The 144,179-nt window shown below is 30.1% G+C and overlaps 13 protein-coding genes and 1 long non-coding RNA gene across 17 annotated transcripts in view; 8 read left to right on the top strand and 6 right to left on the bottom strand.

The window, feature by feature from the left end:
* The window catches only part of NDT1 (NAD+ transporter 1), a 4,912-nt gene extending 3,672 nt beyond the window's left edge, over positions 1–1,240 (top strand). The window contains exons 6-9 of the mRNA XM_020376143.3: positions 1–52; positions 159–247; positions 329–423; positions 696–1,240. The exon at positions 1–52 is cut by the window's left edge and continues 43 nt beyond it. Of these exons, the coding sequence (XP_020231732.1) occupies positions 1–52; positions 159–247; positions 329–423; positions 696–932 (473 nt within the window). The 3' untranslated portion in view covers positions 933–1,240. The remainder of the gene's footprint in view (positions 53–158; positions 248–328; positions 424–695) is intronic.
* An 8,909-nt stretch (positions 1,241–10,149) lies between these two features.
* On the top strand, positions 10,150–17,251 carry LOC109812250 (kinesin-like protein KIN-14I). The gene is made up of 20 exons (XM_020376172.3): positions 10,150–10,310; positions 10,432–10,643; positions 10,848–11,014; positions 11,095–11,238; positions 11,427–11,663; positions 11,761–11,838; positions 12,133–12,201; positions 12,360–12,422; positions 12,509–12,688; positions 12,778–12,859; positions 12,980–13,075; positions 13,184–13,357; positions 13,505–13,611; positions 13,705–13,883; positions 14,022–14,183; positions 14,268–14,521; positions 14,619–14,782; positions 14,880–15,047; positions 16,217–16,674; positions 16,791–17,251. Exons 2-20 carry the CDS (start codon positions 10,526–10,528, stop codon positions 16,918–16,920), a joined length of 3,030 nt encoding a protein of 1,009 aa, XP_020231761.1. The 5' UTR covers positions 10,150–10,310; positions 10,432–10,525; the 3' UTR covers positions 16,921–17,251.
* Positions 17,252–17,964: 713 nt separating this feature from the next.
* Positions 17,965–23,104, top strand: LOC109812234 (uncharacterized). 4 transcript variants are annotated; one of them, XM_029274174.2, is made up of 5 exons: positions 17,965–18,289; positions 18,418–18,505; positions 18,616–18,689; positions 18,823–18,879; positions 22,787–23,104. In XM_029274174.2, the coding sequence occupies exons 1-5, from the start codon at positions 18,179–18,181 to the stop codon at positions 22,826–22,828; spliced, it is 372 nt and encodes a 123-aa protein (XP_029130007.1). In that variant the 5' UTR covers positions 17,965–18,178; the 3' UTR covers positions 22,829–23,104. The 4 variants fall into 4 exon arrangements, with proteins under 4 accessions (XP_029130007.1, XP_020231743.1, XP_020231744.1 ...); XM_020376154.3 differs by lacking the exon at positions 22,787–23,104 and adding an exon at positions 19,301–19,597; XM_020376155.3 differs by having other exon boundaries at positions 17,966–18,289; positions 22,796–23,104.
* Positions 23,105–23,324: 220 nt separating this feature from the next.
* Positions 23,325–26,620, bottom strand: LOC109812233 (putative polygalacturonase). The gene is made up of 6 exons (XM_020376153.3): positions 26,392–26,620; positions 25,343–25,657; positions 25,005–25,125; positions 24,728–24,902; positions 24,558–24,628; positions 23,325–24,220 (listed from the first exon to the last, which is right to left on the bottom strand). The coding sequence occupies exons 1-6, from the start codon at positions 26,476–26,478 to the stop codon at positions 23,520–23,522; spliced, it is 1,470 nt and encodes a 489-aa protein (XP_020231742.1). The 5' UTR covers positions 26,479–26,620; the 3' UTR covers positions 23,325–23,519.
* Positions 26,621–44,847: 18,227 nt separating this feature from the next.
* On the top strand, positions 44,848–50,153 carry ERS1 (ethylene response sensor 1). The gene is made up of 6 exons (XM_020376136.3): positions 44,848–45,009; positions 45,392–46,310; positions 47,688–48,056; positions 48,172–48,438; positions 48,701–48,828; positions 49,610–50,153. Exons 2-6 carry the CDS (start codon positions 45,402–45,404, stop codon positions 49,845–49,847), a joined length of 1,911 nt encoding a protein of 636 aa, XP_020231725.1. The 5' UTR covers positions 44,848–45,009; positions 45,392–45,401; the 3' UTR covers positions 49,848–50,153.
* Positions 50,154–51,567: 1,414 nt separating this feature from the next.
* Positions 51,568–53,576, bottom strand: LOC109812225 (large ribosomal subunit protein eL19x). Its single transcript, XM_020376144.3, has 5 exons — positions 53,416–53,576; positions 53,026–53,148; positions 52,154–52,467; positions 51,920–51,984; positions 51,568–51,828 (listed from the first exon to the last, which is right to left on the bottom strand). Exons 1-5 carry the CDS (start codon positions 53,525–53,527, stop codon positions 51,804–51,806), a joined length of 639 nt encoding a protein of 212 aa, XP_020231733.1. The 5' UTR covers positions 53,528–53,576; the 3' UTR covers positions 51,568–51,803.
* A 2,066-nt stretch (positions 53,577–55,642) lies between these two features.
* Positions 55,643–56,882, top strand: LOC114916758 (uncharacterized). Its single transcript, XM_029274173.2, has 3 exons — positions 55,643–56,021; positions 56,138–56,168; positions 56,260–56,882. Exons 1-3 carry the CDS (start codon positions 55,753–55,755, stop codon positions 56,761–56,763), a joined length of 804 nt encoding a protein of 267 aa, XP_029130006.1. The 5' UTR covers positions 55,643–55,752; the 3' UTR covers positions 56,764–56,882.
* Positions 56,883–57,393: 511 nt separating this feature from the next.
* On the bottom strand, positions 57,394–64,966 carry RSH1 (RELA/SPOT homolog 1). The gene is made up of 24 exons (XM_020376163.3): positions 64,740–64,966; positions 64,320–64,492; positions 63,859–64,035; positions 63,677–63,742; positions 63,471–63,563; positions 63,242–63,373; positions 63,012–63,113; positions 62,839–62,916; positions 62,102–62,173; positions 61,805–61,912; positions 61,543–61,640; positions 61,269–61,329; positions 61,122–61,184; positions 60,974–61,030; positions 60,768–60,869; positions 60,457–60,615; positions 60,148–60,279; positions 59,931–60,017; positions 59,738–59,809; positions 58,847–58,933; positions 58,323–58,776; positions 58,055–58,116; positions 57,866–57,934; positions 57,394–57,771 (listed from the first exon to the last, which is right to left on the bottom strand). Exons 1-24 carry the CDS (start codon positions 64,762–64,764, stop codon positions 57,667–57,669), a joined length of 2,634 nt encoding a protein of 877 aa, XP_020231752.1. The 5' UTR covers positions 64,765–64,966; the 3' UTR covers positions 57,394–57,666.
* A 24,235-nt stretch (positions 64,967–89,201) lies between these two features.
* LOC145959166 (uncharacterized) lies at positions 89,202–93,314 on the bottom strand. Its single transcript, XR_014434924.1, has 2 exons — positions 91,412–93,314; positions 89,202–89,403 (listed from the first exon to the last, which is right to left on the bottom strand). It is a non-coding gene; the product is annotated as an uncharacterized LOC145959166 (long non-coding RNA).
* A 5,499-nt stretch (positions 93,315–98,813) lies between these two features.
* SUS3 (sucrose synthase 3) lies at positions 98,814–104,516 on the top strand. The gene is made up of 15 exons (XM_020376127.3): positions 98,814–99,035; positions 99,163–99,295; positions 99,986–100,137; positions 100,263–100,455; positions 100,598–100,716; positions 100,836–101,052; positions 101,231–101,326; positions 101,433–101,606; positions 101,774–101,890; positions 102,006–102,172; positions 102,488–102,712; positions 103,120–103,441; positions 103,523–103,767; positions 103,834–103,972; positions 104,115–104,516. The coding sequence occupies exons 1-15, from the start codon at positions 98,935–98,937 to the stop codon at positions 104,151–104,153; spliced, it is 2,439 nt and encodes an 812-aa protein (XP_020231716.1). The 5' UTR covers positions 98,814–98,934; the 3' UTR covers positions 104,154–104,516.
* Positions 104,517–106,606: 2,090 nt separating this feature from the next.
* GH9B13 (glycosyl hydrolase 9B13) lies at positions 106,607–109,136 on the bottom strand. Its single transcript, XM_020376160.3, has 8 exons — positions 108,769–109,136; positions 108,476–108,682; positions 108,171–108,371; positions 107,981–108,073; positions 107,716–107,877; positions 107,500–107,605; positions 107,244–107,407; positions 106,607–107,169 (listed from the first exon to the last, which is right to left on the bottom strand). Exons 1-8 carry the CDS (start codon positions 108,988–108,990, stop codon positions 106,837–106,839), a joined length of 1,488 nt encoding a protein of 495 aa, XP_020231749.2. The 5' UTR covers positions 108,991–109,136; the 3' UTR covers positions 106,607–106,836.
* A 3,999-nt stretch (positions 109,137–113,135) lies between these two features.
* Positions 113,136–118,215, bottom strand: LOC109812243 (pectinesterase). The gene is made up of 3 exons (XM_020376166.3): positions 117,240–118,215; positions 116,315–116,475; positions 113,136–113,983 (listed from the first exon to the last, which is right to left on the bottom strand). Exons 1-3 carry the CDS (start codon positions 118,043–118,045, stop codon positions 113,289–113,291), a joined length of 1,662 nt encoding a protein of 553 aa, XP_020231755.1. The 5' UTR covers positions 118,046–118,215; the 3' UTR covers positions 113,136–113,288.
* Positions 118,216–130,970: 12,755 nt separating this feature from the next.
* Positions 130,971–133,238, top strand: LOC109812277 (putative pectinesterase/pectinesterase inhibitor 20). The gene is made up of 2 exons (XM_020376203.3): positions 130,971–132,039; positions 132,382–133,238. Exons 1-2 carry the CDS (start codon positions 131,043–131,045, stop codon positions 133,077–133,079), a joined length of 1,695 nt encoding a protein of 564 aa, XP_020231792.1. The 5' UTR covers positions 130,971–131,042; the 3' UTR covers positions 133,080–133,238.
* Positions 133,239–140,461: 7,223 nt separating this feature from the next.
* Positions 140,462–143,068, top strand: LOC109812278 (pectinesterase). The gene is made up of 2 exons (XM_020376204.3): positions 140,462–141,638; positions 142,021–143,068. Exons 1-2 carry the CDS (start codon positions 140,654–140,656, stop codon positions 142,707–142,709), a joined length of 1,674 nt encoding a protein of 557 aa, XP_020231793.1. The 5' UTR covers positions 140,462–140,653; the 3' UTR covers positions 142,710–143,068.
* The last annotated feature ends 1,111 nt before the right edge of the window (positions 143,069–144,179 follow it).

Below are 144,179 nucleotides of genomic sequence, written 5' to 3' on the forward strand. Positions count from 1 at the left end.
TGTCTGCATTGAGGAGAATTGCTCATGAGGAGGGCATTCGGGGGCTGTACAGGTTTGTGTTGCTTAACATAAATGCAGCAGAATAGTCAATGTATATGGCATTATAAATTTATAATCAATGATTTAATGACATTTGAGATATTCTTAACCATAAACAGTGGCCTTGTACCTGCTCTGGCTGGTGTCAGTCATGTTGCCATCCAATTTCCCACATACGAGACAATAAAATTTTATTTGGCAAATAAAGGTAATTTCATGCCTGTCTTAGATCTTTGTATATTGTTTGAAGTTTTGGCAGTTAATTAGTGTTTTCACTATGTTGTATCAGATAACACAACAATGGATAAACTTGGTGCACGTGATGTTGCAATTGCTTCATCAGTTTCCAAAATTTTTGCATCAACTTTGACATATCCTCATGAGGTATGATATTTGTCCACATAGGTACTCGTACCTGTAGTTTCCTAGTCTGTGTTGTGGAGTTGGGTCTTTTTTCTGTTTGCAAGAGCTATTTATTGAATTTTTCGGGCTTCACACTTTTTCTTTCATAGCTAACTTGGAACTAACATACACATATTAATTGGGGTTAGATTTTATGATTTGTATATATTTTTTATTTTATTTTTTTGTATGTCTGTTATTTGGGCAGACAAGCATACGAAAGTTAAAAAAATGTTTTTGCATTTTGTTTGCAGGTTGTACGTTCCAGACTGCAAGAACAAGGGCATCACTCAGAGAAACGGTACACTGGTGTGATTGACTGTGTTAGAAAGGTTTTTCAACAAGAAGGTGTACAAGGTTTTTACCGAGGTTGTGCCACCAACCTTCTGAGGACAACACCAGCTGCCGTAATCACATTTACCAGCTTTGAAATGATACACCGTTTTCTTGTTTCAGTTTTTCCTTCTGATCCACAGAATCATATTTTGTGACGATTGATCTTCTGTAGCACAGTTAGATTCCAAAACATAGCTAGTCCAGCTGAGTAATCCTTCTTTTGGCGATGCATATATCATTCTTTGTGATTTTTAGTTGATTATGTATGGTAGAGTCCCACATATTTCAACCACAATTGAGTCCGGTTTCCCTCGTCAAACTTGTGCAAAGTCATTGTTGCAATAGGGAGACATGGATAATTATATATTTGAGTGATAACGACGATAAAGATGAAGTGGTAGATGTCATCCTGCTGCTTATTTCATTTGGATACTTGGGAATAATAATCATATCTTGTAGAACATATCTAGCACGATCTTTTGCTTCAGTAATCTTGTTTCGCAGGTCAAGTACTTACCACATCAAAATGTTTAGAGATGAAATCATCTTAATGTTTCTTAATTTAAAGATAAAATATATTTTTTAGACCGATAGTAGTTTCTAAATAATCCTTCAAATCTGAACCAAGACAGAGGCTCTTATAATCATTTTTGCTGGATGAGTCCCATTGTTATAATGCCCTAGAAAGAGATTACTGGAAAGGGGGAATCATGATACTTTGATGGCCAGGAGGTTATGAATTTGAGTTGAACGCAACATCAAAATAAAAGTACCATATGAAACTGTTTAACAAAATTAATGGACATGTTTATTAAAATTTCAAAAATTAGTTGAAAATAGGAGATTTATAAGTTTGTCTAAATTATTTTTTAAGAAAATAAAGTAATCTTTTATTTTTATTAAGAAGTAACTTTTATCTTTTCCTTTTATTTTTTAAAAGCATCACTTATTTTAGAATAAGTTTTTTAAATATATCTTTTAAACAAGCTGTACCACTAAAATAAATGTTTGGTAAAACATATTATTAAAGTAACTTATGCCAACTAAAAGTCAGTAGTTAAAGTCGTGCAACTTAAAATGTAATTGGAAATCAGTGTTGAATTCAATTATTCAAATGGAGAACTCAATTGGAGTTGAAAAAAAAAGGTTTATTAACAAGTTTTTACTTTTTTTTTTATTAAAATGTGTATTTTTCTGTTCAACGTAATTTTAAATAGATATTTAAACATAATTAATGATTGTAATTTCATTCTTTAAGTTAAGTATGAAATTGTGATTAAATACCTATATAGGATCAATTCGGTGAGACAGGTTTATATTTCATTAAAAAAAAAAAAAAAAAAAACTTAGGCTCGTAAGGATTAAAAAAGGGGGAAAAAAACTTACAGAGTTTATAATTTCAAACTTTATATGAGGCAGTATTTAAAAAGGTCTCAAGTTAGTTTTATATTTATGTAAATAGTGATTTTTATTTCTAATTCTTGTAAAAAAAATTGTAACTTATTATTATCATAATTTTTGTCGTCACTTATTTTAGTTGTTATTGTGTCGATAAAGATTAAAAACAGAAAATACTTTCTTTTGGAGCTGTATAATGATATGATATGGCTTGAAATTTGAAAATGAAAATTGGTATATTTATATTTATTTATTTAAAAAATAATGTTACTATAATAAATAAATATAATAAAAAACATTTATTATGTTTAAAGTTATTTATAAAAAAAAATAATTTTTACTTTATTTCTTTTCTATTTCTCTCTTATCAAATAACTTTTATTTTTATTTTATTTCCTTACATTCTTCACACTTTTTTTTTTTCTCATTTATTTTCTTTATACCAAATGCAGTATAAAAATAAATAACTAATTTTTAAAATTAAAATAAATATATTTACGTCGCCTAAAAATACATTTAACCAAAAGTTTTCCAACCATGATAACTAAGGCAAACAAGGGAACTGAGAGTGAAAGTGGTATACTTCCATGATTCTTTTTGGAATGTTGGTGCAAGTTTCTTTATTAAACCTTTTTTATTTGAATTTTGACCCTTAATTAATTGAACAGTGAACCCTTTTCCTTCCCTTCATAGAGTTTAAACTCACCTACTCTACTGCCACATTTTGGTAACACATCAACAACACCTTTCACCGCCAAAGCAAAATAGAAAGTAATGGTTAAGCATAAGCTTACCTTTTCTTTATAAAATATTATTATGTGCTGATTTATCTTACTTTTTTTTTTGTTATATAGTTTGCAATTATGATCTCTTTGATTTCATGAATGTCATTAACTTGGACATGGAAAATGACCTCTCTTGGGAATAATAAGGCCTTTAACATCCTAGAATCTTTTTTGCCAAAGTCAGAATTATTTTTCCAAAAGACACTACTATGATGAATAAAATGTGAAAATCTTCTTATATTTTGGTGTAATGTATCATGCATAATGAACAAAATTATTACTTTATTTTTAAAATTATTACTTTATTTTTACAATAGTTGCGTTGTTTAAGTTAAAATTTGTAACCTCATGTAATTCTGACCAAAATTGTGTTACTTGTTACATTACATAAAAGTTATAGAAATATGCATATCCTCTCCCTATATATATAAATTAAAAATAATATCTTGAATAGAGTGTTTTAGAGAGTTGTCAAAATATTTTTTAAAAAATTTCTCAACCTTTTAGCATTTTTAATTACTTTATTTTATTTATAAATTAATTTTAAAAGTTATAAAATTTATCAAAGGTTAAAATTATTTTATATCAAAAAATAATTTATTCTGAATTTAAAATATAATTTATATGTTAAAAAATATTCATTTATTACAAATTTTAATTATAATATAATTTATATGTTTTAAAAAACTATTTATTGAATTTTTAATTATATAAAGTTACTATTTATTAGGGGCATTGCACAATTTAGAACACGAAGTATCGAGTAATATCAGCATAATTTGAATTTATAGACTTTTATTAATAAGAAATATTATAATTTTATCATAAACCAGCGTTGGAATTATTAATGTGTCGTGACATTCAAATTGAGATTTTTTTATTTTTTATATTTGAAAATACAAACTGCTAACCGGATTATAATGATGTTGACACTTTTGTCCTCTTTCAACCATTTTAAATTTTAAACTACCATCATAGTGATCATCATCAATTAGCAATTATTTTTGACAGAAGAATACATGAATATTTCCAAATCTCATTTTTGTTTTGTTTTAGGTAAACTTATTTGAATATGTGCTGATTTCTCGAAGGAAAAAATAATAATAATTGAGGTATGTATACATTAATATATAAAAAAGAAAAGAATAGTGTTTGGGGAGAAAGACTAAAAAGGACTAGTCCGTAAATTGTGTATATTGCTTTGCTTTGCATGTGCCTCCATCAATCTTTAGAGTTTACAACATTAATGTAAACCTCACAAACACAATTTACGCATAGAATATTGTGGGCTCACTTAACATGTGAAAGTCATAAACAAAAAAAAAATCAATAACATGTAACTTAATAATTATAAACTTATTACATTAGAAATATTACAAATTAAAAATTAAAATGTATAGTCACATATTACATTAAAAATATATGATAATAATATTCAATTGTGACTTTAAGTATGAATTATATTATGTTGAGAAAAAAATATTTATTTTGTGTATGTTTATAACTTTTAATGAAAGTTAGTCTTTATTGTTAACTATAGATATTTTATATTAGTGCTATAGTTAAAAAAAAAAAGAAAATTAATAAATTAGTTTTTTTTTAATTATTCTCAGTTAGAGTTTTTAAAATTACATTTAAGGAGAATTTTGCGATATAGGTGTTTAAGAGAAAATTGCCTTAATTATACGTTTTACAATATTCTTTTGTTAATAGTATATATATTTCATTAAAAAAATGTTGAATAAAAGTAAATATATTTGTTATCTTGAAAATATAAAACAATTTAATAATTTAATTGATAAATAAGAAGACTAATATAAAAATATTGTAAAAATTAAATTGTTCGTCAAGATAATACTTTTTTATAATAAATAACATTAAAAATAAAGATAATTGTGTACTTTTCTAGGGTGATAAATTTGTAATTTAATGAAAAGTGATTTATTACTAATTATTCCATAGCTAATGGATATCCACGCGCTTCGGTGTCAATGAAAAGTAGTTTTACAAAGGATGGGATTGAGCGGGTCACCCGCTACACAGTACGATGCCGGTTGAAGTATGCCACGTGGACAAATACTATGGCTTGCTTCAGTTAGATTTGCCGTCCGATCGCTTGAGTACCTATGATTGTCGGTAAAGTGGGTCCCTTGGAACACGCTCTGGTGGGCCTTCCCGAACCTAATGGCTTTGGTTCCGAACGGCGAATTTGAATTTTTCGAACGTTACGGGGATGCTCTTCTTGACTCTTTCTTTGTCCAATTCACAACTATGCCCTCGTTTTTGTCTTCTTCCTTGGGTCCTACTTCATCCCATTCTCCACCCTCCCAAAAATGTTTTGCCCCAAACTGATAATATTTTTATTTCATTCAAATTTTAAATTTTCTTTTTATTCACTTTAAATATTTCTCATTAAATCTTCATGAATCATTATCGATTTTACGAGCAATTAATTAGCTGGAATAAGGTTCAATTCACGAAAGATAGATTTGTTTGTGCAGATTGAGAGCATGGTCAACTGTTTCTACTTTCTTAATTATTTATATACTTAATTTGTCATAAAAATTGCCTTTATTCATAAAATTAAATATAATCAATAAATTGTTTTATATTAAAGGTCATTTATTAGTTTTCTTTTTCTTTTTCTGAGAGGAGGTTGGGAGAAGGATGACATTTTTCTTCAGATAAAATCCGATTGCTTGTAAGAGTGTATGTCTCTTTGCCATATCGCTTCTATAAAGGGACCTTTTTATTAATGTTTTACATGAAAAAATTGTTATAAATCTATTAAAATTTATAAGAATGTAATCAATGTAAAAAGTTTTTATATAAACATTTAATAACAATTTAATTTATCGCCACATGACGTAGTGCATAAAAATATAATTATATTTATAATATACTAATATTTACTTGTACAATGTACAATCATGTTTATCATATATGATTTAAATTTATAATAAGTTAAATATAAATAAGTATTATGTTTGAATATATAAATTATATATAAAATTTATATAAATATTTAATAGATATTTTAAATATAAATAATATTTTTTATTTATGACAAAAAATTTATATTGTAACATAAAATTATTTTATTTATTGAAAATTTATTTAAAATATTAATATTTTATTCAAAAATAATTATGATAAATAATAATTAAATTAAATAAGAAGTTAAATTTTATTTTTTTAAATATCTTTTTATTAAAGAAAAATCCCTAAAAACATTCTCAAACATAATAAAAATTTGTGTTTAACCTATAAAAGTTGATTTTAACTTCAAATAATAATATCTTTTGAATTTTCATGTAACTAATACTACCTCTTCCTCTATTAAGATGACCTAGTGCTTTAATGTAATATAATTTTTCTTTTAAAGATTACATGTATTTTTTATTAGAGACAACAACAAAATTTTATACTTAAATATTTAACACAGTTACATACTCAACACTCAAACTTAGATTCATGTTTAAAACAATTTCATATATACTAGTTCATCTACACATTCCACATTCTAAAGCATGTAACAAACATAATAATAAAACAAAAACATGTAACATTATAGAGTTCTGATTTGATTTACACATCCAAACGGACGTTCAGTCTTTGTGAAACACTGCACGAGGTTGTTTGAGAATTCTCTTTCACATTGAGTTGAACCTTAATTTTTTAAAATGTGCTTTGCTTTAGGGTTTAAAATCAAATACTTGTGATTTTTTTTCGTTGAATGTCAAATGACTGATGATAGTAAGTTACCTCATTAATCTATTCTCATTTCATTTGCAACATTTGATTTTACAAGCATTTCTTTTTCTCATAATAAAAAAATTGTTTAAAATAAGTTTGAGTGATAATATTAATATCAAAATGTAAAATAATAACAACAAACCTTTTTTTTCTCAATTCAAATATACTAAAAAATAACAAAATAAGCAATATTAATATTTATATCACAATATAAATTCATACCCATTTTAGTAATTATTGATATGAAAGTACTTTTTATTAATATTTTTCAAACAACATTCATTTTGATAAAAGTTTTTTTAAAATAAAAACATCCAAACTATACTAAATTTAGTTTTAACTATATTTAAGTTTACAAAATCAAATTCGACTAAACTTAGTTTTGTCAACTATAATCCAAACTCATACATACTATGTCTTATGCTTTTAGTAGCTTGAAGTTTTTAGTAATATTTTTCATGTTACTGTATCTTATGCTTTTATCAACCGGATCGCCAAATTTACTTGGCTGAGAAGGCCACAAACAGTAGATGCGCAGTTGTTGCATTGTGTTTAGTTTCGTTCGCTGTCTATGTTTTAATTTCATGATTTTAATTTGAAGGCATGGGAGATAACTGTTTCCCAACAACCATAGCACTAACCGAAAGAGAACGTCTACCAAATTCATTCTATGGTTGCATGACTGTTCATTTCAAGTTACTACCAGATGGATTATAATATGTAACATACGATGTGAACATTATGGATGTTTGCTTACAACCTTTTTAACTTTCTCAAGCCAGGTTGGTTCTACGTGCCGAATTCTTCGTCACTTGGAAACTTGACTGCATTCAACACATTGTGATTGTGGCATACGAATTCAGTTAACATTGGGAGGGTATAATAAGTTCTTTGATTAATTAGCAAAAACCATCCAAACATGTTATCTGAGTCTCAACGATAAAACTACATACAAGCATGTTACTTAGCCTAACAAAATCATCATCCTAGTCTTAGCATTAGAAAAACCATGTTTATAATTTTATATTCCAGCGGTTGGTGCCTTCATCTCAAATTATTTAATAAGATTTATAAATGTTTATTCAATCTTTAAAAGATGATAAAATTTGAAAATCAACTAACAAAAAATTAAACTTGAAATATTTTATCTGAAAAACAATCCTTTTACATCATTCACATTTATTGGTGAGTTCAATAATTACTAAATATTTTTAATTCAAAACACGGACACCTTTCGGCTAATATAGTTAACTAAATAAACTTTTTCATTGTTTAAGTTTTAGTAAATACATCCTTGACTAAGCATTGCCGAAGCAAACAAAGCCAACCACCACCATCCTCTCGCAGAATTTTTTAGGTGCTACGATTTTATTTTATTTTTGAACCCAAAAGGAGGGTTTTTAATCCGTTAAGTTAGGCAAGAGATGGCATTTCACTTTTCTTTCCTTGATTATTCTATTTTCACTTTACTTTATTTCTCACACGGTAGCACATTATATAGAAACATAGAATAAGGAAAGGATCATTCAAGCGTTTTCGATGCTAAGTGACTGTCATAATGTCACAACTCTTAAATTATACACTCCAACATTGTTTAAGAATAAAAGGTTACGTGGACAACCAATACAACAACAATGGGTCATGTCCGAAACGCATTGTTTATACATGCAACATTCATTTCTTTCCTTTTGTATGAAAATCTCAAGCTGGAAACTTTAAATCAAAGAGAAGAAAATAATTAGGGAGGGAACTATCGATGGCAAGTATTCATGTGACCATGTAGGTTTTGATTAAGTTGGTGGGGGGAATGAGGACAACTTCATTAGCCTCAATGGAACAGTAAAAATGAGGCTTATAATTAATAATAATGACCCTAACAAAATCAAAAGAAAGATCATTAACAGCTAATGGTTGGTCTGTCCACTTGATAATATTACCAAAACTAAAGCATCATATAAATATTAATATTTTCATGTAACCAAAATTGATCATTCCTTTAATTGGTTAAACAACATCATGAAGATTATTTTAAACAAATCATTGCATGCGTTTGTTACCGAAAAAAATAAATCATTGTGTTTCCTTTTGAGTATTGTTATTATTGATGGTCTCTTTCTCTTCGTATTAATTTGTTGCTTCACAGCTGCTGTACAAACAAATAGTTGAGTTTTGACAAACGAATCTGGAAATAAAGGTGGCAGTGATTTATTTGCAAATTGAAGCAAGCCTGAATTGAGAAGATCTAGCACGTTAATCAATTCTCCGTAGGATCCTAAAATCCAACCACAGTATCACTTTTAGGCAATTAGTATCCAACAAAAATCTCCACCAATCAACATTCCACATAATTCTATTTTCATTTTTAAAAAAAATTTCTTCCCTTTTCTAGTTTCAGATTTTCTGTTTTAAATATTAAAAAAGTTTTATTTTAACAGTTTAAAGTATCTCCGTTAAATTAAATTAGTTAGTTTTATTGATTCATTATACTAATTAACGTATTAGATGAGTTTTTTCATAGTATGATAAAGTAGCCAAATAACTAGTTTAATCTAAGAGTCGCTTTAATAAATTTAAATATATTTTTTCTTAATTTATAAAACAAAAACAAATTAAAAAGAAAAAATATAATATATGCATCTACGATATATAAACTTTTTACATTGTTATTGAATCACAAATTGAATAATAATTTAAAAGTTTTATATATTGTGATAAATTTAAATTTAAGATATATTTTTTAAAATTTAAAATTGATATATTTTAATATTATAATTTCATAAATATATTATTTTAATCATTCAAATTATTGATAGTCTGATAATAACAAATTAAAATAATTATATGATATCATACAAATTAAATAAATGCGATATTTTCACTGACAAGTGAAATTTGTGAGAACAGATTCAATAACAACAACAAAAAAATGAAATTACAGGAAAAATTTATAGGAATAAAAAATGAAAAAGGGGTATATTACAAAAAGAAAAAAATTAAGCCTGAAAAATAAAATTATTTTTAGTTGTATATGTTATATTTTGCTAGAGATGTTTTTAATTATTTTGTAACATTTTAGAACGATTACCAAAAATTTGAAAGAAAAATATTGATTTAATAGTTAATAATAAAAAGTCACAATGATAATTTGTACTACAAATATAATAATAAGTACTTTTTATTTAAAAAAATTATTCACAACATCTGAAAAAAAATAAAAATAGAATTGTTTTTAAAAATTATAAAATTAAAAAGTTAATTTTAAATTTAAGAGATAAAAAGAGTAGTTTAAGGAAGAGAAAAACGTATTTAAAGAAAAAGAAAGAGATAGAAAGAGTAGTTTAATGAAGAGAAAAAATGTGAAATGCACGCGTGTTGAGACGAAGTGGGGCTTGGTAAAGCAAAAATCTTAATTTTAGTGAATGAAGGTTTGAAAGAGCTTGGTATGGGAGTAGGTTCGGAGCTGAGAGGAGTATAAAGCGGATTTGGATACAGAAAGCGAAGTAACTACTACCTGTTGTGTTGTACGACTATTACTTTGTAATTGCAGGCAGAGAAAGAAAGAAAGAAAGAAGAAAAGAGAAAAGCTAACTAAAGGTAATGCAATGCAAATAAATCTCAACAACACACAATACCATCATATCTCACACTTGTTCTTTTCTTTCTTCTTTCTTCCTCTCATTAATTAGATTCTTTTCTTTTCTTTAATCCAATCCAGCTTTCTCGCCCTCCTCCTCCTCATGGATCAGATTGTGCAATGTCTCTGCTGACTCATATTATTATTGGATTTGTCACTTTCTGGTCTTCATCTTATGGCGGCAGATGCGGCTTTCTTCTTTTCTGTGGCATCAGTGGTGGAGGACGTGCTCCAACAGCACGGTCCTCGTCTCAAAGATCTTGATTTGGAATCTAGGAAGGCAGAAGAAGCTGGTACTCACCCTTTTTTTTCTTGGGTTCCAACAAAATTCAGTTTTTGAATTGCTGATGATAATGCTAATGACAATAATGTGCTAAAAAAATCATCTTTTGAAATGAAAGTGTTTGTTTATCATTTTCTTTTGATGAGTTTCAATTTGTTCTCTAAGAAAAGATATTTGGATTTTGATGGAAATTTGTTTACTATGCACTATGCAGCATCAAGAAGGTATGAAGCAGCAGGGTGGTTGAGAAAAATGGTTGGAGTTGTTGCAGCTAAAGATTTGCCAGCAGAGCCATCTGAGGAGGAGTTTAGGCTTGGTTTGAGAAGTGGAATTATTCTATGTAATGTTATTAATAAAGTTCAATCCGGGGCTGTGCCTAAGGTGAGCTAGATCATAGTTTAGTTTAATTTGCAGGCTCAGGTTTTGGTTATTCTTTGTTTACAATGTATTCTTCTTTTAAGGTTGTGGAGAGCCCTGTTGATTCTGCATTGATCCCTGATGGGGCACCCTTAACAGCATATCAGTATTTTGAAAACGTGAGGAATTTCTTGGTTGCTGTCCAAGAAATTGGAATTCCTACCTTTGAGGCATCTGATCTGGAACAAGTATGTAAACAAATCATTATATAATTGTTAGTTTGTTACTAATTTTTATTTAAGTAACCAATTTGTATCATGTTGAATTCAATTGTTAATAGCACCTGGTGATCATTTAGCACTTAAAAATTGCAAATTCTTGAAAGTTTAATGATGTATTGTTTTGGTTTTCTACTGAATAACTGGTAATCTTTTAGGGAGGAAAATCGTCTAGGATTGTCAATTGCGTGTTGGCCCTGAAATCCTATAGTGAATGGAAAATGAGCGGGTCAAATGGTGTGTGGAAATTTGGCGGAAATCTCAAACCTACTGTATCTGCAAAATCTTTTGTGAGAAAAAACTCGGAGCCATTTACTAATTCCTTGTCAAGGACTTCATCATTGAATGATAAATCTCTCAACGCTCTTAATTCTGACATTGAGTCTAATAAAATGGTAGGTAAGCTTGATTTTTGACATTTATACCTGCTCTGGATTTGTCTAGTTGAACAGAAAGAATAACTAAATAATTTTTTTATTTATATTTCTATAGTTGCAGTCTGGTTCCCATTCTTTGAGTACGCTTGTTCGTGCAATTCTATCAGATAAGAAGCCAGAAGAAGTTCCAACGGTATTCGAATAATTTCATCACAACTTTACTACTTAAGTTATATCTCATTAATTATAATCCTGTTACGTTACTTGAGACTCTATTAAGATAAAAAGTTTTTGAAAATTATAGCATTATCATGTAAGACTACTCTTGGTTTGTCATGCCATTTATGTTACTTTAAACAATATCACATTCACAGTCCCATCACTAGACTCCTGCTGCTTCAGTTCAGTTTCTTTTAATACTAAGAGCAAGAGTGCCTTTGAAACTAGTCGTTTATAAGTAATATTTTTCTTCTTTTGTATGGGACAGTTGGTTGAATCTGTTTTGAACAAGGTTGTAGAGGAGTTTGAGCAACGAATTGCAAGCCAGGATGAACAGGTATGATAATATTCACCTTCTCATGATGTCATTAGTTTTTAGGTAATTGGGCGGTCATATTATGAGCTATTTACCGCATTACTAGACAATACTTCTCCTTACTCAAGTTGATTTTGCAACAATCTGTTCTTGATTTCATTCATCATGTAACTTCCCAGACAAAAATAACTCCAAGAGATCCTGTTTCTCAAAGCAACGGGTCTGTTATTGCAGATGCAAAGGTAACATGCTTGTGTTTAACATATTCTAGAACATTGATGTAACTTGAAAATGCTTTAATTCTTATAATCATCTATTTTGTGATCAGGGTGAGAAGAATATTCACGTTGTAGCAAAAAAGGAAGATTGCATTCATAAAAATCAAGTTTCTTCAATGGTAACACAAAATGAGGATCGCATTCATAAAAATCAAGTTGCTGATGAGGAATCACAAAGGCAACTTCTGAAGCAGCAGATGCTCTTTGACCAACAGCAAAGAGAAATTCAAGTAGAGAATCTGAGTTGATATTTATCAATGTTTAATCTTTGTTATTTCCTCCGTGTTAGTTAAATATTTTCGTTCTTATGTTATTGTAGGAGCTAAGGCATACTCTTCACACCACAAAATCTGGTATGCAGTTCATGCAAATGAAATTTCATGAGGAGTTCTCCAATCTTGGTAAGGATTTGTGATTAATTCATATTTTTTTCGCCCGATTGTTCTCCTCCTTTCTTTATTGCCTTGTGATTGATCAATGAAGTAGAAAGCTAATTAAAGCTTGAATATGTGTAATACCAGGCATGCACATTCATGGCTTAGCTAATGCTGCTTCTGGATATCATAGAGTTCTTGAAGAAAATCGCAAACTATACAATCAAGTCCAGGATCTTAAGGGTAATAAATATCACTAGTTGGCTTGTAACTTTTGGTTCAGGCTTTTATGGCTTTGTGATTTTTTTTAATCCCAAAATTGAATTAAGACGAGTAAATTTGTTTCATCAGGAAGTATTAGGGTGTACTGTCGAGTAAGACCCTTCTTTCCTGGACAATCAAACCATTTAAGCGCAGTGGAAAGTATAGACGATGGAGTTATCACCGTTAATGTTCCTTCAAAGAATGGGAAGGGACGCAGGTCCTTCAATTTTAACAAAGTCTTTGGACCATCTGCGACTCAAGGTTGGTTTGCTTTTTGGTTTCAATAGTCTCCAAAGGATTTATATTTTTGTTGGGATAATAATTCAAATTTTCAATTCCATGACAACATTTCAATGAATATTTCAACAATATTTTTAGTGTAATTGAAAATTCTCTCTTGTGTTGCAGCCGAGGTTTTCCTAGATATGCAGCCACTCATTAGATCTGTTCTTGATGGTTATAATGTTTGCATATTTGCTTATGGCCAAACAGGATCAGGAAAAACTCACACTATGGTAGGATCCATATCCACTTGAAACTTTCTCTGCAAACAAAAAAAGAATGAAAACTATAATGATCTTTTGCTGATTTATGTTTTCAATATGTAGACTGGACCAAAAGAGATCACAGAGAAAAGCCAAGGTGTAAATTACAGGGCTCTAGGCGATTTGTTTCATATAGCAGATCAAAGAAAAGACACTTTCCACTATGACGTTTCTGTTCAAATGATTGAGATTTACAATGAGCAAGTCAGGGATCTTCTGGTCACTGATGGAACAAACAAAAGATATCCTTTTACCAGTTATTTGATTCTCTTTTGGTTTTGTATAACCTCAAAAATTATAGAACATGCATAGCATTGATTCCTGACCTTAATAAATGAAAACAAGCTTTAATCATGATGCTTTCCCTTAACCATTAACACATTAGAAATTCGCAGTAGTTCTCAAAAAGGGCTCAGTGTGCCAGATGCAAGCCTTGTCCCTGTATCATCAACTATTGATGTTATTGAACTAATGAACCTGGGGCAAAGGAACCGTGCAGTTGGTGCAACAGCCCTTAATGACCGCAGTAGTCGATCTCATAGGTATGATATATCCTATTCACCTTTTGTGATGGTGTTTGTTGGACACAATTAATCATTCTCTTCTTCCAAATATCAATTTGGCAGTTGCTTGACTGTTCATGTTCAAGGAAGAGATTTGACATCTGGAGCTACGCTTCGTGGATGCATGCATTTGGTTGACTTGGCAGGAAGTGAGAGGGTAGATAAATCTGAGGCCACAGGAGATAGACTAAAAGAGGCACAGCATATTAACAAATCTCTTTCAGCTTTGGGAGATGTCATTGCTTCCCTTGCTCAGAAAAACTCACACGTTCCTTACAGAAATAGTAAACTCACACAATTACTCCAAGATTCACTTGGTATGCTTTAAGAAGTTGGTTTGCCAGCTATATTCTTTTCTGTTCTTGAGTTGCACAATCTCTTTGAATCTAATAGTGTTGGTTGGATTTGTTTCAGGAGGACAGGCTAAGACACTAATGTTTGTTCACGTAAGTCCAGAGAGTGATGCTATTGGAGAAACAATTAGTACCTTAAAATTTGCTGAAAGAGTTGCCACAGTTGAACTTGGTGCTGCTCGAGTAAACAAAGATAGTGCAGATGTTAAAGAGCTCAAAGATCAGGTTGATGGTCAAATCTAAATTTTCTAGATCTCTTTATAATAACTAGTAATTTCATTTTTCCACTCCGATCAAGTCTAACTATTGAATTGTGTTTCAGATTGCCAGCCTCAAAGCAGCATTGGCAAGAAAGGAAGGAGAATCAGATTATTCTTTATCCAGCAGCTCTGAGAAATACAGGACAAAGGCCAGTGAACTATCACCTTATCCTGACAGTGGGAATCAGCTTGGATACCGACGACCAATGGTTGAGGTTGGCAACATTGAGGTATGTATACTTCTTTCTTTTCCTCGTGGTTTTCTTATCTATTAATAATTAATAATACAAAGAGAAGAAATCCTGTAGCAATTTTCTTCCCAACAAAACCATATAAAAAATATTATATTATATAAAAAATATTGTATTATATTTTTATTAATATATCAAAATAAAAGAAAGAAAATAGATATTATATACTATTTATATATTATATCAAAACAAATAAATCAAAATAAAAAATTAGAAAATTTACAAAATTTCTAAAAACTTTTACTTACAATTAAAAGCTTTTCAAAACTTTTTTTTAGAAATTTACTTACATTTACATTAAAAAAAATTATGGTATAGGAAATATTTCAAAAATATTTTTGGATAAAATTATCTTTTGTGTGTGGAGTATATGTTAGTGTGCACGAGTTGTCCCTCTTAGATTAATTTATATATACATGAGTATTTTAATAATTATGATTTTGTATGATTATATATAGAAAACAACTTCTTCAATAATTTTTTCTCTAAAAAATTCCTCTAATAAATTGTTATATACAAATTTTATAAATTAAAATTAAAATTATATTAATTATATGATATAATAACAGTAACTTAAGAAACAGTAACGACAACAAAAATTTTAATTATATTAATTTTAAATTATTATAGCTTTAAAGTAAAAGTTATTATAAAATTCACATAAAAATTAATTATTAAAAATTGATGTAATATTAAAAAAAATACATTAATAAAATTAAAATTAAAATTAAAAACTTTTTTAAAAAATTTAGAAATTTACTTACATTTATATGAACATATTTTGATATTAATGAAATAAATATTGTATCATTTTTTAAACTAAATAACAAAAATATATTTAATAATAAATTATTGTTAATAAAACACATTAAAAAAAAAATCCGGTGTAAGATACGGCTGAACCAACTAGCGTTGATAAAGCATTATAATTTCTCAATTGTGTAAAATGATCTGATGCACCTAGGAAAAAAGAAATCCCTTAATATTTAGTATAGAGAATTCATTTTAAAAAAAATTGATATGATTTTGGAAAAAACACATGGTTACTAATATCATAATTCAATGAGAGAATTATAACATGCAAATTAGTTTGGTTATTATTAATTCCATGTTGAACTGAGAAGGAATTTGAACGGTTCATCGTGCAGCTTGAGAGTAACACGACAGTGAGGAAGAAAACTCAGAGCTTTGATTTTGATGAGATATCAGCAAATTCACCACCATGGCCCCCAGTGAATAATAATAATAGCCTTGGACAAAACTATGCGGAGGATGACAAAGAAACTGGTTCTGGAGAATGGGTTGATAAGGTCATGGTAAACAAAACTGAGAACCTCTTGGAGTGTTGGCAAGCAAGCAATGGGAACTTATCTGAGGCTTTTTATCAGAAATACCCCAAAATGCACTCAGAACAATCCTATAACATGTTCATCGGAGGCAACCACTTTAACATTGCTGGTTCAGATGACACGGATGACCTTGATGCTGCAACCAGTGATTCCTCCGAACCTGACTTACTTTGGCAATTTAATCATTCCAAACTTAGCAGCATTGGACCAAAGACTATGAGATCTATCTCAAAAACAGCAAAAAGCCCAGAGTTTAGGTAATGCAAAAACGGTATTCTATAGTAAAATGTTTCTTTATATTGTAAAGTATATTGCACTTTTTTTTTTTATCTACTATCTATTGGATGTTAATAATTCTTTTGCAATTTTGCAGCAAGAATGGTGTTCATTCTTCTCCTCTAGGTCCTTCACCTTCATTCAAACAATCAAATGGTGTCCCACATCGAACAGGAAGGCATCCAGCTCCAGTTGACGTCAAACGTAGAACTGGGAGTAGAAAGTAAACGTGTTATTGAAAGGGGGAAGAAAAAAAAAAGAGTGATTGTTTATATTTGATTTTTTTCAATTTTTTCAATTCTTTAGATCGACGAGAGAGAGCGATTGTTATAATTTTTTTTATTATTAATTTTGGTTTGTATTTTGTAATCACACGGATAATGGAGCAATAAGGCATGTTGCTTTGTTTGTATCATGACATTCTTTTGTTTTACTCCACACTAGAGTTTAGAGGATGTAAAAAATTGAAACTCTTAACACTGAAATGATTTTTTATTTGTACAAATTAATTTCCTTATCACTAATAGTAATACCCCCTCCCTGTTTTTTCCTTCGTAAGCCTTTCATTGTTCAAATCACATACTTCATTCTTCCTTCTTTGGATTATGTACGATGAGAATGTTTTTGTAAGCGTGGCAACGATGAATAATTTGAACGTATCAGTTTCAAACAAATGAATAAAAATTATGAAATTATAGGAACTAAGCAAATATTTAAATTAAAAAAATTAAAATAATTGATATAATTAATAAAAATAGGAGATACACTAATAGAATAAAGTAATTTTATACTGTCCTCCTATCATAAGTTACCATTTATTGTAAGTTGTTGACTGTTTAATAAATAAGTAAAAAATTCATTATAATAATAATATTTAATTAATTGATAGTGCAAAATTATTTTATATGGTAAGTGTATCATTGTTAAACTCATTGATACTTAAACTTCATTACACGGATCAATCATTTGTTATAGGATTGTTTTACTTGCGGCAAGTTAAATGTTCCCACACCATTGTTGAATAAATATTTTAAACATACTTGACGAAAGATGGAGAGGAAGCTGTAAATTAACAGCCACATATATAAATAAACTAGGAGGACCACCACTTTTTCTTTTTCTTTTCCAATTTATTGGTGAACTGAACGAATTGGGGAGAGAAATTAAAAATTCAATTTTTGTGGCTAGGCAATGCGCGAGGCAAAATCAGTTTGTGGTGAAATCTTAGGGCTTTATAAGTCATGCAACGTGTGGATGTGGAAGACCCAAAAGAAATCTCTGGAACTTTCTGGGTCGACAACATGAATCTTTCACTTCAAATCTTTTCAACAATAAACTACAGGGACCTAGCACAACCTCCATTACATTATGTATTTTATGCACCAAAAGTTCCTACTGCAGCTGCTAATTAACCATACTATAACTCAAGCATTGAAATAACATTATATTTATTTCACCTTTTGATTTCTGTTTTTGCATGCAACCATGTCCACCATCGTTGAGAATAACGGTGCCGTTTGTTACTATTCAGTGCTTGGGATTGGAAAAAATTCCACCGATCACGAAATTCGATGTGCTTATCGTAAGATGGCTCTGGTATTAACATATAATCCCAGCGCTCAAATGTTGTACTATGTTTGTGTAACTTTAATTAATGATATTACTATTATTTATTTAACAAGGGTCTGAATTAGTGCATTTGTGTTGATGTTTTGGATTAAAAGAAGTGGCATCCCGATAGGTGGATGAAGGACCCAAAGCTAGCGGTAGAAGCCAAAAAGCGATTTCAGTGTGTTCAAGAGGCTTATTCAGGTGCTTTATGTTAACAAATTAAGAATAAACTTATGTTTATGTATCTGTTATATTTACATATAATGAGGCTGTAACTGATTGTCTCTGCTTAATTTCCGCTGTTAATGTAGTTTTGTCCAATAAAGGGAAGAGAAGGATATATGATGCTGGCTTGTTTGGTCTGATTGGAGAGGACGATGATGAGGTGGATTTCTCCCTAGTTAATGTTTTACTTTGTTCGGTTTTTTAAGAGTTGGAAACCATTTAATTGTTAATTAGTTAATTAATTATATCGTATGAGATTTGGTAGCTGAATTTCGCAACTATGGAAATTACAGGGATTTGTTGATTTCATGCAAGAAATGGCCTTGATGATGCAGAATGTCAGAACCAAGGTACCTCACACTCACACAATCCCTCTTTACTTTAGTTTCCGTTTAGTTATTTATTAAACTTATGACATGTGTACTTAAATTAGTGTCTAATAAGGTGTAAGGTGTGTGATATGATATGGTTGATAAATAATATTATTTTTTAAATATTTAGTAGTCACTTGTCAGGACTCAGGATTTTAATTCTCGGTACATGTATATGAAAAAGAATTCTTGGATTTTAGATACGGGGTGTCTTTGTTTAAGAAAAAAAAAAGCGTGGGAATCATATATTTATGTTTAAGCATATATTCACTGTTGAAAAATTCTCTATCTGATTTTATAACTTGAAAACAAAGACCCCACGTGTACATGGCGTTCCATATTTTTGCTTATTTTAAATATAATATTTATAAAATACGTCTTGGATCTTAATTAATTTTAGGATGAGAAAGGCATGTTGGAGGATTTTGAAGGATTGGTAATGGATATGATGGCAGATAATGAAGGGATAGGGAAGTCTGGGTTAAGCTGGAATTCGTCTGCATGTCCTGCAAAGAAAACACGTATCTTATAATAATGACTCCCGTTGTTACAATTCAATTAATTATTTTGATCATCACATTATCAATATGTAGTTTTGCATAGTTGAGTTGAGAATTATTAACATTGTTTAATTTCCCACCATTCAGGCTGTAGCACGCCAATTGTTAATATATCCATAATCCTGTGGATTGGAGTATATATCTTCTGCTTCTTTTGAGATTTTACATATATGATATGCTTTAATATGAGGTTCAGATAATTAAGAAAATTCATTTTAAATATATTATATTTTAATTTAAATTTATATAATGAAGAGCTATATCTATTTATTTATAATATTATTTAAGATTATTTTACATAAATCACGAAACGTAATTTTTTTTAATTTTATAAAATAATTTTAATATTTTTTATTATATTTTCTTTTATTTTTATTTTTATAATAACTAAATATTAATTTTATATGTAAATTAATTAAAAATTAAGTAAAATATAAGAATATAATTGATAATATAATAATTAATATTATCTTAACTAGAAAGAAAAATTTATTAAAAAGACAACAAGTAAAAAAGAAGAGGAAGGAGTATTAAATAACTTTCAAATTTTATAAAAATTTGTAAATTTCATCTACTCAATAAAAACTTTCAATTTAATAATTAAATTATTAAATTTTAATATAAATGATGAATTATGAATATAATAAATGGAGAGTTATTCTAAATAACTTGATTCCCATCCATAAATATGACAAAATTTTATAAGATACTTGATAACACTAAATACCAAAAGAAAATCAAAATATATAAAGGATAAATGATAAAAAAATAGAAGAAGAAAAATTATGTATCAAAGCCTAAAATTTGTTAATTAAAGTAAAAATAATTGATTGAATCATCATTTGTTGAAAAAGGGTAAATTTGAGAACCAAACCATTTATAATTGGTTAAATTAAAATTTAAAGTGAAAATTTAATTAATTGAACTAATTCACTTGGTTTGATTTAAATTTTCAAATTCATCAAGTCAATTAGGTCTAATGAACACACCTATACGTGAAGCATGCAAATTACACACGAAAATCAAGAAAAACAATAAATACTGCATCAATTGAACACTAGAAAAATGTAACTCTAAGTTATGAATAGATTTAAAAGAATAACAATATATATACACCCCATTTGGGTGGAAAGAAGAGAGGGGGGGGGGGGGGGGGGGGGGAATGAAAGAAAAGAGAGAAATTGGTATATATGTTGAATGATGTAATGGAAAATTAAGAGAAAATTTGAAAGAAAAAAATGATAAGGTAGTGAGTTGCAGTAGAAGTTGAATGTATGTTTTCAAAATGGCATATTGTAAGAGTAAATGTGTTAAATTAAGGTGTAATTTTTAATAATATGTGGAATAGTTGATAGACAACCATATTCATGTGGTTATGAAAAAATCAGGTTGGCAGATTTTAAGTTGTTAAGTAGGACTTTTTTTTTTTTTTTTTTTAGAGATCAACTTTTAATTCTTGATTGAGAGATATTTTGAGTGGAAAAAAAGTATAGGTAATTTTAATTAGGAATGTCAAATGAATTAATGTAACCAACTCTTTCTCATCTTTTAAAAAATGAGTTAGGTTGGGTTGAACTTATTTTTTCATTAGATTGAAAATTTAAACTCAATTTAATTTATGGTGAGTTAGGTTGACCTATCAACCCATTAAAAAATATTTATAAACTATTTTTATTTTACTTGTCTTAATTTTTTTATAAAAAAAACACGACGAAATATAATTAAACAAGAAAAAAAATGTTAGAAAACTAGTAATAAATCAAATGATTCAAATGTTTAATAAAACATGTTAGTAAGTCCATCAATAAAAATAAAATAAGTTCATCAACATCACAATGCAATCACAAACAAGTCTACAAACAATAATAAATTAAATACATATAGTAATCACAAATAAATATTAACAAGCAAATGAACCACAAATAAAATAACTTAGATAAATGTCAATAAGTAAAATTCATGAAAAAAATTAGACAACTCAATGGATCAACTTGATAATCCAACTCCAATCCAATTTAATGCATCATTTCACATGTTAGGTTGACACCTTGAAGGGTGTGCAAGTTAGATTATGAGTTTTGGAGGTTGAAAAATATGATTAAATCCGTTCAATTAAACCATTTTGACACTTCTCATTTCAACCTTCTTTGAGTCTAAAATTTAAAGTTATTTGCAAAAACTTGCTTTTTTACTTAACAATATAGAAGAATCTAAAATATAGAGAGGAGTCAAGAGAATAAGAGGATTTGAAATTAAATTTGTATGAATAGATTTATCTATAAACACTTATAAAAGAAGAAAATAAAAAGTAATATTTTTTTTAAAAGTTAAAATTAGTTTGTGTATATGTTAATTTATATTTTACAGAAACTTCTTTAAGAACTATTTTTAATTTTTAGAGAAATTAATCTTTAATTTATAAAAGTTATTTTATTTTTCTTGCTTGTTTAAATTCTCTATAAATATTCATAGAAAAAAATTGTAAAAATTAAGAATTGGATTGTGTTACGATTGAGCTTACACTTTATGTACAAAGGAAAGGAAACCCCTAACTAACCATCTAACTAATGTCATAATTACTTCATAGAGTCTTGTTGAAAATATTTTGTAAAAAATATAGGAAAAATTAGATATTGCAAACAAATTGAAATTAAAACATTCTCCTTCTGAAGTACCATGTCATCAAGTTATTGGATTAACTTAAAACATTCTCCTTCTTCAAACAACGTTTGAATTGATAGGAGATAAAAAGTAAAAAAATAATAATAATAAATAAAATTGAATTATATTCATGGATAGGGTAAGCATTTTTACTGTGGGAGGAGGGGGACGAAAGGTTTACTTCACTGGGGAAAATGCTTGGCAGCCTCAATTAATCCACCAGCTGCTTTTCTTTCAGTTTGTTTATATTAATTTATTAAATGCTAACTATCGCAGAATTTTGTTTTCCCTTTAGTTGGTCTTAATAATGCCCCGCTGGTTATTTCCTTCTTTTTTGCTAAAGGGAGAAAATATCTTATCTATATGTATACCAACGCAATCAACATTAAATAATTGTTCAAAGTAACCACGAATTAATCATTCCTTGATTTAAAAGCGTACAAGACTCACTTTTTATTTTGGAAAATACTTACAGTTACGAGGTTTTTAAAAAAAAAAACATCATAGTACTTATTTATATTCGTGAATAAAATGTAAATGACGAAAGTAACGTATCGCGTATAGATTTGATGACGGTGATCACCATGTTTTGCATGCCAATTGTTTGTTTAGTGGCAGTTCCATTAATTAGATGGTACATAAGAAAGTTGAAGTGATGTAAGTAGCTGTTTCAGGTTCCCCAGCTCCAGGGTGGAGTGGGACAATAAACTGCCACATGGATGAAATTGGTGGCCACTCGCAATCCATCAGATTTAGTCAAGCATAGCTGTCTAGCAACGGTGAAAAGGAAGAAAAAGCGGAAGAATCAAGACAACTCACCTAACATTTGGACACCAACCTTTAATCCTTGTTCATCAAAATCTAACTCCTAATATTCCTGTCCTCAAATTAGTTCAAGATTGGCTATGCATGTCGTGACAAGAAGAAAAAAACGTTATAGAATTCAAAGCTAATAAATTCCATCACCATGCATGCTTCTGTTATATCAAGCAAGTCAACAAAAGCAATCATATACTGTGAAGTAAAGAGAATACTGTACTGTCAGCTTTGCTTTAGCAAAACCAATACAGTGTACCCCAGTGCCAATTCATGGACAAAGAATCAAGGTAGCACTCCACATTTTAAATGATACGTCCAAAGCAAAAAGCGTCTTAGCCTGTACACCGCCATCAAAAAATCTTACATGAATGAAGAAATTGAGGCTGTACATAAATAAATATACATTATATATTTGGACTTGACACCAACAATGGAAGGTCGATTGAAATGTTGAAGAGAAGGAACACATTTGCATCATGAACTTTCGTTTATTGGAAAATTGTGATGAAGTTGAAGAACCTCTAGATGGATTTGAATTTTGTATATCAATATCATGTATAGAGTGAATGAAATGAGCGACTATAATTCTTGTGGGTGATGATCCAAAAAGGCTGAGACATTACTTAATTGTGGATATAGGGAAGAAAAACAAGAAAAAGAAAACTTGGAATCCGAACTCTGGAGATCAGTACATGGCTCAGGAAACACCTCTTCAGAGAAACCAACTACATTAGAACAGAACCATGAAGGAGATGCTTCAGAACTGACAAAAAAGGTCGCGTTTGAAAGACAGATTGTTGAAAATGGTGATTCAACAAATCCTGAAAAATTCCCGGCAACACCAATATTTGCACCAATCACATTCTTGAACGTGATGCTACCAACAACTGGAAATGCACTTGTGTTATACTCATCATCTGGATGGAAACCGGAGAATCCTGTCATGCTAATCCCTAAGCAAATATTTTCCAATTCTGCATCAGAAATTAAGATGCCTTTCATATAGCCACCTCTACCCCTAGTTGTCTTCAGCTCAATGCCAATAGGAGAATTGAGTATATGAAGCTTTTCTGCAAAAATATCATGTATTCCCCCAGACATCTCACTCCCAAGTGCCAAACCAGCACCTGACGATGATTGTAGGTAAACATTGCTGATGTGGACACTCGAGGTTGGTTTTCCATAGGAAATACCGTACTGATCCCAACCACTCTTCAGCACAATTGCATCATGGCCAGTACTAATGTTACTGTTCTCAATGCAAACATACTGAGAAGAATCTGAAAGTTGCAAAGACTAATGAGTCATGATGCCCAAAAATAACTAGTTTACATAACAAGCTCTAAGGAAAGCAATGCAAGAAACTATCACTAAGCGACTAAATTGCATGTCGAAAATAGCAAAATAATAAGAAACACCTACACGAATTGAAGAAACAAAATGAGGTATGTTAAAGGAACTAATAAACCAAATAACAGTAAACTATACTTTCCTTGGTTATAATTAAAACTCCTATTAAAGGCTTTTACTTTTTAGCTAACTAAAAAGTTTATGATTTAAAGGACTTGTGTTCAGCATCCTAATCAGGAAAGAGACAACTAAAAGTTATTAATTTACCTGGAACTATACCACTTGTGTAAGGGGATTCGGCTGGTGCACGAGAAGTTATGTTTTGAATTTGAACATTACTGCATTGTGGAAAGAAGAAAGATTAAAAAGAGAGGTAAAAAAAATTCCTTTGAGAAATGAGTCAGTGAACAGCAAACACAAATATGAGCTACTGGTACCTGCAATATACTGGATGTATGTCCCAAGCAGGAGAGTCTAAAAAAGTCAAATTTGAAATTATGACATCAACAGAATCAACAAATTCTATAAGATTTGGTCGACTGTGATTTAAGGAATGAGAACTGAACAGCTCCCACCAGATAGAGCCTTGCCCATCTATAGTTCCATTATCACCTGGTGAATTTGTTAAATATATGAATTTAAGGCAGAATTGCATTGCTTATCCTTTGAGAGAAATAGTTAAAAGATTAAATGGTAATTGAAGAAAATTCTTACCAGTAACTACCACATCTCTTAAATTTTGTCCATAGATCAAGCTGCGATATCTCACACCTGGAACGTCAATTCCTCTACCATATGAAGGGAGGGAATCCACTACTTCCCAATGAGAGTAATCCTGAAGAGATATAAGATAAAAGGCATATATTAAAAATTTCAACTTTCAAGAGTGAGCAAATTAAAGTAGGTGTTTTATTAAAATACTTTCAACTTTCCTTGAAGTCTTAGTTTTCATGTAGAGTTAGAGAAACGATATGTTATACATTAGTGCTTTCTTCTAATAGAATGGGCAAGTTAGCAGAAAAGGCACTAAAATTAAAATTGAAGATCAAAACCTGAGATGCAATGATGGTAGCGCCTCTCTCAAGGAACAGAGTGAGGTGACTGGTGAGGTTAAAACTCCCAGTAAGCCATCTGCCAGATGGAACATACAGTTGAGCACCACCTTTGTCAGCAAATGACTTGAGATAAAATATTGCATTTTGGAACGCAACTGTGTTCACTGTTATTCCATCTCCAACTGCCCCAAACTCCAAGATCGACACACTGTGAGGCCTAACTTTCAATGCATTCTGTTTACATGGTCCACCATTGTCTTCTCCATTGCTTTCCACAACAGTGCTTATTGCTACAAGTAAAAGCACCGCCACCTAAAAAGAAGATAGAGAAAGAGATTAATTAAAGTACAATTCCAACTTCACAACAACGGTTGAGAGGGCTAAGTACTAAGTAATAAGAAAGTGCTTCTGAGTTCTGAAACACTAACAAGTAACAAGTAACAACCTATTCAATTGGATATAATTTTTGAAAAACATAACCTATACACTCTAGAGATATGCAAATGCTTTATCAGAAAGCAAACTGAACACGTAAATCAATTAACCGAACCGTTTAATAGTGAAATTCCACTTTCCAATTGGACAATATTATGAAAAAGGCCAAATAAAACATTAAACCATAATACCGTACCAAGGAACTATAAAGATCTCTACATTCATTTTCAGTTCACATACGAGAAAACAACACCTCAACCAACCTACCTTAGCGTAGTCACCAATCTCTAATCTCTCTTGTTGTCTCCGCAGAATTCTTATTAAAAAAGAAATAGATCATAACTAGATGATGACATAATTTATGATGGCTACATACACAGACATTAGAAGAGTAAGATACAAACTTGGAAGTGTAATGTAAAAGCCAAACATGGAAACAAACATGAAACATGAAAACCTATTATAGGTGTTGAAGTGAGTGAAACAAAAAGATTTTGCAGGCTACTTGAGATTCAAAACAAACAAGCCCCGGCTTAAAACAAGAGTGAAAGAACAAAAGTAGTTTAAAACAAAAAATTGTTGTGGTGTGTATGACAAGACAACGTACTTACTAGCCCCTTCATGTGTGTTTGAGCAGCAACAAGTTGGAAGTGCAATGGGGCAAGAAAGTTCAGAACCGAGTGCAGAAGCAGTTGCATGGAGTTAAAGAGAGGGAGCGGGTTAGATGAAGAACATAATAAAATACAGAACAAGAGAAAGAGAGCAATGGTATTTCGTATACAATGGTAGGGAAGTACCGAATAAATAAATAAATAAAAAGGTGGTGAGAGATAGAGACAGCTAAAAAGGGAATGCCAGCTCCGCATTTACATTACCTTGTACATTAACAAATTTATACGCATCCAACAACGAAACTAGTAGTATAAAATTAATAATTAATACTAAATAATATTTTAAAGAATCTTAAATCTCAGCAACATTTTGATTTTGATATACCATCGAAATATATCAAATTGACTAATCAAGGTCCTTCCCATGGTTTGTGCCGACGCAGATGGATATTGCAGCGGCTCAATGTGAATCTGTTTTGATCTCGGAGATTTTAAGGCAAATAATATTATATGTTTGTGGATTATTTAGATATTTTTTGTTAAATTTTCAAATTAAAAAAAATTATACATTGAATTAAAGCTTAGATAAATTGAATCGTGAGATCTCATTAGGATGAAGACAAATCTCAAAACTCTATGAACGTTTATTATCTATTAATAAAGTCCTTGCATCATCAATTTTTTGAAATATGAATTTGATCCTTCTCAATTGGACTAAACTTAATTGGCTAAAAAAAATAATAAATGAGTCATTGATATTGTAAAATTCTGATAATTAAAATTTTAAAACTTTACAAATTATATTTTTTTGAGAAATTTAAACTGCCACAAACCAATTCTAAAAAATTTATAAAATTAAGAATCTAATTATAATTTTTTTTATAAATTTTAAATAATTCACGAACTTATTGAGTTATTAAACGTTTTATTAATTAATTAAAGTAATTGATTACGTAATTTGCACTTAAGTCACGTGCGGTCTGAGCAACTGATCTGTCTGATGTGGGCAAATTTCTACCTCCACCACACTCATTATTCGGAAGAGCATTTTTCTATTATTTTATTTTGAATTTTAATTTTATCAACTAATTATTAAATCGTATGCACCTTATTAAAAAGTTAAATTCTTACCGAAAAAATTTCACTGTAATTATTTTATGAGACTAATAAATATGTGCTGTTAGGGTTGTTTAGTACGAAAATAAATATTTAAATCGTATTACAATTAGGTGTATCTATTTTGTTTTACTTACCATTACCAAGTTAAAAAATTTGTTGCCTTCGTACAAGAGAGACATACATGCAATGCTATTTTTGGAATAAAATGACTAACATGAAAACAAAATCCGATTCGCACCTACCATAATTATCATCCCTTGCTATGGTTGTTTTTACCCTTTTAGCAATACAATAAATAAGATTGGGGCCCCTAGTCCCTACACGTTTTTGTTCCCTCAAAGGAGAGTTTCTCGTATCAATTAGTTTTTCACTTTAATGCTCATAAATTATTATGGCGTGTGGAAAATAAAACTATGGAGCGTGGTGCGTGGATAGACCCAATAAAGTTATTCATTGATTTAATATTAAAAAACAAACAAATATAATTTTTTTCCATATAATTTATCATTTTCTAAGTTTTAGTTCATCTAAATTTTATTATTATTATTTTATTCCTAATCTTTTATAACATTTTAAAATTAGTTTTTATCATCAACTTCTTTTAAAAAAAAAACTTATGTGACAAACGAAATATATATTATATTTGTTATATTTTATTTTATTATTGTCACGTAGGTAAATTAATTTTAATATTTTTTAGATAGTTTTAAAATGTACTTTACTGTTATTATCACTTCATTATGTTCTTTATGCACACCCTCTTCAGACTATGAAACGTCACATCCTAACTATTGTCGATAGTAGAGTTGAACCACCAATCTCTTTTTTCCAATGAGGTGTCTCGCTCGTTGCTGTTGTGGAGGCTGTAGCACGTGGCAACAATCTTGATGGTCTTAAGTTAATCGGCACAAATTTTCTTGCACTTGGGGGAGGCGACATTGGTGGTGATGCCAGTAGAGTAGTGGACACTCTTGTGGTACATGAGCTCCTATATGATGAGGGAGTAGCCTGGTGTGAGATCAAACTCCTCCATGATGAGATGGTGGCCAATGACGACCTTGTAGAGGTGATGGTTGTTAAGAAAGAACTTAGTGTTGTTGTCGAGATCACAGATTATGAAAAGCTGTTCCTCATTGAAGGATTGGGTCTTGGATTGGGATGTTTAAGGTTTGCATTGTTGAATTTGGACATGAAAGGAGAAGCACAATCACAAGGGTGAGGGTTTGGCTATCGTGAAGTGCATTTTAAAATTTTGTCTAAAAAAATTAAAATCAATTAATTTACATGACAATGGTGAAGTGAAATATATAATATGTATTTTATTTGTCTTTTTAACAATAATTGATGATAAGAACTATCTTTAATTTGTTATAAAATGTCAAGGATGAAACATCAACAAATAAAATTACAAGGACCAAAAGTAAAATAAAATGAAAAGGTAGTAGTAAATTACATAGACAAAAAATTATATTAAACCTTAAAAAATGTTTTGTATATGATTTATAACTTATAACATAGGTCAATTTATTTAATTTATGAAAAATTCACTTCTCACCACTCTTGTCAATTATAACACTATTAATTTTGAGGTGCTTGATTTAATTATTTGATCAATTGTTTTAGTTGTCAATATGTTGTTTGAGAACTCTGGTGGTCAAGGGATCCTGAAAGTTAGGTTTCCTCTGGGTTAATCCTAGGATTTGTTAAGTTGGTTCAACCTCAAGAAGAGTATATAAGATTTTTCTTAAGACGTGAACCTCATAAGTTCATGTGTTTGAGAAAATTCAAGAGAGAAGTTCTCTAAACCCAAATTTTCTTCTCCTTATTCTAAATTGAAAAGCTTTTCCTTCTTTCTTTCCTTGTACTTGATTCACTTAGCTAGTTAAAGAATTTGAGCTTTCAGAGTTAAAAATCTCAAGTTGGAGGTCGTACGACGCTCATTTCTTCTATTTTCCTCTTATCGGTTTAGATTGACAATAAGTGAGGGAAACTTTGTGGTTTAAATCATTTGATGTTGAATGCTTGTTGCTATGGTCGAAATTTGTCATTTGCATTCTTGAAATTGGTGAAGGTCATGATTTGAATATGTCGTGGAAGGTGATCTTAAAATGGTGTGCTTGAGTCACTTTTGAATTTCTAAAATTTTGTTGGTTGCATGATATGTATGATGTAGTTTTCGAGTTGTGTTATGGTACCTATCACTACAAGGAAAATGATAAATTGCGATGGAAAAATTGTGACAGTTATCTAGAAATTGTCGTCACTTTTGCGACCCTTCATACGACAGTTTTTCAAAATCGTCGCAAAATTGTTCAACATTGTGACGGTTTATCGTAAACTGTCACAAAATTTGTTTAACATTGCGACAATTAATCATAAACCGTCGCAAATTTTTTTTAACATTGCGACAGTTAATCATAAACCGTCGCAAATTTTTCAGCATTGCGACGGTTTACTATAAACCGTCACAATCTACAAGACAAAATTTTTTTATATTAGAATTTAAAAGTTTTTTTTTTGACGTATTATGTATATTATCTTAATGAACTTAAATTTTATTAACAATTTTATATATACTTCCTTTAACATGAGGTACACGATTTTTTTTTTCTTTATATAATTTCGAAATCGTGACTAGAATATAAATTTATCTTTCAACAAACTTATGAATTTATCTTGTATGTAAGATGTGTTAGAGTATATAAATAAATATAATTATCATTTTATAACTTAATTTTTGAGTTATCAGATCACATATTATTGAATAATTTACAATGTTAAATTTTATAAATTTTATTTTAAATGTCCATCTTTTTAACACTATTAAAAATATAAAAATAAATATGTTAAATTTTATAAAAAAAACCAGTTTAATTTATTTATGATATAAATATGTTTTTAATATTTAATATATATTTTTAGATGATAATTTATTTTAAAATATATCTTATAATAACAATTCTAAATGGAACATAAATCTTCTGATTTTTCTTATTTTGATTTTTTTAATCAATATATACAATTTTACTATTTTAATTTTTTCAATCAACGTATACAATAAATAAAAAACACAAAAGATAAACTTGCATGGTACAAATGTTATTTTATCAAAAAATTATTTATTTTAATATATTACATTATATATGTGAATATTAAGACATATATATATTATAATTAAACTTTTTTAAAAAATTAATTCATTATTAAGAAAAAAAAATTATCACATGAAAATTAATTTCTTTCAAAAATTTGACAGATATCAAATAAATAAACATTTTTTCTGAATCTATATTTTTATTTTATTAGAATATAATTTTTATTTTTTAAAATATATTATTTTTTAGATAAAAAATTATGTATATGTCAAATAGTAGTGGAGGCAAGTGCCCCACTATTCCAAACGTGCATTCGTCCCTGTATATATATATATATATATATATATATATATATATATATATATATATATATATATATATATATATATATATATATATATATATATATATATAATATAGGGGGTTATAATTATACTGGTGTAACTTTTACTAAGTATTATGTCGCTCAATGACTTTATATTAAATGTGAATTTTGTAAATCCAACCGTTAAATTGAAAGTTCATATCACTTTATAAGTGTATATCAAATTTTGTTAAAATTGAACAACAACTGGAAGGTAATCAAAGTGTTTATATTTTAGTGTATTTTGAAATGAATATATTACATCAATTTTGTTTTATAAAAATGAAGTATCAAATCATCTTGGATTAATATAAAGTTTTGTATATATAATCTATGAGAGATATGAACTTTCAATCTAACAGTTGGATTTACCAAATTCATATTTAATATAAAGTTATTGAGCGGTGTAATACTTAGTAAAAGTCACATTTAATATATATATAAATATATATATATATATATATATATATATATATGAGGGGGGTTATAATTACATCGGTGTAAATTTTACTAAGTGTTACATCGCTCAATAACTTTATATTAAATGTAAATTTTGTAAATTCAACCGTTAAATTGAAAATCTTTTACTCTTAAATCATATATACAAAATGTTATATTAATCGAAGATGATTTCTTATAAAATTAAATTAAATCTGTCAGAAAATTTATATTTTCGATGAGAAAATTTTTGTAGGAAAAGCTATATTATTGATGGAGTATTTCAGAAAAATTTATATTTTTCGAAAATGTAAGAACTGATTTTAAATTTGATATGAAAATATTATGATATAATTAGATAAGATTTTAAGTTAGTATTTTATTAATGGTTGATAATTAAAAAATAAAACAAGGATAAATACATTTTTTGAAATTTATATGTTTGATTTAAGATAACTTACAAAATAACTCTTGGTAAAGTTATTCCACTCAATAACTCATGGTGTGTGTTGAATTTCATCAATACAATTAATTGTTAATTTAAAAGTTATTAAATTTTACAAATAATTAATATAAAAAAATTAATTAGTTTTGGAATAAATTATTTGCTAATTAACAATATAATTGAAACATTAATTATTTTAAATTATTTAACTAAAATCTTATTGACAATTTACTATATGATTTTAATATTTTTTATAACTAATATCTAGTTTTAAATTTGATATGAGAATTTTATATATAATTAGATAATATTTTAAGTTAGTATTTTATTAATAGTTGATAATTAGAAAATAAAACAAGGATAAATACATTTTTTTGAATTTTATATGTTTGATTTAAGGTAAATAAATATATTAAATTAATTAATAATTTATTTAAAATATTAAAATTTAATTTATAAGTATGTAATAAATAAATATTTATAATTTTATAAATTAAATTATCATTATAAATTATAAAATTAAATAATTTAAATTATAATTTTAAATAGAAATAAGTAGATGTTAATTATAAAAGTAAGTACATATAAATAAAGAGTAACTAAATATATTATTATTATTATTATTCGTAATATAAAATTATTATATATTATTATTATAGTACAAATATGATATTGTATATTTGAGGATGACTTAAATGAATTAATTTGTACAAGTTATACTGACAACATACATATACATTTCGGTAGCTTACTCATCAGAACTTCACAGTTAAGCGTGCTTGACCTGGAGTAGTACATGGATGGGTGACCTTCTAGGAAGTTTCCCAAAAATTGCACAAGTAAGGATAAAACACGCTAAATAGTGAAATATCGTGAAATAGAACCCTTGAGAGGTCAAATATGAGGATTGTTACATTAATAAATTTATTAAAATTAAAAAAATTATAATTTCCGACGGATAAAAAAAGGGTCGTAATATTAATTTAGAGGCAGTTGGTGCGACAGTTGATGAAAGGGTCGCAATGTTAATATAGAGACAGTTAGTGCGTCGGGTGCTTCAGGGGTCGCAATTCCAATTTTGCGACGATTTGTGCAACGGTTCTGATAATCGTCGCAAAATTGCCTAGTGACGGACAATTCTGCGACGGTTCCCAAACCGTCGCAATATTGTCTTTGCGGCAGTTCTAACCGTCGCAATGTAGGCCACATAACCGTCGCAAAATCGTCATTTTTTTGTAGTGTATATGTTGTATTGTATGTTGCGTGTTGGTGGATTTCTAGTTTTCAAGTGGATTGGGAGAAATCGAGCTTCTAACAAGTGTAGAACTCGTCGCCACACCAAGTGCATCTTCATGGTGTCAAGTGTGAGGAGGGATAATCCTCTCTGACTTGGCCACACCAGGTGTGGGTTTGAATGACATCAAGTGTGAGGAAAGATAATCGTCTCTTCTTGGGTTGACGTTGGGTGTCAATGAAGTGGTGTTAGGTGTGAATTAGGTAGAGACCCATTTTCTTGATTGAGGTCAAGCATGGATTTTTACCACGCCAGGTGCGAGAGTGTAGGAAACTTTATGCCTTAGTCATGTTGGACATGGGTAGTTTGGTGTCGTGCATGAATGAAACAAAAAGCCCCTTGTCTCGATGGCGTCAAATGCCTAAACGAAGGCATTAGGCATGAGTTGCATAGTTTTTATGTGATGTTTTAAGTTGTTTTATGATTGAAAGATGATGACTGAGTTATATGGTGAAGATGGTATGACGATACATATTGTATTTTGAGTTGATAGAATGTATAATGATATTTATGTTGTTAAGTTCTAAGTTGATAGATGAAGATGTTGTATAGTTGATTAATATGTTAAGTCATTAGGCATGTGGTGTAGATATGTCTCTATTGAGATACATAAAAACTAAAAGTGAGTAAAAGATGTTTTAGAAATTAAAATACCTCATTGTGTATATATAAGTTGTGATATTCTAAAAGTCCAGTTGAGACCCTTCAGTAAGTAATCTAGCTTCTAAATGGGTTATTGTTTTAAGTTGTCTCCTTTAGATTTTATGTGGAATCTATATGTGAGAGAAGTCGAGGCATATGTGTATAAAGTGACCAATCGAGTAAAGTACAAAGTTGGGGTCTTAGCCCTTAACTGAGTATTAGAAGAACGTAGTATTTGGAGAGTAGTCAGTTGGTTAATCCTATAGGAGGCTTAGTGTTGCAAACTAATATCGTGGTAAATTCATACCCAAGTTGTTATACCCAAATAGTAGTACTAGATTTCTTAATTTAAGTGACGAAACCTAAGAAATCAAATTTAAGTTGTAACCTAACACTTTTTGAGGCCAAGGTTATTTATACTTAACATTTGTTCATCCATCTATGATTGAGATGCTAAACACTTCTACTAAGGAATGAGGAATGTTTTTGATCATGGTAGGTGGAAAGCGCCTTCATGTTTCCCCTACACCCTATTATTGCCAACTTTTGTTTTCACTCTCTCCTTATTATTAAATTGAGTCAAGCTTAATATCATCAATTGATCTACACATTAAAATTGGACAATATAACTTAAAAAACTTGAACTATTCTCATGCATATGGTGATGGCTTTTTTATTTGATGAATTACTCTTGTGGTCTTGAGTTATTTTTACTCCTCGTCTATCCATCCCATTTGAACTAACTTTTGCATTGCCTAATCCAGCTTCTTTAGGTGCCCTTGTTATGTTAAAAAAAAAACTTTGTATGCATAATGATTGTCTCAACTAGTGGTTGAGCAACGGGCAAGGGTAGCTTCACAAATAAACCCTAACTTGAGGCTTGAGTGAGAGGGTTTTAGGTTTCTATTTCTAATTTGAGTCAATTTAGTGAGTACTGACTATTGTTGAAATCACTTGAAAGAGTTTCTAATTTCTATTTCTAAATTATTATTATTATTATTTTAATTATGTACTATCAGGTAAAGTCGGATAATGGGGCAGAAATCACTAAACATGTCACTCAACCCATATAACACCAGGTTTTGAACGGGTCAGGTTGGATATGACTCAAACACAAAAGAAAAACCTGATCTAAACTGATTGGGTCAGTTTGGATTAGTGCGGATTTGCGGGTTATCCATACACAATTTCACCCTTATACCATACTTGGTATGAGAACAAAGCATAATTAGCAAGTGTGTTTATGTAGTTTGGTTAAGGGTCATGCTGGTGATGACCCAATTTTGGAATTTCTCTTATGTAGCTTGCTTTTGTTTAGACGTTTGACTGATAATTAAGTTTATTTTGCATATAATTATGTAGTTGATGTATTTATATATATGTAATCCGTAAGGGATTATGTTTTCCTATCGATGATCTAAAATTGTTTTAAATTTTTTTATCCTGAACATACATTTCATGCATGAATGACGAGGTGACAATTGTATGATAAACCAAAATTAGTTGATTTTATTTAATTTTTTTCATTGTGTAATAACTGAATTACACTAAATATATTTTTTCTTTCAAATATAATTATATAATTATATTAAATGACGTGATAAAAATAACGTTAGAATTGAAATGTCTTTCTAGTTTGAGAAAGTTATATAATCATGAGAATAATTTTAGGAAAAACACGGGTGAAAAAATATTTTATAATCATTTGAATAATAACCCATACATGTAAAAAAATATTTTTAACTTTAATTAAAAATAAATAAATAAATAAAACCTTGAGTTAAGTGTGTAACCTTAGCCAAGATCTTGTGCAGCCCTTTATTTTATATCATTAACACAATAATTGAAAATTTTCTTATTGGGAAGATGTTTTATATCATTAACACAATAATCTTGAAACTTCGGTAGAAAGTGACCATCATAGAAGAAAAAAAATAAGTTGACATTGAGGGAATATTAACAAATGATCTTAACTAAAAATAATATAAGATAAATTATTAAAATAAAAAATAATTAAAGTATTATGTTTTAATTAATTTTATTATAAAATTAAATTTTATTTTAAGTGATTATTATATTTTAAAATATTTTTAAAATTAGATTATTCATTGAATCGATCTAAAAATAATTAAAAGTTCAATAATTTAATCATAATTAATTGTGATCAATTTAATATTAATAAAAAAATATAATTATTATTAATATAAAAATAATATTAAATAAATATAACATTATGATTTTATAACACTAAAAATTAAAATAAAATGTTATTCATAAATTAATAATATTTAATATATAAGTAAAACACTAAACTAGGGGCATTCATAGTTCGATTCGATTCAGTTTTTAACTAAAAAGTCACCCAAACCAAATAACAAAAATATGTGGGGTTCGATTCAGTTTTAGTTTTTTATAATATTCAAACCAAACCAAATCAATAGTTTGCAATTCAGTTTGGTTCAGTTTTTGTGATTTTTTCACTTTTTTTTGTATACAATAACACAACACAAGGTCACAACATAAACTTTGTGTGTTTTCAACCTACAATAGATTGACAAAACATAAACTTAAACACTTTATGCACATATACAAATGTGACGTGCCCAAATAATGCAAATAAATGAAAGACCAACTGGAATATAGAGAAGTTATTTATGTTATTTGTCTAAACATAAAAAATTTCACACATCTATAGATAGTATTGTTGTGAACTTGTGATTATAGAGAACGTGATAATTACCTCCATAGTGATGTCAATATTGTGAACTTGTGATTATCTCTAATACCCACACAATGGAATCAACTACTATCAGCTATGTGCTATTCTCCAATACCCACACATTATAAAGAAAAAGCTTTTAACAAAAGAAAGAGAAAAAGAAAATGACTAAAAAAAGAGACTTTCATTCTTAGAGGAAAACGTTAGGAGAAGCAAATAGAGAGACGGTAGTGTGACACAGTCACACAAAGGTGTAGAGGTAGATAACAATAGAGACATAGAGGAGGGCACTTAGGTGAGAGAGAAGCAAACACAGAGGCGGTGGCAAGCAAAGGTGCAGTGGCTAGAGGGAGAGAATGAGAGAGGAAGGCATTTAGGTGAGAGGGAGAGAATGGTAGACGGACGAAGGAATACACTTAGGTTAGAGGGAGAGAGGCAACACTAGTAGAGAAGACTTCAAACTTGGGAATAAGAGTGAGAGACCTAGAGTTTAACCTACACTCACACACATAGATGCAGTCATAGACAACACTACGATTTGTCGGTTTTGGTTCGATTCTGGCTAACTGAACCAAAAACTGAATTGAATCAATCCCTTCTCTGAAAAACACATCCAAAAAATCTAATTTTTTTTGGTTTTTGATTTTTTTGGATTGGTTCACGTTTTTTTTTCCTTTCTTGTTCGATTTTGAACACTCCTACTCTAAACTATATATAATATAATTAATGTTTAAATTTTAATTTTAATAAAATATAAATGTTCATTAATAATAATGAATTATATAAAAAATAAAAAATATCAAAATAATATAAGCTATAAAAAATAAAAATTTTAAATTAATTTAAATTATTAAATTATATTTATGAGACAAGTATTATAAATAATTTATTTTAATTATTATATTTTCATTAAATTTTATTTATTAAAAATTAAATTAATTTTTTTATTTGATTGGTTTTTGAACAATTTTGATTAATTTTTTATTGATTCGATGTAAAATGATTTTTTAAGCCAATCAAACCAATTTAGATCAAGTTCTCGGTTGAATCAATTTGACTGATCGATTCAATCAATTTTTATAATTATAATATTTAATACTAATTGTAAGTAAACATATAAAAATTAAAATTAAGAATATAAATGAAATTTATAATTAAGTTGTTGAAAAAAAAAATTATTACTTTTAATCAAACCTAAAAGTAGTAAAAACAAGATTCTCTAAAACATGAAAATAATTATTTGTAATAAAAAAGTATGGACATTAATTGAAGATTAAAAGTTAAAAAAAAAACAAATTTTTTTGTCTGTTAATGATTGAAAAATCAGATGGAATGAATTATTATTTTTTATTAAATTAAATTTATTTGGTAGGAGTATTTATTTTAAAAGCCTACAAATTATTTTCATAAGTTATTTGAAATAACTTATAACTTAAAAGTTTATGATTTTTTATCTCTTTATATTTTGTTATTGTTAATTTAATTGAAATTATTCTTTACTTTTTTAAAATTTTAAAACTATTTTATCAACATGATATTCTTTTACTCTCATTATCAAATAAACAAAATATGTTATTTTATATTTATCAGCTAATTTAAAATTTTATTAAATATTTTTTATTTATTTAATTAACTTATATGCTTCTATTATTTTAGTTCCTACCTCCTAGTTTCCAACTAAATTATTAACTAACTTATTAACTAGTATTACTATACAATCAAAATATCTGACATTCATGTGCTATTACTTAGCCGAGTTAGCTCCAATAGCTATGGACATATTTAGTTTTCAGTAGAAACGTGTTTAAAATGTCTTTTATCGGATTTCACTAGAGTTCCAGTGTAAACTATGTTTTTTTCTTCTTCTTGGTTTTACTTCAAAACTCAATTCAAAATGAAAAATTAGGCTTACAAATTCAGTTTATAAAATAAAATCCATTGAATAGGCAAACTTGAATCATGTTTGTAATTTTACTGATTATCTTAAAGATATTAGATATAATATATTTATGCAATTTAAGATGTAATTTTTCTCTACTAAAATAATTGTCCCAATATAAACAAATTACGAATAGATTGAGTGGAGATAGTTGGAAGCAGATGACGAAATGTGCGGTGGCAGCAGGCAGGGCTGAAAAGCATAGCAACTTGTAAGACATTTTATAAAACAAATTTAATTTGATTCAGAGGTGCACATGGAAGTAGCGGTACAATAGGTGCAACCGCTAAATGCTTATTCGTATTCACCCACTGGCCACTGCATCATTATATAAACTATCATGTCTTATCATCAAAGTGCCAAAAGCAATTAGCGACTACAAATTGTTCTACCTCTCATCTTTTATATCACACAACATACGTCTTTACTTTCTAAAATCCATGTTACTAAAATATATTACCTCTCTTCATATATATATATATATATATATATATATATACTTAAATATCTAATTTATAACTTATTTTTATACAACTTGTTGCTGGAAAAACAAAACAGCTGAAAAATTCAAAATTAATATTTTTGAAACGCTCTTAGCGAGAATTTATTTAATGAAACAAGTGGGTGCTGACCCGAATCAAGTCAGTGAACTGCACTCTCACACATGTGCGCCTTTATAGATTTGGCTTGCATAGCCTATTTCTTCATTTCTTGCTGTGACCTACCACAAATTATTTCTGGTTACCATAAATTATTAGATAGATCAGGTTTATTATGTTCTACTGAATTATATGATATGTATTTAATTTTTTTTAATTTATAAAAAAAAATTATTAACGGTCAATTATATATTATATAAAAATTATACAGTTTAAAATTATCTAATAATTTTTTGTGACGCAGCCCAGATAATATAACATGCATTTTTGTCTTATACTCCTTCAAAGAAGGGAACTTTAGATGCACAGCCAGAAGGACTGTAAAGATTGAATTTCTTCCATTTTAAAAAAATAACACATGTAAAAGGTGTCATTCTCAAGATCAGACACTTTTTTTTTATGAAAAACTTTGCAGCAAAATCAGGGCCCCATCTTTCAGCTTCACCAGAAAAATAGATAGAATCATCTATTCGAAATTGTTCCTTTCTCCTAATTCTGTGTATTTAGTTTATTAGAAAAAAACTAAAACAAAATCTTCCTGAATCAGTTTCATTAGTTTATCTTTGATAAAATATGATTCAAACTCTTTCCTAAGAACATCATATATGAATTGTGGTCGATGGAAATCAACTAAGGAAAATAGAAGAATTCAAATCAACGAAGTAAAGTTAATTGGGTTTTATTATTACTGAGCTGAATCCAGCCCAGACAAATCAAAAATAGAAATGGCCCATTCTCAATTTTAATGGACTCCTATTCAGAGAACTAGCTATAAATTTTATTTAAATAAAAAAAGAGAAAACGGATAGAAAAGAGTGAACATATATCTCCAAAAATGATTTCGTGCAGTTATTAAAAATAAAGTCACACAAATAAAAACTGTCATGTATTTATAAATAAAAAAAAACTTAATTAAAAATTTAGTTACAAATTTTTACATAATTCATAAAAAATAATGAAATAATTTCATGTATTATTTAAGGGATAAAAAAATAACACTAAAATAGGATATTTTTATTAATGTAATAGATTATATATAATATATTATCATCTTATGAACGAAAAAATAAAAGAGGATACTTCATTCTCGTATGACCCAAAGATATCTCAATAAATAATAAATTAGTGGGAATATCATATCATTAGTAAAAAATATCTCATATCAGAAGTTCATAACCCCCCTGACCTAGTCTCCAAAATTGTCCTCCCCAAGTTCATGCACATTAATAATGATATTTTATTTCTCCAAATACTGTTTTCTTTTTCTTTTTCAAAAGCAAAACAAATAAAGAATTTTTTTTTACTTTTATTGACACTTATATATTACACATAAATTTCTATCTTGTATGAAAATGTTTTTAGAGACTTTTCTTTGACAAATATTTTTTTTAGAATTTTTTAATTTTTTATATAATTCAATTTTTATTTATCATAATTATTAAAAAATAAATTTTAATATTTTAAGATAAATTATTAATAAATAAATTACTGTAATATAATTATTTATCATAATTTTAAAATATAATTTATATGTATAAAAATATTTATTTATAAATTTTAAATATAATTTATATATTTAAACATAATACTAACTTATTACACATGACAATTTTTAAATTAAATGACTATATCAAATTTATTTGCATCACATACATCATTTATTCAACTAATATTCGATTTTTTTGAGTTATTAGAAAAACTTGAAATAAATATTAATGTTACTTAAGTAGTCTTCACCCAGACTATTAGTTATAAAATTACAAGATAATTAATTTTTTTTTTTAATAACTATTGAGTAATACATAATTATGTATGTATTATTTAATATTGATATGTTTAAGAAAAAAATAAATTAATTAAGGGTGATGTGAGGGATTTTGATTTTTAGTGGTCCAATTATTTTGATTTATAATCTGTGGTAGATGGTGATGTGATATTAAGTGCATGAGGTGAGAGCGACGGTGAGTGAAATACATTGTACATGGACCAACATTCTGATATTGGAAATGAGGCGATGGATCTCTTCCTTTCCACTCCTTGTCTCTTTGACAAATACAAAACTAATGATGATACCTTCTGTCCTTCGTTCTTATCCAACATTTATTTTATTTTATTTTATTTTATTTTTACTCTCTATTTAAATTGATTTATTTATTTTTTATAATTTTTATTTAAAATTTACTGAAACCAATAATAAAACTTGAACTCAATTATGTGTGACTTTTTTAAATTTTTATTAATTTTCCTAATATTTTATATGATAATATTAAATCATTTTATATTTATAGGAGAATAACATATTCATTTTTATTTAATATATAATACTTTTATCTCATGTTATTATATAAATTATTTATTCATTTAGTCGATGATTAATTTTTACTAAAAAATTAAATTAACTATTTTTAATAATTTGTTTTTAATCTGTTTATTTATAAAACTCAAATTTATCAAGTTTAATTTTATTCAAGTCACTTATTTATTGGTTTATTTAATAAGTAACAAAAAGATTTGAAAAAAAATTATAAGGATTTAATATTATTTAATGGTGTTAATTTTATTTTGTTGAGATAATTACATTATTGATATAAAATATTTATTTTTATTCATGATTAATTTTCATAAAAAAAATCTCACTAATCAAATTTAATCGAGTATTTTTCATTAATTACATTTTATTCATTCATTCTATTTAAACTCAAAACTTTAATTAAAAAGACTAAATTCAATTTTATTGAGACTAATGACTTGATATTATTAAATACATTATTATCATACCTTCATTTGTTATCATAAATTTACATGTGATATAAGTAAAACCAAATGTAAAATAGTATTATTATATTTATCAAATGTAATATAAAATCAATTTACATAATGATTGAATAGAATATTCATTAAATATAATATACATTTATTAAATGAATAACGTCTACGATTATAAAATTTGTTAAAATTGTGTTATTAAACAAAATGTAATATTATTTTAATTTTATGAAGGTAACTTCTACGATAAAATTACAGAATTTTAGTACTTTTACATTGAAAGTTATATAGACACTATAACTTATTACCATGTTAATTCTAATATGGGTTAAATGTTAATATATTTATTTTTTAAAATAAATAATTATTAAAAATAGATTGAGCTTTTATCTTCTCATTTTCTTCTTCGTATTTTTTTTACTTAATTATGCTTTTAATTCCTATCATTTTATTATATAATTCACTCATATATTTAATTGTTTATATATAATTTTCATACCTTTATTATAATTAGGTTCCTTACCATAAAATTCTCTCTCATAATTAACACAAACCTTAATTTAGGAACATATTCAATAAAAATATGTCTTATTATAAGATATATGAGAGAGTTAAATAATAATTTTTAGATTATAAATAAAAATAATTAGTGATTGAGATTAAAACTTGATCATAGACATTAAATTATAAATTTATTATCATTTTTACTTCCACAATTACCATAATTACTACTGTTGTTGTTATTGCCATGTGAGTGTAATGATGATTATAATGATGACAACAATAATAATAATAATAATGGTAGTAGTGATAGTAACGACATTAATACTATTATTGTCACCATACATTGTCTCTGTCAATGTTATTATTGTTGTCATCACCACAATCACCTCTCATAATTAGTGATGATAATGATAATAGTGATGATTATGACAATAGTGATGATGATGATAATGATAAAGTAAAAGATGGTAACAATCATGAATGTATCATCATCAATAATAATCTTATGAGTTAGTGTCTATAATTAAGTTTTAATCACATGTCACATTCATTAATTATTTTTAGGCTTAAATATGTTTTTAGTCCCTCAAATTTAAGACAAATTTGTTTTTAGTCCCTCAAATTTAAAACTGTTGTTTTTAGTCCTTATAATTTTTAAAAAGCTTGTTTTAGTTCCTTAAGTCACCAATAACATATTTAAAAATGACTAATTAAGACAGTTATGTAATATCAATCAAATTTAATGTGATATTTTAACTAATAGACATACCAATAGGTAGATTTTATGCAATAATATTTGATAAATTTCTTAACAAAATTTGAATATAAGAACTAAAATAAGATTTTTTTGAAAATACAGAAACTAAAAACAATAATTTTAAATTTGAGGGACCAAAAACAGATTTACCCTAAATTTGAGGGACTAAAAACATATTTAAACCTTATTTTTATTTATAACTTAGGACTATTATTTAGTTTTCTGTTTATCATAATAAGACATATTCTCATCGAGTACATTTTTTATTAACTTAAGTGTGATCAGATTTATCTAAATCCATAAAAAGACACGTAAATATCTTAATAAAAAACTAAAATATATAAAATATAAATAAAGTCATTTTCTTTTCTTTTCATTTTATTTGATTTTTTATTTTTACCAATTTATATCACATGATATATATATATATAGAATACATGTACAATAAAATTATATCAACTTGTATAACAGATAAAATTAAAGAGAAATTTAAAATGAAAGATTTATTTAAATAATTATTGTTGGATAAAAAAATTAAGAGACTTACTTTAAATAATTAAAATATGAGATTAAGAAAACTAAACTGACATATATAAATACAATTATAAACACTTAAAATTATAATTAAACCTTGTAAAATTTTATCTGTCATCCTTGTATGGAGTGAGTGAAAAAGTGATTAAGGGAATCCGTTGTTAGTTAATAATTAATATTAATTGAAACCTGTTTTACATGATAGGGGGGGCAAAGGTATCGGTTTTCAATGTCATAAACATTAAAGAAAGAAGGGAATTGGGAATTTGGACGGGATGCGGTGGATTTGACATCCATTTGTCAACACTAGAAAGAAAAGTTAACAGAGATGGAAAGTGACCAAATTCAAAGAAAGTTGATGGCAGAAAACAATTGAGAAGAGAAAGAGAACAGAAGTGGAGCAGTATTTGGGGTTTAGTATTTTTGAATGGGTGAATGGCAGAAAAGGCGAAGCTGAGTAGGGGCATCAGCGTCTGAAAAAATCATAGGGTCTAATGAGATTACCATAAATGTAAAAAGAGAAATTCTACCGAGAGAGTACCGGTACAGTTTTTTATATTTTATATTTTTAGTAATTTATTTAAATAATATTTATAATATTTTATTTTTTCAATTTTTAAATTATTTAGTCATTTTATTTTTATTTTATATATTCTAATTTATTTGTAATAATATTATTATATATTTAAATAGTTTAATTTTAATAATTTTTTAAGTATATTTTTATCTTTTCACTTAAAATTTTTAAATTTTTATATTTTAATTTTAATAATTTTTTAAGTATATATTTTTTGTCTTTTTATCTTAAATTTTTAAATTTCTATATTGTAATTTTAATAACTTTTTATTTCTACTATTTATTAATTTTCTTTTTCTTTAATATTTTATAATATTATTGAAAACTTATAATTTTAATCTCTATAATTTTATTTTACTTTTTATTTTATAAGTATAATTTAGATTATTTATTTTATAATTAAATTAATTTTTTTAAAAAAATTTATGAGTTTACATAGAAAAATGTATTGAAACCCTTCCATCTTTGAAGAAACCCTTCCATCTTTGAAGGTACCGTAGCAACTTTCATGTAAAAAATAAAAAGAAAAGACGCCGGCCAATGCAAAAAGGATGTGGCACGTGTGTAAAGCGAAAAGTAAAAGGAGAGAAGCATGGGAAAAAGGACACGCCCGAGACGGAGTAGGAGTTTGCCATGCTTGTCCGTGAGGGGAGGGGTTAAGTTAAGAGTTAATGCCTCATGTCATGCTTTTAACACACTCTTTCTCTCCTTCCTTCTTCATGTCTTCCCCCATCGCTCCACCACCTCTCCGTTTCTTCATCCTCTGGTAATCTCTCTCTCTCTCTCTCTCTCTCTCAATCATTCCATCCATTCATAACCACTTTCCTAACTCTGCTTGCTTCTGCACGCAGATTTATTTTCACTATTATCCTATCTAGATTAGCCACTTCCTTATTTTAATTCTGCTTGATTTCATCGCGATTTCAACGATTCTTGGATTTCATTAGTACTATATATATATATATATAGAAACGTGTCGGACTGTGTTTTCTGGAACTAGTATTTGGTTTGGTCTCTCAAGTCGTGGTTTAGGGTACAAATAGGGTTTATTTGTCCGAGTCAATGGTTGTTGATTTGATTTTCAAGTTTGAATACGTGGTTGTGAAATTATAGAATAACCTTTTGGAAACCTGTTATGGTTATGGCAGATCCGGTTGGATGATGGAGTCCTGTGATTGTATAGATACGCAATATCCGCCCGATGAGCTTCTGGTGAAGTATCAGTATATCTCCGATGTGCTAATTGCTCTTGCGTATTTTTCGATTCCGGTGGAGCTTATCTATTTTGTTCAGAAGTCTGCTTTCTTTCCGTATAGATGGGTGCTTATGCAGTTTGGTGCTTTCATTGTTCTCTGTGGGGCGACTCATTTCATAAATTTGTGGACATTCTCCCCGCACTCCAAGGCCGTTGCTGTTGTCATGACCATTGCCAAGGTGTCGTGTGCGATTGTGTCGTGTGCGACGGCTCTCATGCTTGTCCACATTATTCCTGATTTGTTGAGCGTCAAGACGCGTGAGTTGTTCCTTAAGAACAAGGCCGAAGAGCTTGACAGGGAGATGGGGCTCATTCTTACCCAGGAAGAGACTGGGAGGCACGTTAGAATGTTGACTCATGAAATTAGGAGCACACTGGACAGGCATACCATTCTCAAGACTACACTTGTGGAGCTGGGGAGGACTTTGGGTTTGGAGGAATGTGCGCTGTGGATGCCTTCGAGAAGTGGTCTCAATCTGCAACTTTCCCATACTTTAACCTACCATGTACAAGTTGGGTCTACCGTCCAGACAAACAACCCTATTGTTAATGAAGTTTTCAATAGCCCTCGAGCTATGCGGATACCTCCCACCTGTCCACTGGCCAGGATCCGACCTCTTGTGGGAAGATATGTGCCGCCTGAAGTTGTTGCTGTTCGGGTGCCACTTTTAAATCTGTCAAATTTTCAGATTAATGATTGGCCCGATATTTCAGCAAAAAGCTACGCAATCATGGTTCTCATCCTCCCTACTGATAGTGTTAGAAAATGGCGAGACCATGAGTTGGAACTTGTTGATGTGGTAGCAGATCAGGTATTGGGTTCATTTGAGATTCCTTTATCATACTGGTTGTCATTTTTATTTTTTTTTTGTCATTCCTGTTTTTGATTGTATATTCTCCATACCTTATTTTCGTTACCGTGTTTTCCTTTACTCCTTATTAGTTTTCCCAGACAGACTTATTCATTGTCATTGCTACTCGGAAGTTCTGTTTTTACTGTCAAATATGGAACTTGTTTTGGAGCGTAGAATATTAAGAGAATTGGGAAATGGTTATCAACCATTGGCCATTTGGTCTTGCCTTGAACAATAACGATTTGGGGTTTGTAGGTTTCTCTGAACCACTGAGGAAGGAAGAATGATATAATTACAATAATTAGATTGAATTTGTTGCATTTCATTTTGTAATAAAAATGATTAGAATATCTGTGATCTTTGTATATATTACTTATCTGTATATAATTGAACCTCCACCATGTAGTCAATACACAGATTTCATCATGCCTCTTTCTTTTCCCTTAAGGTGGGATTGGGAATAAGGTAGACTTTGATAATATATTAAAATTGAGAATGGACGGGGTCTAAGATTCTAAGGGAGGATCTGTGTAGATAAATTTTTCCATGAGTACTTATGAGAAGAAAATAGAAAGAAAAAATGAAATAAGTTTCTTTATAAGTTAAAATTAACTTATGCATAAGTTAAAATGATTTTTTTTAAAAGTTAATTTGAGAAAATTTCTACAAATTAACTTATACACAAGTTATTTTAAGCTTATGAAAAAACTTATTTTATTTTATTTTTTTCTATTTTATTCTCTTATAAGTATTTATGGAAAAGTTTATCCAAACGTGCTCACTCAATCAGAAGTTAGCTCAAGGGGGGGAAATTATCCGAGTAATTATAAGGAGTACTGCGGCTATATACCTAGCTGATGCAGGATCTTAACAAACACCATTTGGATATTGAATATAGGTGAAAACAAACACTTGATAACGTCTAATAGCATCTCTTGACAGAAAATTTGAGCTAATCTGATGTATACATCTATCTAGCTTAAATTTAACCAGTAATTCAGCATGTGTGGAATCTGCCTCATTCCCCATTTATATGTATGCCTCATTATATGAATAACACCATATTAACCACCCATAACGTTTCATTCAGTTGATGCTTTCTAGGAATATCATTTTCTTACTAGATTGAATGACCGTGTTAACATGATGTTTGAAATTTGGTTTTGTTGTAGTTTCCATTTCAAAAAAGTTCTGACACTCTCTGGTGTTAGTGGGATTTGTTTCTTTATATGCAACTCAAATGGGGCGGCATTGCTGTTATTGTTGAGACATTTCAAAATATCTACATTTGGTGTCTATTTCTCTACTTGTTGAATTCATTTAGTTTCCAAACAGGTAGCAGTTGCCCTTTCACATGCTGCTATTTTGGAGGAGTCTATGCGAGCCCGTGATCAACTCATGGAGCAGAATGTTGCTTTAGATTTAGCTCGACGAGAGGCAGAGATGGCAATTCATGCTCGCAATGATTTTCTAGCTGTCATGAATCATGAAATGAGGACACCAATGCATGCAATTATAGCACTGTCGTCACTTCTCTTGGAAACTGAACTGACTCCAGAGCAGAGGGTTATGATAGAGACAGTGTTGAAGAGTAGTAATGTTTTGGCAACACTAATTAATGATGTTCTAGATCTTTCTCGACTTGAAGATGGTAGCCTTGAATTAGAAATGGGAAAATTCAACCTTCATGGTGTTTTGGGAGAGGTAGTTGCTATAAGATTTTGCTTCATTATTTTGAAATAGCAGTAACATAGTTCTTTAATCTTTACCTTGAATTGCATTTAGGCATTGTCGTTATGTTTTTCTATCTTGAATACAGGTCGTTGAACTAATAAAGCCTATAGCATCTGTAAAAAAATTGCCTATTTCTTTAATTCTGGCTCCTGATCTACCTACTCATGCCATCGGTGATGAAAAGCGGCTTACACAGACTCTCTTGAATGTTGTGGGTAATGCTGTTAAATTCACTAAGGAGGGTTATGTTTCTATAAGAGCATCTATTGCAAAACCAGAATCTTTACAGGATTGGCGACCTCCAGAGTTCTATCCAGCATCAACTGATGGGCATTTTTACATACGAGTCCAGGTTATGACCGAGCCATCCAATATCAAGTTTTAGAAAAATTCCATGTTTTATATCCGGGTTGTGATGCGATTGAATTCTTTGGTTATCTAAAATTTGAATTATCTGAAGCATCCATACGGTCGTACCTAGATTCCTAGGAATTAAACCAAAGATATTTTGCCTTTTGTTGTTATCGACGTCAATATGGCAAATGTTAGAAGTCAATCTAGATATTGCTGTTTCTTTATTATTATTATTATTGACACGGGCATCCTTTGTGCAGGTTAAGGACTCTGGATGTGGGATTCCCCCCCAAGATATTCCGCATCTCTTTACCAAGTTTGCTCAGTCTCGGAGTGGACCGGCTCGACCTAGCAGTGGTGCAGGTCTTGGGCTTGCCATTTGTAAAAGGTGAGGGAAAAGCATCTAATACTTGGGGGTGTGAAAAAAATCCAAAGCATCATTTAAAAAAATCATGACCAATTTAGAAAAATACTAAACCGGATTCTTTACATAAAATAAATTTTAAAAACTGAACTATATTGATAATTAAGTTTGGTGCACACGTACACCATTTTTTAAATAATGAAATAAAATTAAATCAGAAGTAATTTTTCAAACGATTATTATAGCTGTCAATGCTTTTGAGTTGACTTCAATAGGTCGTTAGTGTAACTTTTTAAAAAAATATTTTTTAATAAAATAAGCAATTTTCTATCTCATTTTTATGTTTATCTATTTAATTAGTATTTGAGTAAGATGTCAAGCTAGTAAAAGGCTTTTAATTATCTCTAAAGAATGTATTTATCTATGACTTTGTTCAGAATTTAGAAAAAAATAACTTTTTTTTGTTATAAAAAACTGGTTTGATTTTGTTCTGATCTTAAAATTAGTTCGAAATTTATTTGGTTATGAAATCAGTTTTAAACCTGTTTATAAAAATGGCTTGACTTTGAACCGGTTTATTGACGTGATTTAAATAGTTTATGAATTGGTTTGGTTTGGTAAAAACAATGCGGTTTGGTTTAACGTGGTTTTTAAAAAAACTGAACCATGCACACCCGTGTCTAATATTGCTTTGAGTTTTTGCATTAGTTTCTCAATTCCGTCTTTGCATTTATGCTAAATGGGTGTTTATATTATAGCTTAAATTCGTCTATTAAGTCTTTGACTCCTCAAAAAATTGACTCAGATTTGTAAACCTCATGGGAGGTCACATATGGATTGAGAGTGAGGGTCTTGACAAAGGAAGCACAGCTACATTTATAGTCAAACTTGGGATTTGTGGCAATCCAGATCCATCAGATCACCAAGCTGCAAACAGAGGCCAAGCATATAGTGGAAGTGGTGGCCTCGCTAGATTTAAACCCTTCATCAAAGATGAAGACGACACTGGTTTTTCTGCTCGACGCAATCAAAGAAGTTTCTAATATCCAGGAAACCAAAATTGCATACCTTTCAATCAGTCATCAAGATGGAGTAAACCTACTCTCATTTTGCATGCGCTAAATGGTATAATTTGCAGTTTGCAGATGTAGATTAGGATTACTATGTCAGGCATATTTCTAACAAACAGGTTTTATCCGAACTCCTGCCGTATTAACTAGAATACAATACCAATGAAACAAAGTTGAGAGATGATCCATTACTTAATTTGACTATAAGTATATATTGTGTTAGTGGCATTTGTTTTCATAAATCAGTATTAATCAGTTGTCTATCCATGTTATTTGGTATATCTCTCGTCACGTTACTTGGTTTGCCGCCATTCATCGTACTGGAAGCTACGTTAGATTTGCTGTCTGTGACTCGGTTGTTTGTGCTAAACTTTAACCGTTAATTGGGAAGAAACGTGATGGATAAGTCTGGACGCATCAAGAAGCTTTTTAGTACAGAAATTGTGGATTGACAGCTTAATATTTTAAGGGAAATGCTCAGTTCCTCTTTACCATATCAGCCTATCAGGCACCATTCAGATTCCAAGAGATTCTCAATGCAAACAAGATAAACTGCATATTGCTGGACTTCATTATGATTTTAGCCGTAGATGTATTGATAAAAATAAAACGGAATATTATTCGGTTGTATAGCAAACACAAGGGAAAATCCAGCTAAGTAGGCTCAATTCACTCAAAACATTAGATGGCGCATGAAAACCAATGTGATATATATATTTCTAAAATAGCGCTACTTTTGTAACTTTATTTTTATACACGTAGAATGCCTTCCCTTACTGTTCTTTTTTATTAAATAAGCTTGATTTCTAGAAATTATACAAGTTTCTTATTTATTCTTTCATTTTAATATTTTGAATAAGTTTACAATAATATTTTTATTAGCTAATGGCTTCAATTTATTTCTCATTTGATCTCTCGTGTAGGGAAACAAATAAACACGTGATATTCGAAAAGATGAAATTAACTAAAAACATTTGAAGATTTAAAAGAAATAAAAACAACTAAATCATTTGATAAATTAATGAAAAGAAAAATATATAAAAAGAATAAAAAAGAAAAGTAAAGATTATAAGAGTTGTGAAATTTTAAGGGACTTCAAAATCAAAATCAATTCTCCATATGTCGTACATGTTGAAATATAAGTGGTATTAATTCAAAGGTATATTTTAACTACAATATTATCTATTTTTTAAACAATCTAACCCTAAATTCTTTCTTGAGAAACCTTAATTATTCCCACGAATAGACATCACAATATTAAAATTTCATGTCAATCAATGTCATCCCAAGTACTACAAATATTCTTAATCTGCACATAAATTAACTCACAAAACAAAATTCTATTTAACTTGGTTTAATGCATATAATTAAATGTATTCAATAAATTCAAGTTGTTACCATTGATACTTCATATGTCTTTCAACGCCATCTCAATTACTAAAGATGTTTTACACTAAATTTACAGCTGAAAACAAATTCTGTAAATCATTTGTGTATTTAATTAAATTCTTTGAATTCATGTCTCTGAATCTCATACAAGTTACCTTCGATGCTTCAGCTTAACCAGGCCTTTCCCTAATGAATACCGATAACCGGAAATTTCCTGTAATTACCATGTAATTTTGAAGAATTGTTTCCTCGACAAACAAATTAAAACAATTGGGGATGAGCGAATTAAAAAAGCAAAACGCCATGACCAGAAAAGAATTAAAACAAGTATTTCCGCAACAAAAATGATCCATATAAAAAAAAAACAGCTAACACCAATAAAAAGAACGGAATGTTATAATTTCATATACTTAAATAAAAATTAAACAAGGTCTAAACCAACACAGAAACTCCTCCAAACTCGTCAAAACTACTATTTTAGAACAGAAACTCGGGATGCCAGTCCAAAAATTTCTACAAGCCAATCTCAGAATAAGTGGCTCACTTCTTGGATTTCTTTGGTGCTCTGCAATAAAAGATTTTCATTTAGACAAAACATACTCGCATAATAACCCAAATGAAGTACATACAGGACAAGCATAAATCATAATACTCACTGGGCTGGCTGTGATGCTGTAGCAGATGGAGCACTGGGTGCAGCTGGCGCCCTTTCTCCAGGACCCTAGACATTTTACAAGAAAAAGGAGAATGGTCAAAATTCTTAACTACAAAATCCAGCTAAAATACTTGTTAATGCATCAAATCTTCAAGTGCATCAAGTCAACAACCAAGAAAGTATAAATTCACTATGTACACGTGCAAATATATTCTCAATACAGTATGAAACTCACTTGGGCCAATCGCTCCTCCCTCCGAGCAATTTTTCTTTCCCTGCTGGCCTTGTTCTTGGCACGTTTGGCCTCAAACTGATCAGACAATGTCTTCTCTCTAGCCTTCTCAGCCTTGGACTTGTGAATGCTCTCCATTAAAACCCTCTTGTTCTTGAAAACATTACCCTTAACCTTCATGTACATGTCATGGTACATGTGTTTGTCAATCTTCTTAGATTCCCTGTACTTGCGGAGCAAGCGTCTGAGCACTCGCATTCTCCTCATCCAAAGGATTTTGGTGGGAAGCCTTGCCTCCCTTGTACCCTTACGCTTACCTAGTAGTTGTCAGGGAAACAAAATAAGTAACCACGCATTACCTCCATATACCCATAAATATTTCATATAAACTATAGGCTAATTCACGAAACAATTACAAAAATCAATCCAATTATCAAAATGGCAAACAACTCAGTAAGATCTTTACAATATCATAGTAATTCCATAATGAATACATATATAACAGTCTAGGAACATAATAATAAAGCAGAAGATCACATACTAAGAGCCTGTTTGCTTAAAAAGCTTAATAAAATTCTTATTGAATAAGTAGTCGTTATGCAATCCCCTGTATGTAAATTAGTTTTATAATGGAAAGAGGGGTTTAACAATATTTTATATAAATTGTAAACACTTTTTATAAGCAACACAGTAGAACCTATTTCTGAAAAAATATTGTAGACATAATAACTAATAAGCTATTTCATAAACACTAACACAAGTAGTTATATCACAAGATAAATCCAAATAAACTGAAAATGAGTTCTTCCAAAAGGGGCTAAACTAAGAATGGATCCCCAAACCATAAGACAAATTAGGGTTAGGAATAAAAATACCATATCCAGAGTGTCGTCCTTTCCTCTTAGCTTCCTTCATTCTACGAGCACGCGAGCGAGAGTGAATCTTGGTGGGCTTCCTGATGATAAACCCATCCTTCACCAGCTTCCTAATGTTTTGGCCTGAAAATCATAATAATAAAAAAAAAAAACAAGTCTTTGAAAACAAAAAATACATAACATAGAAGATTGTAAAGGCATTTCGGTAACCCTTAAGGCTATGCAATCACTGGAAAAGCCAATAACATTCGATGATAACATACAAAGTGCAGTGGCACGGACGTAAATTATCGCAAACGCTCAAAAACAGCGGAAAGGTTCAGATCGCATGAAAACTAAAGAGTGAAAAGGAAATCATAAAAAAGCGAAGCAGGAAGAGGAAGTGGTTACGGGAATTGGCCATGGAGATTTCGTTGACTTCATTGGGGTCAAGCCAAACTTTTCCTCTGCCGCACTTGAGGACGCTGGCGGCGAGGCGCTTCTGCAGTTTGAGGGAAACCATTTTTGGTGCAACCGACGGTGAAGCTCAGCTTAACGCCGAATGTGTTGGGGAACCCACTATATAACCCTAGGGTTTCCAATCAACAACTAAGTGCTCTCATATATTTCTTGGGCTTCTGTCTCATGGGCTTATTTTCGCGGCCCGTTTCTATTTGTGTGTCTCAATGGCCCAATAAAAAAATATTTTCATCCTTTGTTTCTGATTCTGGATCAAACTACGCACTTTAGAATACTACTAGTGCTCACATGTGTATTTCCTAACGCAATAAATTTTAAATTTATTATTTCTATTATGATTTTTTTTTATATAAAGTGCTTATGAAATTTATTATATGGAATTTTGTATTTTTTTAAGTTCTTTCAATTAATTTCATTGTTTGACTTTGAATAAATTTTCATTTATCCCATATTTTTTAATTTTAATCTTTATTAGCTTACTTAATTAGAAATTTTCTCACGCAATAAAAAATAAAAAGAAAATCAATGTTATGTATGAAAGATTAAAAGCAAGTGAAATTTACAAATATAAGTGAAAAACAAAAAATAACTAATATTATTAAAAAAAAAATACATGTTAACATATAGAACGATTGTTATATAACATAAACTTGTTTCCATTATGTATAACAAAAAATTGTTTTCGATATCCTTCAAATTTCACTGCTACGTGTCAGAGATTTTTCCCATCATTTTGTTAATCTTATGTTAAATTTTTATGGTTTTCCCATCCTTCAGTTTTTCATTTTTTTTTTTTTTTTTTACATTCTTTATCACTGGACATCCCATTAGCATGCATGCCAACTGGGGTGGACGCAAATTAGGCAAAAAATAAAATAGAAAACCCTTAGTATGCCAGCCAGATTTTATCCATTTAAATGGAGACCCTCATACCTATTGGGCTGAATTCCTAACAAATTCGTCTAAACAAATTGGGCTTTAAACACATTTAAAACCACGACTTGATTTTATATTTAATTAAATAACTTAATTATTGAAATAAACTACAAAAGGAATTAATTTTCATATTTTAAAAAATAATATTGGAAAATAAAAAATAAATAAATAGAAACTCAAAAACCATTTTCCCCTTAAATTTTGAGAAAATAAAAATAAATAAATAAAACATATTGAAAATCGTTAATTTAAAAATTATTTTCTTATGTTACCAAAAGTCATTTTGATTGACAAAGCATAAATATCGCTAAAAATAAGTTTATCGTTGTCAACAAAATTTTACATTTATTTAAAATATGCTTTCTTAATTCATTTATAAACTAAGAAAGCATATTTTAAATAAAATATATGTACAATATGCTTTCTTTTTTGATGTAATTTTTTTCTTAAAATTTTAGAAATATACTTTTAGTACTTTTTATTTTCAAAAAAGAATTTTTTAGTTTATCCAATTACCTATAACATCATATTTGTACAATGACAGTTGAGTTTGATGTAATACTGTTTTTATAAACAAAAATATTAGTATATAAATTAAGTTATTAATTACATAACAATAATCCATACTATCCAATGCACAGGGTGCCTTTGTTTCCACCACTTGTGTATATAAATACAAAAGCATTATTAATCTTTAGAAAAGTAATGTTCTTACGTAATTTTTTAGTATGCACCATTGATGTAAAATTATTATTAACCGGTATACAAATTATTTACCTTTTTTTATTTTTATATTCAGAGATGGTTACGTCAATCATAGAAAGGGGAACCATGATCTCCCGTTTTTTCCCTTCTTTTTAACGGGTATAGATTGTTTTCTATGCATGGAATTGTCAATAATTTTGGGTAATACCATTTAACTAATTTTCTTTCCCACAAAATATTTCCATAAACTCTATGAGGGACATATTCGAAATAAAAAAATAATGAAAGAAGAAGAGGATCTGTCAAGTATGGTGATTGGTGAGAGAGCGTGTAAAACATGGAGAACATGAATCACGCGAGGCGAGATGTAATGAGGGATCGTGTATGACTCTGAATGTCTCTTTAGTGCACACTAGGCACTAGGCAGGATTAATAGGTTGATTTGAAAATGTAATGGAAGAATTAGAAGAAGCTAGAAGTGCGGATAGTGATGGCCAATATGCAAACAGGTGTGAAGAAATAGGGACAAGCCCGCTTCTATCTCACTCTCACTCCCTTTATATATAAGATCCCCTTAACATAGTGTCGCACTTTCAACGAGATATCATCATCTTCATCATCATCAGCATGGAGAACAAAAGGCAAGGAAAGAGGAAAATCCACCCATTTATTAGCATTGGCAGCGAAGGTGGCATTGCGGGCCTTCTTGTCTTCGGTGGAGCATTGGCCTTCGCAGGTTTCATGGCCGTTGCTTCCTTTGCAAGCAACAAACGTAAGCCAAAGGATCACCAACCTAAACCCCAACAATTGTTGTTGGAAGATCATCACATTGACACCACTCAAACCCTCACCTCTCTTATTCAAGATTCAACAATCCCACATGGGGATGCCACATGGTATATACCTCTCTTTCTCTATATCTTCAAGATTATATATATATGCCTTTCAGGATTCTCTATACGTTACGTCACATGGATTTAACTTTGTTAAATTTGTTACTGCATGCATGCAGCTGTTGGACACCGAATATCAGCGTCAATCAAGTTAGTTGAAATTCTTGATATTGATAATTCATCCTTCCTTTATGGTTTGTGTATGACCTTTAACTTGGGTATATCATATATATATGTTCAGGAAGAGAAAAGTGAGCTTAAAGAAACAAGTGTTGAGGAGAACCCAACCCAAGAAATTGTGTTTTCCGACTATTCGCACCCAGAAAGTGCGGCGTCGTCCAACGAAAGTGGGGTTGCGGAAGCACAAGAGGTGGAAAAGGATGAAGAGCCTCAACATGACATAACATCCTCGGAAACTGAGGACGAAAAGGATGATGTTGATGATGTTTCAGAGAAAGCGACAGGGACTACCACCCTGGATCACAAGGAGGAGCCAGTCTGGCCTGCAAAGCATACCCATGTTTGCACTGACTCTGATGTGGATGATTCCGACTGCGACGATGCAAAAAAAGCAACTATGTGCCAAAATCTAAACGTCCTTATGGTGTCCAATTATCAACCATTAACCTGGCTTTTTCCCTTCCTGTTGCTGGCGCTGCTCTTGCTCTTAGTTCTACTCACGCATCGTCCACAAGAATCATTTTATGTCCTAGATGAGGCTAATTCAGTAGTCAACCGAATTTAGAGGATCGATTTTTTTTCTTTTTCCCCAAATGAGTTTGGAAATGGATATTGCTATTCTCGCGTTTATTGAATCATATGGTCTGTGGCTTATGATAAATGGAGACAACAATGTTTTCGACATATTTTGTTTGATTTGAATATAATGATAATGCAAAAAAATTACATTATCGTTAATAATAAACAATTAATTCTTTCTGTGATAACTGTTTTAAAAATCACACTTGATATAATTAAATATCGGAGAAAAAAAATTACATATATATATATATCGAATTAAACTCCTTCAAACTTGTGAAATTTCGCAAGTACCACCATTAAATTAACTAAGCTTTAATCATAATTTCGTGAATCCTAATGAAATTCTACAAACGACGAAACGTGTACTGAAAAAGGTTATTAACATTTCTAATGGAAATAAATATAATTTTTGAACCCATATAATCAATTATGCACCAAATAAAATTAATTAGATATTTAAAAGTCAAATTATTTACATAAAGAAAAATGTAAATTATTTTTACAAGACAAGAAATTAGAATGAGTTTACTGATCCTGCCTATTACGAATACCAGCATTATTAGCATTTTCACAAATTAGGTAGAAAAGTAAAAGTTAAACTGGCCAGAAAAAGTGACAATATGTAACGAGAGCCCTAGGATTCTACTTTGGCTAAAAATGCTTAGTTTATGCACAGTACTTTACATTGTATACTTCTTTATCCTATCACTCTTTTCTATATACAGTGCCTTGAGTTTCGAGTCTTCGACTCAATAGGCTGCTGCCGGATTATTGGGTTAGTAAGTTTGAACAAATATATGAGAACTATGAACAAAATTTAGCCACATAAATGCCTATGCTGCCCTGGACAAAACTTAATCCCCTGATCTGGTGTGCAATAAATCAACTAGCACTCGAGAACGTTACGGTCTTCCATCAAGCTTGGCCAGCTGCAACCGGTAGACCATCCCAAAACACCCAGTACCAGATCTACTTTAGAGCAGGCACTGACCTGAGAAACAAAATATTGTGTAAGTTGACAATGGAAACATTTGATGAAACAACGATCTCTAGACTATCAATAGCGTTTTCAGACATGGCAGTACCAAATTTTCTAAATTTCCTTCTACGTGAAATACCATGACAGCCATTCCCCTTCCTCCATCAATCTCAGCCTGGTTATTTGATAAGTCAAAGTGTTAATGATATGCCAAAAATATAACCATACTAATATAATGTCAAGAAGTCTTGGTGAAGTACTGTATAATTGATTGGACTTTGGTTTAACCACTCACCACACAAGAGCGTATGGCTATGCCTGCAGTGGCCAATGCTGTAGTAACCTCAGCCATCATGCCTGAAATAATTATTAACCAGGTTACAATCAAGATGGTGAAATAACATTTGTTTGTCAGAGACAAGTCATCAACCAGTAGCCAATGGGTTTCACCCAGATATCCACTCTTGCATGATTAGATCGAAAAAATGCAGTTACCTAAATGTTCATTGACCACAAGGTGCAAAGCATCTATTTTACTAGCATATTTAGAAGAGCAAGCTTACCTCTTCGATCTATACATACTACAGATAACCATTGGATGGAGTGCCCTTCCATATTGTGCCAAGAAGCAATTTTCTGGGCTTGCCAACTTTCCAAACCTGGAAGGACTTCCTTATATCTTGGAATGTTAACTTGAATCATCTTTGCCACAATATTTCCCTGCAGTAACATTTCCCCTTTGCCATTGAAACTTTCATGCTGCACATGCTTATTATGTTTTCCATTGACCTTGGGGATCCAAACACTTCCATTCTTACTTTGGTGGACAGCCTCACTTCTTCCAGAAGTTGAAATTTCCACTCCATTCACAGACATTTTACCCCACGTATATTTGGAACCACTGGATCCTTTTGATAGTTCTTCAGATTCACTATCTCCATCAGAATCAGTGACAAAGTCATTGACTGCTTCCGTAGTGATATCAGCAGCAGAGCGTGCAGCTTGCTCCCTCAAAAACTACACAAAATATAAAATGTTATTTTAAAGCACAATTTTTTCGGGGTTAAAACATTATATGAAATCTTACCTTCATTATTTTGTGTCTTGCGCTGCGTGTTTTAGCATGTTGTAACCACTGCTTATGCCTCTGAAAAGCAGATTTGCTGGAAAGTGCCTGGAAACAAAGTTAATATAATGAGCTCCAATGAAGTGAAAGGCAAATATATATGGTAATTGTGACTAACCATTTATCTATCTATAAGCAAAAATATTTTCCTTCAATAACAGTTTAAAAGGGGCATAAACAAATTATGGTTGTCAAGGAAGAAACATACAAATTATTATGGAGGGGAAATATATAATCAAATTTTCGGATTTATTTAGAGACGGTGAAAACGCAAAAGGAAAACTCACTACAGAGAGATTGTATCAACAAGTTGTGAAATGATGTGCAACAAAATATTAACCCAATACTCGTATTTGTAATTGATACTTCGGTCAAATACTAGCATAATATCAAATGTACAAGCCTGAGGCCCCCAAAGCAACAAGGCTACTAACTGTAATTGATTCCTCGATGATCTAATAATCACGAGGAAACATGATGAATATTTTAACAACTGCTAACAATGCTTACTCGATGAGATGAAAAATTGTTACATAATATATTCTAAAGATATTGCAAATATATTACGATGTTATACTAAATTATCCTAAGATACCCTCAAGATATTCTAACAAATAAAATTTGTGTGAACGTGTACTATTTAATACCAAAGCATTTGATAGCATACAATTATATCATAAATCTGAAACTTAAGAACTGTAGATAGTGAATCATTCGATTCAATAAACATAACACAGTATCTTCCTAGAAAATTTATATTTGCACATATACTCAAAACATAATGACTTTCCATTTACATCAAATCTATCAAACAAAAAAGCAAACACATAGGAAGAGTTGACCAACACTGACATTATATGTGATTATCTCCACAACTTCTGCATTTGCAAGTACATGAGCAGGGGAAACAAGATTGCCATTGACCTGCATTTACACCAAATGAGTGTCTAATATTTCAATAATACGAACATTTTATTTTACATGTCTTTTTTTGACTGACATCTGACACTTGACTCCATTAGCATGCAAATGTGGGGAGTGATACCTTTGCAGCTACCATCTTGTTGCCTATTTCAGTGTGGATCATATAAGCATAGTCAATGACAGTAGCACCCTGAGGAAGATTCTTAATCTGCACATAATGTGACAAAAATTATCAAGAAACGGCATATGGTATTTAGATACAAGTTTCTAATCATCTTCAATCAATTGAAGGGGGCAAAAATAGTCATATAGTATATTATGACATAGTTCATCCTTACCTCTCCCCTTGGTGTGAACACAAAGACACGGCTGCCCAGCAGATCTCTTGTAATAGTGTCCACAAATTCCCTAGAGCTCATGTTGCCAACAAACTCTTCTTGCCACTCTCTAATTGCATTGAGCCAGCCAATCTGTAGGAAAGTAAATATTTCATTCATGAAATCAGCATCAAGATCTTCTCTTTTTCTGGTGCAAAGACAACGTTACCTCTAGGCCAACAGCCTAATGGTGTCAAAATTGAGTAAAAATCTCTCTTTAAAGATTAAAATATTATTTCTATCATAGTCTATCAGGGACAGATAATATACTCTCAGTGCAATATTGGCGTTGTTAAGACAAACTGTCTTCCCTCTTGAGCTTTTACTACTTGGGGTCGCACTTCCAACCAAGCCTGTAACAAATTCTCTCCCACTATAATGAGCAGCAATGCCCCTCTCAGCTATCAAATCCATTTCTTCTGTTCTAATCTGAAAAAAGTAAGACACTATTAGAAAATTTTATGATGAATTTCATTTGGATCAGCTAAGGCTCTAAAGTCAATATAGAAGTAGATAGTGAAAATGCAACATGCAAAAGTAAAATTTTTAAAAAGCAAAAATAAATAAAAAATAAAAAATACCTGGACTTCTAGCCTAAACATACTCTCGTACAAAAATGGAATCACAGTGGTGTGAAGACTTTGGTAGCCATTTGGTTTAGGGGTTGCAATATAATCCTTCACCTAAAACAAAACAAATTAAATATTTCTTACCAGTCAATGAAAATTTATTTCTCTTGAAACTCACACTTTCTACTCTCAAATAGAATAAAAAATATCATACGTACAGATCTAGGAATAGGGGTCCAGATTCCATGGATCAACCCCAGAACATGATAGCAAATCTGCAGAAAACACAAGAGAAATGCCTTCAGATATACCAAGTAAAAGTGGGTGCAGAAAACAGCCATATTTGTGACCATGATAAGTAGTTACCTGTTGTGGATTGCATAAAGGCCCAACCCCAATGCATTGCTTTGGTTTAATAATAATACGAAGCTGGTTACAACAAACAGTTGGTTTTCAACATACAAAAAATTTTATCCAAAATCTTTATATTCCAAGGTATATATCAAAGCAAACCTGAGCAATTTGGTTAATCTCACTGATTGAACTCTTTGATTTGAGAACAGCTTTATAAATACTGCAAATGACCAGCAATATTACTTAATGAATAACCAGAAAAGTACCTCAAACTACAAAACAAAGCATGCATGAAGTATGTAGAAGAACATTAAGTAATATATAGAATAGAAAAACTATGCATGTAAAATGCACATGATGTCAAACACATCAACCAACATGAACAGTTGGACAGACAAAATGGTGGCATTGGCATTAATGTTTGTGGCTTAACCTGTAAGGCTCTTTACATACAGCACGAACTTCCGTTTTAACAGTTAGAAGGTCTAAGAATTGATCTTCTTGGATTTTCTTCATCAATATTTTGTTTGCCTATCAATAGAGGGAACATAGAAACTTAATCAACAGACAATAATGACACACAATCATCTGGAAGAAAAAAATAAATAAATGGACATATAGAAAGATGGCAAGCAGTTATAATTTTTCTACTTGCCTTTTCAAACACCAATTTAAGATAAACAGACCAGCATTACCTCCAGAAGTTCTTTCTCATGTTCTTTGTATAACTCAGCAACTCTTCTCTTCACCTTAGCAAAATCTTCTGGGTTTGTGTACATAAATGATAGGTTTTCTAGTTCTGACTGCATCATCAAAAAAGCACAACTATGAATCATGATATGTCAAAATTTCCCTCATGTGATGAAATATAGGTATATTATAATAAACTTCAAAGCATTTCAATTCTGAGTTCTAGTCTGAATATGTGAACTCATGGCATTACAGGAAAAACATGAATGTCAGTCCTTAGAGATTATGAGATTAAAGCATACCTTAATTTGATACATTCCAAGCAACTTTGCCAAGGGAGCAAATACCTGCAATGTCTCCATTGCAATGCTAGTCTGTACACAGTATATTAATGTTAGGAACACAATTTAGGAGGTAGGCTTGTCATACACTCAATCCATTTGATATACATATAAGATAAAACAGCTATACTACTATAACCGATAATGGTTGCTTTCAGTCAAAGTGGACTATGACCTCAGGCAAAGTCTACCTGCAATGTCAGGGGCTCAAGTCCTGCAACTATAGCGTCCCAGGAAAGGCTTTACCTAACCACCACCCTAATAGTTGTTTATAAAGTATAAACAAATAAATTCACTTTATAGTTTCAAGACATTGAAAAATAACAAAAATTGGACTAAACGGATTTATGAATCTGAGTCTCAAACTCAGATTCATGTTGTTAATGTGAAATATTTCTATCTAAATCCCTGACATTACTTGATTGCAAGTCATTTTGGTATGGAAATGTATCTTTTCATGTTAGATTTTCACGCAAAAAGGTCATCTGAAAATTGCATCTATCTACTTAGTAGACATTTACAATTTTTGATAGGGAATGTTTTGTAAAGCGAGATAGACAAAATTACATGAGAAGATTTATTCCCTTTTTTGTATTATCTCAAAGTAAACAGACTCCACAGCCACAATAGTTTCCTTCCTTTTGGCAGAACAGAAGGAAAAAAAGTCACTAATCACTATTCAAATCAGCAGCGCTAACCTGTTTATGTGGAGGCATATGTGATAGAGTGCGCATGTTATGCAACCTGTCTGCTAATTTGACAATTATAACTCGAACCTGAAAATTGAAATGACACATTTATTAGTTTTCAAACCGCTTTCAACATGAATACACTAAGAATAGACAAAATTCTATTATGAAAAGGAGATCACCTCTTCTGTCATAGCCAGAAACATTTGCCGAAGATCCTCTGCTTTCACATCTTGGACGGAATCATTTTCATTCTTATACTTCAACTTTCCCAATTTTGACACCTAGTTAGGATTTGGAATGTAACATGCATCCAATTTATTTGGTAAGTTTATGAATACGGTACCAGAGCTATTGAAAATTTTACTTTTCATTAATGCTTTTCAATCGAGATTCAATAGTTAATACATACCTTGGTCTCTCCTTCCACAATGTGACGCACAGTAGCACCAAATTCCTCCTCTATCCTCTCAAAAGTAACGACATTTGTATCCTCAACTGTATCATGAAGTAATCCAGCAGCAATCGACTCCCAGTCAAGTTCCTAGACAAATGGTTGGATCCATCACATAAATATTGATTTGTTATGCACACTTATTATATAAATTTTCCAAAAGGGGAAGCATTCCTTCATGACTCACAAGTTCTCCCAAAATACGTGCAACCTCGACTGGGTGAATGATGAAGGGTTCACCACTACGTCTTTTCTGACCATCATGAGCTTTAAATGCCAACTATAACAACCAGGAATAAAACAGAAACAAAAATGAATAAATACTACTATGTTAAAAAGATGATTTTGTCAGAAAGAGCATGTTAAGATTGCTTCTTGAGGTAATCAACTTACCGTAAAAGCATTGTAAACTAACTCCAGTTCTTTAGGAGATAGGTACGAGATCGCAGGTTTAAGACCCTGAGGCAATCATATTATAGATAGAACAACTCAGACACTAGCAAAGAAGGTGTCTCCATTCACAGAACTATAATTAATCAACAATAGACACGATTATGCAAAATTCAGGACTGTACCTCCCACAAACTTTCTGCAGAAAACTCAGTGGCAGTGTCCACAGAGAAGGTTGAAGAACAACATAATTGCCATCTTTTAGGAGCAACTCGAGACAAGATAGATTTAGAGGATCCTTCAAAAAGTATGATATCAAGTGCTTCATCAGGATACGAGCCACCTACACTAGCTTCACATCCCTATCAATTTTGCAAGATTAACCGATAAGATAACCTAATTAACAATTAATTCATAGACTGCAACAATATCGATTTAGAGCATGTTTGAATACAAGTTTATAAGCGATTTGAGAACCTTTCTACCGAAAATAAAGAATTTTTTTTCCAATTAAGAGCTTCTAACTTTTATCCATAGAGTCTCTTAATATGAATAGAATGCAACCATTACTCTCATACCAATAATCAACATCCCTAACGTAAGTCAAAAATTGAAAGCACGCACAAGGGAAACATAAAAAACTTACAAAATTATACCGGTTCCTTCTTCGGTCCGAACACTGATGAGAATGAGCAGTGCTCGCGAGAAACCCGGTGAGAACCCTCGGAGCTTTCCACGCGCACGATAGAAGACTACAGTCGAATCTTCCGCTTCCATCCCCTCTCCACAACTTGCACGCGTTCACGCATTCTAAAGAAACTGCAGCAGCACACCTTCACTCAGAAACCACACTCGAAAGAAACAAGAACGACAGCGAATGAACCAAAAAAAAAAAAAAATTGAGCAGAAAAATTCACGACTCCGATAAGTCGCGCGCGAATTGGCATAGGGAGAAAAAAAAAATCGAAAGCGCGTCAATAGAGGTGAAGGTGGGCATAAGGCGAATTGGTTTGCAGGCATGTAGGTTCCGAAGGTGCGGGTTTTAACGAAGGTTTAGTAGACGTACCTGACATGGAGGATGCAGAGGCCATGTTTTATTGGAAGAGAGCAATCTCATTGAATCTTGAATCCCGAAAGCGCAGGGAATTGGAAGCAGCGAGGGGAGGAGTTGTGGATTTGGAGGGAATCGGAATTGGGGAGTGAGAGTGGTTGTGTTGTGCTGTGAGATGAATGAACCAAAAGAGAGGAAGAGATGAAACAAAAGAGCGATAATAGACACAGTTTGGAGGGGATATCGAGTTTAGCTGAGGCCACACAAATACCGTGTTGTAAAGATATTTTTCTTTTTCTTTTTCCTTTTTTCTTTTTTCTTTTTCTTTTTCTTTTTATTTTTCCTCTTTATATCTGTGTAAAAACTAAAAAGGGACAAATTATTAATAATTGTCGTTTTCTTACGATTTTAATTTCTCATCATTAATATAAAAAAACATGTTATTAGTTTCAATCATTAAATCGGATAAATCGCTATTTAACTGAAACTGAGTTTTAATCATTTCACAATGTCTCAAGTATTCTGTAACAAAATATATTTGTTTATTTAGGATTTTTTTTAGAGAGATGTGATAATAAAACTAAAATTTAATAGGAAAATGATTACATTAATGATTAAAATATAAAACATTTTATTTAGATGAGTGATTTTATTTTAATTTTACAAAAGTTAGATAGTTGTTAGTTTTACAGAACTTAAATATATATACATATAGGGGTGTTTATAGAGGTCGGTAAATTTTTTGGAACTAGAGGTAGACTTTATATATGAAGGGTAAAGTCACCTATTAACAAGCTTTTAGATGATGAAGGAGTTGTAGGTCTGATAGGGTAAGGGGGTATTGTAAGAAATTCACAAGTTAAAAAATCAGGTAAGGAATTAATTTTTTTCTTTTTATAAGTTTTATTTCAAAATCAAAACAAATAAAAAGGTGTTACCATTTGGCAAAAATCTGTTTTGAAATAATATTTTTAACATCTTTTTTTAAAACTTCTTTAGTTGATATGTAATCTATTTTTAAAAATATATATTTATTAAATAATTTTAAATTTTTTGAATGTAAAGGGCGATATTTTTTTTATTATATTATATTTAAGTTAAGACTCTACCTTGACTTCCAAATGGAATCAAGGAATTCTTTTATTTTTTGTTTGTTATTCCTCCAAAAACTATTTTTGATGCATTTGTTTCTACAATCATAAAGGCTTTTGGATTGGAAATTTCTATAAAGGGTAATGTGTTTTGCTAAACCTTTTATTTTAATTATTATTTAAGTTTATTCAGAGGTCCAAGGTTTAGGATTCTTTCCAAGCCTATTAAAAAGTGAGTTTACACATTATCTTTAAATTGGGTATGAAATTAACAACATAATTTAGGCATCCTAAAAACTTTGTAATCAATGTTTATCTTTTATTTCATTAGGAAACTTATCAACAAATTCTATATTTCATTAATTAGAATAATTAGAGTAATCATTCCTTAGTATATTACAGGTCTTAAAAATTTTATTTTGGTTTTAGCTATTTTATTTTTATTTTTTTGGAAATAACCATTCCATTGTTTTTAATAATATTTTAAAATATTTTTAGATGTTTTATATGTTGTTCTGTGGAATTAGAAAATATCAACACATCATCAATATAAAGCAAATGGAATTGTGAATAGGAGTTTATTATATTATTCATAATGTTTTGGAATTTCAAGGGATCATTTTTTATCTCATCTCCATGATGCTTAGAGGAATTGTAAAAATAGTCTTGTACTTGTCTACTTCTTTTAATTTTATTTGGTAATGTCTAGATTTTATATTAAATTTAGAAATTATTATTGCTTGATATATTCTATTAATTAATTTAATTTTGTTAGGTAATAGATACCTAATCTATTTTAATACCTTATTTGAAAGCTTATAATTTATTGTCATTCCTGGTTCTCCCCTTTCTTTCTTATAAGCATTTTGTACATAGAATATGGCACAATTTCAAGGTGATTTACTATGTTTAATTAAATTTTATTTATAAATAATTTTATTTATTTTTTACAATATTCTAATGTTTCTTTGTTTAATTGTGCAAGTTTTACTTTAGTAGGGATTTTACTTTCGTGAAATCCTTCTCTATAAAGTAATTATACCATAAAATAATTAATTTCCCAAAAAATGTAAGAACTTCAACTTTTACAAGATTATTTTCTATTTCTTCAAATTGTTTTATTATTAACGAATTTTTTAATTGTTATTTTATCTATTTATATTTTATTTATTGTTATAAATGTAATATTTGATTATTTTTAAATTTTATTCTTTTATAGAGTTTTCTTCATTAACATCTTTTTATTTCTAAAGTTTCTTTTTGTTTCATAGGTTTTATGAATTTAAAATAAGATTATTAGTTTTTATTCCTTCTTTTGAAACTTCAAAAGGATATAACTATGTTGAGAATAATGTTCCCAAAATCATTTCTTCACCATATCAAGTGTTAGTATAAAAGTATTTTTAAAGCATTTTCCATTGTTACAAATATTAGTATTTGATAATTTATATTTTACCTCCAAATTTTCGTAGTTAGCCATAATAGGAGTTTGAATAATTTTTTCATAAAACTGTGTAGATATTAATCCTTCACGTATACAATTTAAATCAACTCTTGAATCTACTAGAGCAATAAAAATTTTATTGAAAGTTTTACCAATTTTTAGTGATACTTTTACTAACCATTTTTGTTGTAGTATTTTTATTTGATTAACTTTATGTGCTCTTTTACTAAGTTTGGTTCACTTTTCTTTTAGCCAATTGTAAAATTCGAATACCTCGTATTAAATCTTTTACTTTTAATTCATTCATTTCATGTTTTAGTTTGGTTATTTCTTCTTTTAAATTGTTAACTTTTTTTTTATTAAAAATTTGACATACCAACTTGTCTTTTTTATACTATAGTTTTCTTTAATATATAAGAAAAATCATATCCTTCAAACATTGTTATTCTTAGGAAAACTTTCTCCTTCTTTTTTTCTTAAAGTATATTTTTTTATTTAGTTAAATATGCTAAGCGTTCTTCTTCACTTGTTATTGTATCAACCATAAACAAAACTAATTTAGTTTCGTATTTTGTTACATTAATTTTGTAAGAACAATAATAATTTTATGAGTCATAATTATCAATCTCTTCTTTATCAGGACTACTCTTTTGATTTATTTGAATCATTTATTCTTCACAATCACTTTTAGAGGTCTCATATAAAAATAATTTAGAAATCTAACCTTTTAATTCATCTCTCATGCTTGAGTTATTTATTTATTCTAATACTCTATCATCCTTTATAATATGACCACATTTATAACAATTTATACTAGATTTTCTTTTAGTATCCTTTTGAGTTGGGGTGTTATTTGTTTCAAAAGGTTTTCTTTTCCTAAAAATCTCAAAGAAGATTTTTGGTAATTTCTTTGAAGAGTTCTTTGTTTAATAACATCTCTTTTAATGTGAGAATAAGGAATTCATTTTCTATAACCACATTGAGCGCAAAAATTACCTAATCTTTTTACTCCACTTTTTATTTTATTTTTTTTGGTTTTCTAGTTTCATGTTATTACAAATTTCTAAAGCAAAGTTTTTAGTAGTATAAATAATTTTGTCATAAGTTAATTCATGTAAAGGTGTATTAAGATAATTTTAAGTTATTATTTATCTTACTTTATTGGCAAAATAGGAGGGAGTCATGCTATAAACATTTATTTTCAAACGGTTTTCTTTATAATATGCCCCATTAGAACCATAATCATAAAATTAATAGTGTGCACCTAAAATCTCCTAAGGTTGGACATTGTAAATTATGTAATAAATTTGAAGTTTTCTCGTCAAAAGTATTTGAATATTCCATAAAATTGTGAATTATTGTTATTATTATAGTTTTAACCATTATAGGGATTTGTTGAGCATTTTTTATTTTTACAAAAGTTGTGATAAAATGTTTTTGCTTGTGTTTAGATGATTATCCCACCATCCTTTTAATGCTCTATTGAAATTGGTTATTAACAACTTAATAGTTTGCTCTTTTGAATCTTTAATTCTATAGAGTAAGGCAACAATGACCATTTCATTAGTTTTTCTTAGTTGATGATTAGGCATATCATTAATATTCCCTTATGTAATTCCATTACTATCAAAAACAGTTGGATTTCCTAAATTCCATTATTCAAAATGAATATCAGGTGGGGTAGGTTTTTTTATAAAAAAAATTTAGATGTTGGGGTATTTAAAAGAGATTGAGAGTATTTTTCATGTAATTTTAATATTTAATCTTTAGTTTGTTTTTCAAAATCGTCAAAGTTTTCATCTAATTCTTCTAGGGTATATTATGGAAAGTATTTACCTTACTTATTTTTAGTTGATATGATTTTTTGTTAATTTCATCTAATATTCATTTCTCAATTAAAATTCTTTATATTTTTTTATCGGTAAGTTTTATGTTTTACCAAAGATTTGGTTAAATTTTATATACTAGGAAACCTAACCTCTTCTAAAGGATGAATTATTTCCATTTTTCTTCACTATAGGTTTTCCAAATTTTTTCTACAGATTTTAAAACCTTTGTTTAATTTTTTTAAACAGATTTCTTCAAACCATGTAAGATGTGGAATGTTTTCATGTAATCTTACTAATTTTGAATAATAGTTTTCTTTATGTTATTCACTAAACATTTTAAAAAACTAATATTTTTTAACAAAAGGTTCTTAAGAAAATATTAGTTTTCAAAAAACTTGATCAATTTACAAGTAGAAAATTAAAATTCAAGTTTACGCACACTAAAAGTTTTTAAAACAACTTTTTCACTTTCAGATTTCTTTTGTGACGTTATAAATGCTATTTAAAATAAGTTGAATATCTCTATAATTTTGGTTATCAATATTATAATGTTTTTATTCTACACTTTTATTAAGTTGACAATAAATTTCAATTAATTTTATTATGATAATCAGTTAACCTTGTAATATATTTGTTTATCTTTTTAGAATCTTGTCTAAGCTCTTCAAAATAAGTAAAAGAAAGCGTACACATACGTATAGAATAATGATTCATTTACTTCATGAATAAGTCTACTTAGACTTACTTTACTCAATAACTAATATTTTATATCAAATTTCAATGATTTGATTATTAAATTAATTTTTTTTAATGCATAAATTAACTCTACAAATTTGATACTCTGTTTCTTTAATTCAAATTGACGAATAATTATAAAAAAAATTATACGTTGATTTGAATTAATGAAATTGAGTGTCAAATAATTTTAAAATTTTTTAAAAAATTGCAAACTTAATCTATGTATTAAGATTATTTTATTCAATTGTTAGACTGTTAAAATTTGATATAAAACATGAGTTATTAAATGAAATAAATTTAGATATACTTATTATTAAAATAACTGAATTCTTCCTCTTTTATATATATATATATATATATATATATATATATATATATATATATATATATATATATATATATATATAATTTCGGACTATGATCATAGTTAACAATTTTTATTTTAAAGACTCAAACTTTGGATATTATTTGAGATTTTTTTACTACTTAAACTAATAAATAGTATATTAAACTGAAATTTTTAATCTTATATAATATCTGATCTGTAATTTTGATCCTTGATCCTTAATTTTTTAATTTTAATTTTTTAATTTTTTAATACCAACAATTTTAGTATAATTGATGATTTTTTTTTTAATTGTTAAAATTTGAATATTGGTTATAATCTATCCTTAAATAGATAGAGTGAGACTTCACATTTAAGTTAAGTTATATTTTAAATCTTTAGTTTTGTCTAAGAGTGATAAAAATAATAAGAATGAAATTTAACTTAAATATTATTAAATATTAATTGTCACAATATCTATTTAATGTTGAGTTGTTAATGTTATAATTTTATCCATTAATAGATAAATATTTAATAATTAGACTCTTTTTTTTGTAATTGTGAACATATATAAGATGAATATTCTCTTTCTAACATAATTTATTCCTTATTCAAAGCCACTATTCGAATCTTTGATATTTTGATTAAAAGATACAAATCTCTATCACTTATACTGACCAATATTAATATAATTAAATTAAAATTAGATAATTAAAATTTTGGGATCAAAATTGCGAAGAAAATAGCATAAATGCTAGCAAATGATTAAAAACTTGTTATACATTTTCATTACACTTTAAAAGTAAATTGTCTTCTCTTGTTACTAAATGAATGACTAATTTTACTCGTGATATTATGACTATATATTGTTAAACTAACAAGTTTTCACGCACTATAGAATTAAATTCAAAATTTTCAGTAAATATATCATTCTCATGGTATGTGAGTACAAGGACAATATACTAATCATCATGCCAACTTGTTAGATTTATAAAAAAAATAAATTGTAGAATGGAAAAACCTTCCTTAATATTTTAATATCTTATATTAGGGAATTTAAATGAAAAGCATTTAGTGAAAATTCCATGGATTAATGTGATTAATTGAATGTATTTTATGATTACGTGATTACTTTAAATTCGATATTTTGCATTTTATTTTTCTTCCTTGCCTTTTTTATTTTTATTTTTTTATATTCCAAGTCTTTAAATTCACGCATTTATTTTCCATGGTTTACATTTGCTTTTTGTTCTTACCGAAAATCTGCTGTAGAGCTGGTCCGCCGGGTAAGATCGGCGAGCCTCCTTCACTGGTACGCTGGTGCTCCAAGATGGGGGTGGTACCTGCAAAAGAGACTCCGATGCTAAAGTTAGTGTTTGTGGGAGTATGAGTCTCGTATAAATAATGCACATACCTTTGTGTGAATTAGGGTTGTCTTGGGCCTTGGGCATGAGATAAGACATGATATGATAAGATATCATATGATATGATATGATATGATATGATGAGATATGATATGATATAATTGGAGGGCGGTTCTGATCTGGGACGAGATCCCCGGGTTCGGGAATGATCTGCCCAAATACTGGGCCCCAAATACCGGGCTGACGTCGCTCAGCGTGTGCCCGGGGTGGCTTTGTATCGCTAATCTGGGCTCGGAGCCCGGGTGCGAAGTACGGTCAGTACACTAGCCCCCCGAGCTCTGAAGGCCATAGGTCGAGGAGTTAAGACCGAGCTCGTCAAGGAGGACGACGTGGAGGATAGCTCCTGCGAGAATGCCTCTACGTAGGCCAATTTTGTTATAACCTAGTTTAATTTTCCCTTTGCTTTGATTTTCTGTTTTGAATTCAAGCGTTGAACTCTGGGAACTTTATTTGTATATGCATATTTTTCTTCTGCCTTTATGTGTTTGCGTTTGGTTTTTGCTTTGCACACATTTTGAGAAACGTTCGATGTCTATTGTACACTCTCATTTTTGGTGAAAGCTCACGCTGAGATCCGAATTCGGCCTTAATTTTAAGTAGTTTCTCGTGAAGGTTCGAACTCGATTTCAATCGAACCAGGATTCGAATTCGATCTTAGATCTAAGTAATTTTTGCGAAGGTTCGAACTTGACCGTAATAAGCCGAGGTTCGAACCTGACCTTAGATTTTCGTGAAGGTTCAAGCTTGATCTTAAGTAGTAGTGCCGAGGTTCAGATTTGACCTCGATCATTCTGAGGTTCGGGCTCGACCTCAAGTTCACGTGTTTAAGGTTCGTATTCAACCTTAAACAAATACGTTAAGGTTCGTATTCGACCTCGAATAAACGTGTTAAGGTTCGTAGTCGACCTCGAATAATCGTGTTAAGGTTCGTGTTTGACCTTAATCGTACTATAGTTCGGATTCGACCTCAATCATACCGAGGTTCGAATTCATCCTTGGATTTTTCTGTTAGATAATTTTTTGTGAAGGTTCGGACTCAACCTTAATCATGCTGAGGTTCGAACACGACCTCAGATTAGCATACTAAGGTTCGTACTCGCCCTCGAATAAACATGTCGAGGTTCGTACTCGACCTTAAATAGACGTGTTAAGGTTCGTATTCGACCTCAAATGAATGTGTTAAGGTTCGTATTCGACCTTAAATGGGCGTGTTAGGGTTCGTACTCGACCTTAAATTTTGAGTAAAATGATTTAATTAAGGTTCGAACTCGACCTTAGGCGAGGGCATCGAGGTTCGTATTCGACCTCGGATGATGAGGTTCAGACTTGACCTTAACAAGAGTGTCGAGGTTCGTATTCGACCTCGGATTTGGTTCGTACTCGACCTCAGATTTGGTTGAAACAATTTTATTAAGGTTCGGACTCGACCTTAAATAAGGATGTTGAGCTCCGTATTTGACCTCGACCTTTAACGAGGTTCGGGTTTGAATTCTGCTGAACGAACTTAAGGTTCGTACTCGACTTTAAATAAGGGTGCTGAGGTTCGTGTTTGACCTCAAACTTGGACGAGGTTCGGGCTAGTATTCGACCTTGAGATAGGGTTAGGTAATCCTTCACAAGGTTCGTTCTCGACCTCGGATGAGAATGTTTAGGGTTCGTATTCGAACCTCAAATAAACGCGTTAAGGTTTGAACTCGATCCTCAAGTGAGCCTGTTGAGGTTCGTACTCGACCTCATAATTTTAACGAGGTTCGTACTCGACCTCAAATTTTGAGTAAAATGATTTAATATTATGATTTTTACTGTCTACCGATACATTGGCATTGTTAGGGTTTTACCTTGTGATTGCGGTGCGGTGACAAAATTGTATTTTTATTCGTTTGATGACGTGGCATCTTTGGGCCGATGTGGTATTTCGATATCCATGTTTCATGGCCGAGCTGAGGAACTCGACAATAATGAGTTTGCTACTTGGTCAGGCTAGTAAACCTTTGACCGGGTCAATAGATTGGTGAGAGACAAGTTGGCAACTCTGCTGGCCAGTACACTTGCCCCCCCAGCACCGAGTGATGTAAGAGCAAAGAGGCTTCTGAGGAGCTCCCAAATTTGATGTTTGAATGTTCTAATTCGATCTTGTTAAGTAGATGTGATTTTTAAGGGTCGAGCTCGACCTTGGCATATCAAGGTTCAAACTCGATCTTGGTTAATAAAATGTGATCTCAAGGTTCGGACTCGACCTTGGCATATCAAGGTTCAAACTCGACCTTGGTTGATAAAATGTGATCTCGAGGTTCGGACTCGACCTCGACATAACAAGGTTCGAACTCGACCTTGGTTAAGAAAATGTGATCTCAAGGTTCGGACTCGACCTTGGCATATCAAGGTTCGAACTCGACCTTGGTTGATAAAATGTGATCTCGAGGTTCGGACTCGACCTCGGCATAACAAGGTTCGAACTCGACCTTGGTTAAGAGAATGTGATCTCGAGGTTTGGATTCAATTTCGGATGAGAGTATTGAGGTTCGTATTCGACCTCAAACCAAAGTTGGATGAACTTTTAACGAGGTTAGAATTCGACCTCGGATGAGAGTATTGAGGTTCGTATTCGACCTCAAACTAAAGTTGGATGAACTTTTAACGAGGTTCGGATTCGACATCGGATGAGAGTATTGAGGTTCGTATCCAACCTCAACTTTGAGTGAAACGATTGAACTAAGGTTCGAATTCGACCTTGGGTGAGAGTATCGAGGTTCGTATTCGACCTCAAACTGAAGTTGGATGAACTTTTAACGAGGTTCGGATTCGACCTCGGATGAGAGTATTGAGGTTCGTATCCGACCTCAACTTCGAGTGAAACGATTGAACTAAGGTTCGAATTTGACCTTAGGTGAGAGTATCGAGGTTCGTATTCGACCTCAACTTTGAGTGGAACGATTGAACTAAGGTTTGAATTCGACCTTGGGTGAGAGTTTCGAGGTTCGTATTCGACCTCAAACTGAAGTTGGATGAACTTTTAACGAGGTTTGGATTCGACCTCGGGTGAGATACTGAGGTGGAGCCCCAAGTTGCTGAGCAGGTCGCTCCAACTACTGATGTGAGTGGTGTGGCCTGTGGCTTTTTCTATTTGATGTCTGGTTTCTCTGTTTGGTCTTTGTCTGAAATTTAACGAGGTTCGGATTCGACATCGGATTAGAGTATTGAGGTTCGTATTCGACCTCAAACTAATGTTAGATGAATTTTAACGAGGTTCGGATTCGACCTCGGATGAGAGTATTGAGGTTCATATTCGACCTCAAACTAAAGATGGCTGAACTTTAAACGAGGTTCGGATTCGACCTCGGATGAGAGTATTGAGGTTCGGATTCGACCTCGGATGAGAGTATTAAGGTTCGTATCCGACCTCAACTTCGAGTGAAACGATTGAACTAAGGTTCGAATTCGACCTTAGGTGAGAGTATCGAGGTTCGTATTCGACCTCAACTTTGAGTGAAACGATCGAGTGAAACGATTGAACTAAGGTTCGAATTCGACCTTAGGTGAAAGTATCGAGGTTCGTATCCGACCTCAAATTCGAATGGAACGTTTGAACTAAGGTTCGAACGTGAACCTTGGTTAAGAAAATATAGTCTCAAGGTTCTGACTTGACCTTGGCATATCAAGGTTCGAACTCGACCTTGATTAAGAAAGTATAGTCTCAAGGTTCGGACTCGACCTTGGCGTAACACGGTTCATGTTTGACCTTGGTTAAGAAAATATAGTCTCAAGGTTCGGACTCGACCTTGGCGTAATAAGGTTCGAACTCGACCTTGGAATTTTAACGAGGTTCATTCCCGACCTCGGGTAAGAATATTTAAGGTTCGTGCTCGACCTTATAATTTCAACGAGGTTCAGACTCGACCTCGGATAAGAGTATTTAAGGTTCGTGCTCGACCTTACAATTTCAACGAGGTTCAGACTTGACCTCGGATTATGGGTTAGACGGTTTGGCGAAGTGATGAGCGAAGCGGTTTGATTAAGGTTCGAAGTCGATCTTGTGGGGGTGTCGAAGTTCGCATTCGACCTCGAATTTGTGATAAACTGGCTAATGAAGGTTCGAATTCGACCTTTAAGTGAGAATGTTGAGGTTCGTACCCGACCTCAAATTGAGATGGACGAAGGTTCAGACTTGACCTTAGGTGAGAATATTGAGGTTCGTACTCGACCTCGGATTTATGTGTTTGAGGTTCGGATTCGACCTTTAAGTGAAAATATTGAGGTTATGAAGGTTCGAATTCGACCTTTGAGTAAGAGTACCGGGGTTCGTGCTCGACCTCGGGTTTACGTGAATGATTTGATTAAGATTCGTATTCGACCTTTAAGGACAGTACCGGGGTTCGTGCTCGACCTCGGGTTTACATGAATGATTTGATTAAGATTCGTATTCGACCTTTAACGAGAGTACCGGGGTTCGTACCCGACCTCAGGGTTTATGTGAATGATTTGATTAAGATTCGTATTCGACCTTTAAGGACAGTACCGGGGTTCGTGCTCGACCTCGGGTTTACGTGTTTAAGGTTCGTACTCGACCTCAGAATTTTAACGAGGTTTGTTTTCGACCTCGGGTAGGAATGTTTAAGGTTCGTACTCGACCTAAGAATTTTAACGAGGTTCGTTTTTGACCTCGGGTAGGAATGTTTAAGGTTCGTACTCGACCTCAGAATTTTAACGAGGTTCGTTCTCGACCTCGCGTAAGAATGTTTAAGGTTCGTACTCGACCTCAGAATTTTAACGAGGTTCGTTCTCGACCTCGGGTAAGAATGTTTAAGGTTCGTACTCGACCTCATAATTTAAACGAGGTTCGTTCTCGACCTCGGGTAAGAGTGTTTAAGGTTCGTACTCGACCTCAGAATTTTAAGGAGGTTCGTTCTCGACCTCGGGTAAGAATGTTTAAGGTTCGTACTCGACCTCAGAATTTTAACGAGGTTCGTTCTCGACCTCGGGTAAGAGTGTTTGAGGTTCGTACTCGACCTCATAATTTTAAGGAGGTTCGTTCTCGACCTCGGGTAAGAATGTTTAAGGTTCGTACTCGACCTCAAAATTTTAACGAGGTTCGTTCTCGACCTCGGGTAAGAGTGTTTAAGGTTCGTACTCGATCTCAGAATTTTAAGGAGGTTCGTTCTCGACCTCAGGTAAGAATGTTTAAGGTTCGTACTCGACCTCAGAATTTTAACGAGGTTCGTTCTCGACCTCGGGTAAGAATGTTTAAGGTTCGTACTCGACCTCAGAATTTTAACGAGGTTCGTTCTCGACCTCGGGTAAGAATGTTTAAGGTTCGTACTCGACCTCATAATTTAAACGAGGTTCGTTCTCGACCTCGGGTAAGAATGTTTAAGGTTCGTACTCGACCTCAGAATTCTAACGAGGTTCGTTCTCGACCTCGGGTAAGAATGTTTAAGGTTCGAACTCGACCTTGGAGTTTTAGCGAGGTTCGTTCTCGACCTCGGGTAAGAATGTTTAAGGTTCGTACTCGACCTCAGAATTTTAACGAGGTTCGTTTTCGACCTCGGGTAAGAATGTTTAAGGTTCGTACTTGACCTCAGAATTTTAACGAGGTTCGTTCTCGACCTCGGGTAAGAATGTTTAAGGTTCGTACTCGACCTCATAATTTTAACGAGGTTCGTTCTCGACCTCGGGTAAGAATGTTTAAGGTTCGTACTCGACCTTAGAATTCTAACGAGGTTCGTTCTCGACCTCGGGTAAGAATGTTTAAGGTTCGAACTCGACCTTGAAGTTTTAACGAGGTTCGTTCTCGACCTCGGGTAAGAATGTTTAAGGTTCGTACTCGACCTCAGAATTTTAACGAGGTTCGTTCTTGACCTCGGGTAAGAATGTTTAAGGTTCGTACTCGACCTCAGAATTTTAACGAGGTTCGTTCTTGACCTCGGGTAAGAATGTTTAAGGTTCGTACTCGACCTCAGAATTTTAACGAGGTTCGTTCTCGACCTCGGGTAAGAATGTTTAAGGTTCGTACTCGACCTCAGAATTTTAACGAGGTTCGTTCTCGACCTCGGGTAAGAATGTTTAAGGTTCGTACTTGACCTCAGAATTTTAACGAGGTTCGTTCTCGACCTCGGGTAAGAATGTTTAAGGTTCGTACTCGACCTCATAATTTTAACGAGGTTCGTTCTTGACCTCGGGTAAGAATGTTTAAGGTTCGTACTCAACCTCAGAATTCTAACGAGGTTCGTTCTCTACCTCGGGTAAGAATGTTTAAGGTTCGAACTCGACCTTGGAGTTTTAACGAGGTTCGTTCTCGACCTCGGGTAAGAATGTTTAAGGTTCGTACTCGACCTCAGAATTTTAGCGAGGTTCATTCTCGACCTCGGGTAAGAATGTTTAAGGTTCGTACTCGACCTCAGAATTTTAACGAGGTTCGTTCTCGACCTCGGGTAAGAATGTTTAAGGTTCGTACTCGACCTTAGAATTTTAACAAGGTTCGTTCTCGACCTCGGATAGGAATGTTTAAGGTTCGTACTCGACCTCAGAATTTTAAAAAGGTTCGTTCTCGACCTCGGATAGGAATGTTTAAGGTTCGTACTCGACCTCAGAATTTTAAATGTTTAAATGTTTGTGGCCTGACCTTGGTCTTGCTTTCCTTGTGGTTTTCCGCGATCCTGGTCACGGAAGGCGGAGTATTCTCCCATCTGGATGTATCCAGCAGCACGGGCGCGTAGCTCGTCCATGTTGCGAGGAGCTTCGCGACATAGGCTATCGACAAACGGTCCGGGCTTGAGTGCCATGAGCTTGGCGTGTAGGGCGACCTCGGGATTCAAATTTTGAATTTTCACCGAGATGCTGACAAAGTGTTGCATGAACGTCCGTAGTGGTTCGTCATCGCTCTGTCTGAGGCTGGCCAGAGCAACTGATGTTATGTGATGAGGCTGACTTGTCGCATACTGCGCTGTGAACCGTCTGACCAGGGTGCCGAAGCTGTCAATTGACTCGGCGGGTAGCTGGGTATACCAGTTGAGTGCAGCCCCCTTGAGCGAGGTTGGGAAAACCCTGCACAGTATAACATCCTCATTAGTATAGAGGTTTACCTGGGTGGTGTATAGATTGATATGCTCGTCCGAGTCGGTTGTGCCGTCGTAGCGGTCGAGGTGGAAAGGCTTCCGCCCAAAGGGGAGAGGTGTCTCCATGATACCGTCCACGAAAGGATGGCGGCGGAAGGTCGTCTGAATCCCGTGCCATGGGCAGGGGCGTTGCTGACGTCGTGCGTCGACCTGTTCGTCGACGCGTGAGACCGATGTGTGGGAGGCTTGGGAGTCGGTGCCCTAGCCGGTGTTGGCGGTTGTGAAACCGAGTGCCCTTCGTCCTTATTCAGGTTACTCTGCGGAAGGGGTTGATCTGAGGGACGCCGAGGGAGTTGGGTGTGAATGCGCTCGTTCTCGGCGCATAGTGCCGCTAGGTCGGCTTCATTAGCGGTGCGCGTTGCTGCTAGATCAGTTTCGTGCTTGGCACGCATGCTTTGTAGGTCGGCGGCGTGTTGTTTCCGCATCTGTTCGACCTGGTCGATCAGCCTCCTCAATGTTGCTGCATCACTATCCATGGTAGTTGAGCGATCTAGGTCGTCTGTTGCGCGTCTGTTATGGCTTCTAGTGAAAACCATAAGAATGGCCGATAAGAGCTGGTCTTGATCGGCCCCACGGTGGGCGCCAAATGTTCTTATCGAAAATCTGCTGTAGAGCTGATCCGCCGGGTAAGATCGGCGAGCCTCCTTCACTGGTACGCTGGTGCTCCAAGATGGGGGTGGTACCTGCAAAAGAGACTCCGATGCTAAAGTTAGTGTTTGTGGGAGTATGAGTCTCGTATAAATAATGCACATACCTTTGTGTGAATTAGGGTTGTCTTGGGCCTTGGGCATGAGATAAGACATGATATGATAAGATATCATATGATATGATATGATATGATATGATGAGATATGATATGATATAATTGGAGGGCAGTTCTGATCTGGGACGAGATCCCTGGGTTCGGGAATGATCTGGCCAAATACTGGGCCCCAAATACCGGGCTGACGTCGCTCAGCGTGTGCCCGGGGTGGCTTTGTATCGCTAATCTGGGCTCGGAGCCCGGGTGCGAAGTACGGTCAGTACACCTTTGTTTTTGTTTTTGTTTTTTTTCCTTGCAAATTGTCTTTCAAGTAATTTATTTTCATTATATTTTTGCTTTTTCCAATTTGTTTTTAATTTAACATAATTTTAATTACATTGCACACTTTACTGTCTTTTCATTTAATTGATTTTAAATTTAATTAATTTTTAAAATAAATAAATTATCTTTTTCAATATATTTTACATTTCAGAATTGTTCTACTCCATATAACAGTTATTATTTGAATATGGAGAAACCTTTAAAATGATTTTGAATAGTTGCATAACTTTGCAATTTTGGACAATTTTGCCAAATTATGTTGAATAGTTTGACCAAGTTAATGTGTAATACTTATACTTGTGTATGAGTATATGTACTTGTTTAAAATTGCAAAGTGAAATTCGCATTAGAATTTGATTTTACCATATTCAAATCAAATTTTGTTACCTCGTTTGATTTTACCACTTTGTACAATTTTAACAACCTCCACCCACTATCATGATTCATGCATCTTTTATTTGCTGATAGTTGTGGGGTGGGTTCCCTAGTCTCTTGGTTTTGTTCCTTAAGACCAAAAAAATCTATACGAATCAAATTTAGTTAGATACTATTTTTTTTCTATTATCAAGATCTTAAATGAATTTTTGAATTAAAATTTTGACTTGTCATTCGAATAAAAATAAAAATTGTAGGTTTGCTAAAAATCCTAGTAAATTTTGATTATAAATTCCCAATATTGTTACTTAGAATCAAATAGTGAAATTAAACAAAAATTAAAGTCCAACAAAAAAATTACCGAAACAAATTTCACTATCAAAACCTTCTATCGAATCTACCCAAAATAAATAAATAAAATCACACAACTATTTCATTTTCCCTTGTTTTACCTATATCCCTAAATTAAATTTCAATATTTTTTTTAAATATTGCCAACAGTTAAAGATATAATTCATATATCTGAAGATAATTATTTATTGTAAATTTTAATTAGAATATAATTTATATTAAAATATAATTTATTATTAATTTAAATTATGTAAAATAAAAATATATTATTTATTAAATAATATACATTAATTTTTAAATTCAATTGTTTACTTTTTAATGAATATTTCTGTAAAGTTACTTAGAATTTATATTTAAAACAAATATTCTTAAACCGATTTTAAACTTGAACTTAAACCGATGAAAAGACAATCTTGAATTAAAATTAATCACGTGCCATACTAATTTTAAAATCAGTTTGTAAAAAAATTTAAAAGTAAAAGTGTTTCAGTTTTAAAATTTGATTTATTAACATGACATTAGTCTAACTAGAACTGAATTTGACTCTTTAATTATACTCTCTCGTAGAGCACGTATAATAATTAACAAACCACCTACTTGTGAATAAGTAGTTACTTTTTTCTTCAGAATCATTCACTTGATTGTTTGGTACCTAATAAATTGGAAGAAGAGAATCTCAATCATGGATTCTCATTCACCCTTCTTTTACAGGATTGTGCAATAAGGTCAACTACTTCATATCCTGGACCACCACGGTGCTGACTGCTGACTGCTGACTGCTGACCCTCACTTCACCTTTATTTCTCTCTCTCTTTAAACATACCAGAGCACCGCATGCAACATTCTAAAGTCTAAACTAATGTTATATCCTCTTGTATTTTTTTTAATGTTTTATTAAATTATTAGATAAAAAATTATTTTGTATTTCTGAAACATTAAAATATTTAATATCTATTAAATTAATAGCCGCAATAATAAGATGACTTAAGATGATATAATAATAATAATAATAATAATAATAATAATAATAATAATAATAATAATAATAACATTCAAAGTTTAAATATGCATGAGATGTATAAAATTTCTCATATTTTCTACCGGTGGCAAAGAGACTCGGAGTTATAATTTTCTTTTGTTAAGGTGAACTATATTAGGAATAAAGTGGTACATTTAATTTAAGTTACTATATACCGTTTTTGTAATTAAATCAATTTCAATTTTTTTTTAAAGAATTCAATTATGATATAAATTACTGATAATTGGTATGATTATTAATTCAATTATTATTCAAAATAATAGCTTATATTTTAATTAATATTAAAATATTATTTTCCTGGTTTGACAATTTAACAGAAATATATGTTTTGTAATTTTTGACGTGCAATAAAAATAAAATATTTTTCAATAATCTCACAGTACAATGAAACACAAGCTTCGATATATCTAATGTCAAAAATATTTTTATTAAAAAAAATTAGGGAGTCAAAATAGCAATTTGGAAAATTTTAATAATAATCCCAAAGAAACAAAGAGGGCTGAGGCCCGACATTTTATCGACGTGCCAAAACTTGAAACTCATTTGAATTTTTTTTTATAAAAAAACCGTAATAAAAATAAAATTCATTTCCTTTGGGCTTTTGAATCTGGGGAGGGAGAGGTAGCCGATATTTGGCCCAATAGTTAAAGCTCCCACACTTTGGTAGTGCCTCCTCATTGATATAAGGCTAATAATATATAAATCTTTTTTTTTTACAAGTACATTTAAAAAAAAATTATTTTATTTTTTTTTAATTTTACATCTTTAACTTTTAGTTTTTTTTTTTTCACACACCTCATTCGATCTCTTTTCCAATTTTCACATGCATCATCTTGTCTTCTTCTAATTTCTCACATATTTCAGTGGGTAGTTTTAGTTCTTTCAATTTTTATATTACTTTCTTATTTTCTCACCTCTTTCACTTTTTCACACGCACCAAAATCATAGAATTGGTAGGCGATAACATTATAGGTACGTGTAGCTTCCTCGATAATTTTTATCAAACTAGATACACATTTTTTCTTTCAACACTTCATTTCCTTTCACCCCTCCAAAAACCTTAACATTAAGTTTAGTGTTATAAAAAAAGTCATTTTCATTATGCTAGAGTACTATGTGGGTAGTGAAATCAGTAAGAAAACTAAAAGAAGAAGGGAAAAAGAATAATGTAAAATTAAAAAAATTAAAATTACCTATCAAAATAGGTAGGGGTGAAGAAAAATTATGAATGTGCATGTGAAAATAAGGGGAAAAGATATATAAAAAAAGGTGTTAAATTAAATGTTAGGAATGTAAAATTAAAAAATTAAAAATAGTAAAAATTAAAATATTTTAAGAATTTAATTTTTTTTTTCAAAAGGTGTACTTATAGAAAAAATGAGGTGTATATATCATGATCCTTGATATAAATGACAGCTGACACGCATTTTTTTAAAAATGCTTTTTTTTAAGTCTTTATATTTTCGCTCACTCTATCTTTTGATTTTTATAATTTAGGATAAATTTTTTTTATATTTATCTTTTTTATTTTTTTAGTCCTTATAATTTAAGATATACATTTTAAGTTTCTATACTTGTAATTTTTTTTAATATTTTAATCTCTATTGTTAATTTTTTTTTTTATGTTGTCTCTTTTATATTAATGTGACTGATGTATTAATTCAATATTTTCTCTTTTGTGTTAATGTAATAAATATATTAATTTAAATTTGTGTCTTGTATCAAATTTATTTTGATTGAGTTATTAAAAATTAGGTATATAAACACTTCATGTCTCTTTTATATTTTTAGATACAATGCTCACATTTAAGAACTTTTTAAAATTTTATAAAATTAAAGAAATCTATCATGTTAATATAAAATAAATAACATTACAAAAAAATTAACTACAAAGACTAAGAGAATTAAAAAAATTGTAAGCATAAAGATTATAAATATTTGTTTTAAATTATATTAATTAAAATGATTGAAAAGATAAGTATAAAAATTTAAAAGATATATTTTAAATTGGAGGGACTAAAAGATCAAGTAAGTGAAACTATAAAAACTAAATAATATTTAAACTTTTTTTTATCCATTACAATTACAATAACCACAATGTTTCAAAATTATAATTTTGTGTATATGCTACCTAGATTTCTCACCGCAATTTATCTTATTAAACAAATATTTTTAACACTTTGTTAAAAAAGGTTATTTTTATTAAAAAGTAATTACTTATGAAGATTAATCTCTTTGAAAACATGTACGATAAAAATATTAAAAATCGGACAATATATTTGACGTAGTGATTCTAACTATGTTAACGGACTCACAGTTGGAACATTGTCAAAAAAAGATTTCAGGCCACTTTTGGCTCTTAAACTCAATTAAGGGGATGATTGTTTTGGTATTGTCTAAAAGCCCCACATTTCTTACGAATTGAGATTAAGAGCAATTTATAAATAACATCTCTCCTTAAACTCATCAAAGTGCCTTTTCGATGACTAAAACCTAATGGTCAAATGAACATCAAAGTAAATAATATCTCAGATGCGATGACCTTAACGATGTTATAGAAAGAGAACTCATATCACTCTTGTCCCTAAGCCTTAGTTGGGGGGCTTGTTCCTAAAAGTTCCACACCGCTTATGAATCAAGGTTAATGGTAGTTTTTAAATACCCTCACATCCTTAGCCTATTGAGACGCATTCTAAAAGACAAAACTATGATGACCTAACATACGCCAAACTTAAACATGGTAATCTTAATGATACAAATAGACTTACAATTGAAACATTGATATTAGAAGAAATATTCAGACCAGTTTTGTTCGTCAGTCTTGAATGGGGGCTTGTTTTAACATGTCTAAAAGTTTCACATCATTTATGAACCGAGACTAATAGTAGTTATAAACACTATTTCTACTTAACTCACTAATTTTGCATTTTTAAGAATAAAATTGTAATATCTTAATGAGTGTTAAAATAGACAATACTTCGTATGTGATAACTTTAGTGATATTACTTATAAAATATTGATATAGAAGGAGGTTCCATACGACACTTGTCCCTTAGTCTCAACTGAAAGACTTGTTTCACTGTATCTAAAAGTTTAACATTACTTAAAAATATAAATTAATGTTAATTTATAAATATTTTTCTTTTTTCTCTTTAACCTACCAAGCCACCTACTTTCTTTCACCCTTCTTAATCTACAAAGATATTTTTTCAAAAAATAAATTTATGACAATGCAATAAATATCAAAATAAATAATATCTAAGATATATAGTAATTATAATAATAAGAATGAATTTACTATTGAAAGAGACATAAATATGTATTCAAGCGTGTTTGGTTGGTATTTTCACGTTTTTGTAGTCATAGAGATTGGTATTTTCACATTTTTGTAGTCATAGAGGTGTTGTTCTAATTTTGTCACGTCCAATCTAAATTTACCGGAAAACTATAAGGAGCAGCTTCAATTTGGATAACTACTTTTAAGAAAATAAAAAGAGCAATGATACATCCTCAAGTTTTGAGCGAAAACACTTCCCAATTAATTACGATTGACGTTTATAATTTTTGTAATGATAAAATATAAATTTTAATTAAAAAGAAAAAACTTTTTAATTAGTCAGAAAATCATTCGGATTGTGCTTTCGAAGGATATAGCATTTTTTAAATAAAAAAGAAAAAAAAAAATCTCCAAAAGCAAAAAAATAATAGCTTATAAATTAATTTAGAGAAATATTTTTATATTAACTTCTTTGAAATGTTTTAAAATTAATATATTAGTTAATTTTAGATAATGTAAAATTTTATTTTATTTTTGAACAACTATTTATAAATAAAATTATCCGAACAAATCCAAATACATTTTATAAAACTCGAATTTCCTCATATTTTTTGCTAACCATGTTGACAGAATCTTCGACTTTTAATGCCTTTGATTTCATTCCAGACTTTCTTCGTATGTCTCTGTTAATTGATTCTAAACTCAAATACATGTTAACATTCATTAAACGGGATTTTATTTTTTTTTATTTTTTTAAGTGAGGTGAAGATATGAATTTTGACATTTATACTATATATAAAGACTCTTTAGTTTTTTTTTTTTTTTTGCATTTATACTTTTATTTTATATTAATTTTTTTCACTATTATATATTTTAAGGGTAAATTAAAAAAATAATATACATACAAAATATTAATTATCGTTAATTTTATTGATAATAATAGTTATTTAATTTTATAATTACTTTGTTTAATATTATTTAATTTTTTCAGTTATACATTATCTCAATTTATATTATAACTTCTACTATTTCTATATTTTTATTTTATATTATTTTTAAATAAAATATATAGAGATATGAGATCTCTCAACCTTATTACATAAATATAATTTTTTTTAAAGAAACTTTTGTAACGACGGACTTAGGTCACTTTTATTTAAAAAGTAAAAGGGGAAAGTTTAATTTTTTATTTTAAAAATATAGTGGGTGAACCCCAACTTTATGGACAAATTAATTTAAGTGTTTAATTCAATTTTTCACACGTAATTGTTACATGTTAAAAATACAAAATTTAGACTATATAGATCAATATATTTAAAATTGAAGTGATTAAAATCTAATAGTATAATTATTATTAAATCATAGTAAAATTAGTATTAATAAAATAATGATAGGTAAATAATATATAAAATAATATTATAATTTTATAATATTAAAAATTAAAAATAATTCATAAATTTTATGCATCATTAATATTTAAAATAATACAAAAATTATAATCAAACATATTATAATAATCGACTCGTATGTATTGAATACAAAATTTTATCCCATATGAAAATATTTGTAGAGATTTTTTTTATATGAATATTTTTAGGAATATTTTAATTTTTTTATCTAATTTAATTTTTATTCATTATAATTATTTATAAATAAAATTTGAATATTTTAAAAATAAATAATCAATAAATAAAAATAATTGTGTTATAATATAACTTATTTATCATAAATCTAAAATATAATTTATATGTTTGAAAATATCTATTTATATAAATTTTAAAAATAATTTATATACTCAAACATAATATTTATTGTATATATAATTTATTATAAATTTTAGTTATATATAATAAATATTTTGACTATATATTACACATATTAAACTACTAATTTAATATAAACTTTAACAATACATATCAATATCTATTAATAATAATAAATTTATATTTAAAATATTAAAAAAAATCACTAATACTATAAGTTGATTTTTTTAAGAAATAAATTGAAATAATGTTCCCTAAAAATATATTGAAATAATGTTGTTTAAAAAAGATCATTGACCAGCTATAAATTGATTTTTGATCGATTTGCTTTTGGTTCTTTAACTGAATTTTTGTCAAACCAATTTTGTGTTTTATTTTAACCGATCACGTGATTAGTTCATCATGTTAAATTAATCGGTCTGATATTTAAAACATTGCTATGAATATCAAATAGATAATGTACTTTTTTATATGTTGTAAATATTGGTCTCTCTCATACATATATATAAAAGTTTTCACATTATTAGTATATGTGAACTGTCATGGCATGTGCCTATTAAAATATAGTATCATTAGTTCATGTTAACTTTTAAGTGTTAGGTTAAAATCAATGTTATATTATTAACTAACAATCAATTGATGAATGAAATTAAAATTAAGTAATTAAAAAAGAGATTGAAATTATAAATTGGAAACTAGAGAAAATTAAAAGTATAAGTTAACTTAATTTAAATTGTTTTTTTAAATAATATTTAATATTTTTATTTTAATCATATCTCTTGTTATTTGTAACTATTTGTTAGATAATTAATTAAATTGTGATTCTTATCTTCTTCGATTTTAATAAAAAAAGAAAAAAAGGTTTATCTCATTAATTTAAAATATTTTTTTTTTCTATAAAAAATTATTAATTAATAATAGATAAGTATAATTATAAAAATCTTATAAAAAAACTAATAGTAAAATAAAAAAAAGGTTATATATAAAAACAGATGTGGTAATAAATATTAATGATTTACACTGTCTTAAGGCTAATAGTGACATTTGCACTTCGGTATCCATCACTCCGATTTCTGTAACTATCGAAGGTCGACTCATCACTCATCTAGATTACACAACGACAGTTTGTTTTATAATTATATATATATATATATATATATATATATATATATATATATATATATATATATATATATATATCATATCAATTTAAAAATCATTAATTCTTTGTTTGGTGGAAGGGGACGAGTGAGAGAAATTGTGAGAAGCGATTTAATAAAAAAATTAAAAATATAATAAAATTTGTAATTATTTTATAAAGTAAAATTATAAAAAAGAATAAAAGAAAATTGACATTATTTATATATTTAAAATGTTACATAAAAAATAATTTAAATAACTAGCATTTATCTATTACCTTCTTTTTTCATGTGTATTATTTGTTTTTTATTTTTATTTTTTAAATATAGTTTAGTAGCATGTTGGGTTATGTTGATTGATATATCTATTTATGCAATGTTATATTGAACTTTTTATATTTAAATTGCATAATTGATTATTCATTAATTATAATCGATTATGGTAAACTCTCATGTATAAATAACATGTTACTTGATCCATTAGATTTTGTTATAGTTAATTCTTAATGGATTGTGATTTTAGCTTAATTGATTATGGTAATCACAAGAAAATGTGTTGAGAAAGAGGCACATGAGTGAAATTATTTTAATCATTAAAAATATAAGTGTAAAGTTTTCTCATAAATCTCCACTATTTAGAGGGTAAAAAATACAATTAGAGATTCGCATTCAAATTATCTAAATTCTTAAGAAATTTACTCTCCCAAATATATATTATTTTGAGTTAAATAAGTTTTGTTCTCAACTTTTTAAAAATTTAATTTTTACTCCTTTTAATATTTCGCTAATTTTTAGTGTTCTACTAATTTTGTCTCATAAAGTAGTCCTTAAAGTTAAATATTATTTGTTAAGTGATGATATATGTTAATAAATCATAATTAATTCGACTATTAATATTCATGTGACTATTTAATAGATGTCAAATTATATGATATGTATAATTTTTCTATTCATTCATTGTCAAATATTATTTTTTAAAAATAAAAATGTTATTAAAATAATTTTTTCACCTCCATAATAATAAATGAATAATAAAATTTCACACATTATATGATTTGACATTCATTAAGTAATTATGTAAACATTAATAATTAAGTCAATTATGATTTATTAATACACATCAGCACTTAAATAAATAAAGCTTAATCTTAATGACTAATTTATGTAAAATAAAAAAAAACTAAAAATTGAAAAAAAAATCAAAATAAACTAAAAATCAAACTCTTAAGCGACTAAAAATTTATGTTATCCTATATTTTCCAATTCTCTGCTAACCCATCTCCTCCTCTCAAATTTCCAGCTAAATCAGTCCTACTAACAGAGTGACAATGTAACGAGATATTTAAGATAAGATTAGTTGATTAAAAATTATTAAGTAGTATAAAATTTGATAGACATATAAATTAATCACTCCTGAGTCCTGAATAAACAAAATTTGTAACGACCCGGCTGGTCACTACACACACCACTATACACCGGAAACGCCAGACAGAAAGGACAAGTATATAAATATAGGATCTAGAATATAAATATATACAAAGTCCCTATCCGACTAGAGTTAGAGTGTACAAAAACAAAATACATTATCAATGGCAACACCAAGTAGCTGAAATCAACAAAACATCCACAAAGGTCAACACTGCCTGCCAGCTGCAGACTCGCCACTAGCCACTCATCCTATCCCTGCTCTGCTCCCGTACATAATACGATCATAGCAGTCCAACCACATGGAAACACAAAGGGTAAGCTAGTATAAAAAGATCAACATGCAACAAAATTTAAGTAATATAAACAACTACAACTATCAACACATCACCAGTCAACATTTCATCGATTGTACAACAAACCATCAATTGGCAATTAATGCGTCGTCACGCATATCAACTCGGAGATCTCCTACAGCAACTCAACCATTATGGCCTACAACAACTCAGCCTTTCGGCCTACAACAACTCAGCCTTTCGGCCTACAACAACTCAGCCATTATGGCCTACAACAACTCAGCCTTTATGGCCTACCGCAATTCGTTTCAACATTCAACACAACACAACTTTTGCAACTCAACATATCAACTTGCAACACAATACAACTGTACAACTCAATATCAAATTGCAACACATCTCAACTGTACAACTCAACCTCAACTTGCAACACAACTCAACTTTACAACTCAACATCAACTTGCAACACAACTCAACTTTACAACTCAACATCAACTTGCAACACAACTCAACTTTACAACTCAACATCAACTTGCAACACAACTCAACTTTACAACTCAACATGTCAACTTGCAACACAACACAAATATACAACTCCACATCAATCAACCAACATCATCCATTAGTCATCACATTATATTCATCTATTTCAACTCAACTAAGCATAAAACAACATCAACCAACATATAGAAATTTCTCATCTCCGCGCCCGGCGCACTCGTGGTTTCGCTTAGCGCAGTGCAACCAGAGAGTACCAGGGGGGCCAGCGCGCCCAGCGCAAGCATGCCCGTGCCCGGCGGGACCCAGCCAGAGAGCCCAAGGATCACTCACGCCTGGCGCAATACCAATTGCGCCCAGCGCCCACAAGGCAGAGACTCCCAAGGAGTCTTACGCCCAGCGCGACAAGGGTCGCGCTCAGCGCAGCACATCAACATTATCATTCAGCTCAATAATCATTCATCACTAACAGCTTAAAACAACATGATCAACACCTAATACGACCCAACCATCTTATTTACAACTCATTTATCTTGTCAAATTACTCACCCAAACAACAAGAGTACACCTAAGCACCTAAAACAACTTTTAACTTAACCAAAATCACCAAATGTGAAATGGCGACCATCACAACAAACAGCGCATCGGGAGTTATACTACTCCTACCATGCTCATCCTTATCTCATATGAAAGATAATCAAATTTCCTACAACTCTCATTAAGACACCAAGTCCAAATTCCTTCATCTACCTTGTTAAAAATGATGAAAACCGCAACAGCTATAAAAAAAGGTGACAGCTCAACCTCTCTTCACTAAAACAGCCATATCTAGAGTTCTAAAACTCCTTTTTGAGTGATTCAGCGCCATTGGAAAGCTAACATCCAAGGCTACAACTTTCTTGAAGACTACAAGGTCTAATTCTTAAATTACAAAGGCGCTCAGCGCCTCCAAAGCGCTCAGCGCCTCCAAAGCGCTCAGCGCTTTGCCTCCAGAAATTCTCCTCTAGCTCTCTGCCCCCAATGCGCTCAGCGCTTTAAATCCGCTCAGCGGTTCGGTTCCAGGGAGCTCTCTGCCCCCAAAGCGCTCAGCGCCTTAAAACCGCTCAGCGGTTTGGTTCCAGAAACCCTCCCCTGTCACGAAACTCCCAAGGGGCTCAGCCGTTCAAAACGGCTCAGCCGTTAGTGACAGCAACCACAAACCCTCCACCATTTTTGAACAACAACCTGCAACAATCCAACAACCCAAACACATGCAAACCCTCCAAAGAACTATACTTTCGTCAATCAACACAAAAACCCCTTCTTTTTCAACATGCAACCACGAATCATCAAAAATCCCAAATTTTTGATCAAAACCCCGAAACCCCGAAAACCCCATGTCCTTCAATCTCAGCTCAAAATCATCAAACATCAAACAATCAAAGAGTTCCTAGAATTCGTTTTCAGCCAAACAAGTCAAAGGACTAGCTTCCCTTACCTCGGTGAAGAATCCGAGCTTCGGGACTGCGGAGAACGGAGAAGAAGGGAAACTTGAATGAAGAAAGGAGGAAATCTTCAGCTAGTCCTTGACTAAGCTTGATCAGCACCTTCAGATTCCAAGTATCACCACAAGTAAGAGAAAGAAAAGGAGAAGTGAGAGCCTTGAGAGGGGAAGAGAGAATTTCTAGTGAGAGTTGTGAGGGGAAGTGTGTATATGTATCAGCCACGGGTCTCACAAAATTCATACTACAGAAAATATTGAAATAAATGTGGAGAGGAAAATTGGTTGAGCTGAGATTCAATTTCATGATATGCATGTTTAGTTGACCCTGCTACGTGTTTCAAAATCAAATGTTAAAACTAAAGAAAGGAAGAAAAATAAAAAAGACATTGACAAAATAAAAATAAAAATGAGAAGGTCTGATTCAGAAAGTATAATTGCACAAGCACAACTCAAGCTGGTCCCGTGGATTTGTCTGGAAAAGTCATGAAGTGTGTCATAATCATAACTCTGAATAAATCTGCTATTTGACCATTTGTGTCTGACCCGTCATTTTTATTATTAATAAAAAAACTTTGTGGAGTGGGAAAAGAGACACGCGTTCAAGTATATCGTATTTGGCATTGCTAATTGATTAGTGTCATGAAACGAATGAGAAGGCTTAATGTAATTTTCATGGATAATGTCAATGTTTCAAAACAATATCAGCTTGCTTAAACGAAGGGACTGAGGAACACTTCCTCGGAAGCAACGATTTCGTGTCCTACGGCGTTACGGCGTAATTTTACGCTCATACAATTTTTAGTAATAATTGTGATTTATATTAAAAACTAACAAAATAAAATAAAATTAACTATCGATCATATTGAGAATAGCTATAATAAAAATAAAAAACTCTCAAGAAAACTCCTATATATTTTAATGAAGCTATAATTTTTATTTATTTTAGAAAGAAAAAATTCTCAAGAAATCTCCTTTATATTTTAATGATGTTAAAATTTGTATTTATTTTCTAATGGAGGTGCGTGTTTTAAAATAAGAAAGAAATGATTAAGGATAGAACATGTTTATAAATAATTTTAATTTTTAAGAGATGTGAGACTTTAAACATACCAAAACAAACTCCTAATTGAGATTAAGGAATAAAAGTGACCTGAGTTATTTTTTTAGAATTAGTGTTCCAACTATAAGGGTGTCATCGTTAGGATTATCGCACGTGAAGTATTATTCATTTTAACACTCGTTAGATTGTCGTTGTTTTATTTTTTAAAAAGAATTTCATTGAGTTAAGAAGAGAATATGTTTATAAATTATTCTTAACCTTGATTTTTAAGCGATATGAGATTTGTAAACATATTGGAACAATCGCTTAGTCGAGGCCAAAAGCAAAGTGATAACATCATTGTCAAGTGTCAAGTCTTAAAGAAGTAGAAAGGAGAGGACTAAGTTTGAAAGAATAAGGCTCAAGCTCTTATTGAGCGTTGGGTCCCTTTTAGTAGCTTACTTTTTTATTGTTTTCTTTTTGTAAATATTTTTCTTATTTTTTACCTTAAATTTTTGTCAAGTAGTGTAGAAATTTATTTTATAATATTTTTAATTTTAGGGGTGTAAGTAATTTTTTAAGATAAGTGTAACAAAAAAAAAATTGTTTAAACTTATTGGGTTTGAAAGACTCAAGGGACTTTCTTCATTGGTTCATGTGGGGAGACAATGATGTCTCCTAGGCCACTCAAGAAGCTAACATGTCACTTAGTCTTGTTTAATCACATTTTACACAACATGCTAAGTGACAACCTTCTATTGACTCTTTTAGATTTAGGATGGTAATACAAGTTACACTTTTCTTACCTTGCCATGTGACAAGCTCTTATGAGCTATTATAGATTTAAGATAGTGACATGTGGAGGTAAACTATGAATTCAAATTGGTGAAAGTAGTTTTGAGTTCAAATTAACCTTATCTAGGTTAGTTTAACTTGCACCACAAGCTATCAAACCTTGTATATACTTGTAAACACGTTGTGGATGTTCACTTTTGGCATTTGTGAAAAAAAATATTAAGTTTTCTTCTTCAAAAGTCTTAGTTTTCTCTCTTGTAGACACTTCTTTCTCGAGAACTTTTATCAAGGAGTTCTTCCTTGTAGCATGTTCAACACTTTTTTTTTTCTCATCTTCTATAAAAAGTAACACATCCATTCTGTACTTTTCCTATCCACCATTTTTGGTCTATTTGAAGGTTTCTCATCCATGAAAAAAGATTGGGAGCACATAGGAGCTAATTAAAGAGAATCGACATTTATATCTCCAAGTTAGTTTCATATGAAAAAGTGGTTTTGGCCCACTTCTAGCACCAATATTACGACTTTAAGTCCGCTAACACCGTTAAGGTCACTATGCTTGAGGTATTATTTGCTTTGATACTCGTTCGACTGACATATTTTGGCCCTTGAAAAGTCACACATCGCTTATAAATTGAAGTTAAAGATAATTTTTAAACATTGTTGTCTTTTTAAAAACAAAATCGTGATAATTCATCAAGTGTCAAAACATACAATACCTCGACTCTAATAATATTAGTAAACTTACAATAAAAAAAATATAATTTAAGTATCTTATAAGATTAAAAAAATGTAATTTACTTTTATAATAACATAGTATCTTAAATATTTTGAATAATATTCCCTAATTAAAATTAAATTTCCCTTCAATAATGTATTAAGGTTAATATTGAAGGTTAAAATTAGTTTTCGAGACAAATAATTATTTTTCATTATGAAATTTATAATAAAAAATACAAATAAATTATTTTGCCTTAGCAATAATATTCAATTTAAATGTTTATTCAAATAAATTAGTCATGATAAAACTAATGAATAATTTACAATATTAAAATTATTATAAAATAATAGCATAAGTTAAAAATTAAAAAGAAGGGTTAAAAAATTACTATTTCACATATTTTTTAAATATTTTTGTTAGTTGAAATTTATTAAATGTTATGATGTACTCGTTAATTAAAAAGCGAGACTAATAAAATTATTATTTTTTATAATAAATTTCAACCGATTACAATCTTTTTAACAATTAAATCCTGAGAGCGTAAAATAAGAATGGAACCAAGAATCTAAAAAACACGAACAGATCTCCTCCCAAAAGATAGTCTCTTAATATTAATAGTTAAAATAAAAATTCACCCCCTCTATTACTGGACTCTAAGTATCAAGTTCAGTTATTTATAGTTTTTGTAATTTTTTTCCTCTTTAATAAAATTTTCTGGTTCTAAATATTTTGATATTAACAATTAATAATAATTCATTATTTATATGATATTTTAATTATTTATTATAAAAATTAACAAGCTTCGTATGTACAGTAATATTACACTAATATATCAATTGTTTTCTCATTAAAAAATTGGGTTAAAAATGTATTACTAAGTTTTCTCAAATCCAAAATGTCTGCTAGCTAGTCAAATCCCAGAGTATTAGTGGATTGTTTATCTAAAATACAGTAGTATGTTGTACAATTATGGCACACAGAATATCCAAGCTGATATTGATAGAACCATGGGCATATACCCAACCCAAGCAAATGGATAAGATCATGGTGCATATACCAGAAACAAGCACATCAGTGTAAATAGTAGTAGTGCTTAGTTTAATACAATAATTGGATTGGATAAAGAAGAAAGAAACCAAGTCAACTTTTCGGTGCCAGTCACAAACCAAAATCAATTGATTCCTTTGGTAATCATTAATCAATGCACCAAAGGGTCGAGCACAAGGTTTTATAAAAGTTCAGGATAAGATTTGTCCTTTTAGTTTTACTTTTGAAATTGTTTATTGGATCATTCATCATGCTAAACCGAAAAATATGGTTAAAGTAATTATAGTAGATACATTCATGTGTCTGAACGTTTATTGGGGTAGGTTGATGCCTAATATCTATCTGTCTCTATTTGAAGTTTAATATTGTCATAAGGAAACCGGGGTTATCCTTGTTAAGAAAATATAATATTTTTTTTAAATATGCAAAAAAAAAGGATTTTTAATTATAAGCTTAAATTTTGAAACATAATTTATATTTTAATATGTGTATGTATTACACAATATAAATATTTATTTTTATATAGTTAAATTATATAATATTTAAATTATATTATAATAAAAGTTAATGATAAATACTTTTTTTAAAATATTATAAATTATTTTTTAATTTATGTAAACAATATAAATTTATTTCAAGGATATTTTAACCATTCACAACTTAAAAAATTATCAAAATTTAATTTATTTGTAAAAATAAAAATACGGTAGATTAAAAGAGATATACAATTAAAAATATAGAATACGTAGATAAAAATAAAATGGAGGTAACTTGTGATAACTTTTATTTTTTCTTCTATACGTAGAAATAATATTTGAAATCTACCTTAAAGAAGTTAGAAAATATAAAATTTAAAATGTATTTTTAGTTCATCAAGTACAATTATGTAATTTAAGTTTTTTAAATTTTAATTGAGTAATTTTAATTATAATTATACGATTTTAGTTTGTCTAGTTTTATAATTATATATATATATATATATTTATTTATCTATTTATATATATTAGTAATTTTAAAAATAATAAATATATATCATTTAATACATAAATAAAAAATATAATTTATATAATTTAAATAAATAAAAAATATATAATTATAATAATTGAAGGATTAAAATTCTATAATTATATATTTAAAAAAATAAAATTATTTAATTAGAAATCATGGATCAAAATTATAAAATGTAATACTAGATAGATAAAATATACAATTAAGTCAGAATAGAATATTAAAAAAATCTAATTATAGAAGAAAGACAGTGAAAGCCTCCTTTTTAATACAGTATGTTATTGATTTAAAAAAATTATGTATTATTTATTCTAAAAGACTAGTTAATTTTAAAATAATATTATGTTGTTATTATAGTTGTGCTAGTAATACTTTTAATATTAATTAAATTTTTTTAAAATGACAAAATCATGAATACGACTCATTAACAATTTTATACTTTCTAAAGAGTTTTAATCCATAATAAAAATATGTATTAATTAGTATATTATTCTTTTGATATTATTTGATTATATAAATAAAGTTTCACAAATGATCGAGATTAAATATAATTTACAAACAATCTCACTGTTTAACCTACATTTTGTAAAACAAAATTGTGAAGCTCACAAGTATAAAAGTAAACAAAGTTTTTTATGTAATGACCGATGATCTTAATTAATAATGTTAACAGCCTTGAAGTTGAAATACTAATGTTAGAAAGAAGACTTATAACTTACACGTGGCCACAAAGCCTTTGACATTATTCTTTTGGCACACCAATAAAGTCCTTTAACCTACTAAGGTACCTTTTAAAAATAAAATTCTAAGATCCACAACCACCAAATCAAACAATATATTGGATGTGATGACCTTAGCAGGTAAAGTTCATATCTATGAGCAAGAAGCCATTATATTATGTTACACATGATGTGCCAAGTTATCAGAGTGCAAGACGTGTGAGATAAAGTTGATAATCCAACTAGTTAAGATTAATTTCAATAGGTCACATCTTATGTAAATTGGAGATGAGGTTGTTCCAAGTCTTAGACGAATTGATATGATGACCGCAAGTTAACGTTGGAGTCTGAATTTTGCATTCATGAAAGATGATAGATAGTAAGTTAGAGGGACATAACTCTTTAAAAAAAAAAGGCTTAAACATATCTTTAATCATTCAAATGTGAGATAAACTTGTTTTTTATTCTTAAATTTAATTTTTTTATTTATTTTATTATATGTATTAAAAAAACTTTTTCCAATCTCTTTGTCCAAATCACATTCGTAAGTTTATTATACAAACACACATATTACCAAATTTATCACACAAAATTCATTTACTAATATTATAATAGTGAAAACATCACTTAAATTAAGTTAATATAACCCAAGTGACTCAACATATTTTTATTAGTGAAGTGTTGTAGACGACTTGAAAGTTAAAATAGACTTTTTCGAAACTATAATATTAAATACTAAAAAAATTAGATTTTAATTTAGAAAGCAAAAATCAAACTTAACCCAAATTAGAAAGAGTAAAAATATATTAAAGAAAAAAAATCTAAAAATATCAATCGAACGCAGAATCTAGATTTTTATTAGAGAAATTCTATGGTACTCATCTTATTTGAGAGAGTTATTTATGATATTTTATTCTTTCAAATTTTAAATTATTTAGTTATTTTATTTTTATTTTATATATTCTAATTTATTTGTAATAATATTATTATATATTTAAATAATTTAATTTTAGTAAATTTTTAAGTATATTTTTATCTTTTCACTTAAAATTTTTGAATTTCTATATTTTAATTTTAATAATTTTATAAGTATATTTTTTTGTCTTTTTGTCTTAAATTTTTGAATTTTTATATTGTAATTTTAATAATTTTTTATTTCTACTATTTATTAATTTTTTTTAATATTTTATAATATTATTAATATCTTATAATTTTAATTTATATAATTTTATCTTATTTTTTATTTTATAAGTATAATTTAGATTATTTATTTTATAATTAAATTATTATTTTTAAATATTATAAGAGTTTACATAAGAAAAATGTATTGAAACACCTCAATCTTTGAGGGTACCGTAGCAACTCCCTTTTTATTATCTATATAATAATTCGCTACTTATTAGTTAATTTTTAGTCATTTAGAAGATTCACTACTTATTGTTAATTTATTATCACGATGCTACATACTGTAATGAGTTTAAATCATATTCGTATAACTCAAATAAATCGTGTATTAGATACATATGTCTAAATCAAGAACATAGTACAAAAGCTAATTGTTCTCTCAAGAATTAAATATGAAAGATATTCATTTTATGAAAAACGCATAAAAGGTTTTTCCAGTGATTCTTAGTGCAGGAGTCAAATGCTAGAAAATACTTTAAGTTTACGTGGAAAAACATTGGACTAGTTTAAGTAAAAACAACATAATGAAAAAGTAATTTCGTTCTTAGGAGAATTATAAATTCTAATAATAGATTTTTATCTTTTTTACTCAATAAGCCAAGGTAGCATTTTTGTACAAAACCAAGGCACCGAAAATTATTTCTTTGCCACGTGAAGTTTTGGTGTCCCCTAACATCTGTTCTTGGTCCTGTCCCAGAAAAATTGGGCGAACACTAGTTAGGAATTACTAATTATATAAAACATGAAATTTATTATGTAATATAAGGACATAAATATAAATTGCATTCATTCAAAGACAAGGTAGAGGAAAATAATGAATGATCGCCACGTAACCGTATTTCCAGTTTCTCTCTTTACTATATAAACCAGCTCTTATGCACACACAACACGTCACATTTACCACTCTCTTTATCTTCCATGCTTTTTCCACTTGCAAACTCATCCGAATCCAATTTGTGTCAGTTCCGCACCTAAGAAAGAACATATATACATAGTGATCGTCATGTCTACGCAACCAAAGCTTGGTCGGCTTCCCAGTATCAGAGACAGAGTTGAGGATACTCTCTCTGCTCACCGTAACGAACTCATTTCTCTCCTTTCCAGGTTCTTCATCAACCCCACTTTTTCTTTATTAATTTATAATCAATATACATATTTGATGCACCTGTGTGTCATCTCTGTCTTTCTATGAGTGTGTTGGTGAATACTTGTTGTTTTGTTTTGTTTCAAGGTATGTGGATCAAGGGAAAGGGATTTTGCAACCCCATAATTTGATTGATGAGCTTGACAACATCCCTGGTGAGGATGAATCAAAACAGGATCTTAAAAATGGACCCTTTGGTGATATTATCAAGGCTGCACAGGTCATAACTTTGGTTTCGATCAATATCTTTTTTTGACGCTTTTTTATTTTATTTTAATATTTGATAAAATTTCATGTAGGTCCCATTATTAGAAAGTATGTCCAGTTTATTTAGTGAAATCTACGTACGATTTCACCTCATAATATTTTTTTTTCTTAAAATGATTGAATAATGTGTTACTTGTCTTTGTGACTAGAATCTTCACCCAACTCTAGTGTTATTGCATTTATTCCAGACTCCGTCACTGGTTTTTTAAGAGTTATTTTTTAAGCCAAAACTAAACACTAATCTTTAAAATACTGAGATATATTTGAGGAGGGTTTGGATCTTCTCATGTCACATATATATAGGACGGACTCATTTAAGGAGTTGACGAAACTGAAGAAAAAGAGTTATTTCTTTGAAACGAAATATGAAATATTGCACATTTCCACAAGGCATTAATTATATATTTTATCTATTGGAATAAGTTGCATTAAATTGGAATTTAATTTTATAGAATTTCAAATTTGTATTGAATTGACATGTCTGTCTAACGATGGTCAGGAAGATTAGTATCTGTCTACCAGAGGCTAGATACAGCTAAATAAATTAAAAGGGAATTTTGATGTATTGTCACCTTTTTTTAATGATATCATCAAAACATTTTAAGATATGGTATGAAAATGTGTAGCATTTTTTTTGTGACAGGAAGCCATAGTTTTGCCTCCTTTTGTGGCAATAGCAGTTCGTCCAAGACCTGGTGTTTGGGAATATGTCCGTGTTAATGTCTCTGAACTCAGCGTGGAGCAATTATGTGTTTCTGAATATCTCAGCTTCAAGGAAGAACTTGTAGATGGAAAGTAAGATATATACCTCTTGTCTTTTATTTAAACTTATAAGAAATAAACTATGTCTAACTAACCTTGGACTTTAATTCGGTGGCTTCTGTAATGACCGTTTTTGTTTTGTATATATTGTGCATTAGGACTAATGACAATTTTGTATTGGAGCTTGATTTTGAGCCATTTAATGCCACATTTCCCCGTCCATCCCGCTCATCATCCATTGGCAATGGTGTCCAATTTCTCAATCGCCACCTTTCATCAATCATGTTTCGCAACAAAGATTCCTTGGAGCCCTTGCTTGATTTCCTCCGAGCTCACAAATACAGAGGCCATGTAAGTATGCTGTCTTATGCAAAGTGATTATATTATATGACAACATCTTTAGTTTCAATGTCTTATTTGTACTTTTAATTTTGGTACGAGGAATCTATTATAGATTGTGAATTTTTTTCTCTCCCCTGTTATCATGTTACAGGCACTGATGTTAAATGATAGAATACTAAACATTTCCAAACTTCAGTCTGCTTTGGCCAAGGCTGAGGATTATCTTTCCAAACTTCCACGTGATACACTGTATTCAGAGTTTGAATATGTGTAAGCTTCTGTGTTTGATAATTGGTTTATATGTCTTCACGTTGCAGTGTGAATGACACGGGGATTTTGGGGGACATTTTAGTTTAATTTTTTTTTCTTTGACTCTTTTCTGAGTGTAGATTGCAAGGAATGGGTTTTGAGAGAGGTTGGGGTGATACTGCTGAACGGGTATTGGAAATGATGCATCTGCTACTAGATATTCTTCAGGCTCCTGATCCTTCTACACTTGAGACTTTTCTTGGGAGAATACCAATGGTGTTCAATGTTGTTATATTATCTCCTCATGGATACTTTGGACAAGCCAATGTATTGGGTTTGCCCGACACTGGTGGGCAGGTATATAATTTGTCATATACTGATAAGAACAGTTGAATTAGACATGCATATCTTGTTCAATGCCCCCTCTTTTTAGCCCTTCTTTCCCTTGATTGTTTCATCCTTTTTTTTTTGTCTTGCATTTTTTGAGTTATGTATCGTATATAGCACCATCTTACATGAAAGGTTTTATATGCAGGTTGTTTATATACTAGATCAAGTGCGTGCCCTTGAAAATGAGATGCTTCTTCGGATCAAGAAACAAGGACTTGATTTCACTCCTAGAATTCTAATTGTATGTGTAAATATTTGATTCAGGTTCTCCATATTGATGATGCTGTTCTATTTGATTTTTTTTTTTTTCAGTTCAAATCAAATTAAAATTCTCTGCTTTTCTGAAGGTTACCAGGTTAATACCTGATGCAAAAGGGACAACATGCAACCAGCGGCTAGAAAGAGTCAGTGGTACTGACCACACTCATATTTTGCGAGTTCCATTCAGATCAGAGACAGGAACTCTCCGTAAATGGATCTCAAGGTTTGATGTGTGGCCATATCTAGAGACTTATGCTGAGGTAAATGTCTACATATTGCTTGAATTGTTCACTTGATCATGAACAATTATTAAGATTTAAACAAGTTCTTAGCTTAGTTCAGATTTGTTAGGGTCTAGTAATCGAGAATATATACTGCATGGTGCTTGCATGTCCATTTAATATTGATGGGTTTTGTACGTCAACAGGATGTTGCCAGTGAAATTGCTGCTGAGTTACAAGGTTATCCTGATTTCATCATTGGAAACTACAGTGATGGAAATCTTGTTGCATCTTTATTAGCTTATAAAATGGGAGTTACACAGGTTCTTGTCCCTCTTGTTTATCATCTTTGCCTTATGAAAGGCGAAAGCTCATGTTATATTATTATTTACTGCTGAGAATGCAACTTAAAACTGATTTGAATGTTCTTGAATATAGTGCACCATTGCCCATGCACTTGAGAAGACGAAATATCCAGATTCAGATCTATACTGGAAGAAATTTGAGGATAAATACCATTTTTCATGCCAGTTCACTGCTGACCTAATAGCCATGAATAATGCTGATTTTATCATCACCAGTACTTACCAAGAGATTGCAGGAACGTAAGTATTTTTTTCAGATATATGGTTTACTTCATGATTTGTGACAATGTTAATTCTTGTGATACTGCTTTATACCCTTCTCCCCTTTATAATATTTGGCTTGTTATTATTATCAATTATATAACTTAATTCATTCGCTGCTTTTACAAGCTCCAGACTATTTATTTCAGATAAAATTATACGAATGATTGCCTTTCGCTTAACAATTTATGCTCCCAAATGTCACATCTCCATGATTATTTTAACTGTTATTGGAACCAGTACTTTTGGTTTTGAGTTATGCTAATGCTACTCATTTCATTTTCTTATCTTCAGGAAAAATACTGTTGGGCAGTATGAGAGCCACACTGGTTTTACTCTTCCTGGACTCTATAGGGTTGTCCATGGCATTGATGTTTTTGATCCCAAGTTCAATATTGTCTCTCCTGGAGCAGATATGTCAATTTATTTCCCCTACTCTGAAAAGCAGAACAGGCTTACAGCCTTGCATGGTTCAATTGAACAGCTATTATATGATACCACCCAGACTGATGATTACATGTAAGTCTATTTCAATTGGGAAACTTAGAAATTTTGGTTATTTATACCAACATATCAACATTATCTCCTTAAGTAATTGATCTTTTGATTAATTTAATAATTCTACCTTATCATCCATGCTCTAAAGGGGTCAATATGAATGAAAATTGACTTAGTCGTCTGTTATGCATCATGCAAAACTTACAAGTAAGGTCTATCAGCCTCCACTTTCAAGTCATCACTTGTCCTTCAGTTCTGATACAATGATGCCTGATTTTAAAACCCAACTAGACCTCCACATGCTTATTCCTGATAAAGGATAGAATATCTAAAGCTGTTTGTATGAACTGTTAAGAAGCATGCCACGTTTGTTGGATTTGAATGAAACCTTGACAGTTAACGAGTTTATCTTTGTCTCTATGTGGCAGTGGTACACTGAATGACAAGTCAAAGCCCATAATTTTCTCCATGGCAAGGCTAGACAGAGTTAAAAACATATCTGGATTAGTAGAATGCTATGGTAAGAACGCCAAGTTGAGGGAACTGGTCAACCTTGTTGTAGTAGCTGGTTATATTGATGTAAATAAGTCCAGCGACAGAGAAGAAATCTCAGAAATTGAGAAGATGCATGATCTTGTGAAGAAGTACAATTTAGATGGTGATTTTCGTTGGATCGCTGCCCAAACAAATAGGGCACGTAACGGGGAGCTGTATCGATACATAGCAGATACACAAGGTGCTTTCATTCAGGTATTAAAATTATACTCTCTGCTATTTGATTGAATTGCTCATTCATCATTTGTAAGTTTTAACTTCTCTCTTGCTTTGCAGCCTGCTTTTTATGAAGCTTTTGGACTCACAGTTGTGGAGGCCATGACTTGTGGACTCCCCACATTTGCTACTTGCCATGGTGGTCCTGCCGAGATCATTGAGCATGGCATATCAGGATTCCACATTGATCCTTATCACCCTGATCAAGCTTCAGAGCTATTGGTTGAATTCTTCCAAAACTGCAAGGAGGATCCAGACCATTGGAAGAAAATATCTGATGGTGGTCTTCAAAGAATTTATGAAAGGTAAGTAATGTCAAAACTTGGTTGTTTTTCTCGTGACACACTGAATCCTAATCAAAATATGAACAGGTACACATGGAAGATTTATTCCGAAAGGCTTATGACCTTGGCGGGAGTTTATAGCTTCTGGAAATATGTTTCCAAGTTAGAGAGGCGTGAAACTCGACGATATCTCGAGATGTTCTATATCCTAAAGTTCCGCGATTTGGTGAGTCACGAGACATTTTGTTCATGCAGTATTACGAACTTTATAATCTATATATGCTTTCTTAGTTCTAATGAAAAGGGTTGGTCTAGTCTGTGCCTTATTTTATAGCATTAACTTTTGTGCTCTACAACTATTTTGGCAGGCAAATTCTGTTCCGCTAGCAAAGGATGATGCAAGTTAACTCATCTATATATTTTCAGCATGGCTTGACAGCAGGCACAATAAGGGTCATATATGTAATATAAGTCTGCTTCTGGTGTTTGTGATGCGACCTAGAAGAGTTTGGTGAAAACTTGTCTACGTTAACTTCGACTTGGTGGGCAATGGTTGTTGAATTTGGATGACTCTTATTTTCGTTTGATTAACAGTTGTCAACAATCTAGACCTGGAAATAACCTGGAAGGATTGTTATCCTTATATATGAATCAGAATAAAGAATGATGAATCTTGTGGCTACTAAAAGTAGAGGTTTAATTACTTATCTGCTATTACATCACAAATTGTTACGTTTTCGTTTTTTTATATAAATACTCAATTTATGTGACGTTGATGTGTGTAGACTTTAGACTGTCTACGTTTTTAGTTTTTACTTCTTATATTAGTGTTTGCCTAATCTTTACGTTTTAGTACTTATTTATTTAAAAATACTTGTTTTGATTTTTACGCAAATAAATTTTTTGTTTTAGTCTGTCTGCGTTTTGTTTTAATCAATAAAATATTTTATTTTAAATATATAACTAGTATTTTAGTATCTAAAATGTACAGACTAATATTTAATATTTAATATATGTAATTAGAATTTATAATAAATTATATATATAAATAAACATTAATATATAAATTATATTTAAAATTTTATAAATAAATACTTTCAATATATAAATTACATTATAAATTTATGATAAATGATTTAAATCATATCACAGTATTAGTTTTATTTATTGTAATTATTTTAAAATATTAAAATTTAATTTATAAATAATTGTAATAAATAAAAATTGAATTTGATAGTAATTATTTTTTTCTTAAAAAAAATTGTAGATAGAAAGTTTTTAAAAATTCTCGTACAATAAGATTAATATTTAATATATAAGAATTGGTTTACAAAATATAACATGACATTGAGATGAATTTAAATACGGTTGTCAAATATGTTTAATAATTAAAAATTAATTTATAACTCTGACTAGCTTTTTTCTTTAAATCTGGTTCTAGTTGTTTTTATCCAATCAAATTTAAAAGTGATTACTTTTTTTTCTTTAATTTTAAAAAACTTCACTTTTGTTCCGTATCAAAATGATTAAAGTAATATATATATATATATATATATATATATATATATATATATATATATATATACCTTTTACATTTAAGATAAAAATTATGGTGAAATTTAAGCAATTCAAAAAAGAAATAGATTCACTAAAAGGAATTCTTAATAGATTTATTTTATCAAATTTTAATGGTCTAATTAATGAATTAAAAAAATTTAATAAATAAATATACAACTTTTTATAAAATATAAAATTATTTAATATTTTATTATGTAAATTTACATTAATATATAATTATAAAATATATTATATATGAATTTAAATATGTATAATAAAATATTATATATTAAGAACTTTTGAGTTAATATTTATTTATTGAAAAATATTTGTCCGAAAATACTAAGTGGTAACTAGTGAGGGTATAGTGGAGAAACGGCCGGAAGCATACATAGAAGCATTTATGTATGAGTTTATCATTTACATCTGTCAGACTGAAGAATGTCTTTCCGTCTTTGGGGTCTGAGGCCAATTCTTATTACACATCTGACACTACTCACAACTCACCCAGCTTTTTTCACCCTTTACCCAAAACCTTTTTTCTTCCTCTCTCGCTTTCAACCCACTAAAATATTACAACTCTCTCATGGATTTGGATTTGGTGGATTTTTAGATACTAATTTAAAATTACATTTAACCAAAAATATTTTTTAATAAAAAAAATAAAAATTTATGGGCGTAGTTTTTTTCAATCTCAATCATTAAAAAAATTCAAATCTCACTTATTCTATATTATTAAAAAAAAAAGTTACCTACCACTTATTAAAAAAGTCATTTATCATTTATTTCTATATAAGTTTACTAATGTTAAACATAAGAAAGTGTATAATTAAAAAAATATATAAATAAAATATAATTTTTCCTTTAGAAACCGACTTTGTAAAACTGAAGCCTATATTCTAAAGACCAATTGAGTAATTTAGCCGATTTTCATACACACCCTTATTTTTACCATAATTTTTTTTTATATATTTATCATAGCACTTATTTTATCTATCTTCCTTATTATCTACATCTAACTGATTTGTATAAATTATTTGTTATAAATAGAATAACTCTTCTCGGATTAAACACTGACACCACGCAGTATTATATATCCTCTCTCAAAGTGGTAGGCTAGTATTAATAGATTATTTCCAACTTTCAAGGATTAGGTCCTCTGTAAATTATACCCTGCCTCTATCTCTGGATCCTCCGAGTTTCAAGGATAAAATTTTGACTCAATTATTATTCATTCTATTTGGCCTCTCAATGTAAATTCTCACATTCGCATCCTAAGTTCTTGTATATCGACAGTACCAAATGGACCAAATAAAAACATAAACCTTCTTCCACTAAAATCATGCGTTCAACACAAACAAGGTGGAAAATAAATAAACAAGGCTATATCTATTTTGGCTTGAACAAAGTGGTTCAAGGTTAGGGGTTTCACCTCCCTTACCTTGTGCAATTCCAAGGAAATAAAACTAGCCAATCCGCTTAAAACTAACTATTTCATATAATTAAAAACAAGAGATGCACGCACACAGTTCCCTAGAGTTGGCCAAACGAGTGTGCGAGATATGCAAGCGCGCCCACGAGAGGAGCGTTAATATAAGTCGCAGGTTCTGATTGCTCATAATCTGACCGTTCATCTGGGAACCTATCATGCAGATCTGGCCCTCCAACTACGGCACCCACTAGGATGTTGGGGTTGGGTGATTGCGAGTTCATCACGCTGAATCCCGCTGAGCATTGGATTTTCCCAGGGTGAACACCAATGGACGGCAGCGATGAGCCCCTGTGGTGTATCCTTCGTGGGTAACGTGGACCATACCCCACCATATAGGACATCTTCAAGGGGTTGTCTCCTAGCAAATAGTCCACCTAAAAAAGAAAATTCAAGATTAATTAAAAAACATTAAAAATGCACATTAGCACCATGCTAATGTACTGTGTACCTGTTTTTTGGCTATAGTTCGGAGCCTCTTTGGAGTTACAGTGGTTCCACCACAGTTCACTACCATATGGGCCTTGGTCAAGTATTTAGCATAAGCCAAGAGTAAGAAGGAGGTGGACGTGACATATTGCATGTTGCTATCACCCATTTTGAACAGAAGACCACCTTTTAAAGAGCCAAAACCAAAGGTAATTGTTACACATTAGATTAGACCACACAGCTAAGAGTAAGAAAAAAAAAAAAGAGGGAAACCATACCTGGGGTGAATTGAGCAGAAGAGGAGCCAGGGATAACAGAACAAATAAAATTGTCTGCATGACCCTTGTAGTCATGCAGGGATTGCACCTTCCGAACAAGAAATTCCTAAAACCAAGACCACAAATAAGTTGGAAAGTGGAAACCTTTATTAAGTTACTAGACCTAAAAGACAACATTACATTACAATTAGGAAGAAATTGTGAAGGATTTTGTACCTTGGAAAGTAGTATCCTAGCTCCAACATGCTTGTTATCCCATCCAAAGATATTGTCAGAATCTGCAGCCCCAAGGGTTTGTCCATTTACATTAATGTAGTTTAGGTACATTGGGTTCTTAGTAGCCTTGTGAAGCCAAACAGCACCCCACAACAGTTCATCCTGACATATTTCCAAGGAACCATTAAGGAAAAATTCTTACTTTACTTCACCTCCCACAAAATGCATCAGAACTTTGCTACCCATTTAAATATTAAAACTTTACCTGATAACCAGAGTAGGAGCAATAGAAGGGGCACACAATGGGCTTCAAGCCATTGCTGTAGGGCCCTCTGTATTTATCAGCAAACTGGAAAACCTACATCCATAAAAACGTACAGTATCAGATTTTAAGCATTAAGTTGTGCTCTCCCTTAACATTCAGAACGTTGCTCCATCTGAAATGAAACACTTACACGGATAGCCCTCCTAACCAAAGTTTTGGAGTAGGTGGGGTCGGTTTTTTTGAAAACAAGAGAAGCAGCTGCAAGAGCCGCAGCAGTTTCTGCAGCCACATCTGAACCAGGGTTGTTTTTATCTACTTTAAAGACACTTCTTGGGGTGTCCATGTCCTCAGGTCTCTCCCAACAAGCGTGGTCCTTCACTGCATCTCCCACCTGCAAAAACACGCACCCATTAATAACACCTCCGTAGTAATATGTCTTTTAACATAACACAAGAATGACAGAAAAAATGTAACTACTAGGAAGAGAAGAGTAACCTGAACATAAATGGTGTCTGGATGTGCAGTGGCTTTGAGAAGATAATTTGTGGCCCAACGAATGGCCTCTCTTGTATTCTGCAACTCACCCTTCATGACCCCACCAAACTCAACAACACTCCACGAAAGCATGGTGGTGGTGAAGGCCATGGGAAAACCAAACTTGACATTGTCTCCAGCATCGTAGTACCCTCCAACCAAATCAACCTGCATTGTACATTTAAGCCGAGATAAGCAAAGGTACACTGCACAAGCAAAAGAAGACTAAGAATGTGGTGTTAATGTTACTATACATGCATGGCCGAGCCATCAGAGAGACCAGAGTGACTCCTCCAAGACAATCTCTGGTTGGAAGGGAGCTTCCCTGATCTCTGGCCCTCAAAGAAGATAATGGATTTGGTGAGAGCATCTCTGTAGTTGTGAGTGGCAAAGTGAGGGTGGTGGCGGGAATCACAAAGAGAGGTAGAAAACACAGAAAGAAGGAAAAGGAGACAACAGAAGAGGGAAAAAGTCATGTTGAACTGCCCAACGACTGCAATGGTGTGAATAGTGAATACAACAATACAACAAGTATTTATAAAAGGCAACGTCCTTCTTGCTTCGTTACAATACAACAATAATTAGGACCACATCCTACTGCTACAACACCACCATTTTCGATATCTTTCTTCTAAACTCACAAGTTATTTAGATTTCCACATAACTACTTCTCTGTGCAAACCCGCAGTAGCAGGTAATTAATAAGCCCGTTATCAAATGTCCATTTTAAGAAACTATGCTTAAAGGAAAATCCGGAACAATGCCAAACATATATGGATTAATATTAATTATAGTTTTAATTCATCTTTTGTCAAATAATTTTGTAAATTTTATATTATTAAAAAAATATATATATATATATATATTTTTTTTTTTATCTTTTGCATAACATTTTCTTATCTCTTTTTAGTCATTGTCTATTTTTTTTAGGAATTAAAAGGTAAAACTTTTATAATTATATGAAATAAAAATAAACAAAAATAATATATATAAAGATTAAAATGAAATATTTTTAATTATAAACACTAAAAAAATACGGTTCCTCCAGGGTTTCGGGTTAAATTATACTCAATATCATTATTTGGATTTGTTTAAAATAAAACTTGTAGACATAAAATATTATTCGGTGTTATCAAACGAATATAAGTAATTAGCAATTTAACAGGGTTTTAGTAGTACAAATTATTAGCGTGGCTACACTTGGATTTATATTCACGCACTCTACTTGTTAATTTTTTTAATAACAAACTCAATGTCATCACATCGCAAAATACGAATGCTCTAAAAGAATTTGTAGTATATGATTAGTGTACCTGAAATCTTGTCCAAAATTTTTAAGATCCAACCTTTTACACAGATCTTCATAGACAATAACTTCAACAATTTTCTATAGTGATAATCCCACACGTACATTTTGTAATGTCTTTCTCTCTCTGTCTCTCACACACAAAATGCTTGTACCATAATTCTGTCAATTACTTAAAACTAGCTTCCAATAAATGTCACCATAAAATTCTTATTTTTGGCATAAAAAAAGCACTAAATGAGAATTTAATAGCAAATTAACTCGGCTACAAAAAGAAAGTGTTAAAGATTTATTCGCAAAATCCTGGCATGACAAACTCATTCACACCTTATGTGAAGGTAATCAATGTGCAAACATGTTAGCGAAGCTTGGAACAACCTTTGATCTATGAAAGATCAAAATCCTCTACAATTAAACATGCCTATGATAGTGTTGGGGTTGCATTCCCCTATTGTAATTGTCGTTTACCTTTCGTTTGCTTTTTTCTGTTTTCTTTTAATATCGAAAAAATGTTACTATAGTTAATTTAGATATTAGTTATGGTAAACAAGTTTATCATATTATTTACTAGTAAATAATTGAATAATAAATTTTATTTAAATTATTAAAAAAAATTGTTTTGTAATTTTATATTTTTCTTGTAATTATTGTCTATTTTGTGATCATTTCTTCCATATAATTATCATTTCTTTCATAGTTATTACTAAACAAATTGCATGAGGTCCTGAATTCAAATCTAGTTACTGTTATCATAAAAAAAAACAAGAAAAAGTGTTAAAATTTAATGTTATATACATCTTTTAAAGAATATATCTTGAAAACTTAAAACAGTAAGTTTGTTTCTTTTTCCACGAGCATGCTAGTTTTATTTTCAGACAGTACTAATTCTTACAGGATATTGATAATTTACTTCATTTAAATGAGGAGGGAGACACGAAAGAACAGAATAAAATGAAAAGAAAAAAAAATGCTAGGGATGAAGGAAAAATAAAGTAAAAAAATTATTACTTTTAATTATATATTTTTTCTTAATATAAGTTTTACACACATTATTATTTTCGTTATAAAAGTTATTTATTTTTGAAAAATGAATAAAAAAAAGTTGACTCCCTTCCCTCTGTTTATGGGGATTATTTTTTACGAGTCTCACAAGTTTTTTTTTTTTAGTTGTTAACACTTAATTTTATTACTTTTACCACTTAATTTTTTTTTTGTTTTTTTTCATGATACACGTTCAACTAACTTTTTCACATCGAGAATATATATGTTTTGACTTCGAGAATATATATGTTTTGACTTCTTTTGAGACATAAGATTTACCAAAATGAATTTCATATCTTTCATTAAATTTTTTTTCTTTCTCATAATCAGAAAATCAAACTTGGATCAACATCCTTTTAAAAAAAAAAAACTATCTAGCAACTGTATTTGTGTTGAATTATTGGTTTTTTTTATATATATATATATATATAAATTTAGATTAGAAAATGACCATCCCATGTGGGGTTAAACCCGAAATCGTTGCCGCTAAGAGAAAAGGAAATGTCACCCTGGGAGGCACTGTTGGTTACTGTTCAATAAACAGTGCAAGATAGCAAAGACATTTAATTGTTTGTTTAAATTTGTACTGTACTTGCGCAATGGATCTAACCAGAGCTCCGGTTTATGTTCTGTTGCGGTTGCCGAGACAACTTTTTAGTTTTTACCCACGACTCATGCAAACTAACTGTCTGTGACTTGTCAGTGAACAAAAAAACAAGTGCACGGTGCTCGAACACGGAAAAACTGTCGGAGAAAGGTGATCAACACAAGCATGGAGAACAAATATATATCCTTTCAAGTTCAGTTATTTCATTAAACCGTCGAAGAACCATCATAAAGGCCCATACACAATTAAATAAAAAAAGGCCCATGCATAATAGATATGGAACTTATGTATATATGTGGATAAGCTAAAGAACTTTCGGCTCTTGGTTTTATCCCTCACACTATTCTTGATTGAAGGCATTTTCATGGGCAAGGCCACAAAAGATCTTTCACAGGACACAAACATTCCATGAATACCATAATTGAGACTAACACTATTTCATAACATTCCACGTGCTTCAACCAAAATCCTCTGACGAAGGGCAACTCAAAAATGCAAATACGATTAAATCAAACATTTGTTAACATAAATGGTTCAATGTTTGTGTTGCTTATTATAATAACTCTACGCCATTACTTATCCTACTCAGGTTTCATTTACATCCCGTGATCTCCGGTTGGTTGCTGAACAATATTAAATGAGCCATTTAATCAACAGTGACACTTTGAACTTTAGAGTGTTGGCCTCATTTGGTATATCAAAGTTGATAGAAGCCTTTAGCCCAATAAGTTTTCTATATGTAACAATTTTTTCGTTTGTTCTTTTTTATGTGAAATGTTTCAATCCAGTCAACTTAATTATTCCACAACATTGAAGCTAAATATTTGTTATTTAGTGGAACATATAATTTGAAATTAATTTAAAAATGTAATCATTCGGTTGAAACTTTAAAATTGAGACAAATAACTGAGAATTTCATATATAGAAATCATGATTAATTTATTAAAAACTTATTTATTTTTACTAAACTTTCTTATTTTTTACTAATTAGTCTGTATTTTTTGGTTAACGGAGATGTCAAGACCATAAATATTAATTCTAGGATGTCACGATTCTGAGATATAGCACAAACGAGCTGAACTGTTCAAGATATGTCTGAAAAACTGAATTATTCTCATTGGGCCGTCGACGATGAAGGAAATGTATGTATGGAAAATATAGCAGTAGATGTTCAACAGTTTCCTCTTCCTCAAGTCTGCATTTTATGGCTCAACAACAGAGAGAAATTACCCCGCCCTATATGGTGGAATTTCCCCCCCTTTGTTTATTCATTTATTTTCAGTGTTTCTCAAAGAGGTTTTGGTCAACGGCATTTTCTCACATGCTTGATTTTGAGTTTAATTCTTAATGAGGTACATTTGTTCTTGCTTATAGTAGTATTTTATTAGTTACTCGTTGACCTCTGCTTTTTTTTTTTTTTGAATCTAGGTATCTTCTTGTCTAATGTTAGATTCTATTAAGATCCATTTAAGGTATTAAGATTGATTTAAGAGATAACTAATTAATATATGCTCTTCCATATATAGGATCTCTATCTATGTTAATTTCGATTCTACAAGTTTGGTCTTTCAATCTCCCATGTAGCAAGAAGACAGGATTTTCTAAATTTGCATTGCCATGCATAATAGTTATGAGCAAACAAACATTATCGTACTAATTATACGATATGCTACAAAACACTTTTTTATTTTAAATTCTTGCTTTTTTGTAGCAAGGAACAAAAGAAGATTAATATTCTTTCCATTTCACTTCAGACATTATACACTTTATTAAATAAGGGGATACGGAAAGAGCATTGGTCAGCAATCCGCATGCAATAATCAACTAAAACCAGAGAAGAAGGGAACAGCGGTGGAGTTCAACCATTCATTGCCTTGAATGAAATTTTGAACTGTGAACTGGCTAGCCTCAGTGGAGTTAGTGATGACCCTATAACCAGGCCAAGTAACTCTAGCACTTGTATTGGAACCCGGACCTCGATTATTATACTCCCCATAATACAAGGTATCCAATGCAAACGTGCCATTCCACTCTAACCACCCTGCAGGGTCTATAAGATCCTCCATATAAGAATTTAGATAAACAGTTCTGGAATACTTTTTCCAAGGCCGACCCAGGTAGTTCTTGAACGAGCTTTTCACTGGGATCAAATCTGCAGCAGCTGCAACCTTGCAGTTGATGATGGAAATGCCGGTGTTTTGGTTAGGGTCTTCTCTGCCCTGTGCGGTGAAGAGGTTCTTTTGGTTTTCGTTAGGCTTGCGTGCGTACAAGTTGCAGTTCTGGAACACCACTGCGGCGTTGCCAAAGATGAAGTCTACGGTGCCGTAAACGTCGCATTCGCGGTAGAATTGTCGCAGAGAGTGGACGTAGAGAGTGTCTTGGTATGCAACGAAGCTGCATTGGTAGAAGACTGATAAGTCAGCCCCGCTCCTTAGGGCCACGGCTTGGTGCTTGCTGGGCCCTGCTGAGTTCTCAAAGGTTACGCCCTTTGCTATGAATCCCTCTCCAACCACAGCTGAAACACATGTATAAGTTTCATTCACCTGTTAGACCATCAACTAACAGAATAATAAAATATGCAAAATTTTAAAATTTAGATGACAAAATATGTAATTTTTTTTAAAAATTAAGTAGTAAAATTCACAAATTGTGAAACATTGATGCAAAAATTGCAATTAAGAAAAACAGGAGGTCCGCTTTAGTTGGGTTGGATTAATGTGGACTCCTGTCAGCCAACTCAAGAGATTACGCTCATTTTTTTTTTTTTTTGAGAAAAAAAAGTTAATAATGCAAAGTTTAAGGTAACTAGGTAAGTGTTTATAGCCGGTGTTATCGGCAGCAACCTTAAGTATAATAATGCTGAAATATATGTAGACCAAGGTGTCATGCCAAGTAGGACGCGAGATTTTTGGTTTTGCAATATGTTATCCTTGATGGGAAAAGCACATTAATATAAGACAAAATTCTTATCCAATATATCTAATAATTGATTCATAGCGATTGCTCTTTTTGGTGCTGTCCACCCTGTAAATTCCATCGGTTAGTCTTTGATTTCAAAACAAAATTGTTATATAGACTGATAGACATATAGTCTTTTCCAAATTATTATGATATATTAGTCTCAGGAAAAAAGATTGTTGATATATTAATCTCAGCCTTAATCTACTGAGGTCAGATCTAATATGTGTTCTGCTTAGGGGTGGGTATATGGACTTGAGTCCGGGGACCGGTTCGTAAGTCCGCGGATTTCACGGATAACGGGCTCATTTTTTTTAATCCGTATAATTATACGGACTTTTTAGGTCCGGTCCGTTTAGTCCGCGGATTTTGCGAATTTAATCCGCGAGCCCGCGGATTACCCGTTTAAATGTGGACTCAAATTTTATTATTGAAGATGCTTGATTATATTTGATAGATGTAATTTGACTTTCAAATATTTTATGTTTATTTTTAAGATATTAATTGAGACTTTGATGTTTTAAGGTATTTAGACTTTGATGTACTTGGACTTACAAATGTTTTATATTTGTTTGGTTGTGTATTAAGACTTTTAAAGTTTTAAGGTAGTAAGGCTTTAATATTTGGTTAATAGTTAGTATGCTTGGACTTTAAATTTTAAAGGCATTGAGACTTAAATATTTCTATTAGAAATTTAGAATGTGTAAACTTTGTTATTTAAGACTTTGATTTATTATTTACAATGTTTGATGTTATTATTAGAAGTATATTTATATCATTTTATATTTTTTTTTCTCATATTTTCATAGGTTAAATAAAGGAAAAGAAATTCAAAATCTGAGTCAATATTCATTTAAACAATTTAGATTTAATTGAGCCCGCGGACTTATCCGTTTATCCGCAGGCTTCACGGGCCGGATACGGACTTGAAAATTTAAGTCATTTATTTCGCAGACCAGATTTATCCGGCCCGTTAAAAATGCGGACTTCGCGGACCGGGCCTTAAACGGACCGGACCGGTCCGCATACCCAGCCTTCTGCTTAAACAAAGCAATATAATGTTATGCCTTTCAAAAGTGAATCGGTTGACTAAGAGCTGCCCGATATTAATTTTGTGTCTTCTATATACTATCATTTTCTTTGGTGGGTCTTGAATGGATCTCTATACGTCTTACTTGTCTGATTAGTAGGGAAAATTTGTGGATACAGCTGAAAATCGAGCTTTGGTATAAAGTGGGTAGTATATATATATGGACTCATACAGATCCATCGTCTTTCAGTTCAATCATGAGCAAGTAGTACTTAAAGATTTTAATTATAACTTTGTGAATTAGTTATATTCTAAGTTCTCACGTTCAAATCTAAGTTCTGTACGAGACAAGAAAAAAAAAAGTATTTTTCATTTTAAAATGCCAATGATCTATGCACAACTAGGCACAAGTAAGCCATTTTTCTTGTCAGACAACCGACACTGGCCCGTGATGGTGATATGCGAATATAAGTTACTGCATGAGCATCAGAAAATGCAGATCTATGTTTCCTACTTTACTCTGAAAAGCCTTTGGTGCCTGGATTTGACAAAACACAAATAACGCGAGTGCATGTCTGTTTTACTAATAATAATTCTAATAATTTAAAATAGTAATTTATTTTATTTTTTTTTGCAACATCAGTACTCCAAGTCTGATTCACTGGTTAATTTACCTCTCTTTATTGGCTTTAAATTCAATAAACATTAATTAAGCCAATTCCGTCTGTTCTTTCGTTTTCATGTTTTCTTTTTTATATAACCTTAATTTTCAATAATGAACACTCCATCAAACATTAAAACTCGCTGAATAAAAATAGCAGAAGCAACATATAGTAAGAAAGTTAGAGTTAAACGCACCGACAGTGGCTGATTGGAAAGTGGTCCAGCCGTCCACAACATTCCTACTGGCCTTCACCACTGTCTTTCCAATTCCATCTCCAACCCACATGAGATTGGTTTTCTTCCTTATCACCTCCACATTCTCGAAGTATGCCCCGGCTTTTATGTATATCACAAATCTATACTCACAATATTTACCACACAATGTCAATAATTTAACATCATGCATGGTTAAGTATAAATATTTCTCAAACTTAATTATTATACACCACAATTTCAGTTGAATGAAAACTTAAAAGACCTTCCTAATAAAATTATAATGTAAAAATTAAAGAGTAAATGATTTTTTTTAATGATAAGAAAATTATAAAAATAATCACAATATATAGGAATCAAACCTAAATTCTTGTATTTTTATTATTTCAACCTCTTCTCCTGACCACTAATATATACTAAGAGTTTATATATTAGTATATAATAAAATTATCTAATTATAAATTATCATATACGATAAATTTATTATAATAAGTATTTTAAAATTCATATTTATTGTGATTTTGAATTGATCAATAGTATAATTTTTTAAGTGATGATAATACATTAAAAAATAGATTAAATTTATTATAAATCCCAAAATTTATTAGTATAAACAAAAATGCTAGGAAACTTTTTAGAAAGTAAATGTAAATCTAACTCAATTTATAAAATCAGCATTACTTTCACTTATAAAATCTTTGTTTATCTTAACTTTAAGTGACATGAGACTTTTTTTTTAATACAACATATCTTACCTAAGTAGTAAATTAATGGCGAGTGAACAGTTTTTAATGATATATTTAGGTGAGTTGGGTTTTTCTCGATATATGTGAAAAATGAAAACATATTAATGAATGTGACATGCATGTGATTATGGATATCAGGATAAGGTGGCAGTAGCACTTGCCTAGTTGTGGTGGAGTTTGGAGCCGCAGCAAGTGCTTCTCCTATGGTGGTGAAGTTTCCAGTGCCATCTTTTGCCACAACAAGATCGAAGTTGGTTTCATTGACAGCAGCCTGAAGCAGCTTCCGGTCTTTGCGTGACAGCCACGACGGGAACCCCTTTTTCGCCTCACCGTATTCAGGGAACGCCTCATTCGGCGACGACACTCCGGGCACTTTCTTCAGCATTGCGAGGGAGTTACTGACGTGGTGCGAGATCTGGAACAAACCCTCCTGAATCCTGTCCCTCACGTTCCCTTTGCTGTAGGCGAAGCCGTCGAGGCACGTGTAGAGGTTGGTCATGGCGGCGCTGAGGAGAGTCTGGGAGTCGTGGTAGAGCTTGGAGCCTATGGCGGCTTGGGAGAGGTCGGCGACGGTGGTTCGGAGCTCAGAGACGGTGCCGTCGAAGAGGGAGAGGCAGTCGTCGAGGGCTCGGCGTTCGAGGGTGGTGAGGGCTGGGAGGTGCTTGCGGAGGTCGGTGCAGTTGGAGGAGGAGTGTGTGACTTCGGAGATGGTGTGGTTGACGAGGGTGCATATGGTCTGTGGGAGGGTTTTTGAGGTGAGGTCGGGGAAGGAGGAAAGGGTTGAGACGCAGAGGTGAGGGTAGAGTGTGCCTTCGCATGTGGAGTTAGCTACTTGGAGATGGAGGGGAGTGGTTGTTGCTGTTGTTGTTGCGTTTGCGGTGAAGGAACAAAGGAGGAGAAAGAGAATGGGTACGTGGAATAGCATGGTTGGTGGTGGTGGTGTTCTTCTACTGAGGGGGTTATACATGGCTAGCTATGGTACAGAGAAAGAAGAAGAAGAGGTGGCAAGTGTGAAGTGGGGTACGTGAAGTATTAAGGATAAATAGGGTGGTTGGTTTAGATGAATGATGACATAAATGAGTTAGTGTGAGCTTTTCTTCGGATCTCACATGCTGTCTGTAATTTCTCTCACACTCTCACTCAAAGAATCACAATCAAATTATTGATGTTGTCGTCATATGATCATGAGATCATCTGTTTTAAATTGGTTCGTGCCGTGGATTTACAGCTAAAAATCATGCGTTATTTTTATTGATCAGCTACAAATATAACACCTTTTATTTTTAATTCTTGTGTTAGGACTAAAACAAGTGAACTCACTTAATTATAAAAGTTTAGATGATATGTATAAAGTCGAATCATGCATGATATTGTTACCGGACATAATCATTTATACACTGCTAGTGTAAAGTTTTTTTATATTAATAATTAATTATATCTTTTAATTATGTCATGTCACAAATAAATGTGTTTACAATGACATAGTACAATTAAGAGATATAATTAGTTGTCAGTGTAAAAAATTGTCGGTGTATAAGTTATTAACTCTTATTACTATACATATTTTGATGAATATATTTCTTTTTGAATAAAAGACAAAAGAAAAACATGGAGTATTAAAATATTTTTTTTTTAATATATGGCGGTGATTTAAAATACACATATATACAATAATTTTAGTTTATAATCCGAACATAATTATTAATTCTTATCAGTTCGTATTTAAAAGATATTTTTTTATACACAAAATTATATTTCTTATATTAATTTAGAAATTTGAGGTTGTCTTTTCTTTATTACAGGTATTCTCCCATTCAAATCGAGAACCAGAGGGAAGTAGCATGCATTCTATGTACAAATCTCAAAATTAGGTAAAATTTGAGGTTATTTTTTCTTTAGTTCAAAATTATTTTCACCTGAAATCAATTATTAATAACATATATATATATATATATATATATATATATATATATATATATATATATATATATATATATATATATATATATATATATATATATATACTGGGTGATGCAAATCGTAAAATCTAAAACACCAATCCTGTCCTGTGTAACATGAGAAATGTGATTAATTTGGAGAAGAAAGGCTCAAGTGAATTGAATTTACATAGTAGCCACCCACCATGACTTAAATTTAGAGACCACCGACACTCAATCTTCTTGTACTGCAGATATATATATTTGCAATTCATTGCTTATCTTATATATTTGGACGAAATGAAAAGAAATAAAGAGGAGAATCAAAATAGTATGTACTCATAGTGTAAATTTTTATTTTATATTTTCAATTAATCAAAAAATATATTAATGATTATTTTTAAATAATTATCGTAAAAATAAAAAAAAATTAGCATACACTAATAGGAATAAAAACACTCCCTACCTCCATGAAAAAATGTTTTTTTTAAATAAGTGGTAGTTATTATTATTTTTTTTAAAAAGGTAGTTATTTTTATATGTACATTTTCTTCCTATTTTATTTTTAAATAACTATTAGTGAGAAAGAAATTAAAATATAATATAAAGATATAATTATTTTTTATTAAATAAATGACATCAAAAGAGAGTATCCCTTTATATATTGTTATACATTACAAACTTTAATTGGTTGATACTTAATAGTATAATTTTTTTAACATTTTAGTACATATATTATTTATTTCAAGTATAATAATGTATATTTTCATTTGGATAAAAAAAAATAGAAAGAAAAATGAGTTTAAAAAACAATTTTATTTTATTATTTAACTTTCTTTTCATGAAAAAATTCAAAATAAATTCTCATTATTCACTTTTCCTTTTCCCTCTCAAACTAATTAAGAAGCCTTAAAGTCAATTGTTTGTTTTACATTACAAAGACACGTGACTCTTATAAACTCTTTTCTTTACACTATCTTAATAAATTCAATAATTGAATTATTGTGACACAACTTTTACAAAATGGAGAATCATTAATTAATTAATTAATTCAAATATTTTTCTAAATATATACCTTAACATTAATTGTTGATCATGATAGAATATTCTTAATATAATAACAAGGAAGACAGGAAAATTTATGAGCTACCTCACAGCAATACATGTATACAAAATAATTTTTGACTTAAATATATTTTGTCTTTTAAATTTAGAATAAATTTGTTTTTGTCCCTCAAATTTAAAATTGTTATTTTTAGTCCCTATAATTTTAAAATATCTTATTTTAGTCTTTATATTCAAATTTTGTTAAAAAATTTATAAAATATTATTGTAAAAAATCTGTCTACTAATATTCCTATTAGTGAAAATATCATATTAAATTCAATTGATATTATTTAACCATCTTAATTTGTCACTTTCAGATATATTATTGGGGATTTAAGGGACTAAAATAAGATTTTTGAAAATTTCAAGACTAAAAACAATAATTTTAAATTTGAGGGACCAAAAATAAATTTATCTAAAACAACCTTCCATCTTAACAAAAGTATATCAAAATATTTAAAAATAACAAAGTATTTATTGTTGATTGGAAAGTATCAAAATTTTGCATTATAATCTATATTAATTAAGTGATTAAGAGTAAGAGCACAACTAACTCAGAGAGAATAAGTGCCAATCTAATACTTAATTGCTAATTGTCTAAAAAATTAATAAAGTTAATAATAATAATTAAATATAACAAAATAACTAACTTATATAACAAAATTAAAATTTAGAAATTTAGATACCACAAATTTTTTTTCAAAAATTTATTAATCACTTTTACCATTTTCAGTGATCAAATTAGAACTTTAATCATTGTTTATCCTTTGAATTCAAATTATACCAATTATAATGATTAATTATTTGCTTCTTTAGACATGTTTTTTTTAATATTATTTCATTTGACAAATATGTAATAAATTATTAGTTATTAAAATAAAGAAAATAATATTTTAAGAGTGATAAGTTGAAAGAGAAAATTAAATTTATTTTAATTCTAAAAAGTTTAGAGACTTAGAGCAACTCCAATGGGAGTTGTTTGTCCCATGAAGCAACTTAAGTCTCGATTTCTTACCATTGAAGAACTCTGACGTGGCAACATGAGTTGCTTGAAGAAGAGAGAGAGTTGCTTCCTCAAGCAACCGTTCCTTACTAGATTTCAAGCAGATCTTATTGAACATATTTAGGAACATTTCATAAATAATAATGATGAAAATTAATTTTGTATAATATTTATGTATTTACTATTGCTTTATTTTATTTTTAATATCTACTTATTGTGTATTTTTTCTCATAATTTATTTTCTTTTATTGTAGTGCAATTACTCTTTTTAATAAAAAAATTAAAATTAGTTCATAAATGATTAGAAAAAAATTCTAAAAGTTAAATTTCTTAAAATTTCTTACTATTAGAGTAAATTTGTGTTTGAATTACTTAATACTAACATGACATACTAGAGAGCATTTTTCTCATTTTTCAATGCATGAAACAACTCAAATGAGTTGCTCGGAGATGCTCTTAGTAAAAGCACAAGCACAAAGAGTAACGTGTGTCGCTAACTCATGGTTATGCTTAAAACCCTATGGGTAGTGATAGTCCTATAAATGTTTGGCAAGCCTTCACCTAATTATCGACTTCACAGGGGATTGCGACAGGACAGAACCATAATTATTTACACGTGGGTGCCCGCCAAGTCCTTTCCTACTTTATCTATGTTTAAATTCTAGCTAAAAATGAATGAAGACAAAAAAGGAAAATTGTATTTGTTTTTACGTTCAGTACTAGAGGTAAACCCATTCTCTCACTCACTTTCTTTTATGTTTCTAACAAAATGACCGATTGAACAATGTTGAAACGTTAAAACACGCTGTAAGTTTCCTGAACTCAACTACTAAAGAAAAAGTAAAATCCACCGAGGTCCCAATGAGAAGGAGGTGCAATGCATGGGCTCGAGAGTTAACAATTTCTTGTTATTTTATATCTAACAAACCTTATATTAAGTTTTTAAATCTACGTCTAACATTTTATAAAAATAAAAAATATAATATGTTAACAATTTTCTAAATTTAAAGAGACGGAATTGAAGTGGATCTACAAGGACAAATATATGAAATCTCATCTCACTTCATTGCCATGTTCTAAAAGGACCAACACATGAGTATGAATTCCAATTTTTTTTTATTATAGATTTTTGAGTCTGTGTTCCGTGGGCTCAGAAAAGCCCACGAGTCATGCCGATTAACATCAATCCATTAAGTATTGAGTTTTGGTTCATCACATACACACCTTTATATATATATATATATATATATATATATATATATATATATATATATATATCATATTTTCTTTATTTAAAAAAGTAATTTTAAAAATATATTTATTTATTTTTATTTTACACATCTATCATTTAATTTAATACTTTTTTCACACTTTTTTTTTTCTTTTCTCTTTCAATTTTTACATAACCTCTTGTTTTCTCTATCCTTATCTATATCAATAGGTAGTTTAATTCATTTAATTTTTACATTACTATCTTTTTCCCTTTCAATTTTCACAATTTTACCCTCCTCTCTTTTAGTTTTGACATGTGTCGAACAACAAAAATGGTGTGCAACAATATTATAAGTGTGTGTGACTTCTTTGACAGTTTCATCCTTGTCAATGTCGAAGGTATTTAATTAGATACACATTTTTCTTGAAACACTTCCTCCACTTTACCACGCACCCCTTCCTCAACATTCATGTGCTCTCGTTGATTTTAGGTTATTTTGTAAACATAGTTTTAGAAAGCACAACATTAAATTTAGTGTTTCAAAAAATATTTTTTGAAATATTAATTTTAACATTCTAAAAAGTACTTTTTGAAATAATAAAATTCGTGTTTTAAAAATTACTTTCTAGAATTGTGTTTTTTTTACATGTTTTAAGAGAATAATTTTCAAAATACTAAATTTACTATTTTGAAAAGTGCTTTTTGAAACACTAATTTTACTTTCTGGGAATAACTTTACGGAACATTAATTTTATTGTTTTGTAAAATATCTTTTGAAACACTAAAAATAAATTTTTAGGAAATTATCTTTTGAAAGTAAGAAAAAATTTAAATTCAATAGAATACCTTTATACTCTGTCATCTACTAAATATGTTACCAATGCAAGTAACTCATGAAAAATTTCAACCAACCATGCACAAATAATTGTTTTTTTTTTCGTTCCATCCCTTTTCACATGCACGAAAGGAAAAGGAAAGGGTGCCTGTGAAAGGGAAGGAAATTTTTTGAGAAAAAACACGCGTTTGACTTGATACCTTTAACATTGTCAAGGGAAACACACACATATACAATGTTGTCGCGGACTAATTCTAGGGTGCTTGGAAAACTTAAAAGAGTGAGAAGAAGGTAACAATGTGAAAACTGAAAGGGAGAAGAAGGTAATGCGAAAATCAAAAAAATTAAAACTACTTATTGAAATAAGTGAGGTAAAGGGAGGACAAGGGATGCAAGTGAAAATTGAAAGGGAGAGAAAAAAAAGTGTGAAAAAGAAGGAGAAAATATTAAATTAAACTATGGTGGTGTAAAATTATAAAATAAAAAAATTAAAGATATTTTAAAAATTTGCCTTTTTAAAAAAAGAAAAGGGAGTGTATTTATATATAAAAAAAAGGCTTTAAGTTTTTATTACAAAACAAAAGATTGAATTTAAAATTTTCAATCATGCACTTTTAAAGGAAATGATAGAAGTTTTGACTAAAAAATAGAGGCAATTTTGTTGAACTTTTAAAGTTTTTAACAACTTATAATAATAAAGTTGTTAGGATGCAAGCAAAGTCTCACATCATTCAAATAAGAGGATGAACATGTGTTTATACACACACTTGTCTCCATTGGTTGAGAGGCCTTTTGGGTGATATTCAAAAGTAAAACTGTGAGGGTTTGGGCCAAAAGCGGACAGTATCTCACCAATGTGGAAACATGTGTATATATGTGGTAACCCCCTCGGTACACAACAAAAGTTTCCAATGTTGTCTTATAAAATGTTTCACAAAATGCCATACACACATCTCCTAAAATTCAATTCAAAAGGAGGTTTCATAGATCATTGCAAGTAAAGTGCAAAATGTTATTAGGAAAAAAATTGTTAATGCCAAAATTTTCTTGTCGAGGAAGCTCGAGATGAGTTAAAAAGAGAGCTAAATGATTATTATTTTGATATTTGTTGATGAAAATGGTTTCATTCAAGGACTTTTTTTCCCCATATTGTACATGTCAAAGATACCACGACAACAACCCTTAAAAAAGATATATGTTCAATCCTTTCCCGTCATGATCTCTTTGATAAAAATATCCAGGATCAGGGTTATGATGGTTCTAGCAATATGTGTGGTGAATGAAATAGATTATTATAATCCTTATTTCTCAAAGAATGTCCTTGTGCTTACTATGTTGATTAAATAACTCATAGATTGCAATTGACTTTGGTTACATCATCTAGAGAAGTTAATTATGTTCACCAATTTTTACAAGTTTGACATTCATTATAAATATTGTTATTCTAAAAGGCATGATGAGCTTAAAGATGTCCAGTTTATGAAAATTCAATATGTTTTCAATAATGAAATTAAGACAAAGAAAGGAGAAAATCAAATTGGTACCTTACAAAAAGGTAGAGATACTTGATGGGGGTTCTCATTTTCACTTAATATGTAGTTTCTTAAGAATGTATTCAACAACACACACTATTCTCAATAATATTTTTGAAAGAAGAGCAAATTAATCTTAAAGGTGATGCAAATATTGCATACTTGGCATTAACGGTCATTTGATATTTGTTTTAATTTTGCACTTAATGAAATATTATCCAAAGGATTTCCCTAATCAAGATAATTTCACTTGAGATTCAATTACAACATTATGAGCTTGATGTATTAAAGTATTCTGATTTCAAAATATTTCAATGTTTTCTAAGTTATGTAAAGAATTATCATCTTCAGAAAAATCAATTTACCATTTGGTTGATAGGATAATTCGTCTTGTATTAACTCTTTCTATTTCAACTGCTTCCACAGAGTACATATTTTTAGCAATGAAATTTGTGATCCCCATATATTATTTTTTAGTTCCATCCCTTATCATATCAACAAAATTAATACTATTAAGGTGATATATAAAGCAAAAGAAAAGACATCTCTCCCTTCCCACTCCACAAATCTATGTCATACAACTGAGGAAAAAAATCTCTGTCATACAAATTAATTATAATGGATGTTTGCAGTACACGAGTTATTTTGATGAAAAATGAGATGTTTAGGAAGTATCTAAAAAAGTTACTTAAATTTACAAAAATAACTATGACTCTTATAAATGAAATTTCAATAAATTTCATAATAAAACTTATTAAAACAAACCGTTTTCAGTTAACATTAGAAAGTTTAATGATACATATTAACTCTTATGTAATCACAACTCTTTTATTTTATTTTATTTATTTTTTATTCACGTAATAAAAACTTAATTAATAAATGCTTACACTTTAAAAAATGACCGTTTAGTGATTGAATTTTGTGTGGATATAAATAATTTTGTGTATTATTTGTGGGTGGATCTTATATTAATTAATTTGTTTTCATGGTCAGATTTTTCGGGGTGCCCTCTGCATTATAAGATTACTAATGCTCTTATATTATTTGGCAAATGATTAATTTGTACCGTCAAATGTAAGATCTAGTGGATTGTCGTAATAGACATGTGTTATAGTGGTTTGAATAACTACCACTGGCGTGGAAAATTTTTAGCATATGTTTGCTACAGGCTGGATACTATAACTTCGTGCTTCTAAGCAACCCCTTTAGTAAGAGTAAAAAGTGTATTACGTACACACACACATAATTTATCAGCCTTTAAGTCCATGCCAAGTAGGCTATCAAACCACTAGTGCTTTTGATAATTATATTTCTTGCTTACAGCATAACATCATCATCATCGTGACTTTGTATTGGATGGTCCAAATCTAATTAACCTGCGAATAAGATTCCATGTGCATGCATATTCTTCGTAGTCTACGTAGAAAGTTCCCTATCTATTCTACCTATTTGAGCAATCATTTTCGTAACATTTTCCATTGTAAAGCCCCAATTACATTTTTTCTGCAGACTAAATCGTCAGGTACAGCATAAGGAAAAAACGCGTCATCTTGGTTGCATGTTAGGCATTAATTTAAACTCCAGTATCGGTGTTTACATATGAACTAATGGATCATGGCATGTCTGAAAGAATTAAGTTGAGATTGAGATGTGAAACCTATAACTATATATTAATTTTTGAAAAATTATATGTTGAAATTCAAATGTAAAATAAGTTATATATTGATTAAAGTTAGATGTGTTCAGTAATATATAAAAGAGAAAGATCCATATATTTAATATTTTAAAATTTTAAAATATGTTATTTGTGATGTTTATATTAGAATTGAATATATTTGAATAAGTAAAAAAATCTAACTATTTATCTAATATTTTAAAGTTTGAAATTAAGTTATAATATCAAACTCATTTATATAATTTATTTTTTATTTATTATATAGAATGTTCCGTAAGGTAAAGCTTTCGAACAGCTTTCACAAAATATGAAAAAACACATAAAAGTGAAATCAAACATGTAAATGACTATATGTAAACTAATTAAGTTGACAGAGTAGATTATTGTATCGCGAGCTGTATACCCTTTTTTTTATTATGTTGATTTGGTAAACTCTACGCACACTTTGATTCTGTTGAACGCATTGTGTTATTGCAAAGAAGCTTCGCTTCCAAGTTGTAAAGAGGTATTGAATCTCTAGCTAGTTGTTTAGCGCTTGACTGGGATGCACAGCGCTCCATCTTCCTCGTACTTTCATACAGTCAAGCTTAGCAGCTAGTTAGCTTATTTTTTAAGCCTTTAATACGAAAAGAAAGGGTCAAGGTAGAATTTGTGTGTTAAACTTTGCAAAAACAAGATAATTAGTACATCTAATAGCTGGTTTTGACAACAGCTCGCTTATCTTCTGTCTTCTCATGACCATTTCAATATCTTTAGCCATACATTATCGGGAACATGATCATACAATAAATATCCCTCCTTATAATTAGTGTCCAAAAATGGAAAAGAGACTAGAAAAGTTACGCAATAACCCACGAAACTCAAGTAAATTTGCATCAAATATAGGAAAAATTGTCGGGCAGATTACATGTCTCAACTAATATTTAATTGTTTGAACTCTCCTATCATCATTGTAATTTCTATCAATTATAAAAAAAAATGCACTCAGATAATCAAATATTGCTTCTCATTTTTTTTAATCACCGACGCTGCTGCTCATTCACAAGATGCTTTTCGGCATACTATATATTGTCTATCTACACTTCACAGTTCACACTATCAACTTGTGATTTTAATATTTGTCATTACCTTAGCTAAAAGAAACATTTCTTTTTTATTTTCCTATATATCTACTTACAGTACTACTCCTGATTTTCATTTCTTAAGTTAACCTAATTATTTAAATAATTTCTTTTTCATTGCAAAATTTTAATTAAGTGCTCTAATATTTGTCAATTATTCTCACCCTTTTCCCTTTATTTTACAGTAATTGTGTTTTCAGTCAAATATATACATATATTTTTAAAATTTTAATTAAATTTTACTTTTAAAAATTAGTATTTACTTTTATACTAGCACTCCCGTAATGTAAAAAATCAGTTTGAAGGATTTTTTTTTTTCGCGTTACGTTTTTTTTAATTTTTTTTTATCTTCATATATAACATCGATTGAATTTAATGTTTTCATTAATAATACATTATTAAATAATTTCGTACGACAGATTCAATAATGATATTTGGAAAGAGAAACTAAAATAATTTTTTTAAAAAATTATAAGAACTAAACAAATTACTTTTAAATTTGAAAGACAAAAATAAATTTATCTCAAAGGACTAAAAAATATTTAATTCAAATATTCATATTTATTAAAAAAATATGAAAAATATTTTTCCAAGTCTAAGAAAGTTACTTATGACTTAAACAATTTTTATTCAGACGGCAAAGTAATATTTCCAACGGATTATTAGAATGTTTTATTTTCTATATATAATACTTGCACTACACCAAAATTAATTTTTTGTAACAATTAATTTATTATTTAGCGGTCATATAAATAGTCATTATTTTTTTACCAGCATTTAAATAAATGCTGGTGTATCTAGTGTCGCTAATACTATTACCGACATTTATATAAAATGCTAGCAAAAATCTACTAAATTGTCGGAAAAATTATTTTTTTAATGGCAATTCTAGTAGCCATTTTAAAGGCTATTAAAAGTTATTTTTTTTCAATTGTCTCATTTACTTTAAATAATTTATTCCTATAATTTCCTTTTCTAAATTCACAACTTATATATTTTTTTTATCTCTACTCGGTGTGAAATTAATTTGTAAGATGAGAGTTGTCTTTTATTTATATATTTTTTAATTTATTTTTTTTAATTATTTTGTCTCTTAAAAAATGTGAGATTTATAAGATGAAAGTTGCTCTCTAATTGTTTTATAACACTATTAAATTTGGTAATAATGAGTGATTTGATACCAATTTAGAATAGTAAATTAGGAGTCAACCCTATAAAATGAACCTGTAAGGTGATAATTATTACTCACTTATATACTATTTAATTATCTTATCTCTAATCGATGTGAGACTTAAATTTTTTCTAATAAATAATTGTCGTTAATAGTAAACTTTAGTGTAATATAAATGCATTTTAGTGGCTATTATATATTAGCCATTAATATTTTTATATATGACGACAATTAAATTATTGCTATTAAATAATTGTCGTTAATAACAAAATTTGTTGTAGTGGCTTAAGAATGTTTTTTTTTCAATTCACAAGGTCTAACGAAAGTGTTTTCTGCAAATTTTATTTTAACATGTTATTTTTTATATATTATTTTCATATTTTAAAATTATTTCTATTTTTAAATTATCAATAATTAAAATAATATTATACATTATAATATAAATTATTATCATAAATCTAAACTATATATTAAAAATTATTTTATAATTTATATATTTAAAATATTTTTTCATTATAAATCTTAGTCATCCAAAAAACATTTATCCTATAAATCATAAATAGTAAAATTTTAGTTATATAAAATTATTATTATATGACTTCGCTGGGATTTTTGTCATACTTTGACGACGAGACAACACAATGATCGCATATCTTGATCAAATAAGCGATGGTTTCGTGACTTATTTTAGGTGTTTACGTCTCTTATGATTGCTGGGAACCAACCCCGTAGTTGACAAACTAAAATAATATTCCATGCATGCTATCAGATAAGCAAGAGACAAAAACAAATTCTTAGTAATATATCAGTTTCATTCTTATCAATTAATAAAATTACTAATATTATAAAAGTCTCTCTTTCTTATCAATTAATATAATATTAATATTATATCAGTTTTATTTACTACGTACCAAATAAAAGTCTCTCTTATTTGCATTATGGATCAAATTCGTCGATGCATACTGACTTTAAAAAAAACCCCATAAAATTCGATGAATATAAACATCATTAGACAAAACCCCATAAAAATCAAGTCATGCATCATTCTAAATCCGATCTATTACCGGATATGATAGAAAAAAAGGTAATAACTATTTTGCTAAGATGAGAAACAAAAACACGTACAAAATATACTTGATATATTTTGTACTTGAGACAATATTCATCTCTTCGACAAATTAATTCGAGTTGACAATTTATTTGGATTTATCCTCCACGATGAAAAAAACACTTCGATAGGAACAAAAAATTTCCAAAAATTAGAAAGGAAAAAATGGGTGAAAGCAAATTCCTAGGCCTGTGTTGGAATTTTAATCTTTATATAAATAATTTTTATTCTTTATGCGTATATATGCATCTTTATTAATATATTGTTCGCGCATTTGAAATATTTGAAATTAATTAAAAGAGAATTATATCATCAGCGCTAATGTTTTTTTAATAATAAATTTACACTCTTCCCATTTTTTTTTATTACATATCCAGTAATTTTGTTTGGACCTTCACCTGTATTTACATAAAGAATGAAAAAAAAATATTTATATAATACTATTACAAAAACAGTATTTTGCATAGCTGGTATAAAAAAATGACATATGATAATAATAATTTTGTAATTTGAAATAACTATTTTACATTGGTTCTAAATCCATGTAAAAAATTCCTTTTAGAAATTTCCCGATGGATCTTGTTTTCAAACCCATTTATTAGATCTGCCAAAAGCTATTATTCCCACGGAAAAATAGACAATGCTAATTTTATTGAGCAAATTAATTTTCTTTGTAATATTAAGAATCATATTAATTCTAAAGGAATTTTTTTAATCAGTTATCTTTTAATCCAAAATTAAGAACTAATTTATCGATGGAGTTAAATTTATTTAAGGATCTAATATTTTCTCAATAAATATTTTTTTATATATACAAATATATAATAATCAAAATTTTAATTACATATTTAAGAGATGATGTTATTTAGTACTTATTTACTTTCTTTCTTTTTACAATATATACAAATAATCATCATTATTTTGAACATTCGCATTCATGCACGATTATAGGTATCTCAATGAATATTTTATCTCAACTATGCTACGGAAATATTTCATAATGGCGAGTTGGTACGTATTGAGTTGATTGCGCTCACGCTCATGGTAATCACATCAAATCAATTAGGCACACGCAAATTCCTTCTAGTTGACATTTTGAATACGTGTGATTTCGTTCTAATTTCAGGTTACGAAGTATGACCTACCATTTTAAAACATCAAATTGATCTTCGTTTTATGTCTATATAAGTGGCCCTCAACATGCATTAATCTCATTCCCATACCAAGTTTCCTTAGCATAATCCTTCTTTCCAAAAAATCCAATGGCTTTCACGAACTTGTCCCTTCTTACACTCTGTGTTACCCTTGTGCTATCCTTCTTCGCACCGATTTCCATAGCTGCTAATAATAACCATGAAGTCGTTCCCCCAGAAACCATTTGCAACTCCACCGTAGACCCTTCCTTCTGCAAAACTGTGCTCGCTAACCAAAATGGCACCATCATTGACTATGGCAGAATTTCTATCCGGAAGTCCTTGTCCCAGTCCCGAAAATTCTTGAACTCAGTAAATTCACTTCTTCAAGACAAATCCTCTTTGTCCCTACCCACAATTGGAGCCCTTGAAGACTGTAAATTCCTCGCTGAACTAAACTTTGAATACTTATCAAACGCACTTGATGCTGCTGACAATGCTAGCGATGTTCTTGCCAACGCTCAAGCCGAAGAACAACAAACCCTACTTAGTGCTGTTTTGACAAACGAAGAAACTTGTTTAGAAGGGTTACAAACCACAGATTCAGATCAAAGAGTGAAGAGCAATCTTTTGTCCTCACTCTCTGATGACAAGAAGCTTCACAGTGTTTCCCTTGACTTGTTCACAAAAGGTTGGGTGCCTGAGAAGAAAATCCAAACATCATTTCAATCCAATGGGAGGCATTTGGGTTTCCGCAACGGTCGTTTACCATTAAAGATGTCAAACCGTGTACGTGCCATTTACGATTCTGCTAGAGGTCACGGGAGAAAGCTACTTCAAGATAGCAGCGAAAGTGTATTGGTTAATGACATCGTGGTTGTTAGCCAAGATGGAAGCGGGAACTTCACCACTATCAACGATGCTATAGCAGCTGCGCCAAATAACACAGTTGCTAGTAATGGCTACTTTCTAATTTTTGTCACACAAGGTGTGTATCAAGAGTATGTTTCCATAGCCAAAAACAAAAAGTACTTGATGATGGTTGGAGATGGGATCAACCAAACGATTATCACCGGTGATCACAATGTTGTCGATAACTTCACAACATTCAACTCAGCTACATTTGGTGAGCAAAAGTTAAATCATTGCACATACATATCTTTCTAACACATGCATGTTTAATCCAACTTACTTTCAAGATAAAAAGCTAGAAAACCATTATTCAGAACTAAGACTGCATAACATAGCATGAAAGACTCGGCCCACTAGAGTGAGGTGTTGAGTTTAAACATGATTAAAAAGAGAGATTTTGCTAACAATAATCAGTTAGAGGTTGTCCACAAAAATTAGTGATCATAACAGTGACATGATTATAAAACAAAATAAAATTAATAATTAATCCAGCTTTTGAGTTATAAATTTTTGCGGCAACCACTTATTTGTAATTTCATGTGCACTTGTATTGTAGCTGTGGTGGCACAAGGGTTCGTAGCAGTTAACATAACATTTCGAAACACTGCGGGGCCAAGTAAACACCAAGCAGTTGCAGTGAGAAACGGAGCTGACATGTCCACCTTCTATAGCTGCAGCTTTGAAGGGTATCAAGACACATTGTACACGCACTCTCTTAGACAGTTTTACCGTGAATGTGACATCTATGGAACCGTTGACTTCATATTCGGAAATGCAGCTGTTGTTTTCCAAACATGTAACATATATCCCCGCCTTCCCATGAGTGGACAATTCAATGCCATCACTGCACAAGGCCGAACAGATCCAAACCAAAACACAGGAACTTCCATACACAACGCAACTATAAAAGCTGCTGATGATTTGGCTCCTGTGGTTGGAACCGTGAACACCTACCTTGGGAGGCCATGGAAGGAATACTCAAGGACAGTTTTTATGCAGTCTTTCATGGATAGTTTGATAAAACCTTCTGGTTGGAAAGAATGGAGTGGGGATTTTGCCCTAAGCACGTTGTACTACGCAGAGTATAATAATACTGGACCTGGTTCAAACACTAGTAACCGAGTGACATGGTCTGGTTATCATGTTATCAATGCTACTGATGCGGCTAATTTTACTGTCTTTAACTTCTTGGATGGGGATGATTGGCTACCTCAAACTGGCGTCCCATACTTGAGCGGGTTGATTTTGACATAGTCAAAAAATTAACTTACAATCTAGTTACATATAAACAAAGTTGCTTATTCTTTTAATACCAGTGCACGTGTTTATAAATAAATGCACTGTTACTGTATTGTAAGATTATTATTAACAAATGACAATTATTAATAATACTTCCACGAATTAATATTTAGAGATCACTAGTTTTAATGTCGCCCGAGCTTATGGGTGTCTTTAAATTCGAAATATCTGTAGGTATTTGGTTTTCTTTACAATAAAACAATTACTTTTCAGTTTTTTAAGAGAATTTGAAAAAGAAAAACAATTATTTCCTGAATTAATGATTCCGCAACATGTTGACATATTGTAAAACACAAATCGCAAGTTGCCTTACTTTTTTTTTTTTGGTTGGGGGGGGGGGGGGGTGGGTAATTATGCTAACAAAGGAAGTTACAACCTCAAGAAGCTGCATCAGTTGCTATAAGCGTACAGAGATTAGGAGGTGGAGATACCATGCACCTCCACAAACAAAATTTCCAAACTTGACCTAACTTGGCCAAAATTTCCCTTAGAGTATACTTCTACGATTGAAGATTAATACAATTCCGATCCCTGCACGCAACCAGTACTTCTTCGCTCTAAACTCCTGAATTCCGCGTATATAAAATTGGAGAAGTAATAACAAATGTGTTTAAAAGAGTGGACTAAATTAACTTATATAGTCATCGTATCGTATCAAATACTAACACAATATTCAACAATGCATGCAGACTAGAATTAAGTACGTTTATTTCCTAATACCAGCAAATGGCTTGTTTGTTTAACTCTTAGATGTTGAACTCTATAATTGCTTTGTTTTTTGTTTTTTGTTTTGGATGAAGGGGGGGGGGGGGGGGGTGTTTAATTCCACTAACACTCCTTGAGATTAGTGTTATTAATTACATTTGACACTTTTTATATATATTAAAAATTACATTATCTTCGCTTACAGACGACTCTTATCTTCGCTTACAGGTACGACTCTTATTTTTATGCTTACAGGTACGACTCGTTTTGTTTTTTTTTTTTTTTTTTTTTTAATAATGGCTGTAACATGTAAGTAAGAATAATGTATAAATATCTGACACAAACAAATACCATTTTTTCTTAATCATGTGAATAGATATTTAATCTTTAAGTATTTGTGTATGAAAATATATAATTTATTGAGAGGCTAATTTTTAATGGATTTTTTTACCTCGAGACATTAATCATTGATTTCTAATTGAGGATACTCTAGCTAGTTCACCAAAAAATATGTATAAAACAAGGGAAGTAATTGTAATTTTTCAATGAACAAGGGTGTAAGTGTAATTAGCACTAAATTCAAGGCTAATTAGTGTATATATTATTTTTATTACCATTTCATGAAATAACGAATAACAAACTATTCTAAAGTTAACATATTGAAATCCATAAAACTAAAGGAGCGGTTTGCTTCGCTTATAAGTTTAATGATCTATGAACATGCTGAGGTCAAATATAAATTTTTTTTTCTATATACCCACACCTTTGTCTTATATGGATTTTGGTTGTTATCAACCGATTAAGATTGCTAAAAAGGAGGTTTAGTTTTTTAAAGATGAAAAACATATTTGCAAATAAGCTGGAAATTCAAATCAATAAAAATGACTAATCCACTAGTTAAGATTTTTTTAATCAAAGCGTAGGATCAAGATGGCTAAGCCCTCTATTTTAATATCAAACACAACAAAATAGTAATAGTACGTCAAAATAGAATATAAGCAAAACAAATTATCACTTTCTATGTAAATAGATAGTGAAAAGTATTTATTCCAACATTTAATACACTAATCTCCATATTTTCAAAAGTTGTGAGTAAAGTTTCATGCATATTTTATCATCTCTTGTAAAAGGCTCAAAAGATCAAATGAAGCTAGACCATATTTTTGCCTACTCCCTATCGAATTCTCTTTGATTTGTGTTGTTGTTTTGGTGCATTATTTTTGTGTTGATTGTTTCATTTTCTGAATTTTAGGATTTATATATATATATATTACATAGGGTTTATTTTGCTTGTGTTTTTTTTAATGCACGTAATTTGTTCGTAAAATTGTCTCAAAGATCAGACAAATGATAGACACGAAATAATTGTTCACATGCACCCGCACCACCCCATAGGCACAAAAAAAAAATTAGCCGCCCCACACCTTAAGCACCAAAAAAAACTTAATACCAATAAACCTTAGGCACAAATTTGTTCCTATGCTTAATTCTAGAAATGTTCGTGATGATGTAATTTGATTTTATTTTTGTTTTAAAAATAATTTAAATTAAATAAAAAATTAAGTGTGATTCAATTTATTTGATTTAAATAAATTATAAAATTTGAATCGAACCAAATCAATCTTTTTTGGTTCAATTTTTGAAATTTTAAAATTTTGTTATTTGAAAACTAACTAATTAAAAAATGTATTATTATGTATTTTTTAAAATCATATGTAAAAAAATAAAATTAAAAGTGTATAAATATTAAAATATTTTGATCATTTAATGTATTTAATATCAATTTTATTTTATTATTTTAGTAAAAAATATTTCTTTAATACAATTTTAGTTATCTTGTTAAATATAATTTTTTCATATATATAACTTGTCACTTAAATTTTTTTTTTGAATGTTATAATAAATAAATCATAATTTTTTTATTTCTAAAATATAGTTTAATAGCTTACAATTTTATAACATACCTTATAATTTTTTTTTTTGATTTTGGGTATCCATTGTACTTATTTAATACAGTTAATTTGCTGATAAAAGAAAATCTTTTAAATATTATAAAGTATATTTTGAGAGAAAAAAATATTTTAATAGCTTATAATTTTATAAAATATCTTTTATTTTATTTGTCAATTTTGTATATATGCACTATGCATTTGAAAAAAGAAATAATTTATAAATAAGTGTAATTTAATTTTATTTAAAATGGTTTCAAATTTCAATATAAAAATCAAACAATATAATGTAATTTTTAAAATTTTAAAATTAAATTGAGTCGCTAATTTATAACTTTTTATTAATTTTTTCTTATTTCTTTAAAATTAATTTACAACTTCTCATTTGAATTGATGTTAAATTTTGAACACTCTTACTTAATTCGTATAATTCAATCAATCAATTATAACGTTAACACTTAATTAGTTTTATATGTATTTGGAAATTAATTCCATATCTTTCTCTTTACTTCACTTCTCTTTAATCTTTTAATTTGATTTTTTTAAATTTTAAATTTTAAACAAACTATTAAATCGTGAATGTTTTTATGAAAACAAAACTAAAAAGAGGATAAAAATAAAAGATAAAAGACTATATTTAAAATATTTATTTATTCCAATCGAATTGTTGGAGGCCACAATTGATCACGTTTCTTAATTAAGCTCATGGCAGATGACTTTCTTTGTCTCTAATCCATGTACATGGACCGATTATTATTGTGCAACAGCATTTATTAGTAGACGCGTGTAAGAAAATAAACGAAAAAGCAACTAAAATAAAGAGATGTACGCTATTATTATGCTTCACTTAAATATATTTTAACATTATAACATATTAATCTATGCAACACGGGGGAAATATCAGACTACGTACATTCCCAGGAATCTCTCAAACATTATTCTTTTTGCAATGTTCTAACACACCAAATGATTGAGTTTCCATCAGATGTAACTGCAACATAACACAACGTTGTCAGATCTTTGATTGCCAAATCATAATCCAAGTTAGTTTATTTATTCTTATTCTTTTGGTGTTCTTGTGTCTTGTGATTGCAGGGAACCTACCCCACCGTTGACAAGTTTGAAATCATATCCATAAGTCGCCACCAAACAAATCTTCCTAACAAATTAACATAATTCCAATGAATATTTGCAAACATGCACGATACAGTAACATGAATGTTCGTCCTAAATTCTATATCAAACATTTCATTATTAATGGTAGCCACGGGCATCAACATCAAGTAGGAAACGAAAATTCTTGATGATTGCTATTTGTAAAGGAATTTGTCATGTCGTTGACAATGTTATACAATGTATCGAGTGATCCCTTGCAAATGGAAAATGCAAGATTTTGGCTTGATAGTTGGAGATAAATGAAATTAATGAAAAAAGATTATTTTGTTTTAAAATTTATTTTGCATCTTGATCAAATGATGCGTGTCATTTATAATTGCGTATTAGAATCCTCGAGTCGCGCGTTTGTTTTTTGTTTACACTCATTGGTTTTCTTTTCATATTTCTGTGGCACCTTTGGTGGATGTGATTTGAATTTGGGCTGAATTTGGACATTTAGTCTCATTTCATTCAATACAGAGGATTTGGTAAAAAATATAATACAAAACAAGTTAGGATTCTACCTCATTTTGTAGTAGAAAAAAATATTAATTAATATACTCTTTCAATAATAATTTTTATTTATTAAAATTAAATTATGCCATTGTTTCCATCGTCTATTTTATTCAATGCTCATGATATTATAATTTCAATTAATTTTGGACAAAATAATAAGTGTGTTAAAAAAATTTGCGTATTATAACACTCTCTTTTATATATAGTTATCCGATTTGGCCAATATATGGTGAATTATATTTTAGGCAACGAAAATCGATATGACATAGCAACTGGATCTTATATTCATGTTAGAGGAATCAAAATAATTTTATCTATTTATTTATTTATATAAAAATAATTTATTAATTCATTTGAATCTACTAAAAATTTATCTAAAATATCTAATCTATTTAATTCATTTGAGAGAAATTAAAAATTCAATCTGTCCATTATATATATATATATATATATATATATATATATATATATATATATATATGGAAATATCATTATAAATTTTTTCTTTAATATACACATAAATCAATCAATATTTAAATACTTCATACAATTTTATGGGAATATTTTAAAAGTCACTCGGAACACACAATATTAAATTTAACAATGTTTTCTCATTGCATTTTTATATAATTTTTTAAAATTCATAAAAAAAATTTATATGTCAAAATAATATATTAAAATATCAATCCAATACTCTATTTTCATAATCAAATAGATTTATAGTGAATATTCACTAATCATCCATTTAAATAAATAATGGATAAATTTGATCAAATTCATTATTATCATATTTTTGTAATTGATAATTTACTTATAGATAAATTAGATGTTAAATATGAAATACTTTGTCTCTCCTAATTCAAAAAGGTTAAGCTTTCTTAGTGTTTTTCTTAAATGATAATGGAATCTATCCGTTTTATGATTTGGTGTACGTCCTCTTTACAATGCCTAAAAAAAATATATATTATATATTAAGTTTGATGTAACCCACTTTCTTGAATGATTTTTTTTTAATTATGTTACAAAATATCTAACAAATTTCTTTATAACTAATTCTGTCAAAAAAATTTAATAAGTTATACCTTTAGTAAAATGTCTATTCAATCATGTTTTTTATCATGACAAGACTTAAATTTTCTCCATTTCTTCTCTCAGATTCTTGTCATCATTTTCTATAATTTTGAGTAAATAAAGGAAGTTAAATGTCAATCATTAGAATATTAATATTATTTATACACTAAAAATTGGAGATGATCCAAATTTTGGAGTGACTTAGTACTACAGTACAATTGAGTTTTGTATAAATACTCTCGTTCACTCTCATTTTTATTTTCATTTAAATACTTTTTGCGGATACTCATATAAATCGACTATATTTTCCCATCCCTGATTCAAATTAATGGACATTAATTAGTCTCGTTATTAGAGCATTTTCAATAAAATTATTTATAAGCAACTTCTTCTACCATATTACTGTCATATTGTTAAAATTTAAATAATTCATAAAATAAATTAGAACTGATGTGATAGTGATATAACACAGGAGTTGCTTATAAGTTATCCCGTTAAGCCGTGGACACGGACGAACTATTCAAATTATTGGCGGGAAGTTGGAATAGGTAGAAACAAGTACGTATTTAAACTAAAATATAAAAGAGGTGTGGGTTACCACGTCCGCTTCTTTATTTAAGATTATTTTTACATAAACAAAAAAAAAAATTGCATTAAATTTTAATTTTTTCATAAATTAATTTTAGAGCTTTTAACAATACTATTTTTTTTTACTACAGAATAAATACATACTAATTATAATTGAATTTCTAAATTAATAAAAAAAGAAGTAAAAATAAGGATATATTTAGTTAAGAAGAGTAATTAATATGCTTAAATATATTTTTAGTTATCATAAAGTGAACAAATTTTAATTTTGATTCTTACCATTTTTTTTTATATACTAAAATTGAAAATCATTGTTTTTGTTATCGATCCCTATTATTCTGTGAGATATATTATCCACTCATGATGAATGGTATGTAGATAACACTTATCAATGTTTGTGATAATATATCTAACATGTAACAACTATAATAAGATATATTCAATATGTCTAACTAAAGTGTTATTTATCTATATTAAATTGAACAATAAGAATAAAATTCAGTGATTTTAAATTTTGGAGAAATAAAAAAATTTCTAAAAAGACCAAAATCAGAATTTATATAGACTAAAAATAGTAGTTCAAGATTTAAAGAAATAAAAAATAAAGAAACTAAATATTAAAACTCAATTATTTTATAGTGACTAAAAACACATCCAAGCTTTAACGTTATCTTATGTTTTCAAAATAATAGATAATAAAAACAAAACTCATTCATTTTAAAAAACTGAGGATTAAAAATAACTAGAGAAAGTTTTTAGTATCAATTTTTTTCATCATATTTCAATATCATTTTGTCTGGCTACATCTAAAGAATCTCTCCAACATTATTATGTTTGCAGTGTTCCAACACTCACCAAACGATTGACTTTCCGCTGATATAACTGCAACACAGCACATGGTCAGACATTCAATTCGCCAAACCACAACCCACATTAATTAGTTTACTTATTTCTATCTATCGTTTCATGTGACTTGTGATTGCTGGCAATAGGATGACAATTAATGGAGCATTATTTTTCATTTTCACTAAAAATAAAAATAGAAAAGGGATATACCAGTCCTTAGCTATTTATATAATATATAATTTATCCGTGAATAGCCCTGCACGAAATTTTTTGCTAGGAACCTACCCGACCATTGACATATACAAATTCATATCCTATGCATTATCAGATAAGTTAGGCACCAAACAAATATTGCTAGCAGTTTAAACAAATAAACATAATTCCTACGAATATTTGGATACAAGCACGCACGATACAGTTAGCTTGATGAATGTTCATCCTAAATTCTATATCAAATATATTTCAATACATATAGCGGTTTAATTTGGAGCAGTTGACCAAGATAATGGGAGCCATGGCACCAACACCAAGTAGGTAGGCAACGAAAATTCCTTCAAGTTGAATTGCCACGTTAACTAATAATTTAAACGAGACATACTCGCCACCCAGCCCTATATAACAAGCCTAACTATCTATGCATCGATCACACACCATACCATCCAACAACCCTTAATTGTTATTCTTACATCCAAAAAACCAATGGTTATGGCTTTCAACAACTTGTTCCTTCTTACTTTCTGTGTCTCCCTTATGCTATCCTTGGCATCGATTTCCATAGCTGAAAATAACCATGCAGCTGTTCCACCAGAAACTATATGCCAGTCAACCATGGACCCTACTTACTGCAAATCTGAGTTTGCTAATCTAAATGGTAGCTATAACATATACGACTATTGCCGCATTTCTGTTCGATACTCCTTGTCCCAGTCTCGAAAGTTCTTGAACACCATGTATTCGTATCTTCAAAATCCATCGTCTTTCTCTCAACCAACAGTTCGTGCTCTCCAAGATTGTCAATTCCTTGCTGAGCTAAACGTTGATTACTTATTAACAATTCATGACACTGTTGATAAAGCTGGCGATGTTCTTCCCACCTCTCAAGAAGAGGATGTTCACACATTGCTTAGTGCTGTTTTGACAAATGAACAAACCTGTTTAGATGGCCTGCAAACTTCAGCTTCTTCAAATCCAAGAGTGAGGAACGATCTTTCTTCCGTACTCTCGAATGATACCAAGCTTCACACTGTCTCACTTGATTTGTTTACCAAGGCTTGGGTTCCTGAGAACAAAATCTCATGGCAACAACATGGGAGCATCAAGAATGATCGTGTACCCTTGAAGATGTCAAACAAAGCACGTGCCATTCATGGCAATGGGAGAAAACTACTTCAAACATTGGATAACAATGAAAGCATAGTGGTGAATGATTCTGTGGTTGTTAGTCAAGATGGAAGTGGAAACTTTACCACTATCAACGAAGCTATAGCTGCTGCACCAAATAACACTGCTGCTGCCGATGGCTACTTCGTCATTTTTATCACCGAGGGTATATATCAAGAATATGTATCTATAGCAAAAAACAAAAAGTACTTGATGTTAATCGGAGATGGAATCAACAGGACAATTATCACTGGGGATCACAACGTTGTTGATGGCTTTACAACATTCAACTCGGCCACATTTGGTAAGTAACTAAGTATATATATAGATCACTAGAGATATGCCTAAAATAAAATATAATTAAAAGTATATGAACACATTTTGTAAGAATGAAATAAGCTTAAATCCACGCACTTTCCAAGACTATGCATAACATTGTAAATTAATTTTGCTAGCGTGTATGCCCGCTTTTGGCATGAACGTGAATTTATATATGAACTTTAAGAGTCTGCTTGCATTTATACAGGTTTAAGAGAGTTTACGAGAGTTTATTTATGTAAATTTTTTATTTTATTTCTAGTAATGAAACTCTAAAAAATATTTTTAAGTTTGTAACTAGACATGCTCTAAATATAAGTTGGTAAATTTGAAGAGCACATGTTAATATCTTGGTGATCGATTTGCAGCTGTGGTAGCAGAAGGATTCGTAGCAATGAACATAACATTCCGCAACACTGCTGGACCGAGCAAGCACCAAGCAGTGGCTGTAAGAAATGGAGCTGACATGTCCACCTTCTATAGCTGTAGCTTTGAAGGGTACCAAGACACCTTATACACTCATTCCATGAGGCAGTTTTATCGCGAATGTGACATATACGGCACAGTTGACTTCATATTTGGAAATGGAGCTGTTGTTTTGCAAAACTGCAACTTATATCCCCGTCTCCCCATGAGTGGACAATTCAATGCCATCACTGCGCAAGGTAGAACCGATCCAAATCAAAACACCGGCATTTCCATACAAAATGCGACCATAAAAGCAGCACAGGATTTGGCTCCCGTGGTTGGAACGGTGGAAACATACCTTGGGAGGCCATGGAAGGAGTACTCAAGAACCGTTTATATGCAGTCTTTCATGGACAGTTTGATAGCTCCTGTTGGGTGGCATGATTGGAATGGAAGTTTTGCATTGAGCACGTTGTACTATGCAGAGTATGATAACAATGGTCCTGGTTCAAATACTACAAACCGCGTCACGTGGCCTGGTTATCATGTTATCGATGCTACTGAGGCAGCTAACTTTACTGTGTCCAACTTCTTGGATGGAGATGTTTGGTTGCCTCGTACTAGCGTTCCTTTCCAAACGTCTTTGTAATAAAAGTGGAAACTTACTTGGATTAAACCATACGTAGCTCGGAGTATTATATATGTTTAATACTTTAATGTATTGTTCCATATCGATCTAGATAGCCTCATAAATCTGGGGGGATCGGGATGTGGTAAAGAATGATTGAATACATATGTCTTAATACGTTTATATGAATGAATAAATGGTTAATTGCCTTTTTATTTTATTTTTTTATTTCTACTATCCCATTATTTTTTTGTTCGAGAAACACCTCAAAGGGTGGGATAGCTGGTTCCAAGATTTAACGCGGCTGCATATACAAGGCAGGATTCGAACTCCTGACCTTGCTTAAGTGTGGATCAACCCCTACCGCTGACTACCATCCCATTATCTATTCCACGATCCATAAACGATTATTATATATTAATTAGCTTATGAGTTAGACCTGAGGTAAATTTTTTAAATATATTTTAATCTCATTTAATTTATAACTTTTTGTTTTTAATTAATAAAATTCTTAATTAAATATTAATTAAGAAGTTCAATATTTGATAATAACTAATTCTATTACTATTTTACAATTTACGGTACTCTATAAACATATATTACGTATATTTAATAAATTAATTTCTTAAATTTTAATACTTCTAATGGAACACTAATTTATTTTGTTAGTAATTTTTAAATTTTAAAATTAGAGAAAAAAATTCATGATAACTAAAATTAAGACAATGTTTTTTTTTCTTCAAAATCTTATTTATTGAAATTCAAATATTTTTCTTAAAGTGATTTCATATTTTAAAATCTCTTATAATATAGTGTCAATATGATAAAAATAAATTTATTTAATATTTATACAAAATAATTAAAACTATATATTACAGTATATGTTTATTTATTAGGTGTTTTCAACCTGCAATGCTATATATATTAAAAAAAAAATTGTCATGGAATGATCGACATTAATTTTATAGTGACACAATAATTATTATTAAAAAATATTTTTATTTATATTATAAATATAATATATGTTAGTATATTATTAAAAAGTGTAGATATAAGTTATAATGATATATAATATATATTATTAAATTTTATGCAAAATTAATACTAAACTTGTATACAATTATATATTAAATAGATTTATACCTACATATATTGTATTTATAAGGATATTTTTTGTATGTCATTAAACGTTTCATGGTTTCCTTCTTTTGAAAATTATTCAATTTTCATTTTCATTGAATTTTGCATATTGAATTCTAATTTAATCATATATACTTGATGAATTCTTAGTTTTTCCCCTCTTATATACCTCCTCGCAGGGTATCTATGATTAAATGTTTTTTGCCATTAGATGGGCTGCAGTTGCATGCACAATTTAAAGTTTAATAAAAAAATTATCATTAATTTTATAAAATAAAAAACTTGTATATGTTAATAAAATTGGACATCATATATTAGTAAAAGAACCTAACATATGCTTTAGACTTATTA

This window comes from Cajanus cajan, chromosome 6, assembly GCF_000230855.2.
Source record: "Cajanus cajan strain Asha chromosome 6, NIPB_CcT2T_4, whole genome shotgun sequence".
Classification (NCBI taxonomy): domain Eukaryota; kingdom Viridiplantae; phylum Streptophyta; class Magnoliopsida; order Fabales; family Fabaceae; genus Cajanus; species Cajanus cajan.

What these genes read in the sequence shown, in the direction of transcription:
- LOC109812250 (XM_020376172.3), top strand. Translation starts at nt 10,526, where the DNA reads ATGGCGGCAGATGCGGCTTTCTTCTTTTCTGTGGCATCAGTGGTGGAG. An exon ending in TGGACCATCTGCGACTCAAG is followed by an intron (nt 13,358 to 13,504) that starts GTTGGTTTGCTT and finishes CTTGTGTTGCAG; the next exon opens with CCGAGGTTTTCCTAGATATG. An exon ending in CAGGAAAAACTCACACTATG is followed by an intron (nt 13,612 to 13,704) that starts GTAGGATCCATA and finishes TTCAATATGTAG; the next exon opens with ACTGGACCAAAAGAGATCAC.
- LOC109812234 (XM_020376154.3), top strand. Translation starts at nt 18,179, where the DNA reads ATGTCCACCATCGTTGAGAATAACGGTGCCGTTTGTTACTATTCAGTG. An exon ending in CTTATCGTAAGATGGCTCTG is followed by an intron (nt 18,290 to 18,417) that starts GTATTAACATAT and finishes TTGGATTAAAAG; the next exon opens with AAGTGGCATCCCGATAGGTG. An exon ending in TGCAGAATGTCAGAACCAAG is followed by an intron (nt 18,880 to 19,300) that starts GTACCTCACACT and finishes AATTAATTTTAG; the next exon opens with GATGAGAAAGGCATGTTGGA.
- LOC109812233 (XM_020376153.3), bottom strand. Translation starts at nt 26,478, where the DNA reads ATGCAACTGCTTCTGCACTCGGTTCTGAACTTTCTTGCCCCATTGCAC. An exon ending in AAACACACATGAAGGGGCTA is followed by an intron (nt 25,658 to 26,391) that starts GTAAGTACGTTG and finishes TCTTCTTTTTAG; the next exon opens with GTGGCGGTGCTTTTACTTGT. An exon ending in CACAAGTGGTATAGTTCCAG is followed by an intron (nt 24,221 to 24,557) that starts GTAAATTAATAA and finishes TGCAACTTTCAG; the next exon opens with ATTCTTCTCAGTATGTTTGC.
- ERS1 (XM_020376136.3), top strand. Translation starts at nt 45,402, where the DNA reads ATGATGGAGTCCTGTGATTGTATAGATACGCAATATCCGCCCGATGAG. An exon ending in TTCATGGTGTTTTGGGAGAG is followed by an intron (nt 48,057 to 48,171) that starts GTAGTTGCTATA and finishes TCTTGAATACAG; the next exon opens with GTCGTTGAACTAATAAAGCC. An exon ending in ATTTTTACATACGAGTCCAG is followed by an intron (nt 48,439 to 48,700) that starts GTTATGACCGAG and finishes TCCTTTGTGCAG; the next exon opens with GTTAAGGACTCTGGATGTGG.
- LOC109812225 (XM_020376144.3), bottom strand. Translation starts at nt 53,527, where the DNA reads ATGGTTTCCCTCAAACTGCAGAAGCGCCTCGCCGCCAGCGTCCTCAAG. An exon ending in AGGACGACACTCTGGATATG is followed by an intron (nt 52,468 to 53,025) that starts GTATTTTTATTC and finishes GACAACTACTAG; the next exon opens with GTAAGCGTAAGGGTACAAGG. An exon ending in ACAGCATCACAGCCAGCCCA is followed by an intron (nt 51,829 to 51,919) that starts GTGAGTATTATG and finishes CTTTTATTGCAG; the next exon opens with AGCACCAAAGAAATCCAAGA.
- LOC114916758 (XM_029274173.2), top strand. Translation starts at nt 55,753, where the DNA reads ATGGAGAACAAAAGGCAAGGAAAGAGGAAAATCCACCCATTTATTAGC. An exon ending in CCACATGGGGATGCCACATG is followed by an intron (nt 56,022 to 56,137) that starts GTATATACCTCT and finishes GCATGCATGCAG; the next exon opens with CTGTTGGACACCGAATATCA. An exon ending in CGAATATCAGCGTCAATCAA is followed by an intron (nt 56,169 to 56,259) that starts GTTAGTTGAAAT and finishes ATATATGTTCAG; the next exon opens with GAAGAGAAAAGTGAGCTTAA.
- RSH1 (XM_020376163.3), bottom strand. Translation starts at nt 64,764, where the DNA reads ATGGCCTCTGCATCCTCCATGTCAG. An exon ending in ATATGCCTCCACATAAACAG is followed by an intron (nt 62,174 to 62,838) that starts GTTAGCGCTGCT and finishes TACTGTGTACAG; the next exon opens with ACTAGCATTGCAATGGAGAC. An exon ending in AGATTAACCAAATTGCTCAG is followed by an intron (nt 61,185 to 61,268) that starts GTTTGCTTTGAT and finishes TGTTGTAACCAG; the next exon opens with CTTCGTATTATTATTAAACC.
- SUS3 (XM_020376127.3), top strand. Translation starts at nt 98,935, where the DNA reads ATGTCTACGCAACCAAAGCTTGGTCGGCTTCCCAGTATCAGAGACAGA. An exon ending in ATATTATCAAGGCTGCACAG is followed by an intron (nt 99,296 to 99,985) that starts GTCATAACTTTG and finishes TTTTTGTGACAG; the next exon opens with GAAGCCATAGTTTTGCCTCC. An exon ending in TATTCAGAGTTTGAATATGT is followed by an intron (nt 100,717 to 100,835) that starts GTAAGCTTCTGT and finishes TTCTGAGTGTAG; the next exon opens with ATTGCAAGGAATGGGTTTTG.
- GH9B13 (XM_020376160.3), bottom strand. Translation starts at nt 108,990, where the DNA reads ATGACTTTTTCCCTCTTCTGTTGTCTCCTTTTCCTTCTTTCTGTGTTT. An exon ending in CTGATGGCTCGGCCATGCAT is followed by an intron (nt 108,683 to 108,768) that starts GTATAGTAACAT and finishes TGTACAATGCAG; the next exon opens with GTTGATTTGGTTGGAGGGTA. An exon ending in TTCTGCTCAATTCACCCCAG is followed by an intron (nt 107,408 to 107,499) that starts GTATGGTTTCCC and finishes GCTCTTTAAAAG; the next exon opens with GTGGTCTTCTGTTCAAAATG.
- LOC109812243 (XM_020376166.3), bottom strand. Translation starts at nt 118,045, where the DNA reads ATGTATAACCCCCTCAGTAGAAGAACACCACCACCACCAACCATGCTA. An exon ending in CCAAACTCCACCACAACTAG is followed by an intron (nt 116,476 to 117,239) that starts GCAAGTGCTACT and finishes TTGTGAGTATAG; the next exon opens with ATTTGTGATATACATAAAAG. An exon ending in TTTCCAATCAGCCACTGTCG is followed by an intron (nt 113,984 to 116,314) that starts GTGCGTTTAACT and finishes CATGTGTTTCAG; the next exon opens with CTGTGGTTGGAGAGGGATTC.
- LOC109812277 (XM_020376203.3), top strand. Translation starts at nt 131,043, where the DNA reads ATGGCTTTCACGAACTTGTCCCTTCTTACACTCTGTGTTACCCTTGTG. An exon ending in ATTCAACTCAGCTACATTTG is followed by an intron (nt 132,040 to 132,381) that starts GTGAGCAAAAGT and finishes CTTGTATTGTAG; the next exon opens with CTGTGGTGGCACAAGGGTTC.
- LOC109812278 (XM_020376204.3), top strand. Translation starts at nt 140,654, where the DNA reads ATGGTTATGGCTTTCAACAACTTGTTCCTTCTTACTTTCTGTGTCTCC. An exon ending in ATTCAACTCGGCCACATTTG is followed by an intron (nt 141,639 to 142,020) that starts GTAAGTAACTAA and finishes ATCGATTTGCAG; the next exon opens with CTGTGGTAGCAGAAGGATTC.